Raw genomic sequence first — 144,179 nt, 5'->3', positions numbered from 1 at the left:
TTTTCTCAGAGAAATTACAAAGATCACTTTGCATAGGTGTAGTCCAGTGCAGGTGCGTAGTAAATCAAGGTGTATTATTCTTCACAATGATTGATACTGCTGACAGACATCTAAATGAGTACATCTGACTGTTGTGATGTGATTGACATGCTTGTAAAATAGAAGTAAAAATGAAAATTTTGACTTATAAATTTATGCATTTGGGTACTTATTTTTTCTTGTTACCCAGAGGATCTATAAGGAGTTTCCTACTAAAAGCAGTGAATTCAGTGGACTCTAGTATGTATGAAGTGGAGTTGCCATGCAAGGCAAGCCTTGGACAAGCTCCCTGATCACCATAGACCTCCAAACCATTGTGAATTCATAGGAAAAACTTTGAATTTTTGACTTTTCCCAGCTCTTGTTTCAATATGAACTTCCTATTTTTCTTGATAATTTTACAACACACCTTTACACGTGGGAGCTGCTCGCTCTTTCCTACTTTTTGATCAAATAATTGGTGTTGTTCAAACAGAAAGGTTGGGAGTTCTGCCATCAGTAACAATTCTTTAATGCAACGCTGCACACTGGCACTGGTTCGACGGTCCCTGACCAGTGAAATTCACAGTTGGACCAGTAACTTTTTCAGGAATGGACCAGTAAAAAATAGAAAAACTAGGTACCTATCAGTGCAACAGACAGGTCGGACCAGTAGAAAAAATTGCTAAGTGTTCAGCCCTGTTTAATGGTAAAGATTGCCAAGTACTTACAATCATGCATTATGAAATGGTCTTAATACATACAATAAGTAAGAGTCAGAAGGTAAAAATTGAAACAACTTATTCGCTTTCCTCTTGTTTTTCCACCCAAACTACTAGACATACACATAGGCGGAGTTCCAGCAAATAGTGCATACCGTGACAATCCACAGGGCCTCCCCAGTAAGAATGTGACCAAAGGCTCGGGACAGGAGGGCAAGGTCAACGTCCTCCTGTGCTCAGATGGTTCGACGCTGGGCGGGATGGTGGCGGCCATGAACAGCATATACCTCAACTCTCGGGCCAAAATCAAGTTCTACCTGGTCGTGGACAAGGACTCCCTGGACCATTTAAGGTGACTCTCTGAGCAGGGCACAGCATGAAAAAGACCAGAAATTCTGTGCATTTCTAATTACTGTATCCCCATGAGCAATCTCTTATTGTCATTTTGATCTTACAGTAGTATGTCTTGACCAATCTCTCATACTTTTTTGAAGCTCTTAGCCCCCAAAAGTCTGGCCTGGTGAGGGTTAAAGGACAAGTTCACCTTCATAATACATGTGTATTGAGTGAGAGCAGCAGTATTCATAGAACACAACAGTGAAAGTTTGGAAAATTAGACAATCTGTTCAACAGTTTCAAATTGTTAAAGTTTCTGCGCAATTACTCCTGCATTTGTAGATAGATAAGGAAAATATAAAAAAGAAAATATCACATAATTTCATCATTTTTTTTTTTTTTTTTTTTAGGGGGGGGGGGGGGATAAAGTACACATTCCCTTGACTTGTCACCAGTTGACATGTTGAGTGTAATATTATAACCCCTGCTTTCTAAAAGAGGCAGGTCAAGTGTTCTTTTATTATGCAAGAAAAGTAAGAGCATGTTGAATTTTCTTTGTATTTTCTCTACTGTAAAAGCGGTTTCTTTCGCGGTGGTTTTATTTTCGCGCTTTGAGGTTGAACCGCGAATTTAACATCACGCGAAAATGTTTTGAACACACCGCTTGTTACAATGCTGTTGCGCACATGCACACACGAAGATTCCGCGCATTGAGTGTATTGATGGTCAACACACACACAGCGATACCGCGCAATGTAGGTACAAGCATGTTATAAAGTACACGAGAGACAGGATTTCAGGTAAGCCTGCCTTTAAATCTAATTTCTATGTGATAAATAAAAGAATAATTGGATTATAGTTTGGGTTTTCATGTGCAAAATAAAACAGTTTTTGCCGACTGTGAATTCACAGATTTTGCCGACCGCGAATTTAAACACACGCGAAAAAGTCGGCACCGATGGAAACCGCGAAAGTATCTGTACGCGAAAGAAACCACTTTTACAGTATATTGTTCTACACATGTGACATCACGATATGTAATAGTCTTCTCATCCAGTGATGGGCGGCACTGAAACTTCAACAATTCATAACTTTTGAACTTATCATCCAAGTTTCGTCAAACTTTCACTGGCATGTTTTATTGATATTGCTGCACTCTTTCAATTCACATGCATATGAGGGTGAACTTATCCATTAACACTGAAGTGCTAATGGAATTGACTGTTCTTCCTCACCCAGCCATTCCAAGGTGAAAGATGATCAGATGCATTATACTGGTAGTCTGCTAATTTGATGTCAATGTGATAGCTGGATTTTAAAGGGGGGTTTCCCCACACGTGTATGTGGAAGCAGCAGATGCAGAAGGATATTGGAATCACTTGGTGAGAGTTAGGGGAAAATCAGACAATTTGTTCCAAAGTTATAAACTTTTTAATTTATGGCCAGTTCTATGTACTGCCCTAATTAGAGAGGAACTTTAAAACTATGTGTGATATTGCAGTATTGAAGCAATATAAAAAAAATATGAGGGCAGTGCTATTTGATTTAAAGAAAATGTATTCTCTTCAGAACATCAAACAAGCCCTTAATCAAGGTCCTCCATGAGGCATTTAGAATGATATTTACTTTCTCACATTTCAATAAAGAGTTAATACAGGGAATGTTTATGCAGGTTTTTGAAATTCCATTGACAAATACAAATTTAGTTACCTAGTGTATTAGCGTATAAGATTTAAAGAGGTGCATAAGCTAGTGCCTCCTGTTGGCCATATTCAATGGTTATTTGTTCATCTCCCTCTCCCCTTCTCTCCACCTCCCCCGCAGTAAGTGGATAACTCAGTCCAGCCTGAAGGATCTGGACTACACTATCAAGGTGTTTGACGAGTCATGGGTGAAGGACAAGATTACTTTCAGAGACAGACGGATGGAACTTGGTTCCCCGGTCAGTACTCAAGTATTCTTCTCCTTATCATCTTTAACTGTTCACAGTTTCATTGCCAGTTGCCTTTTCAGTTATCACCATCACAGACATCAATTCGATTCAATTTTATTGTCCATTTTGAGCTGGAAAATTGTTTTGAATGCATACATTCTGTGGATATGACGACTAGGATTTGGACAGAACATCTCTTAACTGATTATCTGACCATTAATTTAAAAAAGAAAAAAGTCATTTTCACCAAAATTTGAGATACAAGGTCTTGTCACCCCAGTGACAACAGATATAAGAGGGATATACAGCAATATAATGTCACTATTAATGTCACAGATATTAAAGTGATATACTCAGTACTTAAGAGAAAAATTTAAATCATCCCCATTGCCATGATTTTCAGCATTTCTATCTCTTCTGGCATCATTATCATCACTACCTCTACTCCTTACTGTCATCATCATCATCATCATCACCACCATCGCCATCTGTTATCATTATTCTTATTATCATCTCTCTCATCACACTATCACCATAATCATGATCATCATTGTCGTCATTATCTTTACAAGTCAGGAACATCATCATCAGAACCTTGCAAGAGATTATCACCCTGCATCTTTCTTGCCTTCATTAGAGTAATTATCATTAGCATATTGGTATTCTCATGATTAAATGCTCACCTTCATTTACAACTTCAAGGAATACCATTTCTCTTATTTTTTTTTTTCTCTTTCTTTAATTTCCTATTTTTGCCAATGGCAATGCAAAAAAGAGTTTAGCCTGTATTGGGTTTGACTACTTATTGCAGATCGCAAGATTCGGTGATTCCCTCAAGTGAATTTGGTCTCATTTTCAGGGTGTGTGTTGTGTCTCTCACTACAGCTCAACTATGCCCGCCTGTACTTTCCGCGTATCTTCCCCGACCTCAAGGGGCGTGTCATCTTCGTTGACAGCGACACCATCACCCAGGGCGACATTGTCGAGCTCAATGCCACCAAGCTGGAGCCGGGGCATGCAGTCGCTTTCTCCGACGACTGCTCGGCGGTCACCTCAAGATACGGAATCATCATTGTAAGAAAAACTCTGTCAAAATGTAATGCTATGTATCACTTTAAAAGCCTGTAGTGTATCATACTAGATGTCTTCCTGCCAGAACAGCACAAACAAATATATTCTACACATGTATTTATCTATCATCAAACTTCCAAAGTCTAACATTTGTACCAGTCAGATTTAAGAGTGCGACATCTGAAGATAAGGCGGCTTTGAATTGTACCTCACACTCTGACAAAGATTAGACACAGGGTTTTTTTTCCTCTTCTAAAGTATCTTGAAACGTCTTGTAGGGATTATTTCCTCTCAGAGTTACACAGAAATGTGATTGTCATATTCATCTAATCACAGTCACATTCTAATCAGTGATCTGCCTAATCACTGTAGGTATTGCTGCTTCAACAGGATAGCTGGCTCCAAAAGGGAGTCTCTGAGAAAATGTGATGTGTCTATGTGAGTGACAATAAGCTTTTAAACAAGTATTTGCACATTCAACATATAAGTTTTTTTGTCCCCTTCCACAGATAAAGTTTATTGAAAAATAATCTGTTCAAAGAAAGTTGTGTAATTGTTGAGATTAAGACCCATTCAGTACATTTTACTCTTTCTTTAACCCTTTGACTGCTGTAGAATAAATATGCCAGCTTCCTGAACTTCCAGAACGAGAAGCTTAAAGGCCTGGGGCTCAACCCCATGGAGTGCTCCTTCAACACCGGAGTCTTTGTTGTGGACGTGGCAGAGTGGAAAAAGCAGAACGTCACTGCCCGTCTTGACTACTGGGTCACCGTCAACTCAAAGTGAGTCAAGGGAATTATATATAGGGCGCAGTGTTCACGCTCATTAATTTTCATCATATTCTCAGGGATGCGATGTGTGCCATGTCCTTAAATACATGGCAAGCATACAAAAAAAAAGTATCAATGGACATACAGTACATGGACACAGATGGAATTGATTCAAACACATCTGTTTCAACTTCCAAGCAGTATTTAACGGCTCTCTTTTTGTGTCGTACTACGCCTCTCTTTTTGTGTCGTACTTTATCAGGATCTCTTTCTATGGAGACTTGTCAGATTATTATGCAGACATGAACAAATTTTATTCACTTCACAATGAAAGTGATACTGCTGACAATGATAATCTTCATCAGTAATCACAAATATCATTTGTGGGTGGGCGTGAGTTTGAAATAGTTTTGTGAATTGCACAGCATAAGTGTGTGAAGCATTATTAATTTTTTTTTTCTTTGTTTGCATGGCTATGCAATATATGATGATGATGATTATAATATGACTTTATATTGCACCAAATCCACTCTTTAAAGTGCTCAAGATGCATACATACTATTATTACCCCGGTCACTAGATACATAATTTCCAGCCAGCACTGACATTGCACACTCTCCACTCCCTGGGGAGCATTCCAGCCAGTTGCAGCCATTTTACAGGAGTACGCATGCTGACCAACCAACATAAACATTCTTATCCTACCGGGTACCCATTCATACTCCTGGGTAGAGAGCAGCAATAATGTGGGTTAAAGTGAAAACAAAGTTCTGGTAAGGGCTTGAGAACCCGTCTGGCACCATTTCATATTTGCTTGCAATATATCGAAAGAGTCTACAAAGAAACTTACCTGGCTGACGCGGTTTGCCAGAATGATGAGTCGTTTTGGAGTATTTTGAGAAAAATAATAAAAGTCGGTAGACCGACCTTTATTCCAGAAGGCTCCAGACTAACTCGGTCTCAGGGAAAACTCGACCCTATTTCAGACAATTTACACACAGTTCATGATCGCCATGTTCATCAGTACTCTATAATACTACGGGTACCAAACGAGGCCTTACTGAGCAGACAGGAAAGTGCGTGCTAATCCTGTACAAAACAAATGGACAGCGCGGTCCTCAAGCCTACTAGTATATACGCACATCACCTCAGTTGCTGAGACGCGCGGTCTTTGAAGTTTTTGTTGTGGTTTATCAAGCGTCTTTGATTGTTTTTAGAGGTGCTTGAGACGCGCACACTAATTTTGCATGCGCGCCAAAGAGGTTTTTGTTGCGCGTGTTGTAACAACTCGGACCATTACTGCGAGTAGCCAGAACGCTACAATGTAGTTTATACAGGCCGCTCCCATATGCATAGTACACCACACTGTACAATCCAGAGGGACAACCAATACAACTCATCCCGCCGTCAAGCAAAGCGAGGCCGAGTTATCCCCGAGTCCGAGTCTAGCCTGAGCCCGTTCGGGTAAGTTCTGAGAGTGAACGTTTTTGGTTACCCAGGTCGAAAAGCCAGTAGAAACCAGTAAGCATTTTTTAAGTGGTCTTTACTGGTTTTAACTGGTCTTAAACTGGTTTCAACTGGTACCAGTTGAAATCAGAAGGCAACTCCAAATTTCCAGTAACAAAATAAGCAATTCTAATTGAAACCAGTTGATACCAGTTTAATCATACTGGTACCAGTTTATACCAGTTGAAGTTGCACTGCTTACCAGTTGAAACCAGTACAATTATACTGGTACCAGTTTATACCAGTTGAAGTTGCACTTACCAGTTGAAACCAGTACAAGTCTACTGGTACCAGTTGAAGTCTTACTGGTACCAGTTGAAGTCTTACTGGTACCAGTTTATACCAGTTGAAGTTACACTGCTTACCAGTTGAAACCAGTACAAGTCTACTGGCACCACTTTATACCAGTTGAAGTTGCACTGCTAACCAGCTGAAACCAGTACAAGTCTACTGGTACCAGTTTATACCAGTTGAAGTTGCACTGCTTACCAGTTGAAACCAGTACAAGTCTACTGGTACCAGTTGAAGTCTTACTGGTACCAGTTTATACCAGTTGAAGTTACACTGCTTACCAGTTGAAACCAGTACAAGTCTACTGGTACCACTTTATACCAGTTGAAGTTGCACTGCTTACCAGCTGAAACCAGTACAAGTCTACCGGTACCAGTTTATACCAGTTGAAGTTGCACTGCTTACCAGTTGAAACCAGTACAAGTCTACTGGCACCAGTTGAAGTCTTACTGGTACCAGTTTATACCGGTTGAAGTTGCACTGCTTACCAGTTGAAACCAGTACAATAAGTCTACTGGTTGCCAGTTGATACCAGTTCACGTCTCATTGTGTACCAGTTGACACCAGCTGAAGTCTACTTTTTGAATTCGATTTGTTCATCAATTAAAACTGAATTAAAAAGTTAACCAAACTTAATTAAAACATTAGAGTAAAAAGTAAACAAAACACAATAAAACAAAACATTTGACTTGATTGAACTTGGACTCTTAGTGATTTCAACTAAATTCAGTTGGAATCAATAAGATCATTTGACACTTTAATTGACAGACTGTATTTTGACCAGTTTGTGTGTGTTTGTGTGTGTGTGTGTGTGTGTGTGTGTGTGTGTGCGTGTGTGTGTCGGTTTGTGTGCAAATTAGTTGACAAAAATTGATACCCATGTACCTGACTGGACTTGCTTACAACTTCATTCTAGATTTAAACCCAGTAACTAAACCATTGAAATTCTAATACCAGTTGATACCAGTTGGTTTCTATTGGTTTCTACTGGTTCTTTTGCTCGTGAATATTCATAAGCTATTCAAATTCTCTTCGTGAAAAAGACAAAATATTGTTAAATTTAATTTTTTTAATGATTTAAATAAACTCAGAAATGTCTGAAATGCAAGAAAAATTTATCTAATATTATTACCGTGATATTCACAATTTCAACTTGTACCTTTGATGAGGTATTTTCATATTTTTATACTAAAAGTTTAATCTACTTGGTAACCATATCTTAAATCATTAGTGGAAAAGTGAGCAAAGAAAATGGGATTCCATCGGGATTCGAACCCGAGACCTCCGGATTGCTATCCGGAGGTCTCGGGTTCGAATCCCGATGGAATCCCATTTTCTTTGCTCACTTTTCCACTAATAATTTATATTCTTTCTGGTCAGTTTATTCTGTCTTTATATCTTAAATCATTACAACTATATGGCCCTATATAAATGAATGAAATATCCCTGGTACTAACTAGGTCTAGGATGTAGGCTAAGCCTAAATGTACTTCTAGGTATAGGCTTTAAGACTAGCTGTAGGATTATGATAGGTTAGATATTAAAAATGTGTTGACATACACGAAACACCCATACATCAAACAATTCAACACAAAGTTAATTTTGTCAACTAGATCCCAGTTGATTCCAGTTGATACCAGTTGATTCCAACTGGTACCAACTGGTACCAGTTGATTCCAGTTGGACGAATACCACTTGAAACCAGTTGAATGAATACCAATTGATACCAGTTGATTTCTAGTCACACATTCCAATTTCCATATTGAAACCAGTTGCCTTAACTGGAATCAACTGGTACCAGTACCAGTTGCCAACTGGTTTTTCGACCTGGGTAATATTTCCCATTTTCGTCGTTACCCATCGAATATCTTGTTATTACAGCGTTATTCCGCACATTTCCTAGGCATACTTTCACATTTTGGAGCAAAATTTGACAACTTTTGCAGGCGTACCAGAACTTTTTTTGGGCTTTAAGTGCATTACTGAAGGGCAAATGTGTTGGGCTTCACATGGGTTCCAACCCTGAACCCAAACGATGCTTATTTGATTCAGAGATTGGCACTTTTATCATCATTATGCGCGGTCAGACTGGCAAAAGATTGAGAAGTTTAAGATCGCAATCTTTAAGATCTCGAAGTTTTGCCAGTGTGACCGCAAACATCCCACCAAACTTCCCTCGAAACTTCTCACGAAACTTCTCCCTCCAACTAGGGATTTTTCCCCCTCCAACTAGGGATTTTTTCCTCACCCCCGACAAACTTCTCGATCTGTTTGCGGTTGGTGACTTTGAAGCGCGAGGCCATTGTCACATACAGATGTGCATTGTTGTACGTCACAATCACTAGCCATCGGACGGTGCGCTCTCTCTTCTTTCTTGCCCGCGCGCACCAATGACCCAGTGTGCCAGTGTGACTGCACGACAAAAGATCGCAAAGACTTTGCGATTTTAACCTTGCCAGTCTTTTGCCAGTCTGACCATGCCTATTGTTGTTTTTCATCGTCACTGTTTTTCACAAACAGAGAGGATGTCTATGGTAACCAGAGAGGAGGGGGGCACTCGGGACCCCCCATGCTCATCGTCTTCTACAAGAAGTACACCGCTATCCCTCCGGAGTGGCACATCAGGCATCTAGGTAGAGCTCCCAAAATTACTTCCTGTTCATGATTATTGTACCCTGAATATTGTACCCTCCAGTTTTGTGTTGTTTTTTGATAAGCAAGCAGTTTGGTTTTGTGTGTCTGTGCTCTTTCTTCAAATTTTCACTCAAATCATCATGTATTCTGTATTCATTTGCCTTAGATATTATTTCTTTCAATGACGATATAAAAGTAATGCACTGATTTATTCAATTTAAAGGTTACGTTGAACTGTGTTCATGATTTATTATTTAACAAACATCCAAACCCACTACTGTGCAATGGAATCAAGTCATGTATTGTAATTATCACACCAAAATTGATTCATGCTTAAAATTGATAATTTCATTATTTTAACATTATACCTTTGATTAATTCAAGGAGATTTTATGGAAGATAATGCTGACTGAGTAAAACATCAGAAAAGAGCCAATTTCAGGGCAAAAACAGAAATCATAAGGAATTTCCCACTGTGTGATTGCTAACTGAACATGGAATCCCGCAGTCACTGGGGGGGAAAAAAAAGTATGTTCAGATCACGATGCAAGAGTGGATCTAGTAGCACTCTTCACTAATTCTATGAGCAAAGGAAACCAGCAATTATAACTTTCTCAGATTCATATGAAGAAAGAAATTGACTTTCCTGTTCTGCCAGAAGACAGTGAAAAGGTTTTTTTTTTTTCTCTCAAAATATGGACAAATTCTATCTTCCTTGAAACAATTTTGCCTGCCACAAGAGCTATGTCACACTTGTGACACCGAGGAAACTGTTTTGTGGTGAGGTACAGGAAGCCAATGATCTGTACAGTTGAAATCAGTCATATTTTCAGAAATTTGTTTGATTTGTAGTCTACTCGTAGATTTTACAATCGCTAGAGGGGAATTGTTAGAAAACGTCTTAACACGTACGTCACTGCCGTTGGCTTTGTAGGTGTTACGACAGGCGCACGTTATTCTGAGGCATTTCTGAAGGCGGCCAAGCTTCTGCACTGGAACGGTCGATTCAAGCCGTGGGGGCACAACTCGCAGCACACCCTGGTTTGGGAGAAATACTACGTCCACGACCCCACGGGGGAGTTCCAGATCGCACGGCGGTACGGCAATGTCTGAACACAACTCTTCGCTTCTAATAGTACAACTCTCGGCAAAGCCAGGACAGCTTCAGCGTCTGATGTATATTGTGTGTTTTCCAGAAGTATGGAGTCGCAGTTTTCATTGAATGTGTCGGAATTTAGAAATAATGTTTGTAATTAAGTCTGCATATTTGATGAAGATGAAGTCTTGATAATTTACTCCAGTAAAGATAAAATATTTGTTTCATTTTGATAGAAGATGGTGCATGTCATATTTTCTTGTTTTCCATTTTTCCATGGTCTTTGATAATTGAGATCCAATAGATATCATCTTCTACCATTTTGTTATTATGCATCAATTTTAGTTAGAATCACTTCTCCATTTCTTATTCTATTCCCACCTTTGATGAGAACATACTATGATGAATATATTTTTTTTACCGCTCTCTTTGTTTTCTCTGATGGCTTTCATCAGATATTGAGATTATCTCTGTTGATAGCTGGACCATGTTTTTATTTCATCTCTCTCATATTTTGCCAGCCATGTTGTTTATTTCTGATGCTGACTCTCACATTGTGATGTCAGAAGATATACTGCTTCGCGTTCATGGTGCATGCATGCCAGGGTAAATGAATGTACATAGCATCATTACCGGTCAAAATGTGCTGTGCTTATGATGTGAGGTTGGATAATGCGGTAGAGCCTGTCTAGAGAGCAAAGATAAATGAGGATTTTCCTCATGACAGCCACAAGCAGTATTTAGCAAAGGGATCAGTAGAGGTGCATGTACCTTGAGGTAACCTTTGACCCTTTGTTGGGCATTCAGATTTAACCCTATTCTAACTGGGCTATTTGAGACCAAGTTTTTACTGGGGGGGGGGGGGGGGGGGGGGGGGGGGGGGTGTCAATTTGACCCCCCTTCAGATCTCGGCTACCGATCGCGCGATAGCCGCGAAATTTTGCCTAAAGATAGAGCTGGATTTCAACTAAAAGACTACATGGTCATACAATAGAAAAATATTTCCTTTCTATTTTCAATAAATTAATTATGCAAATTTGTGCATGAAATTATATTTTCACCTATAACTCCATCAAAAAGACTGAAGGATTGCTAAATTTTTGTGTCAGAATTCCTCAAGACATATCAAACAATTTTCATTTTAAAAAATTGCGCAATCAAAATCAATTTCTTTTGTTTTTTTATTTTTTTGTCAATTTCTTATGTATTTTATTGTTTTTTCGACCTTTTGTTTTCTATTGTTTTTTTGCCAAAATTTGTTGCAGGCACTTTTTCAGGCTTAGAATTGATTAATTTCAATGGTTAAAAGTTGAAATAATCTAATTTATATCAATTTAACCAAAAAACACAATTTGCATTGGATTTGCACACGATATCATGAATTTGAGCTGTTTTCGGGTTGACATGCGTATGCAAAACATTATGTAACTTCAGAGCGGTGTACCCGAACGTCGCAAATTTGGTCTCAAAATTTGCGGGAGACTTTAATGAAAAAAGTCATAAAACGATGCGACAAAATCTTTGCGCGTTGCGGAATCGTGGCGCGAAACGTCGAGGGGGGGACCCCCCCCAGTTAGAATAGGGTTAAAGGACTCTCTCAGCAAGTATGTCCATGTTGGTTTGCAATATCTTCATGCTTGATATGATATGAAGGGCAAGTCCCCCCCCATGTTCTAGTTGGCTCTTATGCTTTAGAGGAAACCAAAACCTAAAGAAAAATGTGGATTAAGTGAAAGCAGCAACATTAGTAATAGACATCAGTGAAAGTTTGAGGAAAATCTGGCAATCGGTGCAAAAGTTATGAATTTTTAAAGTTTTACTGGATATGTGGAATTTTTGCATTTTCTTTTTATCATTCTAGGCACGTGAAACTCCAAACTGAAGTACTGTAAAACACGATGTTTTCGCGGCATGAAATTTTCGCAATTTGGAGCCTCATCCAGCAATGGCAACACACAAACTGCAAAATTCATAACTTTTAAACAGATTGTCCAATATTACTCAAAATTTCACTGATATGTTCTACTGCTATTGCTGCAATCATTCCACCCACATAATATGTATATAAAGGTGAACTTGTCTTTTAAGCCAAATTCCAACAAACAGGTCAATGGAAGATGTAAGAGGGGATGAACATCGCCACGTCATCTAATTTGCATAATATGCTGTGGCAACTAGTATTACATATGAAACTTGTGCAGTGCATTGGATGTCCCTAATACTATATGTCCAATATACATGAAATTCTACTAGTCTATTTGAGTTGGACATCGCATAGAATGACACTTCGAAGATTTGCTGCTAGAAAAAGGGCTTCCGTAGGATATATACTGGCTGCTGTATCGACTTCAGAGTTAAAGAAATCTTGTTGTCATTTCATCATCGTGACTTGTAAAGTCTATACTGCCTAGAACAGTAAATAAATAGAGTATATCGTGTATATACATAGTACTCACAGAAATGAACCTATTCTGTGTAGCATTACAGCTCATCAAATATTTTGCAAACATTCATATTTGTGTGTTTATATGCATTTTGTGAGAATCTCTTGATGCTGTTTTATACCATATTTTATCTACTTTTATCTGCTTTTATACATTATTGTGACCGCTTTCCGTGGTGTGAGACAGTAAATCATGTTACAAACTGAAATGCAGCCTTGTACTTTCAGGGTAGTGTAAAAAAGGCGATGCAAATTTTGTAGGCTGAATTTTGGACTTCCCTCGAGTGTTTGACCAACTTGAATATTTTCATCTTCACAGGGTACAATGTGTTGATCCAGTCTTACTCTAGGTGAAACAATTAGATGTGTTGCCACACTAGGTGAGTGTATTGTATTTTAAAAGTTATGCATCCAAGTGCTATGATGTACATGATCATTCTTTCAGTCATTTCTGCACCAGAAATAGACTCTGCCAATAGACAAGCTTATTCTTAAAATTGTCATGATTTTAGGAGAAAGGGGGAGGGGAGATGGGTGGGGATCAATCTTTGCAAGTGAAATACCCTAGTGACTTGTCTGGCGTATTTTGATTGTAATGTGATTATCTTTCTTTTTGATTAATCACTTACTTTGGTTTGTATCTACAGTGACTAATGTGATGTCACTTTGGTATTAAATGCAACCAGAAATTGTCAATTTTTTTTCTGTGGATCCTCTACATCTATGTTTCTCCACCATTTTCAACCCGAGTTCCACTTTTGCTCTTACAAATTATTTTGAGGCCCATACTTTGATCAAATAATATGAATCTTGTTATTTTACTTGTGGCTGACAGCACAGCCCATCTGCTCAGAAGTAGGAATCTACATCATGGCTTCCATAATTGCAAATAATGACTTGTTGAAATCTCACTGCCACAGTCGAGTACCCCGTGACGAAATGAAAAGTTATTGAGACGATCTGCAGTTGAATGCAAAATATTCGTGGCCCGGCTCACAATGAAAGGGTTTGACTTTCCCCGGCAATCCCATCATGTGAACGCTCAGTGGGACATTCCCTTCCCCGGCAAGCTTGTCGAGTCTGGCAACAAAATTCTGGCGGGGTACTGATCCCTTGATGTCTCGCGCAGCTGCTCTCCTCATAAGTGCGCATGCTCGAAATGGGGTGGCGAATCAGGCAATCATATAAATTTGCAATTGCGCACCCTACAGCGCCATGGATGATGACCTAACACGCAGCTGAAACCACCAGCCATAATTTTGTCTCCCTTTAAGCAGGAGATTTCAATGCACATGTGGACGGTCGACCATAAGACTCTCCAAACTGCCCGTGCTTAGCGGGGGATCGTATGTGGTATCAATTTGTGAATCATTGGTTCTGTGCACCATGCTATCTACTTGCCATGCGACACCACCTGTAATTGAATTATGCAGACATGTGAAATATTTTTCATACCTTTAACCCTGAAGGGTGCTAGGGACATCGTGCTTTGGGGTCTCTCTCTGTCTGTTTGTCTATTTGTCTGTCTGTCTATCTGTTCATCCATCCGTCCTACATCTCATTTTCGCAATGAAGAAACACCCCTCAACGGATTTTCATGCCTCCGCATGAAGGATGCTGGAGGCATTACAAATGTTTTTTTCTTTTCTTTTAAATGGCCCAGGTATGCTATATAAAATGTAGATGTGCTGATTAGATTCGGGGCCAAATTCTCTCAACAGCAAATTAAAGGTCAAAGGTCATTGGACAGTTACTTCCATTGAATGAATGAATGGTCAAGATCAAAGGTCACAAGAAATTAGCTAATATGTATGTCATTTCTGGCCATAAATATTTCCCAGGTGTAAATCTAGTTGCAATGCTATTTAGTGTAGAGTATAGAAATGTATGTGGAAAATATTTCATGCATGCAGAGTGGGTGAAAGATGACTCCTTGGTTAGGGGTCAAGGTCAGCAAGTTCATCAAAATGTTAGTAAAGATCATGCACTAATGCAGATATAGTGATGGCGTGCAAAGGAGAGGTATCCCAGCTGACTGACAGCAGGTGTATTGCTCTTTTCATATATCATAGTAATATTGTTTTCCGGGATATAAGACTTTTCAGGAGTGTCATTTTATTGATTCATGTCAAATTCTAAAATCTGAATCATCCAGCAATGTTATAGTTGCTGGTAGAGTATGTTCATTGAGACTCAAGATTGGGGGAAATACAGTTTGTATGATAAGGTGCAAGGTGTTGCCTAGGTGTGCAGTTTGCATTGTGTTACACATGTACCAGTTTTTGCCTATAATTGGACTATTATGATTGTGCTTATTCCATCCCCTTACTAATGATACTCATCAAACTTGCAATAATTCAATGTTTTTAATAGTATCATCTAATATTGCAAATACTATGGATGTGGACATCATTTAAATGCAATAAATACATATACACTTTAGTCGAGTAGAAATAGATGAAAGAAAAAGAACAAGCATGCTAACAAAGAGTGTTATTGAGATGTAAAAGCTAGTTTGGTTTTAGTGAAAGAACTCAAAAATCTTCCTCAGAAAGCTTCTGATTGCAGTTCCTTTCTGAAGTGCATGCGACGGAGATGCTAAAATATACATTTAGCAAACATTGCTTAGACAATCAGAGGAATAGCACATGCTTACATATGGATTGTGGATATATTGTATGATGTACTCAACTCAAAAAAACTCAACGATGTCATATTCATCAGGGTATTAACAGAATGAATAAAAGCAATTAAAGAGATAATCCAGCACTGAATTAATGTGGGTATTTCTGAGACTACTGTAACACACTGTCATGAGAGTGAGTTGGTATTGGTGACGAGTTTTGAGAGTACTGAAAAGGAAGAAATTTTTGCATCATGAAATTTTTGTGCATTGCCGATGGCATTCAACGCATATATGTGTAGACAAGACTTTTGTGTGCATTTTAATTTCACCAAACTTGGCTCTCGCAAAATTCACAAAATTAAACTGCACACAAAACAAAATTCTGGTTTTACAATTTACTGTCTATGGTTTGTTAGAACCTCAGATGTCGATTGTAGAGAGTGTATAAATTACTCAAATGACTGTGTTGTGTGCGTTTGGGTGTTCGTGTGTGTGTTTGACATCCACGTTACGACTTTAATTCTCTCTCTACACTCACACATTCTTCATGCTCTCTTTTGACTTAAATCTGGTTTTATCAAAAAATGTGCATATATTATATCAAGCAAAAATAGCTGACAAAGGAATGAAAACAGTTGTAAAAGGAAAAAAAAAGGAATAGAAATATAATGAAAATGAAATTGATTTGGTCTATGTTTCTCACCTTCCCAAGTACACTGTATGTGTTCCAAAGCCAAACACATTGCACTTAAGTTTCCTTTTCTTGATTACAGTCAGTAATTCATGGTGCATCAACCATAAAATACTATCAGAAATGTTTTCTGTTAACCTGTTGAGGACGGACTGATTTTGTTACAAAACACATTTCCCATGGACACTTGCCAGAGTACACTCGGAACTCGTCCTCAACGGGTTGACTTTTCCTTATGAGGTAGAAATCTCCTCTTATGATGTGATATACCTGCTCTATCTCAAATTTTGATTTGCTGTCACACAGTCACAGGACATTTCACACAATACATTCTCATTGAGAAATAAAAACAATAAAAACACACGACTATAAGTACATGTAAGAATTTTATTCCATGTGAGTTCCATGATCTGTACACACATAAAATTTCTGTTTGATGTGATTTCTGTAGGATTGCATCCCACAACAGTAAGCCTTTGATGACATTTTCGTAAAGACAACATAGAGTTTGTAGAAAGGGGCACCCGAGTACTTCTTCCATGAGGTAAGATTATGGGCTTGGCATACCCTTGGGGCCACAACATAATAATTGATCCCTGGTGATTTGATGCATACTGCCATCTTGGACACAGCTGAACAGGAAACGCCCATTCTCAGTGGTTTGTGGACCATGCTGACTCTCACCAGCTAGGTCAGTTTTAGTTCCACTTACTGGCGTCGCTTGCAACTTCTCTTGGAGCTGCATCGGATTCTGAACCAAGCTCGCATACACTGGGCAAGACTGAAGTTCCTGGTCTAGCATGCACAGTATTGGGCTTGGTCAAAGTCTGTTCACATCACCAGTATAAGCTCTAACCACTCTTATTTATCATGTCAGAGAAAAGCAGATGTGGACTAGAAGCTTAGTGTGACATCAGCAACGTTATTCAAGACTTGGGGATTGAACCTAGGGCCTTTCCAACCCACCTCTGGTGGGACAACCACTTCACCATAAAACACCACTTTCACAAACTCTACAGGTTTGATAAGATATGAAAGAGAAATTACTTTATCTCCAAACAAGGGAGGAGGAAAAAAAGAAACTCTCTCCAGCCAAGCTGAAAGAAGACACAATTTAAATGTGGAAGAATCAACAAAGTTTAAAGCCCCATCACAGTTGTGTCATATCTTATTTTTTTTCACAGCAAATACCAGCATGGCATACATATGTAAGTTGGATTTGGGTAATTCCAGTGCAGTCTAAAGTTAGTCTGAAAAGAACGAATACAATTTTCTCAGCAAAGCATAGAGCTTTGATCAAATTTGACTGAAAAATTGAAAAGTTATGCTATTTTGAAGTTTCTCTAATTTTTCACGAAATAGTTCTTGAATAGTCCATATGAATATATGCAAAGAGTGAAGTGATGATGTCTTCCCCTCGCAACTTGCCATATCGGTTGTACGTAAAATTTTAAAATTTCCAGCTTTCCATTCAAAGGCATTATTACACCCCAGTCTCAAATCCTGGTGTGTCAAACTGATCACCATTCTGTAGTAATTCAACCAGGAATAATATCATGTTTTACACTTTGATAACAGAAACATTGAATTTTCCTCATTTTTTTTTTTATACATGATCAACAGAAAATTGTGAGGTGATGACGTCATCGGCTCACTTACCTGCATATTCATATCGACTGTACGAGAACTGTTCTGCAATTTCATAACTTCCCTAATCATTATCATGTTTGTATCAAATTTTCAGTTATACTTGCACAATTTTACTCTTTCTTATCAGGCTAACTTATGACTGGACTGGAATTCCCATGGTGTACAGTTACATCACCGCTGTCCAGAGTAAGAAGCCTACCACCACTAATGACATTTATCACAAGAAGTTATTAATATTTTGCATACAAATTATACAAAAGTTGAGAATCTAATTTGTGCAGGGACACTGATTGAATGGTTGCAAATGCAACTTTTGTATACCAGAGCCTTGATTCACAATACATGTACCTCTTTGAGGTGTGGAATTGTAGAGAAGAAAGTAGCTCACCTTTCAAGCACATTGAATCAAATAAATGTTCACTGATTTTTCTGCTTTATTTGAAACATTTCTGCCAAGGAAATGATAGTAGCATAGTTTGTCAACTGCGAATGGGACACTAGCTGCAAACATATCATGCCGTTGTTGCAACAACCATACATGTAGCAACATCTAATCAATCATTTCATTGTATGATTGTTGCAACGACCACCACAATAAGTGACTTTCTGATAAAAAGAAGTGTGCAGTGCTTGCAATCTCCACCATATTGGCAACGTGTAGACAGCTTTGGTCAGAGATATTTCACAATGTTTTCATGATGTCTGGAATCCTGTATCAATTCTCTGTTTACGGACTGAGGTTATATTGCAATCATGGTATTGGAAATCTAACCAATATCTACATAATAGGCCACGCCTCCCCCCTTGTGACATCAAAGGAATGGCTCGATGGAGATTTCCAGCGCCGCGCAGGGATTGGTCAGTTCAAATTTGGTGACGACGTTGGGGTGAAGGACACCCAGATGACCGATTGACTTCCCTCTGACGATGACCTCGGCACATCGGCCAGAGAAGAAAGTTGGACCTGGGCATCATCACAAAAGAAAAATATGAGTGAAATGTCACACTCTTTCTTAGTAGTACTATCCATGTTCTTTGGTACACTTTTTAATGTTCCACTTGGTGTGCGGGGTTTTTTGTTGTTGTTGTTGTTGGCTTGAGGGTTGTTGTTGTTTTTTGTGTGTGTGATTTGTTGCTGTTGTTGCTGTTTGTTTTTGTTTAGTGGTTTGTTTGTTTGTTTTGGGGTTTTTAGGTTTGTTTGTTTTTTGCCACATTGGTTTTTTTTTTTTTTCATTTCAGCACAGTGATATGCATTCATATCTGAACTAGACAAAGTGTCTATACCAACCAATAGAGGTGCTGAAGATAGGGACAAGCAAGTTTGTCTGAAAGTTTGACTTGCAAATGCACATTTTAGTGATAAATGAGACATGCTGCTAGATAGGTGTGTTATACTCTTATAAACTGAATAACTAAAAACAAGGCTTGCAAAGTGATGTATGCATATGAGATAGACTCTTACAACGCTAGCATTATTATCCTCTCAAAATATTGTCAGTTTCTCAGTAAAGCAATCTTAAAGGGACTGTACAGTACTGGTTGAGGTGGGTATTCATGTTTTGAACATTCCTAAGTGAGGTAATGAGAAACCTCTTATGAAATATGAAAGAGCATGTAATTTTAAGAAGGATTCAATGTTTATTTGATGAAAATTGGCTTTCAAATGGCCGAGATATCCAAAAAAGTGATAATAATAAAAGGCGACAGGCCACACCTTTTATTAGGATCTCTTTGTTTCACCTTGTTTTTGGATATCTCAGCCATTTCAAAACCGATTTTCATCAAACAAACTTTTGATACCCCTTAGAATTGCAAGCTGTTTGACATCTCATAGAGTGGTTTTGGAATATCTCGCAAAACGTTAAAAGCTAAATCCTCACCTCGACCAGAACTGTACACACCCTTTAAAGGTATGATGGTCAAAAATTTGAAAGTTTATCAAATATTCTCAAAATGAAGAATAGCTCAAAATGTCTTCATATTTAGGTTTGTTCCAAACTCTGGATGTGAGATGCTAAAAAAGAAGATTGAAACAAGGAGTTACTCACTGTCTGCTGCCTTGAGGTGGTAGCCATCCTCCTTGGAGAAGGGTACCTGGAGGAGTTGCATCGTCCGGTCTAAGAGCCCATGAATTACCTTGGCAACAAAGAGTGGGAAGAGGGGGAGATGAATTATCTCACTGTAACTAATAGAGTTGATGATATATGTATGCACACAAAAAATGTTAGTGAAACTCCAACATTATCCACGAAATGAAATGCTCTGATTTACAGTCATTCTGGCCGAAGTCAAATCTATTTGGACTGAAGAAACAGCTTCAACTTAGAGAAAATTTGAGTTATGAGGAATTAAAATGATTAGAATATAAAGAGAAGAGGACTAGAAAAGATGTCTGACTTCAGCGACTATTTGACTTACGCGAAGTCCATTTAACCAAGGTTGACTGTACATCAAACACTGATGTAGATATGCATGCTTGTCTTCCAAGGTCTTACTCCCAAAGCACGAAAAGACACCAACAATCATTTCTTGAAGTTTTATTACCATATGAGTCACAAGAAATTCACAGTCCTGAGATTCATGTTAGAAAAGATCTCTAAACTTGAGCAAAAATTCATACTTCTAGGGGTTCTTAATACTACATGAGCTACAAGAAATTCACGGCTAAGTATCAGGTTCATGTGCTGCTGCCAGGAATTCATACTTTGGGAGGTTCTCGTACAAAGTTGGTCACCAGAAATCTACCATGCACATTCAGGAAAGAAATCAATGCATATTCATGAGACATAATAATGCATATTCATAAGACCAAAAGCAGTGCATATTCATGAGATGAGACGAAATCTAATTCTTATTCAGTGTGCTCACCTCAAAGCCGGGGCTCTTGTTGTAGTGGACGGCACAGAAGTGGCGGTAGTTCTGAGCACCCACATCCTTGTCTGGGTTCTGGAGCACGACGTCGGATATCTCAAAGGCCTTGATAGGGAGGGGCATCTTCCTGTTGCAAGCTATCGTCTTCAGGACGCCTGGGAGCAGAGCCGTCCTGGCAACCTACAGAGAAATGGTGATCCTAGCCAATTAATCCTTTTACAAATCAAATTATTACGAAATTATCAAATCATTAAGAGCCACATCAACCCTTTTGCAATGAAAGGCTCAAGTTTTATTGAATATGCAATGAAGCTAATTTTGAAAGCTTTGTTATATGAGGTATTATTTTTTTCAGGTTGTCCATCCATCCAGCAAGCCACCTGCTTGTTCATTCATTCTATATCTTGTTTTGGGGTTGTCCTTTTGTTATTATGGCTTTTTTAGCTCACCTGAGCCGAAGTGAGCTATTGCAATCGCTCTTTGTCTGGCGTCTGGCGTGCATCGTGCATAAACTTTTTACATTTTCATCTTTTTCTTGAGAACCCCATGACCGATTTTCACCAAAACTTGACAGGTAGCATCCCTAGGAAGATAGGATCTCATTTTGTTCAAATGGGCACCATACCCCACTCGGGGGCCCCCAGGAGGCCCACCCCCCCCCCCCCCCCCCCCCAATTAAGGAATCTTAAAGAATCTTGTCAAGAACCAAAAGTGATAGAGCTCAGTTAAGACTAAGATGTAGTACATTGACGACCGTAGTTTCAAGTTTGTTCATGGCGGAATCAGGGGTGCCCCCCTTGGGACTCAGTGGAGGGGGGCATGAGCGTGAGACCCCCCAGGTCTTCTGTTTCTTTCAACAGAAAATTACAAGAGCTTCATATGTGGGAACTGAGAAAACGGCAAATTTTTCACGCCAATACACCAGAGTCACATGGTGTTCTACTTTCTTCTCAGTAGCATGGCAGGCAGACAAACACATAAGGGGATGGTATGTAAAAAATAATGTGTTGAGAACTCTCCACACCCTCTTTATCTCAAGCATGGTTTGCCTAATCTGACAAACAATAAAACTTTTATTCGACACTCCAACACACACATTACACTGCTTTCTACACCTCTGTTTGTGCCCCCCCCCCCCCCATAGTGGTGGCCTAACTGGAGCTTGAACCCACAACCTCAAAATAACCACTCAAGCACCTTACCACTAGACTACTACGAATTTACACTGCCATTTGAAATTCTACCTGGAACTCTGCCGTCTTGGGATTTGAGATGTGAACGGCTTTCGTCTTGGCTAGATCAAGTTGCAGCTTGTCTGATACGTCTTCTCTTGAACACTGAGGAAAAGTAAACGATAAAAAAAAACTATGAGAAATATTAAGGACAACTATATAAGACAGAATGAGTGACCTGAAACCTAATAAGACAAGTAGCACATGACACCTGGAATTCATTTGACAATTAACTTATTGTGACACTCTGCAATGTATGGAATGAAACAACTAACAAAACAAATGTGATCTTTGGAGAAATTCAAGTCTATCAAAGTCGTGATTTGACAAATGGCAAATGACAAATTAGGCTGCATCAAAGGAAGTGAAAGACACTTCGATAGAAACTAAACTTTGATGAAGTCTTTCAAAGTGTCTTGTTAGAGGACACTTTGAAAGACAGTAAAAGATGTAGAAAAATGAAAACCCACTACACTCTGTAGTTCAGAGATCTCACACAATGTCCACTGCAGTTGGTATTTCTTGTTACTTCATCAATAGTGACTCCATCACAGAAAAAAAAAAATTTGATTAAAACACTTTATGAACCCTGAACTCTCCGACCTCTCAACCTAAAACACTGAAAAGGAAGTACCTGACTCACAAATTTGACACCAAGGGCCTAAAGTTGCACAAAGATGGAACATACCAAGGCAAAAGTGAGGACTTCTGTGAAGCCAGCAGCGCAGATGTCCAACCGCAGCAGGTCCGTCAGTTTGTTGATGCCAAACTGGTTGGCGATGGTGTTCGTGTTGGGGATCGTCTTGGTGATGTTGTTGTAACCGTGGGCGATGGCCACATCCTCGATGATGTCACAGGAATGGATGACATGTGCAGGGGTGAGGGGTCAAGGTCAATATCACATTTGCTAGAGCAAATCAGATGCTGGCATGTCACAATTATATTTCCTTATATTATGTTTCGCTTGCCAATCAGCACATCTGCTGGCCTGTTCTCTCTGCTTATTGGCCAAAATATTGTACAACAAAAGTTGTGCAACAATTTTGTACCACATGTTAGGCAAAACGGATTTGGTACATCCACTCATATCTATGCTATCACAATTTCTGTTGTGTGGAGATACTGTATATGCTAAATAGCTATTTTCGCAAATTTCAAGAGTCGAGTTCCACTTGCAAATTTCAGAATAGACGAAAGCACTAATTCTGATCCCAATATGAATGTGACGTTCTTTGCTGTACTTCACGATCACGAACTGAACCACTCACAAAATTGTTGGGAAGTCCTGATTCATAAAAATTAGACTTGCTAAATATATGGCATATTCAGCCCGTACAGTATCAAATTGTTGGGATGTCTTGTATAGCAACAGGGAAGTTTGAGAGAAAATGTGCAAATGCAAAAAAAACAACAAACAAACAAACATTAAAAAAAAAAAACAGATGGGCAAGTTATTGTTTTAGTGTGTAGGTGTAACGAGTTGACAAAATGCCTTTTCTGTAATTACTCTGCCTAATGGGGATTCACTCATACATTAACAAGATAAAGAATGGTCAATATCTGACCAATGAGAGAAAGGATATCAGCTCTCGTAGGAGGAATCTCCACAGACAGTTTCTTCCCTCCTTCCATCACCTTACTCGTTAGACACATCTTGGTCAGGAGTTGAGCTATCTTGTCTGCAGACAGGCTGCCAAAAACAAACAGGCAAATAAAAATAAAAGACATTCAAGCACTGAACAGAACATAGATCAAAAGTTGATGTCCTGTATTCCCACTTCACTATCTTATCCTGTATACAACATGTCCACATCTTTCCTAAGGTAACAGGACCTTGTATCTGAAAATCAGAAATTTTCAGGACAGCAAAAAAAATTAGTTTCATTTTAACAACATTTTTGCAAAGTAACAACAAAGCTAAAAGTTATGATTAGTGTTTTTTTTTTAATATTTACAATTGACTTTGGGTTTGTTTGTTTTTATACATATTATGCAAATTGAGATAGATTTGTATAGGGTCTTGTCACCCCAGGGAAAATGTGTATGATGAGCCATGATGCAAGTTCTTCGAATACTGCACTTCTGGTCAATTCAAGCTTTTACTCCATATTCTTATAGCATGCAGCGGAGTACATAAAAATATATATCAATATGGCTCATGGATACACCACATTGTTGATAACACCATGAAGATATAACATTTTAGAACAGGTGCTTACTTGGATAGATTTGTTGGAATCATCAAGAGATAGGGACTGCTCCGTGTTTCTATCTCGACTATTAATGACTACACACATTAATCACCTGTCAGGTAATGCCGAAAAGTGCATCATTAACATGATAAACAAAACAGACTTTTCTTTTCAGCCAAACTTATTAGAGTACCGCACATTCCTAGGTATTAAACGCAGAACTCTCAGCAACATCTTTGTTTTGGGTGTTCATTTTTTCTGGGGGGGGGGGGGTGGGGGTGTGGAGGGAGGATGGGGCTATCATCAGATCTATAACATGTTCATCTTCCTCAAACACCATAAACAACAATGGAATTATAAGATTGATCGCAATGGCCAAATGAACAGCAAATTTTTACCTGTAATCTGATAGCAAGTGCTGCTCCAGATATTCTATGGTAATAAGAGATGTTACTCAAAATAAGAAAGATAAATAAATAGGAAACAACTTACTTTACTCCAACTCTCCTGTTGATGAGGTCCACTGGAACATCTTCCATTCTGTACTTCAAAGCAGGGTAGATGTCTTTGCTCCTGTCTGGCTTTATCACTTGCACTTGCTCCATGCTGTGTGGATCAGAAAGAAGAAGCAATGAATACTCTCCTTCGCCCATATCTTTATTCCAACAGCATTGTTGTCAGTACCATATTTCAGAGTAAAACAATACTCCATTAGCTTCCCCTTGATGTTTCATGGTGAGACTTGAAAGTTGATACTTTGGCCCACTTCCTTCAGGTAAACAAACTGATTTACTGGCAGACAATCCGGAACAAACTTTCCTTGATTCAAATTATCGAAATTCTACCGTCGAGGTGGTTTTTTATTGCAACTGATTGACAATTGCCCTACATCAGTTGCAAACTTTCCTTGAGTTTGCTCTATCTGGAAGAAAAGGTATGCAAAAAGGTTGTGGATTTTACCTTATCAAAGGCAACTATTACTTTGATTTCTCAAAATCTGCTGATCATTGAGCCACAAAATAGAGCCCTCAATCCTCTATATCACATGCCTGGATTAACCCTTTGATACATAATAACCTCCTCAAGGCCATTTTTTGGAAATACCAGACATCTTCATGTAGAATGGAGGTAATGAAAGACTTAGATGAAAATATTAATGTCAGATAAAAACAGTCTGCAGGGCATAATTGCCATCACCTGTGGGGATGGAAATAATGCATAAGGATGTCAAAACTATACTCATGAAAGAATTCTCTGTATTTTAAAAAAAAAAAAAAAAAAGTTGGATCAACAGCTCCCTCGCTTGGTAGTTTCCCAACTCACACGAACGGCTCCTTGCAGTACTGGCTGAACATCGTCACCAGGATGTCCAGCGAGATCTTGATCTTGGTCAAGTCCGTGCCGGTGATCTCGATGAAGACGTTCTTGGTGTTGAGAGAGATCTTAGAGTGATTGCCTGTAATGCAGAAAACAGAGAGTGAAAGATTTTACAACTTGATGATTTCACAAGCAACCCTCAATTCCATTTAGAACACATTATCCCACAGATATGAGCATTCGCCCATGACAAACCAGGAAGATTGCAAAGTGCAATTAGGAAGATACTTCTGTGATACATGCATCTCAATGAGCAAAAATAGGTTCTGAATTTAAAAAAAAAAAAAATTCACATTCTCTTGTCCAAATATGAAGTGATTTTTTTTTTCTTCATTTGTGTGTGTGTGTGTGTGTGTGTGTGTGTGTGTGTGTGTGTGTGTGTGTGTGTGTGTGTGTGTGTGTGTGTGTGTGTGTGTGTGTGTGTGTGTGTGTGTGTGTATGTTTCCAGCTTATGGAAAGAGCACTTTACTTGCATGTACATTTTTCAGAAGGCAGAGGCATAATATTAGGGTTGCTTTTTGTCTACAAGTCAAATGAAAGTTCAATTTTCATGAAAATAAAATTAGTGGAATTCTCTTCATTGTTTTTTTTTTTTTATATATTGTGTGACATACACCACGTCATCTAAAATTGCTGTAGTCTGTGATGGATTTGACCAAAACTGTAAAAATTCATAACTTTTGAGCAGATCATCTTGGTTCAATCACACTTCACTAATATAAACTACTAATAATTCTGTATTCACCAAATTCACATGTACAAAGGACTCCTATAATCACAAACTCTTTGGGACCTGCATTTTTCTTTCGTTATATCAAATTTTCGTTAAAACCAAACAAATAAACAATAAAACCATCGAGCGGATAATGTTGCGGCCTGAATTTTTACTTCGTTGTAACCGGAATTTCGTTATAACTGTGTTCGTTATAACGGGAGTGCAATGTATATCTGAAGTTATTCATCAAACAATCACACAGATGAAACGGACATTTTGATTTTGTAAAAAAAAAACAACTAACCATTGATGATTGGGGGCATAGAGAGAACCACACCATTGCTGTCAAGGATTACTGGATAGACGGGTTTGTCTCTGATGATTGGGAGGTAGTGGCGGAGGTGACTGTCACCAGAAAACAGTTCCATCTGCTCAACTGCTGTGTATGCCTTGGTCTGGGGAGCAGAAATCCAGAGAGATAATGATGAGCAAAAATCAGAAGTGTGAAATCAATCATTCCGGATCTGAGGCTGCGGTATGGACATTACATCCCACGCATGTCCCATGCCGAATTGATTTCATATAATTGGCAGAAGGAAAGCAAACATATCTATTTTTAAGCTCAAAAATTAAAAGCTGATGGAGAGATATTACAAAGATATAGCAGATTGTTGCCAAATATATACCAATGAGTCTTAAACAGCCATTCCTCACAATTCATGTAATTGCACATCATCTACTGTAGAATCTAGTACATAAATAGATTTCTGGAATGAATTGTGGTCCTTGTGCGGATAAACTAATAACTAATATATAGATATTCAAAGTCTATAATCATCTGGAGTTCTCCTTTCAAGTTTCTCAAATGGCTTTGGACATGTAGTATTATTGTACATACTTTACATAAATTGCCAAAACAAATGGGAAGTGCTTTGATGTAAGGTGAATAAGAATGGCTGGGACACTTCTTATATCCTCATCAACCAGCATACCTGATTGAGGGGGACAAACTTGATTTGGTCGGGAGGCATGGCATCAAAGGTGAACGGTCCCTGGATGGTGTCCAAGTCGTGCGTTCCCATAGAGACAAGACTGCGCTTCCTGAGATGAAAAAAAATAATAATAATAATAAACCGAGAAAGGAGAAAACAAGTTTTGTTAGTAAACAATGTAATGACCTCATGCTCTCTCTACAAAGAAATGCAGCAAACAATCAAGAAATGAAAGGGCTTTTATATGCAACAGAATGAGAAGATCAGGTTTAAATGCTTGTTGGATTAGTCAGAGATATGTTGGTTTGAGGGAGGGGTATATAATGGGTGGGGTAGGTGATGGGAGGGGTATAATCTTTTTTTACAAAACAAAGCAGCTCTCATCTGCCAAGTGTTATGTGTGTGTCTAAATACTTCGAAGGCTCATGTACTGGATGTAGTGATAGCCCAAATATGAGACATGCACACAAGAAATTGTACCGTTTTCTCCAGAAGGCGGCTCTTGTATAATACCTCTTGCAATCAGTGATAAAGGGAACACATAACTTAAGTGGTATACCACTCTAAAAATATTGCATCATGACATGGGCTAAAAACTGAGATCTTATTCATCATCACTGACATTGTTTCTTGCCATGAACATTCCAAGTTAGGGTTTCTCTGTTCCTCTCCCCCCAAGACTTTACTTGAAATGAAAGTATCTTCAAAACTGAAAGAGTAGCCGAGCTTCTCGGATCTCTCTTGATCTGAACTGCAAGTATCGACCACATCCACAAAATATCATGCAAACTTTTTCATCAAGGATAAGTGGGGGCACAAGGTCATTCAAGACGAGCTGACACTTTCTAAGACTCTATCCTGATGTTCACTACAACTCCATTTTTCAAATCTTACAAATCAAATCACCATCAAGGCATGCTCCTGGACCTCAGTCCTTCTTGCTCTTACCTGCCCAGGTTCTGGTGGAGCTTGTCCTGGAGATCAATGAAGCTGTCGTAAGACTCCTTCGTAAAAGTGATATTCCTCAAGATGGCTGCCACGGCAAATGGGCGCACTCTGGCCGTCTGATCAGTGTGTGTGAGAGAGTGGGAGGCAAAGCTTTTGAGTTGGTGGGTGACAGATAGTTCAACACTTCAGACTCACTTACATAATCCTATTCACAAATCAAGAACACTTCTGTTTCACAAAGAATTATCTATAAGCACTTTCATAATGCTAAAAAATTCACCATCTCCTTTGTAATATTTAGTATCACATTATATCTAATCACACTGAATCACTTAATTATATGACAACTTGCAGTGGTGTAAAATAGTACAGATTCCTTAAAGGCCTATCTGAGGGAAACCACTTGGCTAATTCACCATAAGATGCGCTGAACTTAAAGATCAGGGATCAAGTGAAAATTTATATTTCTCATTTCACAAGTAAATAGACATAAATACCAGTATTACAGTGGGCATGATAAATTGTAAAATTCAAAGGGGTGGGGAAAGGCAGCATAAAGAGATGGTATCGTTTTCATTGAGATGGGGGGGTTCAGATGTTAACCTTTTGCGAAATGATAAAAAAATTACCTGAATATCAACAAGCATACAATTCTATGAGGAACTTAATTTTGAAATGGCTAAGATATTCAAAAAGCAAAGTGAAACACAGTGGTCCTAATAAAAGGTTGGTCCCACCTTTTATTAAGACCTCTTTGTTTTGTTTTGTTTTCATATCTAAGCCATTTCAAAATCAATTTTCACCAAACAAACTTTGAAGTTCTCTTAAAATTGTCCCTTTCATATTTTGTAGGAGGTTTCTCATTATCTTTCAACAAAGTTACAAACCTTAAAGGACAAGTCCACCTTCATATACATAAGGATTGAGAGAATGCAGCAATATTAGTAGAACACATCAGTGAAAGTTTGAGGAAAATTGGACAATCCGTTCAAAAGTTACGAATATTTTAAGTATCTGCACAGTCACTGCTGGAAGAGAAGACTACTACAGTTTATGATGTCATATGCGTACAACTATATAAGGAAAATAAAAAGAGAATTTCACAAAACTTTACTTTTTGAATAAAGTGCACAGTTCTTCGACTTGCTACTTACGTATGTTAAGGGTAATATTATTCCCCCTGCCTTCTGAAAGAGAGAAGTCAGGTGCTCTTTTGTTATGCGAGAAAAATGGAAATATGTTGAATTTTCTTTATTCTTTCTTTGTACCGTTGTACTCATGTGACATCACAAGCTATAATAGTCTTTCCATCCAGCCGTGACTGAGCAGAAACTTTAAAAATTCATAACTTTTTAACGGATTGTCCAATTTTCCTCAAACTCTCACTGATGTGTTCTACTAATATTGCTGCATTCACTCAACCCACATGTCTATGAAGGTGAACTTGTCCTTTAAGCTCTATCGCAACTAAGACTGTATCAGCCCTTTAAGGGGGCTATAAAGCAACTTGAAATTCAATACTGCCATACATGTAACAGAGACCACTGTGGCACTGAGCTTGAGGAACTCACATCAGGTTTGATGAACATTTGCTGCAGACGGCCTCCACTCTTGGGCGGAATGGCCTTGTAGCGAGGGGCTTCCAGCTTCTGCAAGAAGACCAGCAAGCCCCGGGCCAGACCCTCCAGGCACAGAAGGTCGTATCTACGAAGAATGAACAGAGAATGAGTGAGAAAACAGATTACACAGTAAGAATTGTGAGAAATAAGGACAAAAGGACAGTAGCAACTGTGGAAATTGAGAGAAAATAGTTAGAGATTGAGGACAGACATACTTGGGCACATAAAGAGAGAAGCCTACAATAGATTCATTGACACTTGTCAGGCAAATGCATTTGCTTCCTTGACTTGGAGATAAACAAATTTCATGAAATTAAACTTTAGAATGCATTAACATCATCCCTGAAAAAGAAAACAAAATAAGCATGCAAACAACATAAAAAGTTTAATAGTCTACTAAGAGTTGGATTCAAATCCCTTGTCCTCCTCTTATCATTATCGTAATCATTACAATATTAGTATCATCAGTAGTTGTGGTAGCAAGTGGAGTATAAGGGTAGCAGAAGGGGTGGTGGTACATGCAATAGTTGTGGTAGTAGTTGTAGTGTCATCATCATCATCATCAATATTATCATTATTTTTACCCCACTTACATACTAATTCCATGAATAAATTCCCTAGAATATTTAAGTCCCATATTTGGCATACTTGCCACATCCTAAAGAAAATGATACAGTAAAAGAAGAAGTAAATATATTGAATTGGGCTCCCTTATTTCCTGAACTACCACAACCAGCAAAGAGAATGATTTCATAAGTGCATGTTCTTATAATACACAGTGTAGCCCAGCTTAAGTGACAGTATAAATGGTCACCTCTTTTGCTTGTAAAGGAGAAACTAGTCATGTGAACCTACAGCCATGTAACAGTTACCTTGCTATATCAGGTTTCTCACTATATCAGGGCACTCCACAAAAATGTACAGGTAGCAAGAGTTGAGACTGGTAAAATTACCTTGCTATAGAGGATTTCGTTATATCCAACATCTTTCAAGGTTTCACTGTGTACAGCAATTTGATTAACCCATTCCATACTGAATTCTGAAATCACCATAGACTTACTACACAGGCCACTAGGTTCCCATAGGGAACGGCTTAAAAAGAACACTAACCTGTTTGCTGGAACATCAATCTTGTAGATAACAATATCAGACAAGCCCTCAGCTTTGTCACTCCCTTGTTCCTTCTCCATCATAGTCTTCTCAGACGTCTAAACAAGAAACAAAAGGAAACAAAAAGATAACAAAAGGCTACTTTAATCTCACACAGATTTAGCTTTTCAATGACCAACAGGATTTTTACTAGGTGCAGAGATTTTCCGCTCCCCTCTGAAAATGACCAGACACTGGGTTGGGGTGAAAAGATTTAATGAATTTGTACGGCATATATAATTTAAATCAGATCAAAATGAAACACATGCACACATACACACCATTCATATTCCTAACATAGTTGCAAACACATCAATACAATGAACACTGAAATATCATTGTAGAATGAATATCTATACTTCAATCATAATAAAATTATTGGAAAATGCTTTGAATTGGCAAAACTTATGAAAACATGTATGCCATCTTCAGTCGACACTTCATGATCATGACCATTATGCCATTAAAGGCAAAGCATCACTTTCATTACTGAGTAGATAGGGTCTGAACAGTCTAGTAATGGAGTCAGTATAAAAAAAAAATAATAATGATGTCTTTAGACCTACTACGTTTGTGTAGACACTATATTCAAATTGAATGTTGATGTTAAGTTTAAATTACAGTTGTACTGTCACTCCTTTTTCACACAACAGTGTAATTCTATCCTGCAACAAATACAATTACGATGCAGCCTTTGTGCCTTACCACTTCATCCAGCTCCAGGCCATACTCAAAGCAGAGTTCATCAAACTCCTCGTCACCTGAGTCCAGACAGGGGAAGAGCATTTAAAGGCATAATTTACCATTTGCAGATGAAACAAAAAAACCCAGCATTAGTGCTTTAAAGGACAAGTCCACCTTCATATACTGTATATAAGGATTGAGAGAATGCAGCAATATTAGTAAAACACATAAGTGAAAATTTGAGGAAAATTGGACAATCCATTCAAAAGTTGAATATTTTAAGTATCTGCGCAGTCACTGCTGGAAGAGAAGACTACTACAGTATATGATGTCACATGCGTACAACTATATAAGGAAAATAAAAAGAGAATTTCACAAAACTTTACTTTTTGAATAAAGTGCACATTTCTTCAACTTGCTACTGATGTATGTGAAGGGTAATATTATTCCCCGTGCCTTTTGAAAGAGAGAAGTCGAGTGTTCTTTTGTTACAACTGTATGTGAGAAAAATGGAAATATGTTGAATATTCTTTATTCTTTCTTTATATCGTTGTACTCATGTGACATCACAAGCTATAGTAGTCTTTCCATCCAGCCGTGACTAAGCAGAAACTTCAAAAATTCATAACTTTTTAACGGATTGTCTGATTTTGCTCAAACTCTCACTGATGTGTTCTACTAATATTGCTGCATTCACTTAACCCACATGTCTGTGAAGGTGAACTTGTCCTTTAAAATAGTTCTAAAATGTGAGTTAGGGATAAAGATAACCACTGTGAAAATTTGAATGCATATTATCGATGTTTATAAGTATTTGTTAAATACACAAAATGTGAACAATGGTTAGTCTATATAGATCTAGTCTACTTTACTTATAATAAAAATGTTTCCAGACTGAAATCGTCTACGGACAGGTACAGTTAGATCTTCTAGAGCCTTCTATGGTTTATTAAGAAAAATACTGATAGTGATATCTCTTTATATTTCAGGCTTTACTTCGAAAATCTTATATGGTAGGATGTTTTGTGATACAACAGACCTACACATATGCATCAAATGTGATATCTTGAAAAAAATTTAAATCACTGCTCCCAAAGCCTTAAACTGGACCTTTTAAGACGTTAAGTTTACGTTTCGATGTTTGCTTTTTATTGAAAATTGAATTGACTCCATGAATGCACACTCTGGTCCCTTCCCCCTGTACATACAAGTAAACCTCACAGAATACCAGCTAGTGCAACTGAATATGGGCAATCCAGCCATATAGCTATCTTGATTAATGATTATTGGTGTGGTAGGACTAGACCGTAGTAGGAGTCTATTCTCGTCAGATGGAAAATGAAAACAAACACACAAACATAAATGCAGACGAGTGGGACTGCACAGTTGTGTCTCGCTCCATTGATCACACATGGTAGCAAAAACAGCACAAAAGTACTCACTGTAAGTTCTTCCCAGAGCCTCAAAGAGAAGATCTCTTTTGACTCCAACGGTAGGCATGTTGACAGCAAAACTGGTCTGATCCCTGCCTAAATTTCGAAAATACTCTGCAACTAGGCCAGGCCCACCCTACCAACTGGGTGCCACATGAAAGCTCACGCAATCTCACGCATCCGCGCAATATCAAAGTTTGTGACATTGATTAGCGCCCTCTCTCGCTAGCATTTTATCAGCTGAAGCACTATGCACTCGGGATCCCCTATGCGTATTCTACCACCACTGGCTACCACCAGTGATATAATGATACTAGTAGGCAGTCACGTCAGGTACCTGTACAGTGTACTTTGTTTTTGTTTTTGATTTTGTTTTGTGTGATTCCTCAAACATCTTAATACACTCCTAGAAACAAATTTTGGGACACAATGTCATTCTTCTTAAGTCAAAGAAACATGAACCACAATACTGAATATGCCTATAAGGAGTATTTTTAATGAATACGTCGTTGTGAATCATTCAATTGGACATTCTGTTGGGCCACCATCACTACAACGGCTTGACTAAAATAAAAATCTTACCGCAGCAGACTAATTCGAACGACAATACACAACTTCCCCCACCAAGTAGGATTACAACACCACTATCGCATCTGTCGACATCACAAACTCATTCACCTCCCTGGTACAACCACCATCACCAACACAGCTAATAGTTTCCTTGTCCGCTCGTACAATAGGCCTACTCCTATGACGATGCTTCGGCGACTAATATGATATTACCACTGCATGCACTCCACCATTCAGCGGTTTAGAACTGATAACATCTCACTAATGATCACAAGTATAACTATGTTAATAGTAAACAATGAAAATGACACCTACCTTTTCTCTTTCTTCTCCCCTCCTCCTCGAATCCCCCCTGCTTTATCTTCCTTCTCATGCAGCTGTCATCCTCGTCCTCACCTCCTCCTCCTCCTCCTCCTCCTCCTCCTCCTCCTCCTCCTCCTCCTCTTTCCTCTCTCCTCTTCCTTCTCGTTTTCGTTCCCTTTCTGTTCTTAAATTCCTTTTTATATTCCTTATACATAAAATACTCCTCTTCGTCGTCGTCTTTCCCCGGTCTCTCCTCCTCCAGCCTGTTCTCTACTGCTCATCCTCCCCCTCCCCCCCCCCCCCTTGTAGTTCTTTGTCGTCTTCTTCCATCTCCTCCTCCTCCCCTCCTCCTCCAGTCATCTTTCGTCTTCATCATTACAGTAAATCCATCACCATTTCAGTCTCGCTTATTCAGAAAATAGTCATAGGCCCTTCATAATAACTGATTTAATATCATGCAGAATCGCAAATCTAGCGAGGCGAAGACGCAGCTATCGACTCACAAAGGGTCCCGTTTACCTGCCCACAAATTAATTGCTTTTACTTTTTTGAACTGCTGAAATCACGAAAAACGATAGGCCTATTAAATTTTGAATCAAAGCATCGCGTATACTGCATGGGGTGATCGAATAGACCACTGCAACGACGAATTCTCTAGGTAATGGCTAGGGGACGGATCAATTTTGTATTCACCTCAATGATCATATTATTCGACAACACGGCGACCAAAATATTTCTACAGTAGGCCTTCTTCCACTGCTACATGCTAATCACTCACAAAAAGAAATAACAATTAACAAAACTTTATATACAAAATTTGGCCAATTTTTTATTATTATTATTATTATTATTATTAAGAGACATGTCGCAGATGTGGTGGTGGTGATGGTGCGGATGGGATGATAGTGGTATATGACTATTATAGTGGAGAATACTTAATGCTGAAATACGAAAAATGTGCTATTTTGATATGAAATCAATGGTATGATATACCAGTACTAACAATGAAATTATCAAAAAAAAAATAGTAAAGTTCTTGGCGTATAAGATGAATGTTATACATGGCGTAACAGCTAGCAGGACGATGGGAGAAGCATATTCCTATACCTTCGCGGTATCAGTGACGATGGTGTATAGAACAGGCTAAGAATTACCTGCCTATACTCCCTGGCAATTCTATAGGTCACTGGGTGAGTGATCACATTATAAAAGGGAGTGAAGCAAGTGAACGTAAAAGCTGGAGAATATTTCAAGTTTTCCACAATCATGACGTCTGTATGAGCGCCTGTGTGTGTGACTGATATGAACATTGAAAAGCAGTGTATGTAATTCAATGAACCCTCGACTCGCAGTTAGTCAAAGAGCAAGCGATCGAATGCGAGCGACCTCAAGCTCACAGCAATGTGAACGTCTGATCCAGATTGTGTGACGTCACTATGTCATGAGCGCTATGAACTTACTGTGCAGAAACGCGAAGGTCAAAGTCCAATAAGATGTCCCTCCATGATAGTCCCCTCCCCCCTCCATACGCACACACACAACATTTCCCAATTTCCTGGTTCAATCTTTCGAGAATTACTAGGTCAAACATTTCATTCCTTGTTCTTCTTCGTCTTCTTCTTTGCATGCGATTCCATTTTTCTTATCATACATTGTTTTTATTTGTTTGTTTTGTTTGTTTGTTTTTGTTGTCGTCTTAGGAAGGTCTGCTCCAACAACCCTCCCCCCCCCCACACACACACATACACACATGCGCATCCACACACACTGAGGCGTCGCCCCGAGGTCCGTGTTTCTTTACCATAGAAACAACGAAAAGTAGAGAATACGGATGTGTTCATGTAGCTGTCGAACTTAGATAAAAGAAAGTTGGTCAAGAGGGGGAGAGGGGGAGGGGTGGGGAGAAATGGAGGGAGAGAGGGGGAGATCCGCATGAGTGACTAGCAGTACCAAGCAAGGAATAACTCGGGTGAATATTCCAAGAATATCAAAGTGCGAACTCTTTCGCTAAACCAGGAAAAGAAAATAAACCCGAAACGAATCTAAATCAGCACGTGTTAAGATCGTTACTCAAGCATTGAACTTGACAGAGGAAAAACAACAGACGATTCCGGGTTTACCCTCGGTCAACCAAACTCTCCCTCTCGCCCTTTCTCAGCTGCTGTATTTTGAGGAGGGGAAACGCGGAAATAGACAAAGGGGACAAAAACTGCGTTTCGCGGTAAAAAGGATGGGGAAAAATATGGGGCATGTGTTCGTGCAATCGCTTCCTAGTACTGCGCTTGACTGGAAACACGAAAGGAAAACAAAACACATGAATTGATTCAGTCACTATTATCTTGTAACACCACACACTGACATAGCACACATAGAGATGCATACTATTACTCACCTTTGATCCTTTACATTACTGAGGTCTCTGGGATAGAATATAATATTTTTGCAACACTTAGTTCATATGATACGCGTACATGAATAACTTTTTTTTTTCACTTAGATTTGATGGAGGAAAACCCCTAAATGTTCAGTTCGTATACCATGCTATAAACAAAGGAAGTCAGTTTAATTAGACTTGCATGAAAGTTGTGTCTTAAAAAAACAAAAACAAAACCAAAAACAAAACATGTGCAAAGTTAGCAAGATTAATGATAAATCAATGTGTACGGCATTGAAAGTGACTTGCTGATTAATAAGACTAGTGTACCATGCAGAAACAATAGACGAAATTACTGAAATTATATGAAATGAAATAAAATGAAATAAAGTGAAATGAAAGAAATTACATTACATATACATTACATTACATGAAAGAAACAGACAAAATACATTAGCAGAGGAAATGAGCAAAAAACAAAGCAAATAAAACAAGAAAACTAAAGAAGACTTGCTGATCACGAGTCCAAGATGGTTATTTTGACATATGGATGGGGTGAATTAATGACAATGGGGACAGAAATTTTGCAGTAACAGGACTTAATACAGTATTTTGTTCTGAATTCAGAGGATCTAGTTCATCAAATGGTAATCCATTATCATGGAGTATTATCTTAAATATTCCGAGACAAAGCTTCTTCTTGGTGGAATCCAACGGCGTAGCCAGGATTTCATCTTAGGGGGGGCGGTTAGTCGGCGAGGGAGCGAAGCGACCGAGCCCGAGCGAGCGGAGCGAGCGAGGGGGGGAGGGTGTGGGAGGGGGGTGTCCCCCCTCCCACGGTAAGAACTTTTTGCATTTTGATGTTGTAAATGGTGCAATTTGATGCATGTTTTTGCGCGTTTTATCGACGTGAAACAGTCCCACTTGTTTATGGTAGCAGTTTATTTTGATGTACATTATTATTGAACAATTTGCCTATAAAATGGTATAATTTAAACACACTTCTTGTATTAATTCTTTTCACTGAATATCATGAACGCGACTGAACCCGAGTGAGCGGAGTGAGCGAAGGGGAAGGGGAGGGTGTGGGAGGGGGGTGTCCCCCCTCCCACGGTAAGAACTTTTTGCATTTTGATGTTGTAAATGGTGCAATTTGATGCATGTTTTTGCGCGTTTTATCGACGTGAAACAGTCCCACTTGTTTAAGGTATATAGCAGTTTATTTTGATGTAGATTATTATTGAACAATTTGCCTATAAAATGGTATAATTTAGATACACTTCTTGTATTAATTCTTTTCACTGAATATCATGAACGCGACTGAACCCTAGCGAGCGGAGCGAGCGAGGGGGGAGGGGAGGGTGTGGGAGGGGGGTGTCACCCCTCCCACGATAAGAACTTTTTGCATTTTGATGTTGCAAATGGTGCAATTTGATGCACATTTTTGCGCGTTTTATCGACGTGAAACAGTCCCACTTGTATAAGGTATATAGCAGTATATTTTAGTGTAGATTATTATTGAAGAATTTGCCTATAAAATGGTATAATTCAAATACACTTCTTGTATTAAGTCTTTTCATTGAATATCATGAAGGCGACTGAACCCTCGCGAGCGGAGCGAGCGAGGGGGAGGGGAGGGTGTGGGAGGGGGGGGTGTCCCCCCTCCCACGGTAAGAACTTTTTGCATTTTGATGTTGCAATGGTGCAATTTGATGCATGTTTTTGCGCGTTTTATCGACGTGAAACAGTCACACTTGTTTCAGGTAGCAGTATATTTTAGTGTAGATTATTATGGAACAATTTGCCTATAAAATGGTGTAATCTAAATGCACTTCTTGTATTAATTCTTTTCGCTGAATATCATGAACGCGACTGAACCCGAGCGAGTGGAGCGAGCGAGGGGGGAGGGGAGGGTGTGGGAGGGGGTGTCCCCCCTCCCACGGTAAGAACTTTTTGCATTTTGATGTTGCAAATGGTGCAATTTGATGCATGTTTTTGCGCGTTTTATCGACGTGAAACAGTCCCACTTGTATAAGGTATATAGCAGTATATTTTAGTGTAGAATATTATTGAAGAATTTGCCTATAAAATGGTATAATTCAAATACACTTCTTGTATTAAGTCTTTTCATTGAATATCATGAAGGCGACTGAACCCTCGCGAGCGGAGCGAGCGAGGGGGAGGGGAGGGTGTGGGAGGGGGATGTCCCCCCCTCCCACGGTAAGAACTTTTTGCATTTTGATATTGCAATGGTGCAACTTGATGCATGTTTTTGCGCGTTTTATCGACGTGAAACAGTCCCACTTGTTTAAGGTATATAGCAGTATATTTTAGCGTAGATTATTATTGAAGAATTTGCCTATAAAATGGTGTAATTTAAACACACTTCTTGTATTAATTCTTTTCACTGAATATCATGATCGCGACTGAACCCGGGCGAGCGGAGTGAGCGAAGGGGAAGGGGAGGGTGTGGGAGGGGGGGGGTGTCCCCCCTCCCACGGTAAGAACTTTTTGCATTTTGATGTTGTAAATGGTGCAATTTGATGCATGTTTTTGCGCGTTTTATCGACGTGAAACAGTCACACTTGTTTCAGGTAGCAGTATATTTTAGTGTAGATTATTATGGAACAATTTGCCTATAAAATGGTGTAATCTAAATGCACTTCTTGTATTAATTCTTTTCGCTGAATATCATGAACGCGACTGAACCCGAGCGAGTGGAGCGAGCGAGGGGGGAGGGGAGGGTGTGTTTTAACGAGTTGAAACAGTCCCACTTGTTTAAGGTTGCAGTATATTTTAGTGTAGATTATTATTGAACAATTTGCCTATAAAATGGTATAATTTAAATACACTAGTCTTCTTGTATTAATTCTTACACTGAATATCATGAACGCTGTCTGTTCAGCAATCAAACAGAAAAAAGCATGCACACGAGGGTGTAGATAGGGGCATATCCCCTGCCACACGAAGGTGATTTTGCGTTTTCAGACCTGAAATTCAGCGATCTGGTGCAAATTTTTGGTGCAATACTTTTTCATCGAAGTGTTATAATCACGGAATTTAGCTCTTATTCCGAATGTGCACCATCTGTGTGTATGTATAAAGTCTAGTGAGGTAGAGCTTAGGGGAAGGGGGATTCCCCCTCCCGCTCGCGGAGCTTTTGCGTTTTTAGAATTGAAATAAAGCGATCTGGGTATAGCCACAGTCTACTTCTATGCATGGCGGGGGGGGGGGAGCAGGGAGAAGGCGTGGGCGAGTGTTATCTCCACCCTTCCCTTTCCGATGGAGCTTTTGCCTTTTTAAGGTTGAAGTTGAGATATCTCGTACACGCATATTGATAGAATCAACATTTGGGAAATCACCAGAGGGGGAGGGTTTGGGAGGGGGATACCCCCTCCCAAGCACGAGAGATTTTGCATATTTTGAATTGAAATTCAACGATCTGGTGCACACTTTGAGTGGAATATTAAAAAAAAAATATCTTATTTGATGAAAGGTTGCAAAGGAGACCCGCTTCATGTGCATGCATACAGTATACACGCATTTTTTTTTCGCCTCCCAAATCCCCGGTCCAAATCTTAGGGGGGGGGGGGCGACCGCCCCCATCGCCCCCCCCCCCCCTGGCTACGCCAGTGGTGGAATCTAAAACAAAGCGAAATCACAAAAATTGTAAGGCTACTTGAGATTATCAGAAGAATTAGGAGGAGAGTTCGTTCTACGCCGTCTTGTTTTGAGGACACGACCATCTCCACGCAGTACATAAGTTTGCGTGTACACTATGTAGGCCCTAAATCTAAAGCCCCCGTTCCACTATGCCGTTCTCGCTACGATTTGACAATTTTCTCAGGTCGGGAAGGATCGGGTAAAACCTGAGCCGATCTGGACACAGTACGATGTTAGAACGCTCTAAGTACGTTGCAGTTACGACTACCAAGTGCTTGCTACGCTCTTACTACGATGATCGGGAATTAGACATTGCGATCTCTGCCGCTGCCGGTACGCTTTAGAACGATGTAGCTACGCTGTTAGTGCGATGTTGCCGATGTTATCCGATCAATGCACGCTGTATCTACGCTCTGAACGATCTATACGATCTTATCACGCTGTTACCCCGTTCAGAGAGCTGAAAAGTTCCCGATGTGCCCCGATGTACCCCGATTCGACTGTGGGTCAGCAGTCAGTCAACTTATTAGCATGCAGAACCGAAGAAATATACTGTGGACCTCGAAGATTCATTCTTCTTTTTTTACTTTTGATTTTCAAAGTTGTTGTTGCTTCGTTATTCTCCCTACTCTTTCTTCATCAGCGAGCCCGTGCTTCTGTGCCTCCAGTGCCCTGGTTATGACCCACCATTTCCCTCTCCTCTCCCCTCCTCCCCCCCCCCCCTTGTCCACCTTGGACTTACTACCTTCTTCACTACTATATCTTTCTATTCTCTCATCAATTTTTTCCTTACAAGAGAGCCGCCATGTGTTTGTTAACGTGCGTCCGTATGTGTGCATGTATGTGTGTATTACTCTGTCTGTCTTTTTTTTTTTGCTACCGCTTAGGGAAATTTGTTGTTGTTGTTTTTTGCAATTATATATTTTTCTCTATGAGGGGACTGCATTCTAATACTACAAGCTCTGCTTCTTAGCAGTCCCCTCCATTTCCAGCAATATTTTGTATGCATTTACCACAGTGACGTAACTGTTATTTGTATCTCTGTTGATAATTTGCCTGTATCTCTTTTACAATGTTATTCTGTTCATCGCATTGTGGTACTGATTTCATGACGTCTGTGTATATGAGCGTTTCTTTGTATTTTTTATTATTTGTTTGTTGGAAGTGAAATAAATCAACTTGAACTTGAACTTGAAGAGCCTCCTCAACTCACGGTTCTTTTGCAGCAATGCATTGTATAAACAAAGACGTCCTGATTTTTCAAAGGATTTTTTTTCTTGATGTCCTTGCTTTTATAGTCCGTCTTCCTCCAGTTGTAGATGATTTCATATTCTTCAAAATTCTGCTATGTCCTCTTCCTTCTCTTTCAGCATCACGTGCAGTCTCTCTTTCTTCGCCCTTTGGGTAGCTGCTTCGCTGCTTTCTTCTCTTCTTTTTCTTCATCTCTTCTTCTTCTTCTTCGAAAATTACAGCTAAAATTACTTCCCGTTCTTGTGCCGATGTTACTACGCTCAGAAAGACCTTGTTACGCTCATCCCGCTGCGTTTACGCCGTCATTACGCTCTCCCCGCTGCGTTTACGCTGTCACTACGCTCTCCCCGCTTGCTGTACGATTAAAAATATTTCAATTTTGATCGGGGAGATCGGGAAGAAATTTTGAACCGGTTCAAAATTTCTTCCCGATCTGAAAAACTGCCCGCTCCAACCCCGACCTCCACACGCTGCTGCTACGATGCTTCCGATCCCCGTACGCTTTTGCCGCTCTCTCCCGATCAGCTAGATCGGGACAGATCGGGGGACAAATCGTGATAGTGGAACGGGGGCTTTAGCCTTTAAAGCCCGTCGCACACTATACGACTCACGACCGACTGACAAACTTTAGATCTGAAATAAACAAGCGGTGTTTATTCTGAGGATACCGTGATTTAAGTCGGATCCAAAGTCTGTCAGTCGTAAGGTCGTGAGTCGTATAGTGTGCGGACCTGATTAAGAGCTTCTTCTTACCCATAAGCTCTATGGGACTAAATTGTCGACAGCTGACTGTGCATCAAATATTAAAGAGCGCCATCGACAGAATGACTGCCCCCCCCCTCCTTCCTGGATCCGCCCTTGCTTTGATGTCAAACCTGTCATGCCCGATTGCACAGTCAAATTATTTTAGTTTACATAAAGTAAATGCACATCATAAACATCGTGATAGTGAAGAGCAGTTAAGATGTCGCTGATGGCTTGTAAGGGGTTCCTTCGTATAGTTGTAAATCAAATCAAATCTAATCAAATAAAACCAAAAAAAAAAAATGTGACACATTCCACAGCCGCTGAGGGGGAGGTGGTTTTCTGGCTGTCTGTCCAGGGTGGCATTTGAAGGGACTTTCCCCCTGGAGTTCCTGGTCTGTCTGAGTGTCTTCCTTTGTATGGGTCTTTCACCTCTAGTGATGAAATTGGCATATTAGGCCTACTATTATTGTAGTGAATGAAACATGTCAGAATCGTTTCAATTTTCCTGAATTTCTTCAGATTAACGTGTTTTACCTCCGAACGATTTTTAATATTTCTGTGCAAGCGATATCATCCAGAAGGAGTTGTTCTTCAGGGAGAAGATGATCAAACGTTAGATTTTAGTATATATTTTGTTTATGTTGGTTATACCTATAGAGAAAATGCAGCAAACCACTTTTAAAAAAATGTATTAAAACCAAGTTTTGGAATGGAGAGTTATGGAAATTTAACGTTTCGATTAAAAACAAATCACATTCCAACATACATTTTCTGTTCCATTTTGATGAAACTTTTTCAATTCCGTTCGTGCAAGTTTACTAGTAGGTCCTATATCTTATTCCAGTTAACTTGAACATCTCGCAATTGCTGCGGTGTTAGAGAAGGGTGGGTCTGTGGAGAGTATAGGTTGTTTTCAAACAGCACTTTGATGGGTTCAATAACGCTAACGTTTGCATTCACGTTTGCATTAAATACAGTCATGCAATTATTGTGATGATAATGGACATTCATTCTGTCAAGTTGACCCTTGTGAAGTAAAGCATGATACAACGGGAATATTCCTAGAGGCTTTCAAATAAATTCGAGGGAAATCAAGGAGTCAGTCATTTCCTACTGCAAAACCTCCCTTCTTTCTCTCTTTAGCCACATCACGCGCGCTCACGTACACACGTGCACGTACACGCACACATGAAGCCTGCAGGGTCGAGCACGCAATAAATGTATCTTCATTTGTGTATTACTATCAACGCGGCGAGTTATTGCCTTGATCACAATAATGACAGAAGGCCTATAATAGGAGCTGTGATGAACACGCGAGCCTTCAACATTGCCCAACATGACTTGGCACTGCTGATCACCACATAGGGGAAGGAAACTTTCTATTCACGACTGCAAAGGACGTTCTTAATTCACTTTGCTTGATCCAGTAATTATGATTGTCATTTCTAACTCGAAACAGACATGACTATGGCTTCTCAAGAGACAGCAGCTTAAAATTCGGCCTTGTGATAGATTGCCATAAAAAGATGAAGAAAATAGAAGTAGAAACGATACATCATGCTCTTAACAGTTTAACTCTTATCTATAGGCTTTAGAATTAAATTACATAATCATTGCAATTAGAACTTTGACTTCTATGAAACCCTCTTTGAAAGCTTGCTAAATTTTGTATAGGAGGAGCTAGACTTATAAGTGGGACAAAAAATCATTTATGGGTAACTTATCCCATATATGTTTGCATCGGACAGGTTTTTGATCCGAAGATCTGAGGTTCTTCCAATCCAGGGTAACGCCGTGCATATAATGCAATTCCCGTCGGGAATGAAACAGGACTCTGGAATGAAAGAGTCCGCAGCGCCCCCACTCGACAGCAGGCACGGCAATCAGTGCTGCTGTCCAACACGTCATGACAATGGGATGCATGCTGACCCGTGTTGATTTATGTGTGGGCAAAATGTACTCCTATGATGACTGTGACGAAGTGAATGCCTAAATACGTGAATATTCTATCATAGTTTGTGTACTATTTTCTTTAGATTGGTTGGATACGCCCACAATAGAATCTTCCAAACCAAGATTCTATCAATTAGGATCATCTCTGTCAATCGTTGCTTGAATTTCTTATATGATTAACAAAAGACAATTTAGTGCAAATTCCCTCAACTGAGCATAACTTGCATGTTTACATAATATTACTAATAAAAATATTCTAAGGAGCCATGCAAGTTATGATGTTATGTAACAGGTGCTATAAAGGAAAAGGTGCATTCTAATGTTTTGTTTTGTTTTGTTTTGTTTCTGTTTCTGTTTTGTTTTGGGTTGATCATTATAAGCAATCATATAAGCGAGTGGCAGATGGCGTCGACAGAATTTGGTTTTTGTGGGTGCATCAAGAAAAACAGTCCCTCCAAAATAATGATATGATACGAGTTTAGATATTTGGCAATTTCCAATAAACCTTCTCTGCTAGTTTCATCATTCCTGTATTTACTGACACTACATAACACTATTGATCCGGGAAACGCATCCGGGAAGGGGGGGGGGGGACTTTTATTTCGATTCAGTTCAGCTTTTTTCCGTCATCACTAAAAGCATAGTAAGGGATTACGTTTAGTAGGCCTACATAATACAAACTAAAATTACGTATTTGTCACTTGATTTGAAAAAAAAAAATCAAATTATTGAATACCATACAAAATGAACGGATAAAATGTATATCGGAAGAACAATATACACTTTGCAATAGAAGCCAAGAAGCAATAAAGCGATGAAAAAGGGTGATCTATAAGTTGCAAATATTGTAAAACGTAGATCACGCATATATTATATATATATATATATATATATATATATATATATATATATATATATATATGTATATATTTGTGTGTGGGGGGTGTGTGGGTGTGCGTGTATGTGTGTGTATGTATGCAGGCCTACATTATGCTAATGATAAAAGCATATCATAAACAGGATATTTTGTATATAAAAAAGATATTTTAACTTAGAATAACATAACTTCACCTGTTAAAGGAGAGCAACAGGGGATGGGATATTTTCTAGTCAGGATGAGATACTCTTTTGTACAAGATTAAATTGATCATTTTTTATCATTATTTGAATGGGACATCAGCACGATTGCGTTTGCCTGCCAATCAAGTTATTTAAACCCTGTTCCAAGTCGAGTACATGGTATGAGAGGTAAGTTATGCAACCATTCCCTGTTACAATCACGATGAATTACATTGTGCAGAACGGTGATTACAACAACAATGCCTTCGAAGAACCTCCTTGGAAGAGTTTTACTAATATCTGCGTGCACAGTATACGTATCTGAAGGAGAACTATACGTCACTAAACCCTTGCCCCAGTCAGGTACATAGTATGAGAGGTAAGTTATGCAATCATTCACTACTATACAGTCACGATGAATAACATTGTGCAGTTATTACACTAATTATGCCTTCAAAGAACTGAATGACAGAACTAATTCTATACGTGCATATCATATCTGTAGGTGAATTAGATCAGAAATTGCTTTTGTCGCGGCATAAAGATTTTAACGAAAAATCCAAGAACCTGAATGAACAGTAATGACTTACAGAGTATAATTGAGCCACTTCACTAGTGTAAATTCTGGAGCCTTATCTCCTTAAAATTGTCATTCGCGCTAAGCTTTACAGGCTCGCTCGCAGACTGTCGTTAAATTTGTAAAGAAAACTATTTGCCGAACGAAATAAGATGGATCATTAGTATATGCTCACAAAGGCGTCTATATATTTGAATTTCTGACAGTGTTCACACTACTTTGGGAAGCGTGTGTATACAATAGACTGCGGACTTCGGCGTTGACTTGGGCACCATATTAGCCAATGTCATTCATAGTGGAGATGTTACGTAACTTCAAACGGTGAAAGTGACTTTCTCTCGCCAAATAATTTACATTTCACGCTTCGAACTGTACCACGTGGTCTTTGTTATCATCACAGTCAAACTCAAAGGGAAATTCTCCCCTATTATAATAGGCCTACCTTTCTGTCTGTTATAGAGCATTATAAGAGCGTATTTCTACAGGCTATGGATCCTCAAACCCAGCCAATCCCAACCCCATTAGCGAGAGTCCAGTGTATACAATAATGGGGTATTATACTATAGTAGGTTCACCATTCGACATACAATAGCTTATCAAGGGCTTTCTTGTTAAGAGTTGTTTAAGTAGCATACGATTTCAGCCACGTTGGAGTGTGAGGCCTGATATCACAGACAGTTACAAACAAATAAATGCCAATGCTCATGACATCAAAGTCTGACTTCCTGAAACTTCAATTTCAAAAGTATTTTACTATTTCCCCTACCAATTTCTCTCCCTCTCTATTTGCATCTATCATGTATATCTTTCTATCTCAAATACCTATATATCGCTATCTATCTATCTGTCTATCAATCTATCTATCTATCTATCTATCTATCTATCTATCTATCTATCTATCTATCTATCTATCTATCTATTTATCTATCTATCTGTGTCTCTTTATCTCTGTAATACCTTTGTCTATGTATCCCAAATCTATTATGTCCTATTATGTCTATCAATCTATCAATTTGTTCATCTATCTATTACTAACGTCTTGTATGTTCCATATTACGATTTGTGCTAGAATTTCTATGTCTGACATTGCAGCGCAGGGACCTGTGGAAGACCACGTATGTGAACGGGCCACCCTGTCTATTTTCAGATATCAACAAATAAATGAAAATAAAGATGAATTAATAAACAGATAGAGAGATCTGCTAATATATGCCTCTGTAAGTTTTATGCCTTTCATATTTCTTTCTTTCTTCTCTCCACTTCTCTATTAGCAGCACGGATTTACAGATGGATAGACAGATAACGTCAGGGAGAAGGAAGATGACTATAGATTAAGAATGACTAAGATGGAATGGGGGAAGGACACACAAGCACATATCCAAAGCAAACAAGCAAACTAACAAACAAGGCTAAAAAGATTTTAATAACTTCGAATGACCTCCTCTATGTATGTCCTCTGTGGACGTCCGATCGGAGGCTTCTGGAAATTCGCATTGAAACACATCGCTCTCGTTACTCGCATGGATGACGCATGCGCGCCAGGAAATTAATCCATAATTTTGGATAATTCGCCTGCGTTGCGCGCCCATAGTCTGTGTCTTTATAGTAATGCGTCCAACAGTTTTCAATGAAGCCAAATTAAAGCAACCGACCTCCGTCACTCAACGCGAATTATGAATCTCCGTGTTTGTGAGTCCCAACAAGGCCACGGGGACGGAGCTTTCAAAATAACAGACCTTTACTCACCATGTTACAAATTGGAACATTATTCTATCTGAGTTTACTTTCTTTTAGTGCCAGGGTGGGGATTCGGAGGAAAAACAAGTTAAATCTTGCGGGCACAGTCATTTGAATATCGGCTGGACATACTACCGGTTTGAGTTAACGAAATAGGGTCCTCAACTTGCTTTCGTTTGCGGATTTAGGTCATAATACTGACTAACTGATCAGTCTATACGAGTTCGCTCTTTCTCGGGCTATGAAATTTAGGAGAGATTTTGAAACGGATCCCAAACGCCATTCATGCAGCAATATGATTTATTGCATGTGAATAGCCACTTTCTGTTTTTCTGTTTTCACTGTTTTGGAATTTTTCTGCTGATTAAAGATTGATCCATAATAATTGAAAAGTCTACGGTTCAGTGGGCACCGCAGACTATTGCAGAACTGGTTTATACAGCTGTGTAGTTCATATTTTCGTGAAAATAGATCAGAATTATGTAACGTTATTCTGAAACAGTGAGGTGCGCGAATGAGCAGGGCGCCCTCACCATTTCTTGTGTTGACGGTTAGGTTCTCACACTGTGTTGACTGTGGCCGCAGACGCGACGAGAAAAAGCCAAGCTGTATATCGACAATGAAAAGAGAGTTGCAATAATACCTTCTCAGATCGAAATGAAGTGGGGTTTTTTTCTCTTTTCAAATATACAATAAGGAGGAAACTTGTCCATTGATGGGTGAAGAAATCTATGAAAGGGGTTCAAATGAGACCTTTGCTGAACTTTGTCATATAACCGTGGAAAGAGCTTACCTTCGCGTTTAATCAAAATTGTTTCATGCGCCATGCGGAAACAGTCGATTTTGACCGCTGCCGTTATTTTGTCCATCACGTCAGTCTGGATACGGGCTTAGTGGTCATGTCGAACGTCTAACACACACATGCATTCACCCCCCCCCCCCCCGCAAACACACACACATGACAAAAGACAAATCACGAATTCGTCGGCGAAACAATTGAATTGCCTACAATTAGCTGTGGCGAACCCAATTCCGTTCACTGGTCGGCTTGTGTATACGGTAATTGGGCCCAGCGGATCATCAACATTTCCACGATCATGGGTAGCTCTAATGAGCGTTCATTGTAAGGCATATCGTTCAAGCTGCGCGCACGAGCATGCTGCGCTAATGAAGCGGGTGATTAATTAGCACAGGTTCAGTCGTAGAGGCATTGCCTCCTCTTCAGACGCAAAGATGTAAGTCCAAAATTAGTTTTTAAAAAGAATCAGAACTATTTTCACCGCGTTACTTTCAAACCGTAACGGCAATGACCACCTGTATCGGCCTAATTCCACAAGACGACGTGAAAATGAATCACACACAGCTACCACACAGAGTCCTACATGAATCTCCTACTTCAACTTAATTCATCTTTATGAAGAAAAAAAAATGAGAACAGAATGATAATTATTATAATGGTAATGGTATATAGTTCTCACAAATCAATAAAAAAATGTCACTCATCATCCAGTCTTTGGTCATATTCAGTTATTTGTTCTTCTTGGTTTGTTTATAAATAATTTATATTATCAATTTATCATATTATTATGATTGTTTTGGTCATATTGGATGTGAGTCAAACTCCATCACCCGATCGACGTAGGTTCGATGACGTCGTACAAATTCTCATTAATTTTGATATCACTTAAGAACCAATACTCTTCGAACAAAGACTATAATAATCATGACCAAGTGTGAGATAGTCGTCAACATTCCGGAGGGCATCCCTCATCACTATGACGTAGCTCTCGTTAAATATAGACTTCAAATAGAAGTCAGGCTTGCTGATTAGCTCTCACTGTTTATGTATGTCCTGCTATAGTCTTCTACCAGGCATTCGGTCGGTGCAAGGAATCCCGACGGCCACTCAATACAGTCATGACATTGGTCTTCATAATTATGATGGTGATTTCTATCGGTGACATCTATCATGAAGAAGAAGAAAAAAGGAAGGAGAAGAAATGTTTAATTCTATCATGTCCAAGTAATTCTTTGACTACAATGTGAGCTAGTGGACTATACAACTACCACCATACTCTGCTTCTGCGTGTTAGTGAAATGCTGACATTTAAGTAATCTGATAAGCATTACTTTTGTTTTTACTCATACGTTTGTGCTTAATGTCGTCAAACATGCTTTGAACCTATTCTTTTGATAATCAATATTTATAGCACATGAAATATCACGCTACTCCAATTAATTTGCAGCTCTATACTTCCTTCCTTTTAAGAATGTTGTCAGTGCTATTGGCGGTACTTGTGATGCAAATAATATATGTTTTTTCGTTTCTTAAATTGTTCGAAAAGTGGTAACACTGAAATTCTAAACCATTTTGTTTTCATCATTTTATCTAGTGGATTTTCTCTCCATGAGCAGAATTCGAACTAAGATGCGTAAGACATGCAGCGACGAAGACAAAGAAAAGCCCAAAGACGAAAACGAAGTCGAAGACAAAGACGAAAACGATGACGAAGGCAATAACGTAGTAAACCAAATGCAGAGTGTGCCAAAAACAAACAGAACTTCCAGATTTCAGTGACTAGATTTGTCCAGGACTGGTTATTGGCGGTTTGCTTTCTCGGAAAATTAATTAGTTTTTCAGGGTATAGAGAATGGCTACTTGGTGTGTTCTTGTTGTTGGTGGTCATTTAGTCTTTAATATTTACGCCTTGTGTAAGTGTGGATAATACAACATGACTGTGCTTGTGTGCATTATGTGCGTAGAAAATATACTTGAGTATGTGTTTATTTGCGTGTGGGTATATTGTGTGTATGTGTGTGTGAGAGAAATGTGTCCAATTCGTGTATACGCCGTCCGTGGCGTATACACAATCTTTGCCAGTGAAATAGATTTGATTCGAAAGTAATTGGAAACCGACTAACGACTCATTCAGGCGGTTTTAGAAAGGAAGTTCAGAGAGGCCAATGACCTTTTGGGCAAAGTGAAGTTCATTATAAAATGTTTCTATCTCTCACTTTCTCTCTCCCTCTCTCTCTCTTGATTTCGTCGTCTCTCTCCTTTCTGACCAAGTATCTCCTTTTCTGTCTCTTCCCCCTTGTTGTCTGTCTGTCTGCCTGTCTCCCCCACCCCATCTCACCCCACCCTCATCTTACCCCCCCCCATCCTTACTTTTCTCACTCTCTCTATTGCTATCTATCTACACCACAATAAATCTGCAAACCTTGACGAGATACAAAGCGGTGTGGTTTCATCCGATAATTGCCAGCAATGAAATTGGTCAAACTGGCGAGGCAGAAGGATATCACGGCTGCAATGACTCATTGCGTTGAGTTTAATGGGCAAAGTCTGCAGCAGCAGCTAGGAACGGCAACTTTTGTTTGTGCGTGTGTGTGTGTATGTGTGTGAGTGTGTGTGTGTGTGTGTGTGTGTGTGTGTGTGTGTGTGTGAGTGTGGGTGTGTGTGTGTGTGTGTGTGTGTGTGTTTCGTTGCTGTCTGGGGTGGGGTGGGGCAGTAAACAGATGCGTCATTGAAACGCAGTGGTAATAGAGACAAGATTTTGAGTTATGTCCATTTTCATCAATTTGAGATATTTCAGACTAAAGCTCTTGAAAAACAAAGAAAATAATTGATGCATAATATGTTAGAATTTCAATAATTTTCTTAAAAGTTTGTTTTTTCCAAGTTCGATGATGACTTCACTATGAAAAGATTTGAATATGGCGTTTAAATCTGCTTTTGCATTCAAACGCGTTTTTGCGTTTATGGATATGGGTCACTTTGTTTTTATCGGACGGTATCATGGTCTCTCCCCCCCCCCCCCCCCTCCCCCATCGCCCCCTTCCGTTCCGATCTCCGCGCTCAATTTTGCTAACTGACGACGTACGCGCATCCGAGCATGTTTTCACTGGGACAAAGAAAACAACGACAAGAAGAAAAGCGTCACTGTCTTATACTAAACGTCTGTTTTCTGTCTGGCACTTTTGTGTTTACCTCGTGACAAATTTCCTGCCAGGAAGGACACATCTTATGAATCAGAATATTTATGCTGCACAAATCTATCTATCTATTTCTATATCTATCTATAACCTGTCTGTCTGTCTGTCTGTCTGTCTATCTGTCTTTCCTATCTATTCTTTCTATCCATCTCTCTTTATTTCTCTCTCCCTCTGTGTCTCCTCTCTCTGACTCCCTTTCTGGATAAAAAAAAAGAAATAACAACAATATAAGCATTTATGATTTTGTTTGTGGCTACCAAAACATAATACATTATTTTTAACAGTGGTGAAAGCCTGACAGGCATGATATATTTCGGGACACGGGGCAGGCCGCCGCCAATGTCAAGCCTTGCATAATTGCAACTGATTGACAAATTGCCTTACATCGACGTAAATAAGCACTGAATTGATCAATGTTTTACTAGTAGCCATGACAGAAGAAAGCATGGTCATACATACTCGAGCAGGGTTTGAACTACGACCCCTTGATCACCGGACATAATTACAGTCAATTATGTAAAATATACATACTGTAATATCATTATCTGACTCGATACATTATCCATACATTTACATATGAATCATGACGGTGTTGGAAGCGGCGCACTACAACTAAACTTGTAGACTCCGTAGTGGGGACGGACGGACGCTGGGTCTGCTGTAGTCCGATCCATAGCTATTGGCGTCAGACGACCGTTAGCCATTAATAGAGAAACGCATTCAGCCTGTTGGAGGTTTGTTGTCCCATTAACCTTTCCGCCCGAAGTGCACGCGATATGGTGTCCCCGTTAAACCGATGAAAAACGATCGATAACTTACATTGACCGTGACTGGCGAGGGTTTTCAGGGAAGGCTATGAGAATACAAAATTGAGGGAAAGTCTCGGAGAAAGAGAGGAGAGAGAAAGATGGAGACGGCTATCGATTTTGCTCAATCGATTACGTAGTCGTGAAATAAATTATAATCGATTGCGTCGGGGGCTGATCTTTTTTCTTTCTTTTTTTTTATAGAGAGTATACACTGCACTGATCTCTATAATAGAGACCAGTGGTACACTGTCCAGCTGAGGTGTGCACTGTGGCGATGGACATTGGCATTTAAAAAGGTTATGTTGCAGGCTAATCACTCTTTGTTCGTTGTTTTGTTGTTGTTTAAAGTCTATTGATGAAACGGCCAGGGCTCCACATTCAATGAGGCACAAGATGCCAACCAATGTATCATGAACGTGAGCATGTTTTGAAGTATTCGGACAACGTACTTTAGACCAGGAAACCTCATAAAGACGCCCACCAAGCGTAGTCTGTGGTGCACGCTCTGTCTACACAATGCACGTGACGGCGCGTGAATACCCCCCCCCCCACACACACACACACACATACACACACACACGTACATACATAAACAAAATCAAAAGAAATACAACAAATAGGAATCATACATGTGATGATCGTACAGTAATCAATGTCGAAGAAATGTAAGAATCTACCTCGCGTCCGTGACTATTTAGGTGTTACAACGCAATTAAAATCAAAATGAAACTGAAACTAAAATGTGGTCTATTACCACTGATCAATATCCTCCAAGTATTACGTAAAATCCTGTCTTTATATTCTCTCCTTTTTGCATGTGTGATAATTATTATGCCAATACATCTTCCCTTTGACTTCTTCGTTTTCTTTTGTATAAAATACCTTTTGATTAATGCATTTTGTTTCGTCTTGTCCACCCTATTCTCCTTTATCTAATTGGTCCACATCTACGTACGATAACTTGTGTCACTTTGGAAAACTTCAAGACAATTTAATGTCATATAAAAGTACGGATGCTATATACAGCCAGAATGTAACAAAGAGTCGTGTATGGAGCGCTGGCCCGCTGGGGGAAACCACTGAAGGTATGTATAAGAGTTATTCTTTCTTATTCCATAACGTGAACTCGAAACGTGGATGTATAACGTAATCAAATTATTAGGGAGATGAGAACAGTAAGCTTTTGTTTCTTGCCAAGAAGAAGGGACGTAACAGCAAGACGTGATACACAACTTTGCGGTATAGTGTGGTGATCTATTGAGTGGATCACTTTTTTTCATCATCAATTATATTTTATGTCAACTCGGCAAAGTATAATGTATATTGCTTCTCCTAATTCATTTGTGCATGATAATAAATTTTGTATACGCATCATAATTCAGCTGGTTCTTACAAAATAAATAACCAATAAAAGGCCAGGATTTATGACATGTACTGCTTTGTATCATAATCATGTTCCATCAACGTTTGGGATGACAATAAACTATAAGTGAATTGAACTGAATAGAACTAAGCTGATCCGAATGTTTGTAGCCCTCTGCGCGATTATTAGCGGGAATCAGAGCTACAGTTTGTGTGTTTGAATACTCATAATATATACAGATATAGATACATATATTTCTGGATTCATATTTATATGTTTATGTGTGTGTCTGTACAGGCAGAATTCACCAACTCCTTGACCAACTTGAGCAATGTCTAATTTCACTGGACAGGTGTTGACGTCATATAGACAAACTAGTAAGCGTGTTAAAGTATATATCAGAATGAAGAGGCACCAAAACTTTTTTTTTTTTTAAACATGTAGGATATGTCTATCTTTTTCCTTCATATCAATAAGAATCATGAGTGCAACATGTATTATATTAGATGTATAGAATCATCATATCATACACGTAATTCTATACATTGTACCTATGAAATACAAATCACAGCAGCATATATTTTATGTATATATCTCATTATATATTTGTGGTTTTCCCCGCAATTTGTTCAGTTTTCTATGGACGTTTTATTGATAATCCTTGCATTCACAACCTCGAGGCCGTTACATGGATTATCCCCAGCTCATTGGTCAGTAAACTGATGGTATATTTCTAATCCGGGATGGATTAATCTAGATTTATAGCGGACTATTTCTACGTATTTTTAGGGCTGGACTTCTCATCGGTATTGATATGCCCTTGAAAGCTTCTTTCCTCAAAATCCCGTCATTTGTGTAGTGGTCAGCCAATTTACGGAAGCTGTGGTTTGGTATAATGAGCGGTTACCGTTTTCCATGGATCGTTATATAAACACAGTGCATGGCTCTATAGTGGAGACGTAATACTATCAATTGTGTGTTTCAAACCATTTTAATGACGTTCTTGCATTGAAAAATGATAAAAGAGCTAACCTACAAGAATGAATAAAATGCAATTTCACCGATAAGATATGATTTTAGGTATATCAAGCCTTACAATGTGTAAGACACTTGCCACTATCAAAATATGTTTTGGTGAAGAAAAAAGAATGAAACTTTATTGTAACTGCGCCCATGTGAGTTGAATGCGTTGTTATGTTCTCTCATTGAAAGTTTCATGTGATTAGGTGTATTACTTTTCATATGTTTTCAATTAAGCAATAGGTGTGATTTTTTTCTTATTCCATGCAATGCTATAATCTGCTAATTAAAAAAAAAATCACATTTGCAATGTGATTTAAAATCCGTCGACTTTGTTTGCTTCTATCGACTTATAATCTCTTTCAGTAACATTTCAAACCCTTCGAACATGTCGAATGGAACATTTCATTATGTATGTTCTCCGCCTGGCCCAGTCATCATTCTGTACAATGATAATAATGTGGATGATGTTAGCCCACATGCGCAGTAAACTGAAGGGGTTCCATGATATTAATGTGTGATGAGTCAATATCGTTTCATCGTCGTTGAGTTAAAGCGCTCGTCTCCTCTCTGTAGTATGATTTCGCCTCTCGTAGGTCGTTCGTAGGTCCAAGTAAAATTTGAAGTGATAGCAGTCAGGCATATCATGTGGGATACAGCGTTTGAAGGAAATACGAAGATTTAGCAGCCCTTTGATGGGCAGCATAATTATAGTGAACAAGCACTGTGCGAGACGATATTAACCAAGGAGGTAAACCTCGATCCTTGCGATAACTATGTGTGCTATAGTCTCCTATAGCTACATAATGATTATGACATAATAAATTCCTTGTTTCTCGCGAGGAGAAAAGAGCGCGCAAATATCGTCTGCTCCTTTTATCGATCGGACTGAAGCCAATGCATTCGAGACGGCAAATCGAATGGACCCTGCTACTATCAATAAGCTTTGGTGCTGCATTAATCCAGTAATATCGTCAGCAAAATTAGCTGAAAAACGGAGAAGCCACGCCCCATTGCCTATAAACTATAATGCACTCGCCTGTGGTCAATATATGTTTTATTGCCACGGGGTAGAGAAGACCCGTCCATAACGAGAGATAGGAGGGAGAGCTGAATAAACGAATGTGCCCCTTTAAGGTGGGTGTCTGCGTTAGCGTCTCGCCGTGTGACGTCATTAGTGCTGGCCATCGGGCTGGGACTGCGACGCGTTGATGACATTGGCCGAGCTCGCCAGAAGGCCGGACCCCCCCCCCCCCCCCCCCCCACACACACACACACACACTCCTCTCTTTCATTCTCTCACTCGCGGGCAGACAATAACTAATATAGCCCGTGTATGAGCATAGCTGGCCTCCTCTCAGCCGCAGCCGCGTCGCGTCAAATTCTTCGCCACCCTGAAAAAGTGTCCCGTCCACGTAAAAATATACTCTTTTCTATTGTCACCTCTGCATGGATAAACGCGAGTATAGGATTCTTTGCTCTGACCATGGAGCTAGGTCTGTTGTATCTCCCTACTCTGACGTAATAATTGCCACAACACGCAGACCGACTCACCAAATATAGTAATCTATTCTTTTTATATATATATTATTTAGTAGGAGATAAAATTTTGCTTCAAATGGTATACCGCGTTAGCGTGCTACATCTAACAACGATTGTGTAGTTACAGATCCCTATACCCAATGTTGGTGGAGTGAAATTGTTCAAGACAGACTTCTATAGGCCTACGTATTGATGAGAGAGTGAATCCAATGTTTAGTAATATACTGTCACAGCTCTTGTCGAAGACTAATGCTACTGCTGTCTAATCAATATTTGATTGGTTGTGCTTTGCGTTAAGAATGGGTCAGTGTTTCAAGGTGTTGTTTATGTAACATATTGTAATGTGCACAGTTTTAAACGAAAGTTATTTTAAACAGAATAATTCAGATGGCCCAGCTTTCTATGAAGGTATGGTAGTTTTGAACTTAAAAAATAAAGGTAGTCTTGTGAAAGTGTCGATGTCTGTAAAAACATAACTGCACTCTTTTTTTAATACTCCCGGTTGATTTGCCAGAGAAATCTACATAATGGAGTTCATGAACAATGATATTCATCACTCGCGTGATAACAGTACTTTCCAATGATTATGTTTTGAGGATATTAACACGTGGAGACGATTGTCGCTCAGAAATCGAAAATCATTGCGTTTATACAATCCAGCATGCACGATGCAAAAATAGGACATGATGATGAAACAACAACAACAACAACGATGACGACGACGACGACAACAACAATAACAACAACAACAAGCAGATAAACAAAAAAAAGAGTTCTATACGTAACATTTTTATATTGAATATGTTGATATTTTACCTCGAGGCTATACGGTCACAAAATGTGAGTGGGAATTTCATGTGGGAATATTTTTTGAGGGAATAAGTGGGAATTTCCGATACTTATACGGTCTGAGATTGATATTCCGCATTGTCATTGAACAGACCAACCCTGCGGTTATTGTTACAAGCTACGATGATTTCTGCACTCGCTTTTTAATCCTCTCTCTCATCTCTCTCTCTCTCTCTCTCTCTCTCTCTCTCTCTCTTTCTCTCTATTTTGTATTTCTTATGTCTCTTTCTCTTTCTCTTTCTTTTGTGATGGCACTGTAATTGAAGAGACGGTAGAGTTTTGGTTGAAATGGGGATTCAAGGTTTTAACTTTTTGCGAGATAATTAGAAACTTCTTATATCTGAAATAATTTATAAAAGAGCATACAATCTATGAGGATTTCAAAGTTTAATTGATGAAAATCGGTTTTGAAATGTATGAGACATCAAAAAACAAAGTAAAACAAAGTGGGCCTAATGAAAGGTAGGACCCACCTTTTATTAGGACGTCTTTGTTTCTGGATATTTTAGCCATTTGAAAAACACATATTTGTAAAAAAAAAAAAAACTTTTAATTCTCTTAGAATTGTATGCTATTTTATATTTCATATAAGAGGTTTCTAATTATCTCGTAAAAAGTTAAAACCTGAATTCCCATCCCAACTTTTTAGTATAGGTCCCCCACATTGCATGCTTGTAAAATTGTCTTCTCTTGTATTCTTTGTAATACGACGTTATGTCCAGTCTTATGTTCAATCGATTGCATTATGTTATTTGTGTTTGATATATAGAAAAATCAAATCAAATCAAATCAAATCAAATCAAATAAAAAAAAAAACAACCAAATCTATACCATCCCTTTATTGGCTGTGGCGAACTGTTTAGATATCAAATTAATTGCGATACTCTCCAGCGTATAAGTTAATAATTAGGACAACATGATGTCGACATGCGATTCGTGATTGTATATATAGATATAATGCTCATAAGAAAACGGGAAATTTTTGAAATTATCTATTTTACACTTCATGCGTGATCATGACTATGCAAAAAAAAAATAGATACTGAAGCATAGTACACAATAATGAACAGGCAATCTGTTGGTAGGCACTCGGTTCCTTGTAGTCTGGTAGTCGTCGTGCTTCTAAAAGTCGAAACCAGATGGTACTGCGTCCGTGATGAAGGCTTCATTTTACGTTGACTTCTGAATCACTATCATGACAGGAAAACGCTAAACTTCGCGCAACATTATAATAGTATCACTTTTCATCACGTATTATGAGCGCAGTGTTTGTGCAAAATAAGTAATAGATATTCATGTACCCTCTGATTAAGACATGCAAGATCATTCTACTTGGCTAAAGAGAATAAGAAGACGACAGACAAATATACACACTGAATGTAAAATATATTACATGTATGCATTTACTTGGTATGACATAAAGACTATGACTATAGTATGTATGTATGTATGTATGTATCGAATATGTAAGTATGTATGCGGATCTTATGCAGGCCTATACACCTAATCACCGATAGATAGATAAATAGAAGTATAGATAGATAGATGTATAGATATAGATAGATAGATAGTCTGATATAGCTTTGTATGTGTGCTTTATTGTACAGAAATCCGCTGTCAAATAAAAAGAATATAAAAAACAACAATAATTATGTGTGTATATTATAAAACACACACATACACACACACACACTATAAACAGACAGATAGGTATATGAAATATTTTAGAGAGAATAATCGTCATATTTCACATAGACTTGTACAGTTCTAGCTTTTTTCCATCTTTCAAGCATGTGAATCTGATGGGGACAGTAATATTTTGCATGGGACGGTATTCTGTGCGACGCCCTCGTCACTTCATCCAGCCGTAATGCGAGTGGAGTGAGAGCTACTGTTGAATTTAGGGCTTTGGCGTGGGCGGCCTCGCAGACGGTACACCTCTAATTGCGGGACGGGAATAGCGCAGACATTATATTCATGACCCGCGTACTTGCTGTTGGCTTGCATTAGCTTCGCTGCTTCATGTACCGAGGTTTGATAGCGTGTGACATGCGTGATGATATATAACAGCAATTGCTATACTCTGACAAGACGCACGATACATTTGCAGTTTGTTGGGGATGTTTATTTTACCCCATCTTGTCATTACTCGTATGCTTGCAGTGGCCCATAGCAGTGCCCTGATACACCTAGATATATCGTATATGCAACCACCGTATAAACAGACTGCATTATCTTTCTAGAAAAAACTGCTCTGTCAAAATCAAAACGAACTTGAACATTTGCATGTCGATCTCATTCTCAAAACTGACAGTGCATGTTTTTGTCACATGACTGGCATGGTATTCCATCAGGCGCCAACAATATGCATGGATAAAATGAACCGAAGAAAAAATATGGCACAATATAGATTTATATGAAATTCCGACAGTCCCCATTATTGGTCAACATTGTCATCATCATCATCATCATTTCCCATACAGTGATAAGAGGAATGATCACGTGATCATTGGAAGTACTGAAAGACAAAGAAAGAGAGGGAGAGGGAGAGAGGACGGACGGACGGACGGACAGACAAAAATTCGGCAGCATATTGTTTATGTGTGGGATATATATATATATATATGTATATCTATAATTATATATATATATGCCTATATATAGTATGTAACATATAATATAAAATATAATATAATATATATATATATGTAGGCATATATCATATATATGTATATTATATATATAGTATATATATATATATATACATATACATATATATACATATTATATATATATATATTCCTACATATACATATGATCTGAAATACACACATATATTGGTAACTGTATCGGAGAATGTGATATTGGAAATAAATTTTGGCTTGCACTCGAATTTAAATTTGAATTTGATTAGCTAAAACATTTTTTTGTCAAAATTTCTGCCACTTTTTTTTTTGTTGTCATGGAAATAATAGTTCGATTGCAGCGTAGCATTTAGAAAGCATTTGAAGACATTGCAGATTTTTATTTGGAGCTATATTGGAGGGAGCCCTCTATGTGATTCATTCAATGTTCGTCATGTTCATATAAGTATTTATTAATTGCTTTCCAATAAAGGGGCCATCAGTCTGAGGAGAGAGTGTTTTGGATTGTTATGAAAAGAATGTCATTTCCGTGTTAACTATAGGGTATATCATAAAAAGTGGCAATTACTATGTAGTTTTGCAACTGGCTGGTAATTAAATGGGTAACTCTATAGGCCTACTTTTTATCAAATCTTATTCTTTTTGTTAAAAAAAAATCATAAAAAAGACGAGACAGTTATGATACAGTAGACCTATTTTTTTTTTTTAATAGGGAATGTCTTATACATCGGTAACATGCAGTAAATAAGGGATAAAAGTGTGATATAGCCTCACATTATTCTCGTCATCATTTCTAACTCATGACAGCCCTAGGATTTGTACATAATTTATCATCCCTTGTTGTTGTTGTTGTTGTTTTGCTTGAAAAAAGCGGACACGATTTCTAAAGATTTCTCTGCATAATCCAGTTAAGAGACTGCAATGAGGCTATGGCATCATCAACTCGTAAAATTCGCAAAGTATTCGAATGTGAGTGATAAATCACTGTCCCCTGAAAACATTATGACTTTGTGAAATTGAAGTTCCATTATAACTTTCACAACGCATTAAACATTTCTCTTTGCGTAGTCTTTCACGTTTCTTATAATCTAATTACGGTCGACGAACATCATGTTCCTCCTTAAAACGAATATTTTTAGAGTCATGGTGAAGAGGTGCTGGAATGCCAACATTAACTTTGCTTGCTTTTTTTTTTTTTACCGTATAACCATACAGGCGCGATCCCTTCTCACAAACTCACCCTGACACGTCTCACCCCGGAAGCGCGAGGACGTCTAGTCTCCTCTTCAGACTGTCAACTTTAATTATGAATTTGGACAGCTCGCGGCCCCGAACGTCACGCACGCCTTTCCGCGAAGTCAGTCTCGCGGGGCGTTAGCCAGGTAATCTTATCTAAGCCGTTATCTTTCCCTTGTCATTAGAGAAAATGCGAATGAAGAATGGTCTCTCGGTCCGCCGGATCCTTCGTACTGAATCTATCCTGGTCTAAGTTTGTTTGGTTTTTGCTGTTGTTGTGATTGTTATTATTATTGTTGTTGTTGTTGTTGTTGTCGCTGTTGTAATGGGATCATAACATGTTCAAGTAAACTTAATGTAAACGTAGACAACAGAGTGAAAGGGGTACTCCTTACTGCCGAAATAAATAGAGCCTAACATGAGAAAGTTTCGACATTCTTTTTTTAATTTGACATATTTTCAAGAAACAGTGATATTAGTATCACATGCAATCATAATGGAAATTAGATTATCGAAATCTCGCTTACACTCTTAGCACACACAAGCACTGATGGAGACACAATGCACAAGTATTATAGTAAAGCTATAGCGTCCTCCTAAATTGCTGTAATTTGACCCAAAAGTGCATAAACCCGATCCTGTCTCTCACTCTGGCCCAAAAATAAAACACTCTTGACAGTTGATGCTGATCTGTGAGCCTTTACTCCAAGCATGAAAATATGTCATGATCGTCATCATTCACTTCCGCCAACGCATTTTTACACGAATTAACCCTGCTGTCAGCGCGAGCACGCGATGCCCTCATACTCCCGGGTCGAGGAAATTAGTGCCATGGCCTTGGAACATTACCCTCGTAAAATATAGGGTGATTATGTCATAGTGAAATGAGTATGTAGAATTACATTCCTTTCCTTTCCCTTCCCCCATCCCCCCCTTTCTCTCTCTCTCTCTCTCTCTCTCTCTCTCTGTGTCATAGATCATGTAGGCCTATTGATTATACTGACTGTGTTTATAGCTCTTTAACTTGCGTAGTTTCAAATACGATTGTCATTATGATATTTTTCTCCCAATATCATTCACATTGAGAACTTTCATTGGTTCGTATTTTTTACCTATAGGTCCTTGGCAGAATTCTGATATTGATAATCTGGAGCAGGGAGGTGACACGTCTCACCTCCCTGTCTAGAGACATCGACGGCAAAAGGAGAACGTGACTCGAACGCAAGATGGTAAATCCCATATTTATCTTGTAATTTATCACAGACGAAATTGAGACACACCCGTGGAGCTATTACACTATAGCTCTACGTTTCTACATATATAAACGGAGTTTGTGATGAGGAATGTACATTTGAAGCAATGCTGGCAATATATACACTCGTTGATCGCTTAATTTTTTCGTTCAAATTTCGCAACATGGATACAGTAAATCGTTCCATCTGACCTTTCCTCCCCTTTTTCTATGTTCTCTCTTTTACTCTTCTTTCTTTCTCTCTCTCTAACTCTGTCTCGTATTCTGTCTGCATACCCCTTCCCCGCCATTATCCCTTCGTCTTTTCAAATTCAAGTTTAAATTCAAATTTCTTTTCAATAATTCTATGTAATTTTCTAGAATATTCTCTATTTTTCTATAATCTTCTAGAACTTTCTATAATATTTTCTATCACTTTCTAGAATTTTCTCTCCTCTCATGCTGTTCTATTTATTTTGATACATTTTCCTTCAACAGTGTTTGTGCTCTGATCTAGTCCACCTTGTTCGTCTCTATAGTTTTGGATATCACGATGAAAAGCACATCTCTTACCATCCGACAGAAGAGTATGCTAATTTATAACGTTGACGTTTTTGGTATGGTGCATAGCTGCGATGCGCAGGCGGTCTCTGGACGCTATAGTCTACGTGAAATGCCCTTTGCAAGGCCGGCGAGTCCGCATCCAAAACTTCGTCTCGTGGCTGGATGGTCATGGTCACTGCCGGAAGATGTCTGCCCTATGCTCCTTCTCGGACATTGACCGCCACTGCGAGGCCGCTGCAGCTAAAACGATAAAAGGTACGGAATAAATTTGAAAGGGCCAGCCGCATCTCTCTCCATTTCAGCGGGTCACCTGCGTGCCGTTCTTTGGAAAGCAATTTCGTCACTGCTTGCGTAAGAGAGAGAGAGACAAATTTTTACGGCGGTCTTGGCTGATTGCATCTACGGCCGAACAAAGCAATACTCTGGTCTGTGCAAGGTGCAACGAAGGAATGCTTTTTTTTTTCAATGATCGCACAACCGACGTGGGAGCAAGGAGTTTTCTACCGAAAATACAGAGCTTGTCCTGAATCTCCTAGGTCCCTCAAAATACAAACAAAAAGAGCTCAGATTTCTAGCTCCACAAACATTTTGTTCTTAGTCAATAATCGAGTAAAACTTTCTGTTTGAACGAAAAGGCTGGCGTTCACGTCATATATAACGTTGCAATTCAAATATTGAAACAGTATCAACGACTGGTCTTGAATGTCGTTATTTGATTTTTATATCATTTTTGTTCAAACACCGAGAGGATGTAGATCTTATAACCGATAGGGTGTGTGCTTCGGTCAGTAAAAGGTTTCATTGGGCTCATCGTCTTGCTGTACACTATCCCTCCCCCACCATTTTACTATCCCATAATGCATCTGACCAGATAGACTGACGGTCCATATAGTCTCTTGAGACGTCATTCTAATAATTTTCTACTTATCATCGTGAGTGATGTATATATACCGCTGGTGTTTTCACGAACCGGCACAGCCGGCCCCGGAGCCGCGAAAGTAAGTTTCGAGATAATCGCGTTTGAAGTTTTTGCCTTTGCAAAATCCATGATTGCGCCTATATTTCACGTCCAGTTACCTAAATATCACACTGCACGACAAATTAGGAGTTGTTTGTGTGTTTCATGTTCTTGGTTCATCGTGAAAAACAAAATGTTCGTTGAAATATCGGGCAAAGTCCGTCGTGCCGGTTCGTGAAAACACAAAAACACGTAAACAACGCTTCCAATATTTTCACGAACCGGCACCGTCGGCCGTGCCGCTTCGATTCTTCGCGCATGGTGCGGATTTCATTTTTCACGAAGTGACACCATCGGCGCGCACGCGCTGCGCGTTAGGTTATCTTCATCATTTCTCATAGCCGCGCGCGCACATAATCGAGCGCGCGCATTAGCGATGCTCCTTTGTATACTAGTGATATGAATTGGGTATCAAGATTTTGTTTGATACTTTTTTTTTCTTCCCCCCCCCCCTTCTAAATCTCTCATCCATTCGCAGAAAGGCATTATTATTGAGTTGTTCTTCATTATATTACACATTGATCATTGCTCTCAGCCCATTGCATCGGTCTTTCTACACATTATTTCGAATCATAATTTTCAAGATTTACTCTCTTCCTCGGAGCATTACTGTATCTCGTGCTATAACCACGAAGCATCTTGTTTTCGAATATGAAATGTAATCAGTTTGCTCTATTGCTTTGTGAATGTGTCATTCTTGTAAAGAAAATAAGTCTGTGCTGGTAATACTCTCTTTCACTCTCTTTTCCACCCTTTCTTTCGCTTTCTTTCTCTCTCTCCCTCACACACACGCAAACACACACATACACACAAACAAACACACAATCCCCCTCTCTATTCATTTCCTACACGTGACACCTTACAAAACTTTTTAAATTACATAAAAACTAAATGAGCTTTACTTGGGTATCTTTTCTCATTCATAGATTTATTACCACGTGTGTACACGAGTTTAAATATGGCTTTTCAATAAACTATACGTGGATCATACTACATGTACTCATATAATGCAGATTCCAACTTGAATGAAGTTAAGGTACAGTACATTACGTTTCATTTATTTTTCAGATGTAACGAAGGTTTCTGTTATGTTCTAACATTTATACCAAGCTCTGTATGTATCATCCACCTTGATGATATCTATATTTCATGGCATTCAGGGTACTACAATATTTCATTTTTTTTTTTTGTAGATTCAAAAATGTTATTCAGACGTATGAGACTAGACCGACTCTTGCCTTTAAAGCCCCAAAATCTTACAAAATAATGACCAAAATGTTCCACCTCCTTCCATATCCCATCACCTAACTTCAACCTGGTCAAATGCTGTTTACCAAACATTGACTTTATAATCAAACTAGAATTTGATGATATGAATACAAGTACATAATTACAAAGACACTATCTGATTTGGTATGGATAACCTTCTTCATATTAAAGGCAATACAATCTCGTAGACAGTGACTGAACTAATTGATGTTTAAATTGCTGTGACAGTTCACAAAGTGTATTATAAATCTTCTGCAAACAGTCTTGATCTTCCCTCATTTTGTAAAAGTTTGTAAGCACTCATATTATGCACAGCATGTGCCTGAAGTCTTATTCATTACCATACCATGTTATTTTGCAAGATATAAAAATCCTCATGTTTCCCTTTCTTTTCTCTCACTGCTAGAGGATACCATATACAATGTACAAAGTTCCTTATCTAAGCTCAGTAAGAAGTGGCTATCAGATCTGCATTTACTCATTATGGTTTCAAAAGTAAAACCCACAAAAATATACAATATAAAAAGACATAGATAATGATGTCTAGGCCATGTGGACACAGACTGCAATAATATGGCTATGTATTGCAGTACATCTATCATCCAAGAAAACATTTTCTGTCAAAGTTTATTAGGCATTTTTTAGTTGCAGAGAGAGAGCAAGCAGAGGAAATGTAAGCATCCGATTTTTTATATCCCTCTTGCAGTCTACTAATACCTTTCTAACTTGCACAACTTGACTTGACTTGGTCCTGACTTTAGTTTATGTCTGCTGTGGGTGTCACAGGTGCTGGGGTAGGCATAATTCAAAAATACTGAAAATTGTTTATGGGTTTGGCCTAATGGTGGCTGGGCTAAGAGAGACAAAATGAATAGCGTGATGGGAGAGCTGGTTCATAAACAAAGTAAAAGAAGAGACATCTATATGGTATTTGACATTGCTATGGTTTTGTTGTGAAAAGCACTGTTTAAAGTCAGAGAGGGGAAGCATAATACAGTGGAAATTGAGGATGGCATCATTGTGACAAAGCAGTATAGAGAGACCCGTGGATTGATGGTTATCAAGAGTAATGTCAGTGAATAAGGTGACAGTTAGAGATACAGTATGTAGGATTAATGTCCCTTAATATCTCCTTGATTCTTTCACATACAATATTTTGAAAATTTGAGACTTTACTGATAAACGCACAACAGTACTTCATGGTTTCTTAATATGACATGTTGATCTTGTCATTAATTACTTTGTGGATTGTCAGTCAAACAGATACAGAGATTACAAGCTATTCCAAACTCTGCTGCAAGAGTAGTGTCCAAATTAAAAAAAAAAATGAACAAAAATTTCACCAGTGCTAAGAAGCTTGCACTAGCTTCCAGTCAAAATTCATACACAGATCAAAATGTTGATATTAACTTTTGAATCCACACTATTTGCAAGAACTACTTTAAATAGGAAATACACCACAGAGAAACCTTCGCTCAAAAGGTAGTGACTTATTTGTTATCCTGAATAAAAAAGCAATGGCATACATTTGCTTGTAATGTCTCTACCATTACAGTCTAAACGTGAAAAAAGGTATCATTGTAATTGCAATTGTATGTTTTTGTTCAATCATTTCTATCCTTGAGCACAAAAGGCATAATACAGAATGTTTCCATATGCTATATATTAAAGCACTGTTGATTATTATAATTATTACTATTTTTATTGTTATGATTATGATTATGATGATGATTATTATCATTATTATTATTATTATCATTATCATTATTAAAAATGATGTCCTACTTTATGACACCACTACCCCCCCCCCCCCATTTCTGCACACATACAAACCCAAAGTCATTAAATAGAAAATCAAAAAGAACATCGAAATAATGTTCTGCTAGAACCTGCCTGTCCATTCATAGAGCACACACTCTTGTGAAAAGTTTGATGCTGCTGTGTGGAGCAACTCTGTGATTGTGGTGAAATATTGCTATGATCTCCTTCCACAATGATCCCATGGCTTGGATTTTAGTGCAGATGTTCAGCTCAGCCACCCTAGTCATTTGTAGCTGTTTCGGGTTTCTCTTGGCTTTCTCCAGTAGATAGTTGTTATCTGCTTCTCTCCCTATGCAAAGAGGAACAATTGTTTTTCACAGACAATGTTACTTCTCCATTGCAGAGGAGAATGATGACATTTGATACAACAGTCATAACATACTTCTTAATTAATTTTACACATTTCTAAAACTACACCGATTTCCCTAAGAAAATAATTATATGATAATGTTCCTTTCATATCAACACTTTGGTAATGTTTTACTCAAAAGTGCTAATACATCTTTTTTTTTATCATAAAGTTTAAATCAATGTGATAATGTGCATAACAAGACTGTAGTAGGATTACACCTTATTGTCCATTGACACTGGATTTTCTTAGTCATTGTCTATGACAAAATAATACCAAATACTACATGAAAAGGTGTTATGCTGTTTATTGATCTTGCTCACCTTTAGCACGGTGCACAATGTAACCTTTGAGTGCAGTAAGAAGAGGATGCTACGCCAGACGAAATGGTGAATGAACATATTGTTGACTAGAATCAGGAGCAGAACTAAAGTAAAGAATAAAGAAAGCAGGACATCACAAGTGAAAATCAGTGACACAGTCAATTCCATGTAAGTAATGTCTCAGACATTTGACTTCTGAGTGAACAAAGAAAAAAACACATTGACATGAGTAAAACTATAAATGTATATTGAGACATTGACTTTTGCAAAGTTGATGGTATCTCATATCAGTACAGAGAGTGTAACTGTTCTTCCTCATCTCCCTTGCCCCCCCCCCCCCCCACTAAAAAAATGAAAACACAACAATAATCAAACTAACAATAAAAAACTACAGTTACAACAGTCCTGAAAGATACATGACACTGAAGAAATGCACGCTGCTACCACATCAAAATCAGACTAAGGGACAACATTGCCTTTATACCAAAATGCAACATGACTACAGGTAATTAGATATCAAAATGCTGGATTCCATGTTATGTCAGGCTTCACATTCATAAAACTACAAATACAGTTGTAATTAAAGAAAGAGTAAGACAAAACAATTATTTCAGTATGTGGCAAATCATATTAGGAATATTATTATTACTAGTAGTGTGCCTGCACTGTCTATTACATACTGGTCTGTCTAATTTACTCTAAGTCCTTGACAGATAGCAATGTAACTTACGGTTCTTGTTCAAGCTTGAGATGATAGGAGAAATCTGCATGAATGTGGTATGGAGTACAATACTGTAAAGTAGCCCATCATCGAAGGACAGCACTCATTTCATTCCAGTCTGCAAGTTGTTGGGTTGTCCACACAAATGCCTCAATATCTTTTTGTATTAAATGGAAGATGAATAAAAGATGTCAGTCACATGAAACTCCATCACTACCAGTTCTGTAAGATCATAAAATTGATGCACAGATTTGTAAAACATCACACTGCCCCCCCCCCCCCATCCCTTTCAGGTCTATATTCTACAGCTTACCAGAATCTGAAGTTTATGAACGTCTCTCTGGTTTAATTTTACAATTTGCCTAGCTCTGAATCCCTAGCCTCCATCCCCCCCCCCCCCCAAAAAAAAAAACCCTCTGTGTTTCAAAGAACCATAGATTGTAGAAAATCAAAACAAACAAAATGAAAAATCGCAAACAGGGCGAAAGTACTTGCCACGTATAGGCCAATTACGACCACATTGAGGCTTTTAGGCTCATAATATAGCATGATAGAACAATTTATGAATTCAGGTGCTGAGCATAAACGTTGCATTTTGCTTGTTGTCTATCCAAATCAAATTTGCTGTTATGGTATTCTCGACAACATTATCAAAGTCTCCATTGTTGTTGGTAACGCCTGAATTTAGACAGGGAGGTGGGAAGAGGACCTCCCTGATTTAATGTTAGACTTTTAGCAGAAGTAACTCTAAAATCATTTTTTTTTTTCATTGAGAATTCAAAGGTAGTCAGTGAAAAAAACATCACTTTTAGAGTAACCTGGACAGGTAACCTGGACAGGTCAAGAACACTATTAATATTGTAACACTGTTAACTATCTTAATTAGATGTTGAAGTTGTAGGCCTAGATATAGACTCCCTTAAATGGATCTAAATTCCTGGAAGATTCAGACATAATCAAGTAAAATAAGAGAGTTAAATCAGTCTACCTGCCACCTGGGAAGTAGGTCGTTGCATTACATATTTGAGCTCGTAATACAGGAAACAATAAAACTTCACAATATATCACCAGTTAGTGCGTTTTAAGATTCGATGCAAATGTGAGACGTGTTCATTTGACTTTAGTTCGAATCACTTTCCCTGCCTATTCTCCACTTACACCGAATAATAGATGTGGGACTGCACACGTAGATAACGAACCTAGGACAGCGCCAAACGAAGTCAATGTGATCTGCAAGAATACATATTTACGCTGTTTTGATATTCTAATTCCTTATTCATAAATCTACATTCAAGAATGTGAAAAATGAACAATTAAAGTGTCAATACAGAGCGAAATGTAACTTTACCGATTTCATCTGTCTAGCTTCCGTTGCTCTGGGCGCAGCCATTTTAGACGCGCGCGTACGAGGACGTTTGGCAGATGAATGATTTATGATGACGTCCGGCGTATACGCACCGTCAACCCGCGCTCGTGCCACTTCGTGAAAATCGTAGACCGACCAGTCGAAGTTTTCACGAAGTGACACGGTCGTTATTATTACGTAATTATTTGAGATTGAGGTACAAAAATTTGTCAGGTTGTAGATCTCGGTATTTACTATCATAATATGCAAAAATCTTAAAATCGAAAATTTACTCGATTTTGGCCGGTCGTGCCACTTCGTGAAAACACTGACGATACCTACAGTCAGCTGACAATGAACACTTCTTTATTACTGTTGAAATGGGAGAAAATGATTATCAACATGCAGCTTTCACTCAGGTCACAACAGTTTGTTTTGAAAGGGAATGTGTGAATGGGGATTGGGTATTGACGGAGGGAAGGGCCCTACTTTTTGTGAAAACTTTATACATGAATGATTTGGTGTAAAAGTAGATCTTTATGTTCTTGGTGTTTTAGATGTGCAGGACATCAAATGGAATCCATTAATATCAAAGAAATCGAATAGTTACAGAAAATCTACCGTCGAGGTTTTGATATTCCAGGGCCCCGTTTTATCAAAAGATAAAATCGATTTTAAATTTCGTTACCACACAGGCTGCCATAGACTTACAGTTGAAATCAACTATATAATCAATTTTAACTCTTCATAAAACGGGGCCCAAGACAAAATTCATGACAGTGATCTTGGTCCCATTAGCTTATAGCTATTTAACGCCAAAGAACAAATGAAGTTCGATATCCATGATGCTCTAAACAAGACTTGTTGAGAAGCAAGTGTTGTGGAGCAAAGTTTACAAAATATTCTATCGTTCATGTTATCATCATGAAATTGTCTGTTCTATATTTATGAAACGAAATGTTAGATAGAAACTCCCTCACTATAGGCCTAAATTATCTCCCTAATACTCCCCTAATACTGCTTCCCATTCGATATCAAGTAAATCCCTCTGAAAAACCTGTTTTTGAAGAACTGTACAATGGAATAGAATAAACAACAATAACAAAAATAAACACATACGATAAGGACAAAAGTTTAGTAATCGTTTAAAGGCCTACAAGCCAAATGTTACTAACTGCAGAAAATAAACATTCTTTAACATGAGAGCTTAATGATTTCGTTACGTACAATAACCTTTGCGATGTTTATTTTGCCGAATTCGCTATAGTCTTTAAAAGTTCCATAATTCATCACATTTTCTTCTAGCTACATGTATATGACTGGTTCACTCGATGAATACTGTGCTACAAACCTTATGTTAGTCGTATCGGGCTTTAGACGTTGATATTCATCAAGCCATTATTCTCTGAGAAAATTTGCAGACATCGAATCAAATCAAATCGTCAAGGTAATACTTTCATGTTTAATGTGAACTTTTTGTTGCATAGTCAGTACTTCATTACGAGTTTTAGGTAATTTCCACAAAATACATGTTAAGAACAAAAAAAAAGTTTGTTTTAAGGGCATTTCGATAATGTCCTGATGTTTTTGCCGCTATATGTCAAAGAGGAATGAATAAATATTGTCAGGCCGTTACAACATTACGTATCGGTTGCTGGTTGCGTAGAATAAACAACGTTCAATGACATTTTCAGCATTGCCGTTGTTTATGTCGATGGCGCACTGCTCTATAGTTTGTATGCCTTTCGAGCGTCTTGTGACGTCATCACGGAAATAATCCGTTCATTTATCAATATTGCAGGGCATGCAGGCTAGCAGCTGATTAGCATACATCTTGGGGACGTCATCATTAGCTAAACTTTCATTTGGATTTCAAAAGTATTACAAATTGAGTTTAATTAATCCCGACCGTCATTTTGGAGGGGAAGGAACATGAGCCACGATGAAAAACACTTCTTTGGTGATGGTAATTTTTACGGGACATGATGCATGCTGGAATGAAATGGAAAGGAAAGATGACGCTATATATCTTTGAAAAATCCTGCCAAAATATTAGAGGTATTTACTGCTAAATGAATTATATACCTCTATACTACGTAAAACCACACAAAAATGTTCTAGACGATAACGAAAAGGGGATCCGAGAAGAGGAAGGAGAAGAAGAGGAAGGAGAAGAGGAAGAAGAAGAGGAAGAAGATGAAAATGAAGAGGAGGACCTCTCTACATTTTGCTCTGCGCTTTCTCTTCTCTTCTGTCTTTTCTCTTCTTGTTCCCTGTTGTTTTGTAATGTCATTGTGCTCTCTTCCTTGCATGGTGTCATGTCTTTTGTGTATATTGTATGCATGTGTTTGTTTGTTTGTTTGTTTTTATACCTGTGTATATGTGTATGTGTGTATGTGCATATACTGTGTTTGTCTTTTCTGGGTACACACGGCTCAATTCCTATTATGTAGTGCATGTCTGTATATGGGTAGTAGCACTGTTAGCATATTTTGTTCTAATTTGTATTTTCTTGTACTTTAACTAATTGCTGTTTATGATGATGATGTTTTACTTACTTTTTCTCTATACCTTGCCGAGTGTACATTGCTGTTCTTGGTTACGTAGTTGCACATGCTTAGACTAAGTATATATGTTATTATATACGTTATGATTTCTTACAAAATTATCAAACAATTATTTTGATGCCACTCTTATTTGATGGAAATGAGTTACAAACTGAATTGAATTGAATTCATTGAGGAGGAAGAGGAGGAGGAGGAGGAGGAAGTGGAAGAAGAAGAAATGCAAGAAACTATAAGCCTATAAAATACCGGTTTGCGCCATTGTCTATCGGAATAAATGTGACAATACACTTAAAGCATTCAGAGTCATGTCGATGAAACCGTTTGTTTGCGCTCATATTCACCATTGAATTACAGTCATGAAACACTTTCTGATGCGTTGGTATTTCCCTGTTCATCACACGTACATTAATTCGTGTTCGCCAAGCGATTTGCATGCAGCATGGCTGGTGTCTATCACATGACCTCCATTACGTCATGTTTACGTTCTCTCACTCCGTGGAAAAATGGCGCGAAATCAAGGCGTATCTTATAGAAATACCGTCTCGTTTACCTAAATGCCACGCGTTGTGTCGTCATCGCTTGCGCAAAATTTAACACACGTCGCATCATACTGCGAAAATCACCAAATCAGCATTTCCTAGAAACTAAAGTGCGCACACACACACTGCATTCTATTCACGTTTCACGGCATGTAGTTGCTTCGCACAAACAAAAATCTCACATTAAAATAAGGTAATGCCACGAATACATGTCAGAGGTTGACTTAGAAGGGGGAGGGGGGGGGGGGGCTGACAGCTCTCTCTTTCCCCACTTCCCTGTCGGGAAGCATCAGTGGGTCACTGCGGTATAGTGGATTTTAGACTCTTGATTTGAATCGGAAGTCCCGAGTTCGAGTCCTGTATCCAAGACGAGTGTAAATACGTCCTCACTCAAGATGTAGATTTACCCATACATGATGTCCCTCTCGACCCAGGTGCAAAAAACGAGTACCTATGGCATGGCTGCTTGGGTGATAATAATGTCAGGACCCCGTGGAAGAACATTGCTATCAAATGCTGATGAAGAGGCGACCCTCCAACGACCATTGTTGGTCTGGAAATCTTGTATGTACAATTATAATACGCTTTTCATTTTGTGAGTTGATATCGCTTATGTTCATCTTACAGTCAACCAATGTATATCCAGGATCATTTCTAATTTCCTTATGGTATGCCCCCCCCCCCCAAAAAAAAAACAAACAAACAAACAAAAAAAACAAACAAACATGATATATGTAATTGAATTGAATTGAATTGAATTGAAATTACTTGTCTCGGAAATTTCAGGAACGTAGGAGAGAGAGAGCTGATGTTTTCCTCTTTTCTGACATTTTTGTGGCATTCATCATGCACAACAGCACCAGGAAAAAAAAAATCGTTCCGTTATCAGAGGTCAATGCACTCTAGGGAGTTTGAAAAATTTGGGGGTTATTCACTTATTTGATGTCTCACCGTGTGATGTCAGACGAGCTCATGACCTTCGATATTTGTGTGTGCGTGTGTGTGTGTGTGTGTGTGTGTGTGCCGTCGAGAACGTTTACCTCTGATAATGTCGAGATTTTTTATCATTTTTTTCTTATATTGCCGTAAGTATTGGGTATATCTAGACTTTGTATATGAGTGCAGGCAGTTTTAGGCTTGTGTTTTATAATATCTATGTGTATAGTATGAATATAACGGTAATTATTTGCATTGTTTGATTTGATGCTGTTTTATTTGCTCATTTTGCCGTCTATTGAGCAGTACTATAATCATATACTACTACTATATAATTTGACATGTATATAGTTGACTTTGATGGATATGCAGTAATTTTTTTCAAGTTGCAGAGACTCGGGGAAAGAAAAGATCTCACAGTTGCGAGAGTCTTAGAGTTGATGAAGTAAACAAATACGATACATTACAGTATACAGACCAACACAGTATGCAATGTAGTATACAATACAACACAATGCACTGCATACACATAACAAAATCATATTCCCCTTATTCAAAAAAAAAAAAATCACACGGAGGCGTTTACAGAACATTTTTTGCATACACTACGCAAACACACTTTTTTATATATAAACATTAAAAAAATTGATCTTGCATACATTGTTAATTATTGTCGTGAATCAGTAACCTAACAGCGGTGGCTTTTCAGGGAAGGAAGGGGTTACACTATATACATTGAATAGATCTTTGTTTTGATGACATTTTTGTGAACATACCAATGGGAGAATAGTGTGGTGACGACATCACCATCGTATCTTATTTCAAGTTCAAGTTCATTTCTTTTTTTTCTCCATCTCAACATAATCAATAACATACATGCACAATGTATAAGAAAGTAACGAAATATCAATATAAGTAATCGGCAGAAAAGGATGCATTATACTTTTGATGGGGATTGCAGAAAAATAAGCATTTTGGTGATATCATGAATTGGAGAATGGGCTCACTAATTTGCATATTTTTTTACAGTAGTTGCAACCAATATCACCGTTTGGTGAGAGCGCGGGAAAATGTTGAATGTAAACCTGAACTATTTCATTCCGTGTTGTGGTATACTGAAACTACTTTTTATTTACATAATTATAATACCAATTTGTTTCACTCATAAATGTCCGCAGAAACATTGAACGGCAATGCACTTAAGAAAAGTTAGAATATCGACTCTAACCAAGATAAAAATGAAAGACATTCTGACTCGAGACTCAGACAGCCACATAAAATATATCATTGTAATCATTATCACCCGTGCCAGCAAATACATTATAGCAAACAACCAGCAAGGTTCAATGTAGTAATTCTATAAAAGAAATTAAAGGAAATACTATATTCGTGTATGATATCAACTATAGTTCATCGCGCGCGAGTTACAAAAGCCATAAACGGCATGTAATGAGTCATAATTGATAAATATTTATGGCACGGTTATAACGAGATTTGGATGTTGGTGGTGTTGTTCATCCTTCGTGTAATACAATGTCTGACGTGCATCCCATAATCTTTGCGACTGTCTGTATACTAATAAGTAGTTCCCATGCATTCCAGGCACACAAAGGCATTTGCTCTCACCAAAACGCTGTGTGCAATTAAGACCACAACAATGTCAATCTAGACGAGAAAACAATATTCTCAACGACTTGCAGACCGCGACGATTAATTGCTTAACTGGTAATTGAAAAAGAAGAAAAAAAAACACCACAGGAGATGTGGTTGAAACCAGGTAAATGTCATGTTTGATACGATAGCCACATCTCAGACTGTTGGTACTTAAAAAACAAAACAAAAATCAAAAAAAAAACCGTTCCGACTGTCACGAGTGGAATCAAAAACAAATTTAGTTTCGTGACTGCGACGGATCGGTGAGACCCGTGTTTTTAGACGTGTCAGGATTGATAAATCAACATTTTGGCGTAATTACCGTCATGATATTTACCCTGCAGTCATCGACTGACCATGAAAGAAAAAAACGAAAACAAAAACAAAGAGGAATGCTGTAAACGTCACGACATGTTTAGCACTGGGCCGTGTTACGCCACCAGTTATCAGCTCTCTGTAACAATAATTCTGCACAGCTCAAATCAAACACATTTTGACAATCGCCCACTCTGTTCTAATCTGCGGACGTTCGAAATACGAAGAATATTTGAATTGTTTTTATATGAATATTATGGTGACAATACAAAAGAATGTGGTCTTCAATTCATATGCCGTGTATAATTATGCTCGTAAGTATATAGGTCTTAAATATTAATAAGTCTTCCTCTTTCTGCTGGCCCCAGCTATTGCTTGTAATCAATAATTTCGATTATTATAATTTCGATAAGTATCGATATAATCGATAATCGATTAGTACATCTATTGCTATTGCTATCGCCATTGCTATCGCTATTGCTATTGCTGTTGTTATTACTATTGCTATGCTTATATTCGATAATTTCAGTGGTAATTGCAATGATAGATGTCATCATCACTGAGCTATTTACATCACTACATTAGTTATACTGTTGTGAGTGACAGATGAATTAGCTAATCAAACGTCGTGTTTATGATGCAGACTGCGACGTCACTGCACGAATGATTATCGCCGACAAAAAAAAAGTGAGATTAAAAAAAAAACAAGCAAACGTCGCAAACCTGAAGTTTACTCTCATAAGACAATTGTTGAAGGATGACTCAAATCAATTTAGTGAAAGAAATAATGCAAATACAACTTGAATATAATGTAGCTATGAACTGCAGGTCTCTTAGCAAAAAAAAAAAGAAGTAATAAGGAACTTTTTCCCTTTTTATTCGACAGTCGATTAAAAATGTGAGATTTACACTGTAGGAAAAAAACAACGTGTATTCAATAAGTGTTTTTCTTTTTTAATAAACATTGCTTTTAGTGAACTATTCGGTTTGAAATTCAACATAATATTTGTGAAGAGCTTGTGGATATTGCAAATAGCATTCTTAGAATAATTTAGTATTGTTGCGCACTTTGTGTAACCGAATGAGCGTTAAGATTAAACATCCCCGGCCATTGTTACTGCATGTGCTCTAGTGACGAATTCGCGAGGAATGCATAAAAATCACGCCGTGCAATTTCATCGTGACGGCGTAGAAACAAGAAGAATAATGTCCTCGGAGGGTAGACGAATTAGCTGGAAAGATAAAGTAATGAAAATTGTGGAAAACCACAATTTCATCCGGTCTTGCAGCACATTGAATGGAAACTTGAACAATAATCAGCCGCGGTGTTTGAGGACATGCATTGTGGTTGGCTATAATTTTGGTCACGCGTAAATGGGGAAAAGAAAAAACGTTGTTGTGGTTTGCTGCATGTCACGCGAGTAACAGCGCGGACGAACACCAATCAATACTGAATGTACACAAACATACCACGTATTTACACGTGTAGCTGATGATGGGTTAGTGCATGCTAAAAAGAGAATTATACAAATGCCAAGACTGTATGGTCAACGTGTAGGCCTACACAGGGTTTGATTCTATAGTGATGCCTACATGCCGATTTGCACATACTAATTGTGATATGAAAAAGAACAAGGAGAAACACGAAAGTGAATGTACATTGTATAGTCAAACAGAAACATTACAGCATTAGGCGAACGTGACGTTCTGCATGCAGTAATGAATTGCTTCTTTTTTATGCCTTTTTTTGTTTCAGTCTTTCTCTCTCTTTCTTTCTCCCTTTTTATCTCTGCCTCTCTCTCTCTCTTTTTCCTCTCTTCCTAAACGTTTTCCCCTCCAAAAAGTTTTAACTTTAACCCGCGGGATCGCTACCTGACCATTTTAAAGGTTGTCATAGAAGAAAGAGTAAAATGTGACAAGCACAACAGTGAAAATTCGGTTATGAAAGTTATGAAATGTCACAAATTTACTTATTCTTGCAAAACAGTTCTCGAAGAGTTGGTATGAATATAATGGGTGATTTGATGGGGTGCTGTTCGTTATTCCGAAGGTTCGCTATTCCGAAGGGTCGTGAATACGAAACACACAAATTCCCTATACCTGTGAGAGGTTCGTTAATCCGAAAATGAAAAAGGCTTCGTTAATCCGGATATTTGTGGCGTTATTCCGAAGGTTCATTATTCCGAAGATTCGTTAATCCGAAAATGAAATTCGGAAAAATGAACCTTCGGAATAACGAATCTTCAGATTAAAGAGCCTTCGGAATAACGAACCTTCGGAATAACGAACCTTCGGAATAACGAGCTGTAACCGATTTGCTGATGTCATCACCTAACAAATTTTCTATTGATCGTGAACAAGATTTTTTTTGTCATAAAAGTGTAAAATGTAATGTTATTCTTGATGGTTGAATAACTTCAAAGTAATTATCTGTCAGTTAATAAATCAGGATTTGAGACAAAAGCATACTTGCGTTTGAACGAAATGCTGGAAATTTCACAATTTTACGAACAAGTTATATGGCAATTTAAGGGGATGACATCATCACTTCACTATTAATATTCATATTGACTTTTCATGAACTTTTCCTTGAAATATTAGCGTTACTTCATGACGTCATAACTTCCTTACTTTTCATCCGATTATGAACAAATTTCCGTTTGTACTTAGAAAATTTTACTCTTTCTTTGCAGACTAACTTTAAACGGATCGAGAATTTCCCTTCAAGCAATATACAATTTCCTTATTATATTCCAAAGAAGATAGTATAAGATACTATAGGCCTACATTCTAGAGGGAGTTTGGTACAAAAGCCTTCGAAAGAAAAATAAAATAAAGGGGTCAGTATAAACCTTCCATTATTTAATGCACAACACAGACTAGTCATGAAAGAGTCAAAGCCCAACACTCGCATGAGCTAACCTAACCGTCTGGCAAGGGAATCTAGAGCCACTCGGCTCGACCAACGATGCACAAGGGGCGAGCCCCCATTTCATCACCACCACTTTTGGGTCAAGGGCGAGGTCACATACCCGTCTGTCGCGGGGTCACACCGGCTAGACGCATCGGTCCAGCTATGGCAATTCCAATTACGAATTGCCCCCCCCCCCCTTTTTTCGATTCCCCAAGAAAAAGTCCTTCCCTCCTACACCCCCTGGCGCACGCACACTGCGCACTTTTAACCCTGACAGAGCCACTGTGTCAAAATGGTGTCGCTATTTTGTATGGTACTCGTCCACTTCAACAGTTACAGGGTTAATGAGCGCCCATTAATCTAATGCTGATCGTGCCATCGATAGAGTTGAGCGGCATTCTCCACGACAATTATCATACTTATAGCCACGTAATGCTCACGCATGCAGTAACGGTCGCTGGCGTGACTTTGAATTTTGCCTGGGTCATTTTCTATAGGTACTTATGCGCAAACTGGATGGGGAAATGGGCGTCTGGTGCGCTATGGGTATTAACGTGGAATGGGACTGAGTCACGACAGCCAGACAGAGGGAGACATAGAATTTTGTAGGCCCATAAATAGCAATTTACGGATGCTATGTGTAATTGAGGTCATCTGTACAGGACGTCGATTGTATGATGATAACACAATGGTGAGCTGCATAGTTATATGGGGCAAATATAGGGGTATGACAACCCCCTTCCCTTTTTTTACAGCCATAAATATTGCTACAACAGGCTCTGTTCGGTGGTTAAAATCGTTGCCTTCAAATGAATTCATGAATGAATGCGTCAGTTAAAAAAAAAAAGAATATAAAATAAGTAAATGAATACGATACGTCGAAGGTAGATAATACAGGATATAACTGATACAGAAATATCTACATTCGAACTAAAATACTCTCTAAATCATGTATGAAAAGAGCTCGAAGTAATATATAGGTTTATACGGAAAATAAAATGTACCAAAAAAAAAAATGAATTGAATTGGATTGAATAGTATAATGAAAATGTCCAGCTCGTTTATATAGGCCTAAGGTGCGAACTCAATAGGTCCTAATTATTAAATATGTGACTTTAGAATCATGCTGTCGCAAAAAGAGGTGATGTAGTCATTATGGTCTTTGTGTAATGAATTCACCACTCCAGTTGTCAAGTAGACATGTCGGAACTAGAACATATAATCTAACACAAGAAATTGAATAATAAGAAACTTTCACCAAACAGCAATAAATATTTTTAAGAACCAAAATTATGCAAATTAAGTTAGGATGATACAATACGCCCTCGCTTCAGCTTGGGGGGGGGTATATCAGAGATACAAACGTTAATTCATTTCTTTGTCCTTTTTCATCAAGGGAGGGGGATTTTTTTTTTTTTAAGATTAAGGTGAGAACATACTAGTAACTGGGATAACTTAAAGGCGATGAAATTATTATTCATTAAGTTTGTATGATAGCCACCAATGATAGACCAATGCCACTCTTTTGTGAAATCAAAATGTTCTCGTTTCATGTCGGATCTTGGTTAAAAAACAAAAACAAAATAAAAACAAAAATACCCTCTCCCATGACTATTTCATTTCCAAATTTCAAACTTTTGATTTGTTATTATCACTATTTTGCATTTTCTCCAATGGAACAATAACAAGATTACCAATGAATGTGGGTATATATTAGTTGACTGCAAGATGAACATTAGTGGAAATTAACAAATCCAAAGCATGTAGGCCTATAAACGGTTTTCAAGCAAGCTCAATATTGCGTTATGTGTTCAGAGAAAACAAAAATTGAGAGTTCCACTACAAATTAGTCTTTGTACATTATGGACAACTCAAGCAATCGATGCAAAAACTTCAATTTTCTTGACTAATATAATCCAAAGCATGGCAAACATGGCAGGACAGAAAGGGCAAAAACCCCACCAAAAATGTTATTATTTTTTCTCATCAAAATCAACTTGACAATCAAATTGGGTGACTTTACAATGCAAAGATGATCATACCAAATATTTTCGTCACGTAATGTGTAGATTTAAAGCAGATACCATTACGCATGCGTATACGGCGGGTTTGGAACTCTCTTTGTCTTGAGTGTCCGGCAAATTCTCCTGTACGAATCCTTTGTATTGACCTAATTCATTGGTATGACCTTTCTTTGAACTTGTGTGCGTGTGTGTGCGTGTGTGTGTGTGTGTGTGTGTGTGTGTGTGCAGAAGGTCGTACCGTTTGCATCGGCGAATTTAGGAAGCGCGTGCCCATAAGGGCAGTGGTCGCGGTCGGTGTCGAGACAATAATTGAACTCCTCCGTGATGCAGGTATAATCGGCGTCATACCAGGGATGTCGTCACTGTTTAGACATGACGTTATATTGATAGGCCTATAATTTACTCGCTGTCATTAATATGTCCTATATTACGTGGAAAAGTCGAATGCAGGAACGAATTGATAGAACAAACCGGTCAAGTTTGATGAGCCATTCACAATTCTAATGTTGAATTTTTGATATTTTGGTTAAATCCATGTGTCGTTATATAGCTGTATATATAAGAAGACTACAAAAATATACATAATGGCAAAATAAAAAGAAAATTCAAAAAGAAATGATTTCCGCATATTGTTATTTTTTAACATAATGAAAGAGCGCATGATCTAGGCCTATAGCATACTATAGGGCCTACCTCCCTTCGGAAGACAGGATGAATATCATTTTGCCCTTAACATAATGTCAACAACTGCAACCTGATGAGGAAATGTGTATTTTCACACATTAAATGAAAATAATGAAGTTGATGATAAAACCATATACACCATCACCACCATTGCACTACCACCACCACATCATGATTGACATTAAGATATCAGCAACAGTCAAATCAATTTGGATAATAACTGCGATTACCCTTATATCATCATTATAATTGCTATTACTATCACTTAAGATTGTCATTCATTTAATCATTTCATATTACTATTATCATTGTTAGTACCATCATCATTATCATTATTATTATCATTATCATTACAATATCATGACAACAGTCACCATTTTTTCCAAGTGAAATAAAATCGTATATTTTAGTATTCACCGTCATGACTCTTTAAAATTTTCCGTTTCATATACGCGCATGTTTATATGCAATTTAAGGTGGGTTTTGTGTGTGTGTGTGTGTGTGTGTGTGTGTGTGTGTGTGTGTGTGTGTGTGCAATATTTTGTTTGAATGTACATTGTACATCGATAACGATGAGCCTAAACTCAAAAAGAAATTTTTGATTTCTCAGCACGCCGATTGCGTCGATGGCTTGGGCTTAATATGTCTGTCTCGAGCCGTTATACTGACATCATCGCTCTCTTCAGGGAAAAGAAGGAAATGCTTGACTCTCTAAAGGAGGCCGACACCGCCTTGAATTTTATGATAAACCATCACTTTATTCGTCCGCTCTGCAACCTATTCTGCTGAGTCACAGGAAATTGAACCCCGTGTCCTGGAGCAAAGACTAACGGGGCTGCCTTTTCTGTCCACGTGACGTCTGCGCCCCCACGAGATCCAGAATGGCCTGGCCGAGCTGCAGGCCCGGTGTTCTTCAACTTGCAGAACCTCTATCAGTCTAAGTTTGATTTGATTTGATTAGATCTGATTTATTGTTTCTGTACGGCAAATTTTTGATGTTATATCATACAGTATGACTGTGCGCGTGTAATGTTGTGCGTGCGTCTGTAAATGATGTACACGTTCCCATCTGCCTATGATTTGAGACCCGAATACAACCATCGTTTTTATTCACACACACATACACACACACACACACACACACACACACACACACACACACACACACACACACACACACACACACACACACACACACACACACATACACACACACACACACATACACACAAATGTCATAAATTTAGTTTCAAAGTTGAAATAAAGTTTTATTACATTGTTTTTATATTATTAGTATTCAAATGTTATAATCATATCTGTTGGACATGAAATAATAGAAATGAAATGAAATGAAATGGAATGAATTTGTTTGTTTTGTGTTTTTTTTTTTAATTTCTCTCGATTGTGATATAGCTTCTTATCTTTGATAACAATAGCGCAATGCATTTCCGGTGTATTTGGTAAAGTATTAGCCAGAGCCATCCCGTCACGAAAGTTAGAAGTGAGTGCCAAAAGTGAACTTTAGTTATTTTACTTTCATATAAAACGATTATCCATAAAACCTTTCAAAAAGTTCAAGGTAATCCCCGCACAACCGTATCACATTTCGGTGTTGGCATCAACAGTTTAATGATCTTCCGCTTTCATTTCCTTTTTAACGGGTATCATTTCGCTTTTACGTGTCTGCACAAACTTGAATAATGGAAAGCCGTGTCATAAGCATCTCGAACAAGAATTATGTTGACGCTCTTTAGTTTAATGCAACGAACTGGCAAAAGAGGCATAATGATGCTACTCTTGAATGAGTTTTGGTTTAGATGGGGCTTCAGGTTTCCAACTTTTTTGTGTGAGTTATAATAACAAACTTCTTATGAAATATGAAGGAGCATACAATTTTTAGAGGAATTCAAAGTTTATTTGATGAAAATTTGTTTTGAAATGGTTGAGATTACCTAAAAATAAAAGGTCCTAATCAAAGGTGAGACCCACCTTTTGATAGGACCACTTTGTTTCACTTTGTTTTTGAATATCTGAGCCATTTCAAAACCAATTTCCATCGAATAAACTTTGAATTCCTCTCAGAATATTGTACATGCTCTGCAATATTTCATAAGTGGTTTCCAATTAATTAATTAATTAAAAGGCTTTAATCTAAATCCCCTATTTTAACCCAAACTATACTATCCCTTTAAGACAGAGGAGAGAGAGAAAAGAGATGGGGATGCTTGGAAGCAGGGGCATGAGAGGCTGAGATCGAGTGTGGAGCTGGAATGACGGATTCGTGAGGGAAGCAAAACCTGATTATGACGCAGCCGCCGCAAATATTTACAAGGCAGTATGTAAGTTCAGGTTAATATGAATGAAGTCAAATATCACGGTACAGCAGTAGCTGACCTCGCTCAGACCAAAGCGAAACAAACAAAGAAAGAAGAATAAATACGTGTTCAAGGAATCATGGTGGGGTAGGACCCTATGCCTATCATAACGAGTCCGAAATGCGCGTGACTTTTTTTTTTAATAACATGAAATCATAGCACCAGCTGACAAAATATTGGTCGGTTCATGATACCTCCTGCTCAAAAGTCGATTTTATGCATCAGTGTGACAGCTTATCATTCAACTTCATGACTGATTTCGAAGGGGAAAAAAATAATCATTTACTCTAAAACAAGCTTGATATTCCATTATGAAATCGTGCTTGAGTAAAGGCAAGAGCGAGAAGTTTTAGCCACGTCGTCATAGATCATTATGAAGACCTTGCTTCCAAAAGGCACTAAATCCATAATTTTTTAATGGATTTAGCGCCTTCTGGAAGCAAGGTCTTCATAAAATAGGCCCTATATATATAAATATAAATAAATAAAAAATACATATATATAATTATACATACATATCTTTTCACAATGTTTCCAAGCAGAATCATATTGAAGTCCATACCCTAACAGGATTGTTTAACTTCAGGATACATTTTCATTCTAATGTTGAAGGCTGTGTAATTGGGAAATAAGCATTTAAAAAAAAAGACATTTCTCCTTTGTGCTCCTTTGTGGAGACTTAATGAGCTCCTTTGTGGAGACAATATGAGCTCCCTCGTGGAGACTTAGTATATTTAATATTCTTGTTTATATCTCTCTAAGATTTATAATGTTTGTCTTACTGTCTGGGAAAAAATATTTGTATAGGGCCCCATTTTTCTCTCTCTCTTCTTTCTTTCTTTAAAACAACAATAACAACATTTCTCTCAATAGATGCATTATTATGAAATAAGCCGCAAGTAATATTATTTTGGTTGTCTTGACAATCATTTACCCTTTGTCTGATTTCCTCCTTGTTATATAATGGCGTCCAAGAACGTTAATGTACATGTAATGAACACAATGTATTTATTCATTTATTTATTTCTATTCATTTTGTTTTATATATTTATGTATTATCCTGCAGGTTTGGCCTCTTCAGTTGTATACAAAACTTCTTTCCAAAGGAGCCCTGCAGTTTTACGTGGATTTCTATTATACACCATAAAACAAAAACGAAAACAAAACATGAATATCGACTCGCCACTCAGATGCTTATACACATTAGGCTTGTATGATAAAAGAAGAAAGAAAAGTATATATATATATATATATATATATATATATATATATATATAATTATATGATATAATCAAAATGATAATGCTCTGTTTATTTTCCAAGAAAAAAAAATATTTCTATCTCTTGACTTACTGTATTCTATCAGTAGTTCATTATTTTGTCGATATCTTTGTTTCAGAGGGTCTGTGTTATATCAAATACATGTTTCCTCGCTGTGTTTTGCCCGCTGTGTGAGTGACATAATATCATCCTTATTCTTATTATCATGCAGTCGTTGTTATTATCATTTATATATTTATTAATGCCATAATATTACCATTACCACTATATATATAAGTTAGTGTTATCACTATCGTAATAGTAGGCGTAGTCTATAGTAACAGTACTGCTGTATATACCTATAGTATAATGTTTATATTACCATCATCATCATCTTCATCATCATCATCATTGTCTTCATCATTGTCATTTTTATCTTTACCATTTTCATCACCATTTCCTTTATAATTGGTAGCCTCCTCAGTGATTTCAGCACTTAACATTTCTGGCAAAAAAAAAATAATAATAATAATTTTGTACCTTCACTCCGCTGTTACACATCACGTGGTTAGTAATGGTTGTCACATGAAAGGTCATGTGCCTTCGTAATTGCAATCATTATTTGTCAACCGAACCTGATCGAAAGAGGAAATGTTTTCATACATTTCATAATCATGTTTTTAAATGATATATCCTTTGGTAGTTTCGTCGAGCGTCAGAATTTCACATGCTTCATTATAGAGACTGCTTTCGTCAGTGAGGAACACGTGCTGGTCTATTACGTTGTTTGTGTACCCCCCCCCCCCCCTCTATCTGTCTCTTTGTCTATCTATCTATCTATCTATCTATCTATCTATCTATCTATCTATCTATCTATCTATCTATCTATCTATCTATCTATATCTATCTATCTATCTATCTACCTATTTATCTATCTATTTATCTATCTAATATATCTATCAACACACACGCACACACACCACACATAATATTTATAGAAGTCCACAAATCCAATATCACTGGTTATCGCAGAGTATGACCGTTTCCCTATAAGATTGACTCTATATCCTTATAAAATTATCAATTCAATATTCTCTTATGATATGCAAAACTTCAGGAAAAATTGGTAGCTGCATTCATGTAATCATAGTTATTATCAAAAAGTACGTTTTTCTGTATGTGTATGTATCTGTCTATTGGTATGACTATTTTATCGGCTACTTATAATCCGAGTGACCATAATGTCTTGACAATAAGATACCTGTATTATTTTTCTTCCTGTGACCAAAATTTGTAAACACCGGTGTGGAGGTGTATATTATGTACAAAATATTGGAAAATAATCATATACCTTTGGGTCAATATCTACCAGCTTTGGCACCCCCTGATAAAAAAATGCTTGCCATTGCTATGACTGCGTGAGGTGATGGCATGCATGTCATGCAAATTGCGTGTGTGTTTTTGAAAACATTGGAACACATTTCACGAAAATTTGTGGAAAAAAATAACGGATTTTTCTTATTTCCCATTCGATTTCTATGGAACTCGAACTCTTCTGTTAATTTGATATCACTCTATACTTGTACCGTAATACATGAATCATTCCAAGCCTCTGCAGTTTTTTCTGTGATTATTGTCGAGATTTTCATGATCATTATTAGCTGCAGTGGTAGTATTATAAGTATGAGTACCATTATCATCGTTATTATCAATATTATTGTTTTGGTTATCTTCATTCAATTGTTGCCATCCTCATTCTCCTCCTCTTCCTCCTCCTCCTCCTCCTCCTCCTCCTCCTCCTCCTCCTCATCATCATCATCATCATCATCATTATCATTATTTGGATTATTAGGTTCATCTTATGACTACAAGCTCTGCTCTTCAGTAGATGGACCCATCAATATATATATTTTTTTTTTTCAGAGCATAATACAATAGGTCTGGCTTAAAATATTGTGTGTACATACATTTCAATTTCTTAATCGTTACTCTATCTTCTAGGCAACAAGTATACACCAAAGATCATTTGCAATTTCCTTGTTTGTGTTCTGTTGAAGAATGAAAGAAAATGAACTGAAATGAGTTGTATCGATTCGTCTTGAGGCTGTGGCACGATTGGAATATTTTTCTTCCCTTCTCGCAGCGGAGAGAGCAACGTGCGCGTTCACAATAGAGGGCGGTGTATTGCCAGGGAGGTGAGACTGGCACCTCCCTGGTATTGCTGAGCGTGTGGATTCAAATGGACCATGGGCCCTACCATGAATGGACAGTTAGCACTCGTACCCTTTGGCCAAAGCTCACGCTGTCTTGAAAGGAACACCCATACAGAAGAAACGCAGTGTATACTGTAGCCAGAATAATGACGCGATTTAAAGGTCCTGTTTACCTTTGGGAACAGCGATTTAAAAGACGTTCAAGATATCACTTTTGATGCATATGTTGTGTAGGGCAGTAGTATATCACAAAACATCCTACCATATATATATATATATTTATATATATATATATATATATATATATATATATATACATATATTTGCAATAAAGCCTAAAATATAAGGAGATGTCACTATTTTTCTCATTAAACCATAACTGTAGACGATTTAGTCTGGAAACATCTTTATTATAACTATTGTTCCCATTTTGTACATTTAACAATACTTAACATTGATTATACTGGTTCAAATTTTTACATTGGTTGTTTCTATCCCTAACTCACAATTTATAACTATTTTGAAGCACTAATGCTGGGTTTTTGTTTCATCTGTAAATGGTAGATTATGCCTTTAAGTTATAGTGACGTGGTTGTTTGACTTTTTCAATACCGACTGTGAATAAATTCATGGAACTTCTTTTTCTTTCATTTTTTCATCCTTTCTTTCTTTTCCGTTTGCAGTTTGTCGTGTTGACACAAGTCATAGTCAACTGAAAAAGCAAGGCTTCGCACACTTAATGATAGTTTCGAAACACACGCACACAAACACCCAACGATCACAGACATGATAATTATGCGTAAATATGTATCAACTCCTCTATCCAATAGAAGTTACAAAATCAAAATGGAAGAAAAACTGACACAGTGACCCGACAATCGGTAATGATGACGCATTTTATTAGCCAAGATATTAGGAATACTGTTTTATTTGTTGCCTACTAAAATCGAAAGTTTGCTTTCTTGATTAAAGTTTCGAAACCACATGTTTGTGTGTGTGTGTGTGTGTGTGTTTTTTTTTTTTAGTTCATTTTTCTGGTGTGTTTCATGAGTCTGTCTTCAGCAGTTAGTTCTGCCAATGGAATAGAATCGCACATTTGCATGAAAAATGTCAGATACACGATAGAATATCGATTAAAATGTCGATCAGACAGTATCGCTCTGAAAGTAAATTTCCGTCAAAGGATGTGACATTTGCCCCCGGCATTGCACAACGCTGTACAGAGGAGAATTGACCCCGGAAGAAACCTCAGCAACGACAGCAACAACAACCGCCGCTCAACAGCAACAACAACAACACACAACAATGTTTTGACTGTGACACCGATGTATACAATGTCATGTAGGATGGAAGTTGGGTATCATAATTATGGGGCAAGGTACGACAATTTTCTTTTATATCTGTGTAATCTGAATAGATGTTTGTGTGTTATTTCATGGCTCCAATAAAAATCATGTAAGTCACGTGACTTTGTGTAATCATCGTCCGTGGTGTATAGTATAAGTTCCCGATGAATAGTCTCAGTTATACGAGTCATGTGTATGCCCAAAACAATATAGCGAAAGTGTGTTTCCGTCAATCTGTGATTAAGTAGCTGAATTCCTCAACCCAGAGTATAAAGGTAATAAGTTTCAGAAACAGTGTAGGCCCCTACATCCTACATATAATAGTAGTTATAGCATTATCATTGTCATTATTTAACAGAGTCACAAAGCAGAGCTTCTTTTCGGATGAAAATGAAATCTATGACATTCATCATATTACGAAACTAGAGAGGGGCCGTCAAAGGCGGCAGACCCACGCCTAAGTACAAAGTCGGGGTAAACATAATGTGCATTCGGTCATCTACCAGAATTCGGCCACTTAATTGCCAGTGTGCTTTATCACCAGCCAGTGAGTTCTACAAAAGATCGTACACTGAAGTGTACGATCTTTGGTTCTACAGTCACATCACACGCAAATCACATCATTACACATACGGTATTAACACTCATTCACGTACAGGAAAGTCCTTAAGTCTCCTCCAAAAATCCATCGAAAATCCCAAATTCCACCGTCAAAAGTGCAGAATCGGAACTTTTCCAAGCGCGCGCGAATTAAGTCCAGTTTTAAGAGTATTGTCTACACGACGGGTCGCGGAAAAAGCGCTAAAAATCGAGAAATACGCCGTTTTCTTACGGGATATTTTGATTATAGCAAGCCGAGAGTGTGATGATATCAAAGGTCGTATGAGTGTACGATCTTTGATGGTATCCACAAAAGCAAAAAAGAAAAACAAAATTTACGTACCCCCTAGGCAATTACCCCTATGATTAGTGTCTACGGGAATTATTCAATGCAAGGGTTGAATGCAAATGTCTACTGCACCAGTATTCGGCCACCAACGAGCGCCGCAACGTCCCCGGTGCAATTTTGCACCAACAGTGTAGAGCGCGATGCATTTTCAGCGGCCTTGCACACGCATTGACATTGAGCACGCATATCGTGCAGTGTGACTGCGACCGAGCAAAATGCTCCTCTAACGAAAAAAACAATCAATGTTAATTTGAAAAATCATCAAATATCAAAGGTCGTATGAGTGTACGATCTTTGATGGTATCCACAAAAGCAAAAAAGAAAAACAAAATTTACGTACCCCCTAGGCAATTACCCCTATGAAATAGTGTCTACGGGAATTATTCAATGCAAGGGTTGAATGCAAATGTCTACTGCACCAGTATTCGGCCACCAACGAGCGCCGCAACGTCCCCGGTGCAATTTTGCACCAACAGTGTAGAGCGCGATGCATTTTCAGCGGCCTTGCACACGCATTGACATTGAGCACGCATATCGTGCAGTGTGACTGCGACCGAGCAAAATGCTCCTCCAACGAAAAAAACAATCAATGTTAATTTGAAAAATCATCAAATATCAAAGGTCGTATGAGTGTACGATCTTTGATGGTATCCACAAAAGCAAAAAAGAAAAACAAAATTTACGTACCCCCTAGGCAATTACCCCTATGATTAGTGTCTACGGGAATTATTCAATGCAAGGGTTGAATGCAAATGTCTACTGCACCAGTATTCGGCTACCAACGAGCGCCGCAACGTCCCCGGTGCAATTTTGCACCAACAGTGTAGAGCGCGATGCATTTTCAGCGGCCTTGCACACGCATTGACATTGAGCACGCATATCGTGCAGTGTGACTGCGACCGAGCAAAATGCTCCTCTAACGAAAAAAACAATCAATGTTAATTTGAAAAATCATCAAAATACGGGCCAGTTTGTGATGACGGAGAACGAACTTTCATAAATCTAGAAGGACATAGTCCCTCAAATAGGCCTAAACGTAAATTTCGGAATTCTTACGAACATTTGAGCAGCGAAGTCGGATCGTTGGGGAGTTTATGTGTTCGTATGGTAGCGGAAAATCGCAAAGTGAGAAACGGGAAATTTTCGGAATGGTCACTATACCATGGGGTCAAAACTTCAAGGTCACACAGAATTTGCAAGGGTCAACCGATTATCACCAAAATCTAATCGATTCTTTCCTGTCATTATCCAAACATTCCCTGAACATTTCGTGCAAATCCGTTTACCCGTTCTCTTGTTATCTTGTACACAAACAAACAAACAAACAAACAAACAAACAAACATACAAACAAACAAACAAACAAACAAACAAACAAACAAAAAAACAAACAAAAAAACAAACAAACAAACAAACAAACAAACAAACATACGGAACCCTTTACATAACCCCCTGCCGATTTTCATCGGCGTGGGTAACAACGGACTATAGAACACGTGCGAATTGATCGGATGACGTCGCAATCAAGGTTACGCGGAAGCAATTCTGATAATGGCACGAGACCACGATGTTGGTTGATTTATCTTTGACATTCATCTAGCGTTATCTGAATAATTGATCTAATTTGAATTTGTTATCCAGGAGGTTTCGCTGCTGCATTAGAAAACGCAGCAAACAAACATTAAAACAATTCCATTAACATTTTCAACGCAGCACCATTTTGACGTCATTTCCTCCGTGTGTATCCCGCCATCTCTCTGACTCTTCTTTATGTTGTCGCCATTTTTCATTCATTAGTTAATTCAGTCCATCCATCGGACTCATAAACACAATATTATGAATATGTAAATAGACACATTGCAAAAAAAAAGAACAAGAAAGAGGCAAGGGATGTGCACAAGTAGCTAACGTAATGATACAGAAGACAAACAGTATACTGATGGTACAAACTGACTTGACGTTGGAGAATATTATTAGTACAAGGCATTGATGCGTACAACCGTATAATTATGATCCCCTTTCATATTCCACACTGGAAAATATAATGCATCTCTTATAATAAGGGCAATATGGGGATTGTGATACATGTACAACAAAATATCTAATGAGGGTGTCAGATTTGAGAACTTCAGATACACGAACACTATCATCCCAATAATCCCTTCACTATAACCCCTCCCCCGGTCTTGGTATCGGGCGCGCCTCACCTGGCCTTCGAAGAACACTGCGGTGAACTTACGTTTAATGGTTTCGGTTGAGATTGGGGATCCAGCGTTAAAGGGAACCAAAACCCAAAGAGAAATATGGATTGAGTGAAAGCAGCAACATTAGTAGAACATATGAGTGAAAATTTAAGGAAAATCGGACAAACACCAAAACTTTAAATATTCATAACTTTTGCATGATTGTCCGATTTTCCTCAAACTTTCACTGATCATTCTGTTCTACTGTAACACGTTGCTGCTTTCACTCAATCCACATTGCTCTTTGGGTTTGGGTTCCCTTTAAAGTATTTGTGAGATAACGAGAAACCTCCAGTGGAATATGAAAGTGCCTACAATTCTAATGAGGCATTTCAAGTTATTTGATTAATATCGGTTTCCAGATATAAAGTAAGACAAAGTGGGCCTAATGATAGGTGGGTCGGTCCCATGAGTTATCAGGACCTCTTTTTTTTTTTGGAAAAACTCAGCAATTTCAAAACTCATTTTCATCAAATAAACTTTGAATTCCTCTTAGATTGTATACTCTTTAAAGGACAAGTTCACCTTCATAGACATGTGGGTTGAGTGAATGCCCCAATATTAGTAGAACACATCAGTGAGAGTTTGAGCAAAATCGGACAATCCGATAAAAAGTTATGAATTTTTGAAGTTTCTGCTCATGCAGTCACGGCTGGATGAAAAGACTACTATAGGTTGTGATGTCACATGAGTACAACGATATAAAGAAAGAATAAAGAAAATTCAACATATTTCCATTTTTCTCCCATAACAAAAGAACACTCGACTTCTCTCTTTCAGAAGGCAGGGGGAATAATATTACCCTTAACATACGTCAGGAGCAAGTCGAAGAAATGTGCACTTTATTCAAAAAGTAAAGTTTTGTGAAATTCTCTTTTTATATTCCTTATGTAGTTGTACGCATGTGACATCATACACTGTAGTAGTCTTCTCTTCCAGCAGTGACTGCGCAGATACTTAAAATATTCGTAGCTTTTGAACGGATTGTCCAATTTTCCTCAAACTTTCACTGATGTGTTCTACTAATATTGCTGCATTCTCTCAATCCTTATGTATATGAAGGTGGACTTGTCCTTTAATATATCAGAAGACGTTTCTCATTATCAGTCACACAACAAGTTGGAAACCTGGGGTGTTTCATCAACGCTTGTCAGCGCCGACAACTGTCGGCGCTGACCAATGTCAGCAAAATCATTGGTTTTGATTGGCTGAGATGCTCTGGTCACTGACTGTTACTATGGTGATTCAAGTTGTCAGCGCCGACAAACGTTGATGAAACACCGCCTGAAGTCCCATCTCAATCAAAATCATCAGGCCATTCCTTCATGGTAACAGCAACGCTGATTTTGGGATGGTTTTGTGGCATGGCCGTTTCATAATGGTAGGAAATGGGTTTTAGAGTCGGACAAGATGACAATGAGCATTTTATTTGTGTTTACAACAGATGATTTTTACAATACATATGCTTGACTTCGGTTAATTCGAAGACTTTCGTGAAACAAGCGGCGTATATCTTGAACAATTTCGTTTTCTTGTCATGTACTATACACAATCATCACAGATGTTTCTAATGGGATCATGCTGGTAATTCAAATCGTGCTGCGTATTAAATTCTTTCGATGATCCAATGAGTCATCGCTGTTAAACGTGAAGCGAGCCTTTTTGATCGAGCTCACTCTTCATTCCATACTAGTATCATTGCCATGACGGACTGCTTGGAAGTGTGCTAACAAAACGCAAACATGCATGGCCACAGTCTGATCTCTTCACATTTTTTTACCTACAGTTTTCAGTCTCATTCAAGTTCTTTATTCAGTGGTTCCAAAACCCCGTCGAGTAACTGCATAACGCGCGCCGCCGCCGTCCATTCATTACGTAACCGGCGCTGCTTTTATCACTGCAATCAAGCGTAAAGCCGTAACAGTTGCTTGCCATGTCTTCGTTATCAGCGAGAAGGACGAAGGCGATCGATACCTTCAAGTTTAATGACGGTGTATTACTTTTTTTTTTCTGTTGACCCCCTCCTCCCTAGCGCCTTTTACACAGCGTGCAGCGGGTGATCCAGCGGAAAAATTAACATTGATCTTCAGAGAACGAACCAGCAGACAGCGATTATTGGAACGAGATTATCAATTACGTAACCCTATGAGAACTACCGCGGCTGTTCCTGGAACTTAAACCTCCCCTGACGAGGGTGACTTGTAGCGATTTGTTTACCATCGAGTACTTGTACTAGTATCTGAAAATTATGGTGCTACATTACACTGAAATTATGAATAAGGGAAAAAAAAACTGGATAAAGGCAGGAATACCAATGATTGTCTGGCGTGGGTCATTGTTATGCTATTGACAAACCGCAAGCTGTGAAGCGACAAGTAAGGAAAAAATAATAATCAGAAACTGGTGTGCGATGATGTTATGACGCAAAACTGGCTAGACTTTTATGTCCGCGTGTCTCTGACGTAGACAATAGAGTGGTACATAGCTAACTGTACCCGAATGAGAAAATGACAATCCTCTCTACGCTGGGTTTTGTTGGAATTCTTTGATTTAGTGCTACATCTTATTTAGACAGTGTATCAAAATACTCAGGGAAAATATTCTAAAATCCACAGACCGACAGACGGAACGGCACTCTGTAAGATTATTGTGTAGAGAAGCCAGACTTGCCAGAGGGAGGACGGCGAATAAAAGGAATAGCGAGGGTTGATAAGCGCCTGAGCTGGCGAGACGGTTGTGTGCGATTTGTATACATACGTCTAGCCGAGTCTACTATGTCGTGTGTGTGAGTGTGTGTACGTGTATTATACGCGCGGGTGTGTATGTCCGTTATGTGCATACACGAAGCTGCATGTCTGCGATAGCCTGGGTGTGTTCGAGCCGAACCCAATGCAAGAGGCATGCATGATGTGTGTTATGCAGTGTGTAGCTGAGCGGCAGCGATACCCGCCCAGTGAGCGAGCTCGCTGAATGAATGCGCCGCCCGGCCGTCAGACACGGAGAAACATACTAGTGACGCACGAGGCCACGGACACAACAACTAGCAGCCGCCGTGTGTATGGTGTGTGTGGTATGTTGGTACGGAGTACAGTGTGTGCATGTACACAATCGAACCCGCGACGACTGCAGACAGACTCGACTGCACGTTGTACTGCTGTAGCAGTGTAGGCAAGGCAAGAAGAAACTTCACTTTTTACATCGCCACCATTAGTTTATGGTCCAGGATTTCACGCTGAGAGTAGGCAGAACACTCGGAAGCATAGCGGCAATTTCTTGCCTTTTTTGTCCCAGAGGATGGAGGATCCTCAAGTGCAAGTTTACAATCCAAGTCTCGAGAAGGTACTAAAGAGTTATCAGACTGTTGCGATGTCAAGTTTGGGTGGACCGAGCAGTTATCGACCGAGTTGGCCGGAGTCCGCCGTCACGATGGCTGGCAAACAGCTCGTTGATCCGATCTTGAAGGAGGCTGTGGCTCGTGTTAGCGCAGCCAAGTCATCATCAGTCGCCTCTGTTGTAGAACAGGCTCAATCACATCACCATCGCAGCATGGCGAGCAGTGTCAAACTGATGGAATACGACCCGTTGCTGCACCCACCACCGTTTCCAATCCAGCAGATGCCAGTTTTCACCCCGATCGACCAGACGAAAAGCGAGAAAGGCATCACTATTCTGGAGGATGAAGATATCTCGTGTTTCACAGTCGGCGGAGAGAAGCGTCTCTGCCTCCCACAAATTCTCAACAGCGTTCTCCGAGACTTTAGCCTTCAACAGATCAATTCCGTCTGCGACGAATTACACATCTATTGCTCGAGATGCAGTCCCGAGCAGCTGGAAATCCTAAAGGTGACGGGTATCTTACCGTTCAGTGCTCCTTCATGTGGACTGATTACAAAGACGGACGCAGAGCGGCTTTGCAATGCTCTCCTCCACGGGATCCGGGAAGAGGTATCCCCGAAATCTCTCGGGGCATCAACGGCAGAGGAGAAACCAAAGCACCCGACCCAGAACAGTATCCGGGTGTATCATGAGTGCTTTGGTAAATGTAAAGGCCTCCTGACGCCAGAACTGTACGAAACTGCCACCAGCCCGTGTATTGAATGCTTGGAGTGTGGAGCCATGCTCACACCTCACAAATTCATTGTGCATGGACACAGGCGGAGGGAAACGCGCACTTGCCACTGGGGTTTCGACTCCGACAACTGGAGGAATTACCTTCTGCTGACCAGGGACCAGAACCCCGAGGAAAAATACACTGAGATTTTAGAGGGTGTGAAGGCCAAGTTTGACCCTACTTGCAAATACAAGAGGAAACAGGTAAACCAGTGCTCCAAAGCACATCTTTGACATTTTTGCATGTGCCGATGAAGAGTATGACTCATCAGTGTTCAAATGTCACAGGTATCAAGTCAAAAATAATTCTGTTTATTTCGTATCGGGGTTTGCGATAGAAATATATCATACTCATGGTAACAAATGGTAAATCAGTGCATTCCATATTCTCAGTTCTCATGATTGAAATTCTGCTTTTCCTTACCCCGTCAAGAGAATTAATAGAGGGAGGAAAAAAAAAGTGACCTTGCATAACTTGTCTGTTCGAACACACTGTAAGATCTAAATCTTCTATTTATGTTGCTGGAATCAAGACAAAATAGCCGTCTGTCATAGCCAGTCTGGCACAAGCTTGGCAAGCACCTCAAAACCACTGAAGTGATTCTGCGCTTCAAAGCACTGGAACTGAAATCTAACCTACATACATTGTACATAGATTCTTTCTTACCCCAATGGGGAACTTGTTTTGATGCAAGGCTACCGTTTTTGCGCTGGTGAAAAGCCAGCAGTGAGCCCCTGTGTCAAGCTTGAGCAGATAGTGTACTTTCCTATTGTATACCTAAATAGTATCACCTTCAGTTTTGTAAAAGTTTGGTACAGAGCCAATTACTTTGTCTCTGGACAAATTTTCCAGAAATTCCACAACATAGTGCTGGGGAAAAACTATGCCATACTGGTAAAGCAGGTCACTTTTGTATTTGGATGCTGATTATGCTATGGTACAACTCTCAGAATCACATTATGGCATTTTAGACTCTCCATACCTTTGCTTACAATTTGTATTTATATGGCAAAGTTAGACACCCAGTACCATGATTATGATGCAACAAGGTCACAGGTCACCAATGGTAATGATGCATTTAATGCATGTACCAAGTCATGAAGTGGCATAATGTTTCATCCTATGTGCTCCAATAAGAACTCTGTGTCATGGGTTCCTCAAGAGTCGAATGGCTTATCAGAGTACAGCTTAGATGAAATGGATCAAGCATTTATCAAAACACAAAAATGGTATCTTCAAAAGTCAGTACAACTAGTTTACATGGTCAAGGTATAAACTTGAAGTGAATACCGGTATCTAGACACAAGAATAATGTTGATTCTGTGTGTGCACCACATGTGTTCAGATTGAATATACATGTAGGCTGTTTTAATCAAGTGTGAACATCCTCCATCCATTGACATTTTCAGTCTACTTTCTGAAGAACACCTAGCTTTCCTGTGAATGAAAACCATGCCTTTTCTTGAGCTGTTTTGAAATAATATCCATCATTAAGTGTTAGTACATCTACTGCAAAACCTTGCCCAGTCAATGTGACTCCGAAAATTTGAGATAGTCTTGTTTGCCATCATATGCATTGGTACATGTATGAGTAAGACGTAGAACTGAGAAAGGTTATTAATTTTTATAACTATCATGCTTGTGTTTCATGCAGCAAACAAAATACAGAGCAAAATGGCTTTTTCTTGAGGATGGAGAGAAAATACCAGATCATTGACAAGGGAGTACAGTATGTGTCACGTGGAAGGAAGTCTTAGGGGGAGGGGCAGGGAGGGGGAGGGGTGATGGCAGAGAGCTGGCTTGGGGAAGAGTCTCCTTTGGCTGTCAATGATGAGGCAGAGCCAGGAGCTTTTTTATTATGCTTCCTAGAGGAGAAGGAAGTGATATCACTGGGGCTGTGATTGGGTGCGTAGTGCTTCTGTTGAGAGATGGGGTCAGCATTCTTGCTCCTAATTTCAAGTCTTGTGTCACCAGCGTATTCTGTGTCTGTCTGTGTATGTGTGCGTGTGTGTGTGTGCATGTGCCGGTGATCTTGTCAATCTTGCCATTGCATTCATCAACCATTTTGTTATCCCCGCAACCGCCTACCTTGATAGCAGAATCCTGTATTACAGCCATTTCCAAAGTTGATAAAAACAAAGTGCACTCCTAGGGCTGCTTGCTTTGTTGTGCTTATGGACCCAACTAGCACATTGTCTGATGATCCAATATGGAGCAGGGATATTGTTTACATACCAGTACAGTGTATTCAAAAGATGTCTTGAGCATAAAAAAAAAAGGACTTTGTACTGTTACTCTGTGTGATTGTGACATATCCCCGTGTTTACCTCAAATTTGGTTCAAACTTGTCCTACATATTGTCCCTTGTGTACCTTGGTGTACATGGTCATACACTTTATAAAGTGTCATGCACAATGTGCATTAGTCGACTCCGTGTTTGTAATTGATAAGGCTTGAGCGGCAGTGTACACTACTTGAACGGCACCGAAGCTTCACCGTGTGGTATTGCCGTTCAGTGTGTTGATAGAACGACATATCGATATCATGATAACATTCTTGGTGCAGACCGCAAAGGAGGCAAAGTGTGTGTGTGTTGGGGGGGGGGGGGGTGGCGGAAGGGAGGGAGGGTAGGGATGTTTGGGCTTTGAGTACACACAAGACCAGAAGTAGTCACAGACATGTGCATTGGGAGAGATGGGTTCAAAGGCCGCAGAAGAATTTTGAATACAATGCACTCGCTGCCTGAGCTGCACCAGTGAAGTCCTCTGACAATGTGTACTTTGACCCAACACATTTTATTTCTTTCCAGTAGAGGAAAAGAAGGCCACTATCTCTACACCAGTTCACCGTACGGTAGTATTATAATCGCCAAATTTCACGCATTGTCATCACCATTAGTAGCTTGTTGTCATTAATGTCAACAAGCAGCACCTCTTGCATAAAACATGTTTTGACTAGGTTTTATAAAGCGCTTTAAATCTGAATAGTGACACTTCAGTTGTTTCAGTTACATTTTCTTGTTTGTCTTTGGTTCTCACTTTATGTTTGAATTAAGAGAGTGTAGAGCCACAAGAATTTTCTGCCGTGTACAAATTGTAATTGGATACTTGGATTGTATGGATTCTTGGCTGTCTTCGTGCTTGAATGATTTGTATCGATAGGGAAACTATAAAACTTGAGTGTACCTACATGTACCACACTTGAGCTACTGTATTCAATGAGGTGTGATTTTACTTGCTTTAAATTCTACTCCTGTTAGATATGTTGTTGCCATGAAAGATGTCAAATATGATAACAGAGGCACTTTTGTGACATTTTTCTGTTTAAAATTCAATTTTTTTGTGCAGTTAAAGAGCCCAGTGCATCTAAACCTGTTGTAACTTTAATGTTAACTATGCAATCAATAGTATACAGCAATGCTATTCCACATCAAAGCCAAGAAGTCACTGATGGTGTGAATACCATTTACTGCAGAGTTACCATTAACCTGAAAGTTGCCATAGTTTTATGCAACAGGGCCACTCAAAAGAATAGATTAATTGACCTTCATATTACTTTCGAACTGTGTGTAGCATGCTCGATGTGTAATGACTTTTAAGGTTTATTTGTAAAGGGGGGGGGGGGGGGGAGGGAGGAATATACATTCAGGTGAAGGGTCAGCTAAACCTACAGGTAGTCCTGTTTCCCTTCTTTGAAAGGTAGTAGAACACTATAATTAGCCCCCCAAAAAGGAGATTTTAAACACAAATCTACCTACAATGCGTGTAGTCCATGTATAGCTTGAATCCATGTCTATACACCCTGTACATTACAAGTTTGCAGACTTTATATGAATTATGATCATGAAAAGCATTGTGTATGGATACATGTAGGTGACTTTCTGCATTAGGCAGTTGGAAAACCCTTCCAAAGACATTAAGGAAAAAAAATGAAGAATTCTTTAATTTCTGAATTATAAAACAAAACACATTTTGATTGCTTTTTGTACTTTCAGCAAATGCTACACTGTATGCTATGTTAACAAATTGCCTACAGTGTAGTTTACATAAATTTGTACACCTGTGATGTGATTAGCTGATTTTTATTGCCTGGAAATTTTGCCTCTAAGACGGTCATGAGATTAGTAAGAGTAGCAGATATTTAGGCTATGCCGTTGTTGATGTTTGTGATAGTTTTCAAATCAGTTCCAAGACTGATTTGAAAATGGCCTGGATATCTTCTTCCATGTGGAGCTAAGAAATTGCTTGCCTATAATGTATGTTTGTGACCTACAGGGAAACAGTGAGAACCCAGTTGATCTGTATGTCTTTGGCAGTCACAAAGTGGTGTAATGAACATAAATTATTAATACTGTACTGTGTCACTGAGCCGCTATGTACATGTACATGTACTGTACAATGTATGTAGCGACACTCCGTGCGCACTTGACTGGGCTACACGCCTCTGTGGCTGAATGCGTACCCAGTATAATGCTTGCAAGCTACTGTTTCTCTCTAGCTCTGTGGAAATGCATTCGCAGACTCAGAGTCATTATGAGCACATGCACATATGGCGCAATAAGACATAGCAGGGCTTTACCAGATTGCACCCAATAGACAACTGCTGTTCATTCGCTCCGGGTTGGTGAATTGGAGGGGGGGGGGATGGAGGCTAAGAGAGAGAGAGAAAAAAATGAGAAGGCTTGGTGAAAAAACATGAAGAAGGCGCTGGCTGTTCACAATAAGTCGCGTGATAGTCTTTGATTTGTGAGCCCGGAACGGGAAGATGATATCAGAGCCGACTTCCTGTCTGCCGGCTGAGAGCAGTTTCCCCCTCAGCGTGGCAGGCAGGCAGCTAAAGCAGCCTCCCAGTTCATTCCCGGCGATGCTTCTTGCATACGGGGACAGCTAGTCTACAGACCTGCAGTCTCCAATTTCATAATATCTCTGTAGATTTACGAGTATAAAAACCTTGTGATGCGAAAGATCTGCAGTGTCATGTTTGATTGCCTTTGTGAAGCATTTGATCTTCATCTTCTCCTGCTTTTTTTATAACAAACTCCTGGTACAATGGCTGAACGTAGAATACTTGCTTGAGACATTGACCTCAGATTTGACTCGGATGCTCTCTGTTCGCTGTACGAGTCTGGCGTGACCACAATACTGAAAGATGTTATAAGCAGGCTGGATATGACAGACTAGGCATATTGCTCAGAATGTCTGGTTAAACAGTAGACTCCGCTCTGTGTGGCTGCCCTTCCTTCCTAGTCTACAAGGCGTTACTATTTATCAGATTGTCTGCCTCTTATTAGCTTTACTCTCATTTTCCTCCTATCTTTATCACATTTCCTTCTCTATCTCTCTCTCTACCATTTTTTCTCTCTTATGAACGCTTTCCTTTGAAAGTCTGTCAAATGTCAAATGTTATGCGTGTTTAGAAAACGTGATGTCTAGTGCTGACAATGGAAGGAATTCAGTTCATTAACGAGGATCTTGTCAGTAAAAGAGCGTTGCGCTTTTTTCTTTGCGCAAGTTTTTGAAGTGATGTATCCAGTAAAAGACAGTCACTTTAAACTGCTCACTTATAAACCAGTCATGTCAGTCTCAGAAGTGTGCTGTTATATTATTTATTTCATTTCAGACTGCACTATTCATGTCTTTTCATCATTTTAAGTTCTTGGGGGAGTCAAATTTTAGGGTAGTTGTCATCAACTGTGATGAATTTATAAATGTGTACCCACAAAAATCCTGCTGAGTAGACTGTACATTGTACAGCCTTCACCTATTCACATTGAAGATCACACAGATATTACACTTTGCCTATAGCAAAGTATCTCAGCTACTATCAGTATACAGGAAAGTTGTGGAGAGGGTATGGGCCTATAAATGCTACAATGTTGTGTATGAGGGTTGGATGTATACCTGCTTCAATACATTATTTAAGGATGAAGCCCCCCCCCCCCCCCCCCCACCTCTTTGCAGGGTGATCTGCAAGAATTTGGGAGCACATTGGAATCAGCCAGCACACCACATGAATCACATCCTGCTCCGGCCCTGGAGCAAATGTGGCTGGATGCAGCCCAAACGACTGCCATGTCTCCAGGCACCGCTGTCCCAAGAAAAATATAACATTTGAAAAGGAGAGAAACAATGATAGGTAGATCATAGAAATGGGAATGGTGACATAAGGGCACAGTGTATGCATAGCATGTACATGCACTTTATACATACGTAGTAGTACAAATGTACATACTTAGGCCCTATGCTATACATAAATATGTAGTACTACAGGCTTAGATACTAACATTGACAGAAATATAGAGATTCGAAAAAGGATTCAAATGAAACGAAATGGAAATGAGAGTGAAAGAGATAGAGAGAGATAGTGAATAAAAGATATGAGGAATGTTTGAGAAAAAGAAAGCTATTTTATGATAAGTAAGGAAGTTAGTAGTAAAAGAGTGCATAGAGACACTACTAATGACAGTGATGTGCACTAGAAAACCACCACATTATTATTATTATTGTTGTTGTTATTATTATTATTATTATTATTATTATTATTATTATTATTATTATTATTATTATTAAATATCAATTACACACTATAAAAGACAAATTTAGAGCCAGCATTGCCTTCAATTAATGCAGATATTTACTTCTAGTACAGTTTTATGAAACCAAGGATTAGCAGACGACTGATCTGATGTGACGATCCTCACGCAATACAAGGCTTTGGGTAGGAGTGTGCGTCGGAAGCAAAACGTGAGAGTGCTTGTCAGGCATCACAAACACTGAAAGTGAAAGGTTTTTTTTTTCAATAGATCAGAGCAGACATTCAGAAAAAAAGAAAGAAAAAAGAAAAGGGAAGTTAGAGTGAGAGAGAGAGAGAGATAGAGAGAATGAAACAGAATAAAGCCCCCGCAAAAAGCAACACTGGGCAACAGAGAACGATCGAACCAGATCTAGGACAGCTCGACAGAAAAGTCACACCAGTACCTCCGAGAATGGCTGTCTCCCAAAATTAATGAATTCTGCTTTGATTCGACCCTTGGGTCAATCTGCAACAAATTGTCCTGTCTGGAGTTTTAGAAAAGTGCCGACTCACTCATGATGGCCGTGCCCATGAAACATGAAATAATATCTCGCAATCTCGCACTATGCCAACTGCAAAAAATGGTGGAAGTGTTAGTAGTAGTAGTAGTAGTAGTAGTAGTAGTACAAAGTAGTAGTAGTAGTAGTAGTAGTAGTAGTAGTACAAATGTAGTAGTAGTAGAACTAGTACTAATATTATTACAGTGATGGTAATGAATTTAAATATAGTGACACCAATGATGATGATGGGGATGGGGGGAGCAGTTGCAGTACTTTAGTTATTAGAGAGTTTGGGCAAGTACTAATTTACCAAGTTACTTAGCAGACAAATTATCTTTTCCCTACTGATTAGATTCTCTGATTTCAACATTTTTAAAGTTTCACACCGAGCTCCAGAAAGCAAATTTGCTTTTTTAACCGTACTAAAACGAGAGAAAAAGCAAAAACAAACGATGACAGAAAAAAAAAGGATGAGAAACTTGGAGCCTTGATTCCTAAAATAAAGAATGACATTCATCAATTTTTTTTTTCTGTAGAGCATGTTGATTTACGTACACATTTCTTCTAATTTACATACAATGGGTACAACTGTCATAGTAATCAAACAAATGGAATGTGTACTGGTAGTCTAAAAAACATATTTGTTTGTTTTGTTGTGTTGTGTTGTTGAAGTAATAACATAAATTATAAATCTGAACAAATTTTACTATTGAGGTTAAAATATCGTATAATAACTTGACTTTGGTGTTTCAACTACTGTAAGTTGTGATTATCAACTAATAAGAGGAATGTCAGGGAAAGTAGAATGAGAGATAGGGTCAGAGTTTGTGATATCACATCATTTCTTCTTTTGAAAAGAAGGGTTCATACAAGGTGTACATTATGACTGTGGTACATGTAGGTACAGCTTGCAGACATTCCAGTCATATCCCCCCCCCAAAAAAAAAAAAAAAAAAACCCAGAAAGACACATTAAACGTCCTATGGACGGATATCACTGAATAAGTTTTTGTTGAGGCTGACTCCTAAAGTCGTCTACTTGCCCATGCCGCTTTTAGCCGATGCATTCTGATTTGATTTTCTTATCTGCCCAGCTCTCGAGCACCCAGCCAAAATGGAAATGCAATTTGCAAATGACACTCAATCTGTCTTCGGCTGCAATGAATTTAATTACCGCGGCTAATTTTTGTCCCGAAATGCAGTACAAATTGCTCTCCTCTGGACACGGCATCATTCAAGCCAATTTTGAGTGTCGTCGCGTGACAAGATTAGGACCACTTTCCCTTTTAACTCATCTCTGCGGTTAAGATCTATGCCCGACACGTACTTTGTAGCATGCATGGGTAGGAAGAAAAGATACAATGTAGATGTCATCTCTTTTTCTTTTTCTTTTTTTTCGTAGGTGCATTTTTACCAAATTCGTGATGCATGGACAGTGTCATTTATGACATGTGGAATAGATTCTCCAGGAAATATTTTGAGGAATTTGATACTGCAAACAGCACTTCAAAGTTTTCTTGCTTGAATATTAAGCTTTATTTGTTTCTGTATAAATTTTTCATTCAATTATAAATGTATCACTCAACGAAGAGTTGTCGCATGCAGTTCAGTCAACAGCAGAGTTCGTTTCAGCCAGCGTTTGTAGTCGGGCGTCTCGGAGACCGCGTCAGCCATTATGGGGAGTACACCAAGGGTGTTCAACCTCAATCCATCAGCAATATCGATATGATTATGATGCGCCAATATCATCACGGAGCCACTGTACTAGCAGAGTCTTAATTTGCTGAATGCCAGCATTACACCATGCAGACGGCTGTACTCTCACCCTCCCCCCCCCCCCCCCCCCCCCCCCACGGGTTGCAGGTTGTCCTTGCCGCTGACTGATGTGACACGATTATGAAATGACATTTGGCTCATACGCTTAATACAGTGTATAAAGGGCTGGGAGGTTTTGTAACAGCATTTTATCGGCTGTTGTCTGAATTATTTTAAGGCACACAACTCGCAAGGGCAGGCATGCTTGCTAATGCCATTATGTCAGTGCTGTGTGTGATGATGACTCAATGATTTTCAATCAGTTTCATTGTACATGTATGGTACTCATGTGGAATGGCATTCTCTATAGAACATGCAAGGTACAATTGTACAGGAATTTAATCAGACTACCAGTATGCTATTGGCAAAAACTATAAAAGGTGGTGATCAGCTGTTTTATGCAGCAGGATTTTTTTTTTTAAATCAAAATGAGCAACTACTTTGAATGTAGTGTACCTTTAAAGACATATTGATTTTGGAATTCCAAGTAAAAAGTGGGATATGTAGAGAGAAGGTAGCCTATGTTGTAGTGCAAAATGTAGTCTCTGATTCAGGCCTTTAAAGTGAATTGTTTGTAATCTATACATGTAGCACTATTAGCTTTACTGGTTCTGAAGATGGTACATGGCATCAAACTCAAAAGATGAAGTCACCCAGCAAGATTCAGTCGCAGTTTATGGTGGAATATATGTCACTCTAATTATTTGCAGTACTGGCCAAAATGGATCATTATCCTTCACTCAGACAAGAGCTGTCACGCAAGAGAGACGGTCCATAATGAAAATTTTCTCTGGAGTATAAACTTTCACTTTGGCCCCACGCATGTATTTTCCCACAGTCGCCCAAGATGGGATATTGTGACATGCATGATGGGTCGTGTGTTATCATCAACTGCTTCCCTGTCCCCACTTTGTTTTTAATTTGAGTACAGTAGATCAGCATGCTGGGTTATATTTGTTATTTTTTTTGCCATTGCCAATAGTGGTCGCTACTGAGCAGTGCCATCTGTGTCGTATAGGCCTATATGTATCATATTTAATACTACCATAGTTTCTGTGCAGTTTGTGAATTGTAATCTTCTCACGGGTTTTATCGACTTATGCAGTAATACTGAATGCAATGTGTTATAATTAGCTCAAGTATTGAGTGAATGTGAACATAAAGGAGGAATATATATATTTTTAATGAATGATTGAATAGATCACTGATGAAATGAATATGAGCACATTCAGTAGAACCTTCATATGTCAGGAATTCATGCGTATACACATTCGTATGTAGGGCCTACAGAGTGTACTTTCGGAAATTTGTATTACAAGGCGACACAAAATTACGCAATATCAAAAGCTGTACAAACCCAGAAGTTATTCGGTGAAGTGCTGTTGAATGGATTCTAGGAAGAATGTCTTTGAACTCTTAATCAGTAATATAGGGCCTACAATTAGCATGTAAGGGCAAGTCCAAGATAACACGCACGTTACGTATGGGACATTCAGAGACTTTTATGACCTGAAAAATAGTGTTAATGGCCTTTGATCATATTGAACTTCATCATGGTGATTGATATCTAGAAGAAGTATAATCATGTAAAAAATGGAGAAAAATGACCTTGACAATTATATTCTAGAAGAGAAAATATGTGCCGTTACGTATGGGACCAGAAAAATTTTGTTTTTTTGAACATTTTTTTCAACCTCAAAACTCTCTGAAAGTATATCATTCTACAACTTGTAACTCACTGTGATGAAAGTCACAACACTCAAGATTATCACAGGTAAGTTTCGTGTCATTAGGCAAAAAGCTCTAATTACAGGTTCTAATCAAAGACAGACATGACGTGTTACGTATGGGACAGTTACGTATGGGACAGTTTGTCCCCCATTCATTTAGTGTGTGAAGAACCATGTTTATGGGTATTTTGCATAATTATTAAAGTAGAATCAGTTGAAACTACTCAAATACTGGTCCAGATTGTCAAGGAAACAATATTCCCCAAATATTCACCATCATAATCATATTCAATCATATTTTTATATTTTTATGACCAACCTGGGTGTGCATGCCCTTTGTCCCCCATTCGTTTAGTGTGTGGAGAAGCATGTTTATAGGTATTTTTGCAATATGATTTTGCAAAATACCCATAAACAAATTTTTGCATAATTATTGAGGTGGAATCAGTTGAAATTACTCAAGTTTATACTGATCCAGATTGACAAGGGAACAATATTCCCCAGATATTTACCATCATAATCACATTCAATCATATTCTATATTTTTTATGACCAACCTGAGTATGTATGCCCTATTTTTATCAGGATAGTTACTACTGAAAAATTGAATACCTGGTAGTTTAAAGTGTTTACTTCCATTGATGAAGGGCAGTTTGCCATTTAGACTCAATAAAAAACTTGACACAAGAAATATTAAGTTTAATAAATAAGCAATACCTGCTGCGTGGAACCCCAGTGATTGAGTAGATATATGATGTCTGTCTAGCAGTCAGGTCATTGATTCGAGTCACACCTCAATATGTATACCCATGAATTTTGTTGTGGCTGCTACTGAAAACTGAATAAGGACAATTTGTGTATTACTTGCAATTAAAAAAAAATCATTTTACTTTTTTTTTCTATATATATCACAACCATTTCAAATTGGATCTCCATCACATAAACTTTGAATTCCTCTAGTCTTAGGATTTTATGCTCTTAAGTAATTCATATAATTGGTTTCCATCTCTTTAAATGTTGAAAACTGAATCCCCATTTCTACAAAAACTATACCATCCCTTTAAAGCTGAATTTTCATTGTGTATTTTGCCATTTTCCCCTCCCCTTTCTGAAAATTGTTTCAGTCAAGTTCATGTATTGTTTCAAGTGTCTATAACTCAAAAGTAGCTACAATGTTGGGATGCTTTCTTCAGGATGATTGACCATTTGTGTACTTAGAGACCTTCCCAGCTAGCTACATGCATTCACATGCAATATGTATGAGGATGTCCCATACGTAACGCATTTGTCCCATACGTAACATTATTTCAATGCCTAATAAAAAATATTTCTTTTACTTTTTTTTTCTTTTTTCTCTGGTATTTAATTTCTCTAAACAATAAATTAGAACTTTCCAAAAGGGCATTAAAACAACCTTAGCAATTTCAGAAAAAACCTAAAAAAAGGACCTCATTTTGTTACGTATGGGACATCTCATGATAGGACACGAGCTAATTTGCATGATCATTTGCATAATCCCTAAATTTTAATACCAAGTTAAACTATGTGATGAACTTCTTATGTCCACATATTAATCAAATATTATTTGCTTTCCTTTGAATTGATATGAATTTTTATAAATGTCCCATACGTAACGCTGTGTTTCACATATAGGCAAATGAAGCCCTTGAAATTTGCATAAATTTACATAATATTTTTTCCTCCACGGAAATCAAAACTTCAACTCATAAGCTTCAAAATGATATCAAACATGTCAATATTGAGCAAAGATGAAATTTTGCCTTCTGAGGGGACCTTATCTTGGACTTGCCCGTAAACAAATTATCAAGTGAAACTTGGAAGGGGATTAATTTTTGGAAGGACATCCAAGCTACCATGTACAACATGTGCTTGCGATTGGCTTTCAGACTGGTCGAACTTCAATATCAAGGCAAGTCATTGTATGTACGTCTGATAGTGATAAATACCAGCCATGAAGGTGGCGAGGAATAGGGTAGAGTTATTGCTTCTTCGTGGAAAATGCAGCGCGAAGGAGCAAGGGGAGAGAGAGAGAGAGGGCAGGAAAGAAATAGATAACATATATTCATGTATTCCACCCATGCTTCTTGTGAGAGATTGAACTGCCTCCACAATGTGATATAACAATACAGTGTATATTGCACATAAGAATATAGTGAGCCATGCTGTAACCAGATACCAGTACTGTACTAATGAATAAGATACAATATGTGTATGTAGTAGGCACACAGGTGGAAATATGGTTTTAGAATTGTTTGCAAGTATATTATCATCTTGCACCATATTGGACCAGGAAATACACGAGACAAGATCATTTCTTACAAAGAACAAAATTAGAAAGAAAGAAAGAAATATACTGTAAAACGAGGAATTTTCGCGTGCATTTTAATTTCGCAAATTTTGCGAAATTAAAATGCACGCGAAAGTTCTTGTCTACACTATATGCATTGAATGCCAGTGGCAGTTCGCGAAAATTTCATGCTGCAAAAAAGGCCGTCGGCTCCAATTCGCGAAAAATTCATGCCGCGAATATATCATGTTTTACAGTACATGCAGATCAATGGTGTAGCTTCAAAGGCATTGCATGCACACAGTGGTTTGTTGGTTAGTGCTTCTTTTCTTCAAATCATATTGAAATATTATGGGACAGTATATGTGTCAAGTTGAATTGTGTGTAAAAGGTTGGTTCGATGCACAGAGCAGAGTATGTCCACAGAGATGTTTCACTAGAAATTAGCCAGGGGATGGGGAAAAAATGTGCATGCTCCTTTTCATATTTTTGGTTTTCCCTGAGATCTTTACCAGATGAGCGATGGTAAAATCAGTAGTGATATTCCACATGTACTTAGCAAAAAATATGAAGGATGGCATCAAAGGAAAATCCATTTTGGCAAATCTAGCTCTCCCTACCCCCCCCCCCCCCCCCCCCCCCTTTCCCCTCGAGTTGAATTTGCTCTGTATCATGGGGGGAAGTGTGTATTTGCTCTCTGCCTGCCCTGATCAATGGGAAATCAACATTGCGTGTATAATTTGGGAATACTCAATACTTGGTAATATGTGCATTGGGTGTGTGCAAGAGAATGTGTGTGTGTGTGTGTGTGTGTGTGTGTGTGTGTGTTTGTATTGTGTCTGTGTATTTGCCGATAAATTCAGTACTAGTCGTAGGAACTGTTGTAGACTGGTAGGCATGGTTTTATCATTATGGTAGTGTGCGTGTTAGTGTGTGTCATAATGGGAGCTATGTGAGTTTTAGAGGGCACTATGCAGTGGCTGCCATGTGTACGCTGCACTCCTGTATTGGACCTACGATAGTACATTGCATTGACTACACTATACTACTACACACTCCACTTTAATTCTTATTACTCACCCCGGTCACTGTGCATTACAAACAGTGGACAGACGTAGCATTTAAATAGTCAGTTTTCATACAGTACCCTTACTGAAGCGAGATAGACTTTATGAAATAACATTCGAACTGGGGTCAGTAGAAATCAGAATTTGTGTATCATGTGTGCTTTAGATATGAGAGCATATGTTGTATTTAATGTTTGTGTGTGAGGGGGGTGTGATAGGGGGGAATGATAGAGAGGGTTTTTTTCCTCCTTTTTTGGGGGAAGGGGAGGCACATTTGCCGTATCACATATCACATTATGTTCCCCTTCTGGATGTGACAGTGAGAAAATTGATCAGTCTAGGAGTATGGGGAGAAAAAAAAGAGAAGCGTACGAAAGTGAGAGAGCTGCCGCAGACAAAATACGATAGGTGGCTGCCTAATTAATTCGGTATAATGTTCCCCGTTGCCGCACGTTTCATTCGGCGCATTCCTACCTCGTCTGTGGGAGTGGTTGCTCTCATCGAAATTCCGTGATCTGTCAGAAAATTTGCGTGATAATCCCCGCGCATTAAAACGGGCCGAGAGCCGGCTATCAAAGGGGGCATTTTTTCCAGGAGGATCGCAACAGAAATGGCATGATATGTATATTTTTTCCCTCGTCCGTAATTTTTAATCGCGTTAAAATTAGCCTGACAGACACCAAGTAGGAGCAGAGAGGAAGTGCCGCTGATTAAAGTCGTCGGGGAGAGCCAAGGTTACGTCAGGTCTGCAAGCCCGAGGAAAAATGAAAAAACAAACAAACAACAAACAAACAAATCTCTTCAGCTGACATACAGCGATTTGAGCCAGAAAATATGCCGACTGATTAGGGCTGGACAGGAAATCAGACTTTTTCTAAAATGTCTGCCATTTTCATCCTTCCTGCATTAACTAACAGAGCTTGGTGGCATCGGCGTGTCCTTACGAGGTCTAGCTCCCTGCCTTGGGATTTCCCGCGAAGACGCAAAATAACAAGTGATGGTCATTACTTATGTATGCAGCTCAGTGGAAGTGTTTCAGGAAATTGAAAGATAAAATTCAATGGAAACCATTATCTTTTCCAAGAACTGAGATTCAATTTTGGTCAAGACATTCTTAATATCTTACCTCTCTTCCTGATTTTCTTCTGCTTCTTTTTTTTTTTTTTACTCCACTATGGCTTCTGCCATACTGCTGTCGCTTAGAATAATTTCCTTTCTTGTTTTGTTTGTTTTTTTCCTTTGAAGAAGGTTTCTTTTAGAATCAGATTCCTTCCTTGCAATTCATTGTTTCTACGTACTTTACATGTGACATTTGATTGTACGTTCTGCAATTCCCACTGTATGTACAGAAATCTACTTCCGGCAATACACATGACTGTACATACATGTACCATGTATGCCTTCATGCTTTCAGCATGTTTGACAAATAGGGCTATCTATAATGTTGTATGTCACCATTAGGCAGATACATATCTCAGATTTATATTTGATCAGTTTTTGTAGACAAACCATGACATTTTTGTACATCATTGTTAAGGAATTGGACACATTTAACATGATGCTATGTTAATGTTGATGTCATAAAACTGGTCAAGTCTGTGTAATTAATCACTGTGCAGCCGGCCATTTCAATGGCTGTAACCACTAGTGTGGCCCTACTATGTACAGTTGTAGTAAACCACCCCTCATCTAAAGTCATAACAAAGGATGTGTCCACTCTCTTGGCCATGTCAGTGGCTGTGGCCAGAAGTGTGGCCGTAGTAAATAATCCCTCCTGAACAAAGGATTAATGTCCATGTCCAAGGGGATGGACCCATGCCATCTACCCCACCACTACCCCCCTTTGTATCACAGCCCCATCCATGCATCATATTCATTTTGATGAAATTCAAAAGTTACTCTGATATCAAACAGGAAAGGTTTACCTTTTGGAGGCCTGATATCAAACAGGAAAGGTTTACCTTTTGGAGGCTATATGTTTTGTACAAACTATTCCCTAGTTCGGTCCCAAATGTTTCATTCAAAAGAAAACAGGGAGTGTGTGATGTCTTCCAGTATGTTGAATGTTACATCATGTATAAAAACATTCCCACTCTAGCAGATTAATACTCGTGTAGTGTTTAGACTGTTTCCAATGTGACCGTTGTTGTGACTAGGCTCTATGTAGCATGGATTTAGAGACTTGAGGTTATGGACATTACAACATTTGAACATGCATGGTGCAATCCTGCATGTACTGTAAGACAAGAACCGCAGGTGAAGAAATGTTTGCATAAAAGCGAGACAAAACAAAAACAAAAGAGGAAAAAAGGTAAAGAGAAGAGAGGAAAGATGACCAAGATAACATCTAAGCCCTGTTTCTCTCTGTCATTTTTACCGCCGCAAGCATACTTTAAAGCAAGATACAATGTATTTTCATGGCATGAAATTTTCCCTAATTGCCACTGGCTTTCAACGCATATCAAGGCCTATAGTGTAGACAAGAACTTTCATGTGCATTTTAATTTTGCAAATCTTGGCTCTTGCAAATCAAAAAGCAAACAAACATTTCTGATTTTACAGTAGCTCTCTATAGAATGTCATACTTCTTCATGCAGCAGCAATATTAACCAACAATATTTTGGATCTTTGTGATAGTATCTTAAAGAGATAGAGTTAAATTTTCACGGTTTAATCAAATCAGACTCAGCTTTGAGCCATTGATTGTGCTTGGAATTCCCAAGGTTATAAAGAAAGGTTTCAGAAAAGAAAAAGGACGCACAAAAAAAAAAGAAAAAAAAAGAGAATTCTTTGACTTTGTCTGCGCCACCTTCCTTTTTTTTTTCATTCTATGTATGTGCTCTGTCCTAAATTCCCCTTGTCTGGGGCCCCATGCCTCCCTGGTAACCATGTGATCACTCCTTCAGGGACTCAAGAGGCCCTGGCTTTGCCAATTCCTGTCTCACCGGTGGGCCGTAACCATGGCGACGAGCCCATAGTGCCCACAGAGGTCATAAATGGGGGTGGGGGGGGGGAGGAGAGGGGTAGGGGGATGGGGTGGTTAGGATAGAGGAGGAGTTCAGCCGCTATTGGCTGTTGGCTGTCTGTATCCTGTGTCGCGACCACATGTTTGCCTGCAAATATTGACTCTGCCCTATTTAATGTGATCGCTTTGCCATTCCAACACTTTCTGGCCCTGTGTGGATACTGGATTGATAATAAACTAGAGGATTTAACACTGTGTCATGATTCATACAGAGTTCTCCATCTACTCTGTATTCAATATTGCCCCTGCAGAAAAGAAATAAATACGAAATAGGTCTCCCATATTGAAGAAAAAATATGGGGAAAATAACATGTCCTATTATAGAATGTGCGTGTATTTATAGGCCTATATTACTGTAAAACGAGGAATTTTCGCGTGCACTTTAATTTCGCGAATTTCGCAAGCGCCAAAATTCGCGAAATTAAAATGCACACGAAAGTTCTTGTTTACACTATATTGATTGAACGCTAGTGGCACTTTGCGAAAATTTCATGCCATGAAAAAGGCTTTCAGCTCCAATTCGAGAAAATTTCATGCCGCGAATATATAAAGTTTTACAGTATACAGGGTGCGTAGTTGATCAGCTGTGAGACTAAAAAATAAGAGGTGGCATACCACTAGTGATTTATCATGCCCTCTGTGTCACGAAGAGTAGGGTATTGAAAATGTGTTGGGTTTGGTGAGCGTGCAGCATGTGTGGGTACTTCTATTGTGCATAATACTGAAAGCATGCTGTAGCATTTTCCACAGGATTTGGCTGTGCTGCAGCATTGCACACATGCCATAATAATGTGTTTTCTGAGCTTTAGAGCAGATGTACATGGTCTCAATTGGGAAGTCTGTGTTTTTGCAGGTGTATCCGTGTGTGTGTGTGTATGGGGGGGGGGGGGGTGGGTGGATAGGAGATTATATGATCAGTAAGCTTAGATGTGTTAAGCCTATATGTTGCTTTATTTACCAGGTTAGGTCATGATAAGATCTGGTCTGTTACATATCGTTGAATCTGCTTAACTTGTTTCTAGGTAATGATGTGCCATGCGTTTCATTCACTTGTAAAACAAGAAATTTTGGGGAGCCTTTTTATTTCGCAAATTTTGTGAGAGCCAAGATTTGCAAAATGAAAATGCATGCAAAATTTCTTGTCTACACTACAGGCTGTATCACTATGTAGTATGTACCCAGTGGCAGTGGTGAGGTATTACAGTTTGATACACCATGAAAAAAATTCAAATTTGAGTATTAAAAGGTATTTTGGTTTTCTGGAATGTCAATCCACAAATTAAAACTTCCCTTGTCGTACTGATTTGCACACGAGCACAGCCCCTCACAGAGATCAGATTGGTGTTTGTTCCCAAAATCTTCAGCGAGCCGTTTCCCCCATACCTAGCAGCTTTTCACAGTCTGTCTGCCTTGTTTTGTTATTGACACGAGACCCACATGAAGAAATAAAATGAAACAGAAAGAGAGAAAGAATCATAAAACAAATATCTCCCTGTCTGTGTTTGTCAGTCATCCATTCATGCATTTTTTATTCATTACTGACATATATTCATCAAGTGTAGGACAAGAACAGAATAGATAAACCTCCACTTTTGAACCAGTATTTTTATATTCATGGCTGCTTACTCCAGGATAATATCTCAAGAAGCTCCATGCTAGAAGGCGACTTCTGGGGGGACTTGCAGTAAATATGGTTTTTGAGGAGAATCCCAATAGATTTTGGGAAGAAATTGCTAATCATTTTATGCCTTGGCATTCTCAATTGCCTGGCCTTCCTGTGTTACATACAACCCTTCGTGTATTTTTGGAAAAAAACAAAACAAATCAAAGCCCATAATGTTTATACACACTGTCCAACACCCCTGGTGGCGAAAAGGTTTAAGCTATTAAAGATGCAAGAGAAATTGATATGACAGCCATAAATGAGACCATTCAGGATTTGATCATATTTATTATGGAGACAATTCAAGTAAGGTATTGTGCATACTGTGTGTGAAGTATGAAGGCATGGGCTTCAGTTAGAGTACGATCTGAAATAAATCATTATGCATCTGAAATCAATGATCGAGTGTCATACATTTTCTCCAACCAACCTTGTGTGACTGTGAAAAGTGTGCTGACTTTAATAGCCATATATGTGTGCATGATACGCCTGCATTCTCAGAGTATGTGTATGGAGTGATGGAGTGAGAGATTTATTTCCTGTCGTCCTCCGCAGCAGTGGGGGCCGACATTGAATGGAAATTTCAATATTTTGCTACAGCCCTATCAGGTATCAAGATTTTTATTTCCGTCAGTTCCCCCCCCCCCCCCCCCCCCCCACACACACACATAGGCACACACATCCTTCCGTTAACAAGGATACCAGAAGCATTGTGTAACTTCACTAGTATTACCTTGTAATATCCAAAGACATGACATTTGATTGAACCTACCTCCCTGTATTAAAAGAGGGGGAAAAAAAAGAAAGAAAGAAAGCCAGCACAGTGCTTGATGACGAAGTAGGCATACAAATGTGTTGGCGAAGAGATTTTTCATCGCCAGAGCGAGTGCATGGATTTTTTTTTTTTTAATGCCGCTGGCTCAGTTTTCTGCCAGTTACCATGGCGATATATTATATTAATGTGCAAATATACAGCCCTTCCATCCCTTTCCGTAGTCAGCCCTGCAGGCAGTGAGCGCGCTATCCACAGGCAGATACAGATATGCTGTGCCATAAAGCTCCTTAACATTCTGTCAGGTAAAAAGTGATGTCAAACTTAAAGGTCCTGTTTACCTTTGGGAGCTTTGATTTAAAAAAAAAAATAATGTTCAAGATATCACATTTGATGCAATTGTGGAGGTCTGTTGTATCATAAAACATCCTATCATATTAAATTTTTGCAACAAAGCCTAAAATATAAGGAGATATATCAGTATTTTTCTGAACTCAGATTTTAGAAATATTTTAAAGCGCTAATGCTGGATTTTAGTTTCATCTGCAAATGGCAAATTATGCCTTTAACACGCAAGGCCTGCGCTATCCCTACTTCTGCAGGTCTTCCTCTTCTTCTCACCCACTACCCCCCCCCCTTTTATTTTGTTTTCTATCCCTGGTTCCCCCCCCCTCCCCCATTACTAGTAAATGTTATGTCTACAACTGTGCATTCCTTTCAGTCCGTGCAATCTCTTTATTTTTTGTTCGTAAGTGGGAGGGTCACTCTCGTTTAATTTTCCAGGAATATTTCCCTCTGTGGGACTGGCCCCCACTGTAATGGGTTCCCTCCTTGTCTTCATGCTGGGATGCATGGGTGGAAAGAGGCATGCCTCAGCCAGGGCGGTGCACGCTCTGATAAATACCCAACCGCGGCAGCGGCTGTGACGTAGGAACAAAGGCTGCAAATTCTGTCTAGCCGTCTGCGGGTGTCGAGTCGAAATGGTCCCCTTGGTAGGACGGCCAAACCTGTGGGACATGGATGATTGCATGGACTATTACAGCACAGCGAAAACAAATTCATCATGTGCTATGTGTTGCTTTTTAGATGCAGATTAGAAATGAGCAAAGTAGCTGTGGTGTTAAAATTGATTCAGGATCAGTCGATTTGGTGTAAACTGGGAGTATTCAAGCTTCTGCTGGCAGTATAAAATTTTACCAAATGTGTAAGAAAACTCCACTTTTTCAATTGATAACATTTAATGCGAGTGCCAGTAGTGTAAATAACTGCTGCATTGCTCCAGCTAATTAAAGATTGTGTTACATGCCCAACATAGGTGTGTGTAATGTGTGTGTGTGTGTGTTTGGGTGTGTGCATGTTCAAAGATATAGGCCTTGGCCTTGGCCTTACATGTAGGCCTACATAATTACTGGTATCTTTAATTTGTCTGTGCACAATTTTATGTACTTCTGATAGTGAATATTCTCTGGATGTAAAATCAACACAAAAGGCAGTGCAGTGTAGTTGTCTTTGATTTGATTGTTTTTAAACATGTGACTAAGGTAAAGAAAATTACTCTGAAGCATAGCTCGTGATATCAGTAGTATAATAGAAGGTGCAATCGTCAGGTGACGTCTGTGAGAGAATACTGGTACAATTGGTAGCAGAAAGTCTTACTGTTGTACAACGTACACTGTACACTTTTGGAATGTATTGTGATGGTAAATAATGAATCGCTGGTTGAGTTGGAGACGGAATAGGAATACATTCTTTCTCATTGTGTACTGTGGGATTAGTCAGGACAATGTGTGTCTGTGGTCTGTCTGTGGAGTCACGGTGCTCAATCATACAGAGTCCGGTTTCCTTGGGATGAGGTTGCACGCTGCAGTCATTCACACATGGTCCTACTTTTTGAGGCATAATCTGCACTATTAACGCAAGGCCCACCAAGACACTTCTAGCTAGTCCTTCTCAACCAACTCCCCCCCCCCCCCCCACTTCCTCTGTGTCAATCCGCCTTCATGATAAGAGCCCTGTTCTAAACTGGTAAGGTGTTGGACTGAGTGAGAACGTACTCGGGTGACAAGATGGGGGGGGGGGGGGAATGACGAGGGTTTGAATCACATCAGCACCTGCTGAGCTGAAGACAGAAAAACGCATTTCTTCCTCCTTTGACAGTGTGTGCCATTGCTGTTCGTCATCTGTCTTTACTGGCAAGTTCACGCCGTTGTCGGCAGAACGGGATTGACTCGTGACACGGCCCTGTATGCCTGTGTGTGAGGGACGGAGCGACGATGACAAAGTTGTCTTCCGCGATAATTTGCTGTCCCGTTTTCGCCTTTCTATTTGTGTTGCGTTTCCATTTGCACTGAACGGAGGATTTCGTCTGGTGGTGCTAGACGAGACACGGGGGAAATAGCAATTACTGGGTGAACTTTATTAATATGTCACATGAAACGAAGCGCCTGCCATAGATGGTGCTGTGGGACATGTGTTAAAAATATTGCTGTCGTTGCAAGCAGGCTAATGTAGGAGGAGTTCCACGTAGAATTTTTCGGATGTTCCCGTGTGCTTGCGGGAGACGGGGTAATGAGATTAATACATGTTCTTGCAGACCTGCACAGACGGTGTGCATGCTATGGATCCATGCATTTATTTTCTGTGCATACCTTTTATCTACCAGGCAATATTTATTAGATTGCGGGATGCGTAAGTTTGGCAAATTACGTTACCTCACCGTAATGCATTCTGTCTCGACCCTTGTTAGCCAGAAATTGGATGTGCTTTAAAATTACAAGGAATTTAGTTCTGCTCTTAAGATATTAGATTGAGATTATCAGAGATGTAATGGAGGCACAAGAACTGACTGCAATAGCGAGAGCAAGTGAGAGAGAGAACGGAAGAAGAAAAGAAAGAGAGAAAGAGAAAATCAGTTCTATATTTATACATAGATGGATTATGAGTGAAGATGATAGAAATATATCAGTAACAAATGAATAAAAGTATCTTACCCAGTTTGTTTTTTGTAGGGGGAAGATAATTAAAAATCCGAAATCAAGCAAGAAATGGAAAAGGTAGAACAGATACAGATCAAAGATTCACATCTTGGGTTTTCATGATGAAGACAAAACATAGACAAATCCAAATCTTGAAAGGAAGCCTACCACCTTAGGTGCAACCTCCCCCCCAAAAAAAATAAAAAATAGAAAATAAAATGTAGGAAAACATATACAGCACTTTTAGATTGTGCTGTCAGTCATTCATGGTGTGACAACATAACCAAAGAAGAAGAGAGGAAGAAGAAGAAGAAGAAGAAGAAGAAGAAGAAGAAGAAGAAGAAGAAGGAATGAAAGATTCATGGAGATGAAAGAGAAAGAAAGACAAAACAGAAGAAACAGGAGGAGAAAGAAGATGGAGAATACTGGCTGGAAGACCGCATCATCAAAATGGGTGTGGCTCATCTCCCCATCTCCCCGTCTCCACAGGTTGGTCGGTGCATCATCCCTCTTTCTCTTGCCTCCTTCCTGGCACATTGGATATCAAGTCAGCCAAATTTGATATTGCCCTCCGTGTGACCCCGAATTATGCATTGTGTGCTGGGCTGGCCAGCCACGGTTCTTCACTCCTCTCCTGCCCAATGCAGCGTGCGTTGTGTGCGTGTGTGTGTGCGTCGACGACGGACCACGACGTCTAGGCTCTCGGATGAATTCACCTGCAGTGATAGCAGGCAGCACACATGTCATCTGTGTTCTTGGGGGGGGGGGGGGGGAGGAGAAAGGTTCTTCCTTATTCTCTGTAGATTTTTCATGTCTTTCCTGACAAGGAGTAGAAAAAGGGGGGGTTGGGAGAGGGGTATGACCAACCTGCCGATTGGTCATGCGATGATTCATCCGTCAGACCCACGGCCTTGGTTTGCCGACTTGACCCAGTAAACTGAAGCCACCTTCTTCAGGTATTGGGCCATTTATCGCCAGGTGACTTGAGCAATGCTAATTCTCTCCCTCCTAGATGCCAGTATCCACGTCGTCATCTTGGCATTCGAGGTACCCTGCCTCGCATATTTTGTAACCACTGCATATCCCGTGTCAACTGTAGGATGTAGAAATATGTCAGTGCCCTTTTACATCCACCTGAAGGAGATTCAAATGCCGAGAAAACTGAGATTGATGAAATATATTTTCATTATATTAGGGGAACAGTATGTGGCATCTGAAATTTAGAATGTACAGGATGGGGGGGGGATTAACAAGAAATGTTGCAAAGTGGGCATGAAGTCAGAGAAGAAGATGAAAGCATTTAATCAGATAAAGTTGCAGTAATGTAATTTATCAGTATGTCATGCAAATATGATGATAGTTTGTTGAGAGATATCCGATGGAAGGTTTTTGTTTTTCTGGAAATGATACTATGAGTTATAGTACAGCATCCAGCTTTGTTGATACATGAGCAGAGCTATGTGATTGAAAAAAAAAAATGCCTTCTTTTTTTTAAATTCTAGATAACAATGACTTAAATGCACTCCATTCCTCCAGAGGAAAGTCACTACCTTTCATTGAAAAGTCAGGAAAATGCTCAGCCAGCATTTGGGTGTATAAATTGCAGTATCTTCTTGATAAAGCAATGCTCCAATATATTCTGTCAAGGCCAAGATATGATATTGATGTGGAGCAACTCTAGTTGAAAAGTCACCTGTTCTGCAACAGAGCTGTCACAAAAGCCTGCATATTCTGCTTTGTTGAAGAAAGCAGACATTGGGAGAAAGAAAAAAAATTGTCGCAAAATACCCAAGCCTTCATACATTTCCAGCGCCTGTATACATATGAAAGATTTGCATGATCCTTGATGTTACTGCAGAGACACATGCATCGAAAATCCCTCCCCCCCCCCCCCCCCCCCCCCACATTACGCATCAACTGAGAACTAGGTCGCTCAATTGAGACGCGATACACGCTTGGTGCATCGAAGTGTAGAGGCATTTTCAATAGTTCTGTGTCTGTTTCTTCATTTGTCTATTAGTCATGCTCTGCCTGTATACCCCTTTCCTTTCAATTTATCTCCCTATTCTTGTACCTACCCCCCCCCCCCTTACATCTCCTTATCCCCCCCCCCCCCCCTTCCTTGACTGCCTGGCATCTTTGCTAGTACTTGGTGCACTGTACAGGCTTTTTATGCTATAGCCAAGGGGCTATATATATTATCAGTCTGCAGACACGGAGGCAGTGGGGCCCCCCTGAAATGTGATTAGTAGCTCATCCTAACTCAGTTGGCGCTGCAGGCAAATACAGCAGCCAAACAGCTGAAATGAAGGCTAATCCAAGAAAGAGAGAGGGGGAGGTCTGTCTTCGAACATGATATGCAATTAAAGCTCACACATGCCCGCCTGTTATAAGTGATCATAAAGCGCTGAGTTAAATCCATTAAAAGACATGCAAATATCATTCCCGCTTTAGTAGGCATACTTATATCTGGCTGAAACTAGTGTGTGGAGGAAGGATATTTAATAACCAGCATATAGCCTATAGGGCCTATGCCTATGCCATAAATCAGAAGCATAAATTATGTAATACTGAGTCAGTATAACAATGGAACTGAACTACACTGGACTCTTCAAAAGCAGTTTACATCAAAGGTCACTGATGTTTATAACTGAACATTGTCACAGTGCTCCCTCTCTTCATTCAAATTCAGATTACAGTCCATGCTACCCATTCCTTGTTTGAGTTGTCAAACATGTTAGATATCGCTGGCAGCAGTAATGTATTATGGATGTCTATGGCATTTTTATATAGGCCAAGGAGTTTGCAAATGTTCAGGTTGGTTGTTAAATCTTGCACTTGCTTTGTCCAGCTCTGGCTCAAAAGCAATACAATGTACAGTTGTATGTACAGTTAGTACACAACTGTATCAATAACCACTTTGAAGAGATAGGACCTATACATGTAGCTCTACATTTGAGACTAGAGTCATAGTTTCACCCACACTAGTACCAGTGTAGTAGTTGGAGCAGGGAGGTGGAAACATTCCACATCCCTGGTTGGAGCAATGGAGGACTTCCCATAGCTGCAATGCAAACTGGAGTACTAGTACGAGGCATGCATGGTAGAGAGACACGTGTTTCCATGGCTAGTTGGCATGCATCTCTCTCACATGCCCTCTCTCCCCCTCTTCCATCACTCTTCTCTGATGTCATTTTATCCCCCTTTCCCTCAGAGGCCTCATACACTGGTCATTCCATTCCATTATACACACACACACACACTACACACACACATACACACATTCGCACATGCCAAGCACACAGACATAAGATACACACTAAGACACACAGATGCAGACATACATGGGACCACATCTCCCCGCTCCCTTCGTCAAGCTACTCCTGTGCAGCCACACACCACGGCCAGGCAGGGCAGGGGTCGCCCCCACCGCCGAACATGAACATACATTGCCATAGCCTCCTCCCCATGTCTCTCGCAGCCCCCGCAGGGCGCTCGACTGCCGCAGACAGGCAGAAATGCCAAGTTGATTTCATTACGCCGCTCCCCGACTTTGTGCTGTGCCGACTAATATCGCCACGGAGTGCTCCGGGATGCATGCATTATTACGTGGGCAATGGCGTTGCAATTCTGTGAAACATATCAGGGTATCAGACCCTCAGCATCCCCCCCCCCCCCCACTTTCCTCGAGTTTGTCAGGTGGTGCATGTAATTAGGGATGAGGATACTACTGTTAATATCCCTTTATTATGTACCTCACAATATTATAAGTCCCCACCCCCCTCGGTCATCCACCATAGATAATGAAGAAAGGCGTCATCATATAGGCCAATTTTTTGATACTTCTCCCCTTACAATTCCTGGCTGTAAGTCCCTGCGTGAGCTGGATTACAAACTCCTAACCACATTCTCTCTGTTGACACTAAATAAAACAAAAGCGGGTTGTGTCCTTTGCATGAAACTATTTATGTAGTGCTGTATTAAACTGGAATGAATCACCTTTTTTTTGGGGGGGGGGCGGTAGAAGGTGGTTATTATTGTTGCTAAATTACCAACCAAAAACATTTCATAAAAAGTAGAGTTGTGTGATGAAATTGTGGCCTAAGTGAATTTCTAGAGTATGGTTTATGCTACTTGTATCCCTTTTCAGTGAAATCCAGTGAAACTCTGAAAATTTCATTTCAAAATGTCTTGAGTACTGTCCCATTTTCATGAAACACTCTTTATCGAAATAACTTCACTGCTTGGTTCCATTCATTATGCCTTCTTGAAATTGCATAGCATGGGAGTTGTCATTCATTGATTTTATTACTGATCCTTCCCCTCCCCCGTGAAGAAAAATGTTTAAAAAGTAAACAAATGAATAATAGAAAGGAAAAAAAATAGTACATACTTAAACCTGACAATTGAACGGCAGCTCCAGATAGTGCTTTGTGCCATCAGTTCCGTTGGCTATAGGCCTACATTGAAAGAGAGAAACGAGGAAAAACCTTGATGAGTGAGCAAATCATTATTTGGATGCCGAGGTTGTGTCACGGATGACCGGGGAAAGGAGACATTTACGGTACATATTTGGACTAATTTATGCCGAGCGAGCGTGCGTGTGTGTGTGTGTGTGTGTGTGTGTGTGCTGGGCATAGGAAGGGGCAGTTCTGGGGCAGGCATTGAAAGGGAGTGTTGCCGTGGTTATGACGAGAGTTGCCCCCCCCCCCCAATCTTGCTCAATAATGCATCAAGGTCAGTGGCGTTGATGGCTCTTTGATGGCTTGCTCTTTTTTCTTTTTTTCTTTTTTGCTGTCGTGTCCTCTACAAATTAATCGCCGATGTATCTTTCTTCCTCTCTCCCTCTATCTATCTATCTCTTCTTTTTCCTTTGCATCTTCTCTTTTTTTTTTCATTATGTTCCTTTCAAATTCTTCTGTGGCACCGTCTCTCCCCCTTTGTTGCATTTTATATCATGTTTAATACAATGCCAGCTTCTTCTCCTGCCTTCCCCTCTTCATTTCTACAGCAACTTTGCCTTTTCTTTCTTTTTGCTTTTTCTCCCATACTCTCTCTCTCTCTTCCCTTCCTGGCTGGTATTGAATTGGTCTGTTTTTCCCATTTTCACTCTGCCGCTGACACACTTTTTCTCCATCCTCTATTTTCCTCCTATGGTCCTATCTCTTCCCCTTGTTCGTCTCTGACGATGCAACCTTGCCATCTTTCTACCCTTTCAAAAAGGGATGATATAGTTTTGGTTGAGACGGGGCTGCAGGTTTCCAGCATTGTGAGATAAATGAGAAACCTTGTTTGAAATACGAAGGAGCATGCAATTTTTAGAGGAATTCGGAGTTCGTTTGATCAAAATTGGTTTTGAAATGGTGGAAATATCCAAAACAAAGCGAATGTAATGTAATGAGTGTTTGTTGGTTGTTTTTATTTCTGTATCAGCTGGTTTATACGATGTAGACGTACTTATAAGGCATATTGCACAATCCTTTTCATTTAATATGAAGATGCTGGAGACAGAGATCTTAAAGACACTCAGTCGTGGCGAGTGGTTTGTGCGGCACGGAGACGAACGCAACACGCTGCCTCCCCCATTCTGTATCAAATGTAGTGACCCCCGAATGAGAATAGCGCTGGCTCAATGGGTCAGCGAAAATACGGTAGGCTACAAGAGAGCTCCCTGTGCTTATCTCCTAACCCAAAATGGCTGTCCCGAGAGCTTCCGAATGGACGCACACTCTCAGTGCGCATGCGCATGAAGAGAGGCCAAAAGAGCCACGCGTCTTCTGGCCTCTCTCCTCCAGTCACCGCAGCTCGCGGTGACAATATTTGTGTATGATGCGTACACACACACGCACACACACACACACACACACACGCCGCAGCGTCTTCTGGCCTCTCTCCTCCAATCACCGCAGCTCGCGGTGACAATGTTTGTGTATGATGCGTACACACACACGCACACACACACACTTGTCTCAGTGGTAGCATTGTCCCACACGTTTATGGATATAGCACCGAGTCTGCCATTGCGCAATTGCACGCACAAACTTCGGTCGTTCGGAGTTTACGTACCATTAGGGATGGCGATCGGCTGCCTTTAAACAAGCATTCCTGTTCTCATAATGTCAATACGGTAAAACACAATATTTTCGCGGCATGAAATTTTCACGAATTGGAGCCGACGGCCTTTTTCGCAGCATGAAATTTTCGCGAGTTGCCTCTAACATTCAATGCATATAATAGTGTAGGCAAGAACTTTCGCGTGCATATTAATTTCGCGAATATTGGCTCTTTCGAAATTCGCGAAATTAAAATGCGTGTGAACATTCCTCGTTTTACACTACACATGCCCTTGGAGATTAGGAGTCTATCTATATACATGTATAACACCATAGCAAAACTTACGCTCACTCATTATATCACCACGTCAGACAATGTTTATGAGTATGTTTTTCCTGTACATTTTTTTCTTCATCATGAATTAGAGTGTTTTTAAATGATTAGTAATGATATCATATAGTTTATTTTTTGTTGTTGTTCTGAAATATGCATAGTCAATGCTATTTTTTATTTTGAAACCAAAACATGTTTCTTTGCCTTCAAACTGTGGTTTGTTTGTGTTGTTATATGGTGTGTCTGTTTGCGCATCAGTATGTTCGTACAAAAGTTTGTAGATCTGTACTGTAATGGTGGGCAGCCGTGCTCATTGTTGATTTGATGAAAGAAAGAATCAGCCGTGTAACCATTAGAGCGTGTTCGGGCATTACTTGTCATGGCTGAGGAAACTTGTTTTCTTTCTTATTTTCAGTGAGTTCCGCCTAGCGATAAATGTCAGATATTGGGTATGGGATTTGAAATGAATCCAAGCTTTCTTGTGCAGTGAGTGTATGCTTATGGGTAAATTACGCCTAATTTCTTATTCATAAAGTTTACAGTGGAGAGCACAATTTTTGCAACATGACCAACAACAATTACCAATATAGTGCATGTTTAAATGGTAAGTGTAATAAAGTAGACATGTATTTTTCTTCTTTTTTAATGGCCACATTAATATGGAGAATAAGGCAAGCTTGTGTTGAACATACATTCTCAAATACATTTGTATCAATTGCCAGGACGCATTCAGTACTGCATTACTTAAAAGTCTTGGTAACAGAAATTATGACAAGACCATATTTTATTCATGTACCCAGTTTACTGACAAAGAAGGGAGGCGGAGGATGAAAGAATTAAAGCGATAAAGAGACATTAATGGTCATAATTATGTCAGTGACCTCTTCAAATACTTTTTTTTTTTGCTCCCTTGGCTTTTGACAGCAGGAAGAAGTTGCAGACTGGACTTAACTGTAGTAGACCAGCAGAGGTAAAGAGTGACCGGCCGGTAATTTGTATTTCCCCCGGCCACAGGCCAGTCGGACAGTGCTGGGCATTGGAGATGAACCAGACGATTTCCAATCACGCTAATGTAATGACATGCAGAGTTTAGCGCGGGGACAAAGTATCTACAAAAACAGGGGAAATAGGCACGAAGTGATTGGACGGGGACTCGAAAAACGGGGGAAGTGGAGAGGAGCGCTGGGATAAGATGGATTATTCCATTAACCTTGGGGGTGAGGCTCATCGTCCATCACGTAGGCAACTGGGCAAAAAGTAGTCCGAGCATCTCGGCTGGCCATCAATCAAATTGGCAACGAGAAGTCGTCCGGCCAGCTGCTGCTGTGTTCTTGGGAGTGACCCAGAGTCTGTCTGTCTGTCTGTCTGTCTGTCTGTCTGTCTGTCTGTCTGTCTGTGTGGTGGCTAGACAGACAGAGGAGGACACCAGTGCATGTCCATTCGTTTCGGAATGCATAGATAGCCAGGGTGAGCATGGCAGAGTGGGAGGAGTACTGCATCTAAGATGTATAAGAGATCTATGGCCACACCATGTTGCAGGGCAGAAGCATTGGAGTATAAAAGGTATCAAGTAGGAGGAACTTTTCTGACTATGCATCTATAGAGAAATCCAGTATAAAAAAAAGAAAAAAAGTTTTTCTTCCTGTGTGAACCATAGAGATATGGTATCAAGCAATGCATTATTTTTTTATTTTTTTCTGTTGCATTTTGCAGGTCCCTTCAGATTCCCAGGCATTTGCTAACCAGCCCACACCTTATATTTTATATTTTTTTCTTGTCACCACAAATTGACAACTTAATTCCTCTCCATCATACCCTTGAAAAAAGCAACATTCCGTTGAAATGGAGATTTGGGGAATCAGTCAATCCATCTTTGTGTTTTCTGGGGGAAAAAAGCTACCACGACAAGCATTTGTTAGGCAGCATCATATCTATTCAATGCCCCCAGCAACATCCAATATGTATTGACAGATAGAGCAAGGCTTTGAGTTGATCCAAACATTATAATGAAGTGTTCATGTACTATATATATTATAACATAAGTAGAGAATTTTAAAACAGTACTAGTATGATGTATTCCTGCAAAGGATTTTGCATTCCTTTTAATTTGGTAAACTCAGCAGTGATTTCTTTTTGTGCACTGAAGAGCAGATGGGATTTAGTACAGCTGGATATCACGAAATGCTTTGTGGATCTGTTTGTCATGTTTATTAAAAAAAAAGGAAAGAAAAAGGAACAGATAAATCTGTCAAATCAGAAACTTTTGTTTTAAAACAATATTTACCAGTCTTTTTCACTGTGGGATTGTCATCTGACTTGCACTGCCTTGTTAATTTGTGTTGTGTGGAGATATGAAATTTAATTTGAATGGAATTGAACCGAAAATTCTAAAGTTATCGTTGTCACAAGTCATGTTGTTAGCCCAGCCCAGTGTAGGAATAGCAGTTTTGTTAGACTTTTCCTTTCCAGTGAAATTTGCACCTCTTAACGGTGTATTTTTAAGACCGTGAACCTCACCCACTTAATACAGACGGACTGCGAGGGGAAGGGGGGGGGGGGGGGGGGGGGGGGCAAGAGAATGGTACAAAGAATGCTCTTAACTTGAAGGCTCGGTTTTTGCAGCATCTAGAAGGTGCTGTTCTGTGGTCTGCAATGAAGACGGCAATTCAGCACTTACAGCCTTCGGAGGAAAACAAGGAAAGAGAAGAGAATTTAATCCTTTCAGATGTGAAAAAAAGCCGAGATGAGCCAGTAACCACGGCGATGCTGGAGAAAATGAGCAAGTCTGTCATCAGGAAAAGAGATGAAATTGAGAATGAGTTGTCTGCGGCAAGCCACAAATTCTCTCTCTCTCTCTCACTCCCCCTCTTTCACCCCGTTTTCATTCTCTCTTCTCTCTTTCCATCTGTCTCTCTCCATCTCCCTCTTTATTTTCTTTTTTTTTTAAGGCTTGAAAATCAGTGTTTGGTTCAGCCTAACTCCTTCAAATTGCAGGTGTGTTTACACATAATAGCACACAGCATGCGCAGCCCTTCAGCATAAGTTGTCGTTTTGCTAGTATGATATCCAGGTGTCGTTTCCTATAAGGATACACTTTTCTCATCCATATTTCATCCTGCCAGTTGTTGCTTCATTGAATTTGCTGGAGTAGTTGTGCTCTCAGGGAATATAATTTCAGAAAGCAACCATTTTTGCATTGCTAAATATTTCTGTCACAAGCTTCGTCCGGGCTGTATGATTTTTTTCCAGTGTGTACAAGTCTCGTACTGCTCTCCTGTATGTGAAGAAAGCTTGTAATCAATGTGTGGAATGTGTGCTGCACTTACAGTGTTTCGTGTGATGTTTGTGATTTATGCGCTGCGGTATTGGTGCGCATGTGCCATTAAACTCGCTCATAAATATTTTGCTGAAGTCCTTGTTAACTGCCACTATGATATGAGCGACGTGCACGCAGTGATATTGTGCTTGACTTATGGCAAAAGGGGGAAAGTAGCAAAAGGCGTGTAGTTGGGTGTCCGCAGATCATGGAGAGAAAGTTCACTTGTTTCTATGACTATGGCAACAACAAAAGAGTGCCCCGGGGCATTCTAGTGAAAGAGTGGGCGTTTGTTTTGCGTCCTTTTTTCACATGGGATGTTTGGTGTCACGCTGTTCCAAGGTGGTTCATGACGGAAACCCCCAAGGTTAGTATGACGTGATCTGCATTCACCAACCCTTCTACCTCCCTCATCTCACCGACCAACGCAGTTTTCTGCTCATTTTCGGCTCGTTAACCTCTTGATTGCCGATTAGTTTTCAACTGCGGACCCCAGACTTGCTGTTTCGTATTCATAGTGCAAGGACATCTTTGTAGGAATATGTGGATATGATTTCTGCTTTCTGTGCTCAAATTGGGTCACATCTGTTGGAAATAGGAGCAAAATCTTGTTGTTGTTTCCCTCTTTTTTTGCCACAAGGAGAGTGCAGCAAAAACATTTTGGGTTGAGAGGGACGTTTAAACACAACTAGATGATGTAACTCCCACACAGTGTTTGTTACCCACGGAAACGGCTCCGATGTCGCTAGGGAATATCGAGTTTGACGTTGATTATTTGGAAGGAGATCATCGCTCTCTGTAAGCAAGCATTCAAACCTCCTTGTGATTTGCTTTTTATTTCATCTCTCCCTGAGTGTTTGGTGAGATGAGGCTGTCAAAGAAAACGTATCCTCTTTCCCCTGTCAAGACGATTTGCATTGTGCTACGAGTTTCCATGGCGACCCCCACCCCTCCCATCCGAAAACTTCCAACCAGGATTGCGAGGGTTGCTCTTCTCACACTTCGTTCATTTGTGGGTGATTCCACACTTCCTGTTATGACACGGAAGATCCCTACACAAATTTATGGCATCCTCATCTTTTTTTCTTTGGTTTCTGCATCTTGCTTTTCGCTGCTTCTTCCCATAACAAAGGGGGAAAAAACAGGAATTCAGCAAAAAAGAAAGAGAAGTAATTTCTTCTCCTCAAGGTTGCCGTGTTTACTGTCCATTCAGAACTTTCATCCTGTCTGGACTCAGCTAATTATGCTCCAATTCGATGAAAAATAAGTCGCACAGCACAGGCAAATGTGATGAGTGGGGAGATAGGACTGAGCGTAAAAAGGCCGGTGCGTCACGCCGTGACCTCATCGGCAGAGAGCAGCATCCTGCTTTGGCCGCCGTTGCCGTGGCAACGTGTCCAACATTGTCCACTCTGCTCTTCTGCTGCCCACACAGTGTCTTGAGGGCTCCCCATCGCAGGGGTGGCTTCCGCTCGCTTCAAAACATTCTGTGTTTTGTGGCATCCTTGAAGGCAGTGTCACCATCTCACCAACCAGTTTCATCCCCCTTCCTCGCCTTGTAATCTGTAGTTGCCGAGTCTATCTCTTCTCTGGATATAGTCTCAAAAAGCAGTTAATAAGAAAGTCAGCTCAATATTTTCAGGCAGGGCAGAATAGAATTTAAGACAGGCAGGTAGAGTGATGAATGAAAATAGCCAATATTTACATCACTGAATGACTACAGAGACAAAGAAAGTCATGAAAATATAGCGTTCAGTATGAAGTATCAAATGCTCGTAATATATGTGATAGCATTGATTGGTGAATAGCTGTAATAGAACAAGAGAGAAAGATATTTAAGAAAAAGGAAGAAAGAGAGATCGGAAAAATTGTGTGTAGAAGGATGCTCCATGGAAGATGTAGGACTAGTGTTGGAGGGTAAATGAATCACTTGATTTCCCTCCTTCTGATTGAAAGATGAGAAAGATTTCCCCACTGCCTCATTTATTCCTGATATATTTGCTGATGAGGATTATTCTGTTCCCCAATCAAATTTCCAAGGGGCTCCTGGCCAGTGTTCAGTTTTATAGCGGACACATACAGAGGAAAATGTCTTTATGGAAATAGTTGGTGCAATACTTTATGTTCCAGTCAATTTTGCAGAAGAAATCAGACAGTCTTTTGATAGATATTAGCTAGTTCATGCACCAAATATGCTTTTCTTTTACAGTTACAGAGCTGAGGTCATCTTTGAAAAGGTTCAAAGTTCACACTTGCCCCATACACTCATTTGTGTGTCGGTCATGTTGAGTCTTAATACTGTGAATGCAAGTTTTGCTGATCGGTTGATAATGCGTTTTTCCTGTTAGCAAGTTTTAAAATTTGTTAAAGAAAAGAAAAGTGATATATTATTCATGCTTTTATAGCAATGACTGATATAGATATGTGCAGGTAATAATCGGCATTACCCATATTCTGTCTCAACATATCACTAAGTATGTGAGTCGTGATTGATGGTAAAAAGTTAACAACTCTTGCCCAATATTTGATTCATTCATACTGGACCAGTTTCGGTGCCTTCCACTCTTTTGCAATATCATGGATAAGAGTATTTTCATTTTACAAAATCTTACCTATCTCCCGACAAAAAAATTAGCGTGTTGTTATTCCTTGAACGATGTTTCAGTTGAGCTCAAAATTTGCATACTTATATTCGCAAATTGCCATACCCTGAAATATTCCATGTTTACTCTCTTTTACGCTCAGTTTTCTAGTCCAAGTCTCCTATAATCACTCCCTTTCTTCGTATCCCGTAATTGGAGAGGAATTTGCAGTACATGCTGCCAATATCTTCTGTGTCAGATATTGACAGAAATAATGCATTATTGCTGCTTTCATAATTTCATGCAAATAACAAACATTATCATCCAAATCCTCTCGTCAAACCCACTCGCGCATCGCCAGCAAAAGAAAAAAACAACAATTTGAAGTATTAGATATTTTCTGGGATCATGTGTTGTTATTGCATTCATTTGTTTTGTTTGCTTGCTTTCAGTGAAATGCGCAGCGAGTGTGGACCGCTCCCCCCTCTCACATTTCCCAAGGATCTTTGGTGGTTTTAGCTTTAAGTGGTTTCTAATTCCAGCGAGGGGATTATACTGGGGTTGTTGCTCGTCAATTGAAATTCATTACAAAAAACAATCCCGCCGATTCTGAATTCTGCACGTAGTGATAGGCAGTGGAAATCTTCACTTGAGTCTCCTGTTATGACACTTTTCTATTTAAAAGGCGGACTATTGAAAAACGTAATGTATGGAGCGGCTCTTTTCTATCACCAAGTGAATGGATTTGCAAGACTCGGCAGTGTTTTGTTTTTGTTGTAGGCTTACAGCTACCGTTTGTGGGGGAGGGCTCATAGGGTTGATTTGGTTTGATGATATAGGCCTAGGCCTATATGATAACAATTGCGAAATGAGATAAAGAAATATATATGATGTGGGCTAGTTTAATTTCATTTCTTTCTATTTCGACACGGTACAGGACTCGGCCAATGGCTATTTTTTTTTTTTTTCCGGTCTGTAAATGAAGTTTTGTCTTGTAAGTTGTATGAACATGATAATGTGCATCCCATTTACACCAAACATTCTATTACAAGCAAGAAGAGTATGTAAGATTTCATGCGGGATGTCTCTTGGAGCTGCATGTATGTGGCGGATTCACCAAATGTCAGTTTTATGAAGACTTGGTAATGAAGACAGGGAGAGAAGTAAGTCCACTTCTGGTGAAGAGCACCCCTACCCCATCCCCATCCCTCCCCCAATCCCATCCCCCCCCCCCCCTCTCCCCAATCATTCCTTGTAGGTTGCATACCTTCTGCCTTAGGATGCATCTCTTATCCCCCCCCCCCCCCATGACTCCCCTCCCCCCCCCCCCCCCCAACTCCATCCTTTTCTTCCCCGTACCTCTCTCGCCTCAACGTTTTTCCAAGCAGTGAGGTGATGTCCTTGGTACCGCTGGCCATTCACCCTTCCTCCTGGATGAGCCCTTTACATTCCGTTCCTTTCCCCCATCAATTTCCCCCCCATTTCGCCTCTCTGTGTATTCATGGTATTGCACGCTCTCTCGCTATTATATCGCTCTCCCTTTCTATCTTTCTGTCTTTCTCTATCAGTCTTTTTTGCAGCTTTCTATTTTTCTCAAGAGGGGGAATTTTTTTTTTCTTTTTGTTGGCAGTCAGTCACTAGGTGTTTTCAGATTTGCCGCGAGGATGTTTGCTGTAGCGAAAATAATGTTCATGCTTATTAAATGAAGTTGCAAGTTAGGGATTAAGTGAGGGGGTGAGGGTGGGGAAGTCGAGGATGGATATTGGAATAATGTGGGGTTTTTTTTCATCCATAATCTTTCGTAGTATGAGGTAGGGTGATAGAGGGAAAGGAAGCACAAAGTGATGATGACGAGAAGCCAATTGCTTTAGTGTACATATAAAATAGTGTCTGTGGAATGCAGCTCTAACTCTCAGAATTCAGCATGTGAGAAAGAGTACTACAATGTAGCAGTGGTGGTTAGATGTGTCTTATGTTGTAGTAGTGTGCACATTGGGAAATGATGAGATGGATGGAATCCACAAGGACCATGCCCCTTTTACATCCCACATACACTGTAAAAACATCGGTGTTAGATTTAACACCACGGGTGTTAAATCTAACACCCATCAAACTTCAATAAAGGACCACACCCACAGGTGTTAAAAATGCACTGTGATGGTGTTGAAAAGTGTTCACCTGACACTTCGTGGTGTTAACTTGACACTGTACCTGGTGTTGTTTTGATACTGTACTGGTGTTAATTCAAAAATGACACCACATGGTATTGATTTGATATTTGTTGGTGTTAATATCAATGGTTTAACACCCGTCCAGCTTCAATAAGAGACCACACCAGCTGGTGTTACTTTGGTGTAAATTTATTTTCACATTTTTTCAAAAATCTAGTATTTTAATGTAAAATACTTGATCGTCTTGTTTAAATTAAAAATCAACAAGAAGTGCAGTTACTAAGAAACTCTTCAAAAAACAGTTTAAAATTTGGAAATGACACCCGGAGGTGTTAATTTAACACCATAAATGAGCACCGAAAATTTAACACCAGCTCGGTGTTCACTATTTAACACTGGACTTTTTGCAGTGTAGAAATCGGTTTGCATTATGGGAACTCTACCATGCTTTAGGGTCACACATTGTGCCCATGAGATTGAGATGTGCCTGAAGCAGGAAGTTGGAATGTGTCGCTTTTAGGGGTCACTGCTGGGAAAATACTTACCAAACATCCGGACAACATAAGGTCCGGTGATGCCATGAATGTACTCTTGGGCATATTTGTATGTTGGTGTGTGTGACTGTGTGTTTGTTTGTATATGTTTATGTCTCAGTGTATGTGTGTATGTGTGTGTACTTGTATACATGTTTATGTTTGTATGTTTGTAAATGTTAAGGGAATTCAAGGTATACAAGGAATGGGGTGGGGTGTGAAAAAAGTGGATGGAGAGGGAGGGGGGATTGGTAGAATCAACTCTCAGGTACAATGCAAGTCACGAAATGGGAAGATGACTGAATCACTGCTAGAGAACGTGGGGGGGGGGGTGGAGAAGGGGGGGGGGGGTGGAGAAGGGATGGGGCATGTCTCCAAGAGCCAGGCAGCAGGAAACCCCTGTGGCCTGAATAGTCACGCAACGAGCCGTTCAGCATGGCCGCGCAGCTGTAGGCCTAATCATTAGGCCCAGTCAGTCGTTGTAGGCTGGATATCAAGACGTAATACACATCGAATACAACATCACTTTATTTCATGCCACCACTGGTGTTCTCATAGAATAAAGTGCACACAGAAAGAAGGACTATCACCAAAATTTTATATGCATATTGCAAGATTCTTGTTACGGAAATATATATTTCACAATGCTTTTCATACAGTTTTCATAATGCCAAGAATCTTTTCAATATCATTGCCCAGTCACACAGAAATTTATCAAGAATATATTATTGTGACAATTTCAACATTTTTTTTTTCTGCCAAATAGGAAAGAAAGAAAAAAGCCACACTTGTATTGTCAGGTTTAGTGTCACACACTTCTGTGAATATAACATTTTGTCATTTTCTGTACAAGTTTTTTTTTTTTTTTAAATAGTGATTGTGCAGGTCAATCTAAAGTTTCCTGTGATGTTAATAATAATCAACCTGCTAACAGGTGTATTAAGGTCAAACTGTTGGTCAGTGCCTGAGCTATTCGTTCACTTTGAATTATGATCATGCCTTTCTGGAACTTGGCAGTTTTTCATTTGCTTTTCTTTTTTTACTGGCAACAGTATTCATAACTGCCAGTTAGTATTCATGACTACCATTTGTTATGGTCCAAGGGGGGGGGGGGGGGGGGGGGACTCTGTCTTTTGTATGAGGTCAGTCGTGGCAACAGTATTTGGTGTTCTCACCCAGGCCAGTGGTCATTTGACCTTTCGTGTCCTTGGTGGCATTGTGAGATGGGTTGTGGGAACCCCTAGCATTTCAGAGAACTGCTCCTGGGTTGCTAGTAAAAGGTCATCAAACTTTTGTCAGCCCTATCAGTGCTGGTGCAGTACAGGATTTCTTTAACCTGCCCACCTCTCTCCCCCACCCTCTCTGTCTCTGTCACCCCCTGTGTCCTTTTTTTACCCAGCCAACAAATCTAACTGTACATCAGTGGCTGTAGCAGAGAGGGTTAGGTTGATTTCTTCCAGTGGTTGTCATGGCGTTACCATGGTGATGTTTATTGGCCCTTCCTGCTTCCTCCACGCTGGGAGAGCTATAGTGTAGAGGTAGCCAGGCCGCTTTATTTGTTTATATTTGACCCTTCCCCCCCCCCCCTTTACTTCATGTGTCGATCCAGTAGTTAATATCGGACAGCTTTGCCGTCAAGAAAACCTTGAAAATTGACCTTTTCGGAGTCCACAGTCTTGTCAGATTCTCGGCAACACTTCAGTAACCGAGCAACTCGCAGCAGGGGAGGTTTTGCTACAATGTGCATGTTATCTACAGCCATTTCAGGTCCATAACTATTTTTTTACATGTAGGCCTACATGATAGGCCTATAGCATTTAAAATGAATGAAGGACTTGAGGTCTGGTTGCCTGTAAGATAAATGAAGATGATATTTCTTCGCTGAGCAGTAGTGGTATGCATGGTGCCTGCAGGCTGTGTATCTGATTGAAAATAAATTCATCCATATTGTCTAAAGGTGCTCCTCTTGAAATGTTTAGTTGTATTTGTCGATGCCAGCTTCATGTCAGGTTTTGTTTGGTGCTCGATCAAAACCTGTAACTGCTTCAACGACGAGTGCGTAAATAATTCCTGTCGCCTCTCGAAAGTGTTTGTATCTGTGAAGTCCATGCGATTGAGAAACAACAGGATGACAAAGCTCCTTAATAAGATGTCTAAAAAAGTTTTGTGTTCCTTTTGATGTTATAGCTGCACCCCATACTCCGTACCTACCCCCCCCTTTCTCCCTTCCCTCTCTGTTCAGCTTTTGTGGAAATTGCCAAGCCCTGCAATGTCCTGGAAATGACAAGTGCGATGCGCTGTCTGCATTTTCCAGCTGCTCTGCATCTTCCAATTATGCTGAGAGACGATAGAATAAAGAGAAATTGTTTATAACCAGACAAACAAGATATTCTAGGAGTGAAAGCAGAAGAAGGCACAGACACATGTACACAAAAGAAAACAAAAAGCAAAACATGGAGAATGTCGTCCAGCTGTCTCGGCACCCTTGTGGCTCTGTCTTTGTTCGACTTCCTCCCCACTTCTACTGACAATACAACGACGAAAAAGACTTTGACGACTTTGGGGGGTTTAATTGCGTTTTTCCACGATCCCGGGAGGGGGGGACGGGACGCAGGCAGTCTCGTCTGCTCAGGAATAGCTCCGTCTGCATCGATTTACGTTAATTTCTTCTTAATCAAGACACATCAGAGGAGACATTCCATCGCTGATGTTTATCAACACGTCGATTACCATGGCAACCCCCTCACTCCTCTCCCCAACTCTGATCCGGCGGAAGGGCAACATTTCATAATTTCCTACATCATCTTTTTTTTTCCCCTCCCTCCAACCCCGGGGGGAACGAAAACGACAGAAAGCGAAAGGATGTATTCGTTGAATTTTCTTTTAACGCACCCCATGTACAGATACAGGAGGGATATTTGACCTATGGAATTTGACGAGGAGATATTTAAGACTCCTAATGATGCGCCTGAGTGACATTTGCCGCGAAAATGTCGGACTGGACATGATGTTTGCCAACTGCTGCAATCAAAATAGATTTGTCATTTGTTTGATCTCCTTTTGAGTATTATTTTTCTTACATATTTAATAGTTGGAAATTATTATTGTTGGGCATGTATGTGACTGATTCAGCAAACAAAGGGTATTGATTATGTGTTCTCAATAGCCTTCCAATATCTAATTTCCATATTCTGGTTGTGTTTCTGTGGAAGCAAAAGGGCACTTTTAAAAGCAGCACAAACCAAGAAGATATGCCCTTCTTTCTGTCAGTTGATGATGTCTAACTCTTTGCATAACACAATCTGTTATATATTATTAAGTCAGGACAAACTCATGTTTGTAAGAGACAGTTAAAGGGTGGAACACACAAAATAGAGTCTCAACGTCCTCCCGAAACTTGTGAACGCTTTGCAAACGCCAGACAGAACGGGAGGATAGGAATGATTAGCTGAATTAGTGGGGCAGGATTGAATGTATAGAGGGTGATGACATGTTTTAAAAAAAAAAAATTGTGGCCGGCCTTGACACATTATGAGATAAGCTGACCGCAGCCTTCTGTCAAAAGAACAGGTGTTTCCCTCTCTAGCTATTACACAGACTACAACAAGCCCTTCTTATTCTTGTCAATAGTGACATTGGAGGAATTTACACAACCTATTATGTTTACATATTAGTTTGCATACTTTCAGTGTGTCGCCCTAGGTTTGTTCCTACAACCCTATTTACGCTATTGAATTTATTCGTCGTGATGATATAATTCGTGTACATTGCAGATAATCGAGCAATGTTCTAGCATCATAGCAGATGTACAAAATAGCCTTCCATCGTGTTGTCTACCATGTATTAAATCATAATCCCAATTGAAAGATGCAGAGAGGGGAAAAAATAAAAGAGATAGCCACAGAAATTGGATGTTACTGGCATGAAAGCTGAATGTATTGTATTATTCAGATCTGCCAATCATAAAGTCGTCTCAAAACGTGAGTGGAATGTGGAAGGTAAGTTTCAGACTAGCCAAGACGACACCCTTATTCTGCACAGTCTTCCTGGTAAAATTTTCATTTCTTCACACATCTTAGCACAAGAATGCAAAGGGCTTCTTTGATACGAGAATCTTTATAGGCTGTTGAGATACATGGAACACACAGACATCTCCCCGAGATCCCCGTGGAAGAATCTCGGCAATGTTGACGGCCTCAAGAGTGGGGTCGCAAGTCCGAATGTGCACTCGAATCGAAACGGGTTAATGGAGCGACATGAGCTGCGCACATTCACACATTTCTCGCTAAACGCGCCGACCCTCCCGCTAATGAATCCCATCCACGGTGCTCTTGATGTGATTAACCTTTTGCCAACAACTCGTTTGCAGCCCCCAGCATCGGCTCATTGTCCGTCCGGAATGGGATTCATTAGGGCGAGGACTAATTAATGACGTCTCATCCTCGACCCGTCGCTCTTTGCTTTAATGAAATTACCCTCATCGTCCACACACCAGCAATTTGCCACGTCCGTCGCAACGTGCCCCCTGATGCGGCGTGACAAAGTCATTCCAATTTGCTGACAAATGTTGTCGAAATAGTTACCCCTAGATGTGTCGGCGTAGAAGGGGTGTAGATGGGAAAGCACTCATGTGCATGCTGCATCTCCCCTTCACCAGAGAAACTCACATAAATGCCTGCACATATACGAACACTTGAAGAGCCTCCAGACACGTAACGTTAGCCTGTTCTCTCTCTTTATTGGAGTCGAAGTTCAGTTTCTCATAATTTGCATCTTGCATATACCGTACTTTAAGCATTCCCAGCATCATTTTCCTCACTGTTATCTCAGAAAGAAGGAGTGAGGGAGAGAGGGAGAGGGAGAGATATTATTGCATATCATTGAGCACATTATTACCTCCATGAACCCCAAGCTAACCGTTTCCACATTTTGGAGATCAGAGAGATCTATGTTGGTGAAAAAAAACAACAAAGCATTCCAGACATGTAAATGTCTTTGGCAGTCATATGACAGTCTCGTATTGAAGCGTATTTGAGCAATGCTCAACTGGTAGGACGACATACTATCAAGGGGTTGGTTCTTTGGCTTTTCAGCATTTTATCATCATAGCAAATGTTCAGAGTTAAGCAAATATTCAATGTTTAATAGGCATGAACTCTATATATCTATGTCCCAGAAAGACTGAGTTGGCACATCTTTCTAATGAGTCTGTTCTTCCATTTTCTCTTCTCTTTCCATTCCACGATTTGCCATCTCCGTGACTGATCACCTGCCGCTCCCCGCAATCCTGGCTGAATACACATGACCGTTCAACTTTTCATCCATCTTGCCGCTCACAGGTAAGTGTCATGACAAATACTCAAATGCCCCCCCCCCCCACCACCACCTCACCCCACCCTACCCTCAGGCCATCTTGACTTGGTTGGTCAAAAAGGCAGTGTCCAGGTGTGTTACCTCATGAATATGGATGAGGGTGATTTGAGTGATTGAGTGTGTGAGAAGGAATGGAGGAAGGAGGAGGAGCCAAGTTTAAGGCTGGGAACAGTGGCACAGGGTGTGGCAGCAACTCATCATGAGATGAGATGATCAAAGGAGATACGGAAGTGAACCGAGGGAGGAATCTCCCGCTGTTCACCTGGACCGCAGGAGTACAGGAGTGGCAACGGTAGTCCCAACGTGCTCCATGGAATGCAGATAGTTAGGTTGCCCACAATACGTGCGCGTAGTTTTGATGATAATGTTGATGACACAAGTCAAGTGGTGTCAGCAGTAGAAACCAATCCACTGTAATATACAGGCAAATCTCTGTGATTTATAGTGTACAGATAACCTTTTTAGAGGTGTAATATATTCCACTTGACATCACTACAGGAAGTTTACTTTCCCCAAAGAGATTATCTCTCCCCCGCCCCCCCATATCATGCAGTGCTGAGAGAAAATGTTGTCTTGAGAGAACAATATAACTCCTGCTGTATGGTCTACTTGAATACACACTATTTTGATTATTGCCACATCTACAGCCAGTCAAAATCTTAAATTATATTACCCAAGGCAATATTTGTTAAATACTATATGGTCTGCATAAATATACATTAGGGCCTATTTCATTCCAGCCCTGCTGGCAGCAAATCAAAATCTCGAAGTATTTTAATACCTTTATGACATCCCTGCTTCCAATATAACGACTTTGATCCTCGCTTCTTTAGGAACACAATTGCATTATGACCCATTGCCGACCGGTATTTATGTAGACCATTCTATATTTATAGTTATTGCTGTCTAGAGGTTGTTATATTAAACCTTTCCACTGCAGACTGACTATAGCTAGACCCTGATATGTTCTGAGTGTGTGCTACATCACACAGTGGCACTGGATGATACTCAGTATTTGTACTGGCTTGCTGCATACAATGGGGGATGAGCGTTGGGGATTATGGACCATTGCCTGTACTCCAGAATGCAGCCATTGACTTAGGAGAAGATGGGTTAAATTGAGTTAAAATGGACCAGCAGGACACCACTCACACTAACCCATTTGATGCATTAAATAATTGTCTACCCAATCGTGGTTGAGAATCCACAGGTAGAGGTCGCTGCACTCATAATTATTCCGAACATTAAAGTGAACCCACAAGTGTACTGGAGATCAGACCCATAAAACAATAAAAGAAGAAAGGATTGAGTCGAAATGGGGGGGGGGGGGGGGTAGATTCTGTGGAGAGCGGAAAACGTGAAGGGGAGATAGAAAGTGAAGGAGCATGATGTCTTGCTGCAAAATGATAAAATTTGACGCTGCTAGAAGAAATACATATCCCTTCAGCTGCGTTTCCCTATCTTACGCTGCTTGTAGGGGAGATTTTGTTTCTTCGCAGGCAGCTATAGGCCAGTATGAGTCACAGACGGGGGAGATGTCGGAAACAGGGTATTTTTTTTTTTGTCCATTTTGTCTCTCTTCTCACTCTCGCTCTCTCTTTTTTCACTCGCCTCCTCCCCCCCCCCCTCCCCCCCCCCCCAAACCAAAGTTGGATGCATAATGCGATAGTGACTTGTAGTAGCCCGCTGTGACGGGGAGAACTGCTGTTATTATATGCTCAGAGGGGATCGAAAGAGGGAAATATTCCCGCTGCCATCAGTTTCTAGGAATTTGATGGCAAATTCTTGCAGACTATGATCTTGCTGAGTGTGTTGTCTTTGCGTCATTCTTCTGCAGACCTTTTTCTCTGTCGACAGGCGATTTTTTTTTTTCAAAATAATGTGACTAAAAAGCAAGAAGACTAAAATCCAACATTCTTTAGTGCATCATGTCTTTTATAAAGAGTCATCTTATTTTGTTGCAAGCTCCAGTGAAAATGTGGCTCAAATCATACATGTTGTCCCACTGCTTTAGTTTTGTGGTGTCATCGTCATTCATGCTTGATCGGCAAAAGATGCCCTGGTATCTGCACAAATGAAGGAGTACTTGTGTGCATCGTGCCATATTCTTCAGATTACTTCGAAATCCTAAGTGAAATGGAGGGAAGATGAGCTTGGAAATAAAATGCTCAATTTGTCCTTCAACAAGTGATGCTGCTGATTTCTGCTCTTCTTGTATCTCCAATTCTCCCATTCTTATTTTTTGTTCTTAATAAATAGTGAACTCTGACCGTATATATTCATACCTTCAGCAGCAGTATTATATCCACAAAAAAAGTGCTAACGTGTGTTGATTATGGAGGAAAATTTATTATTCCATTCCAGTTCTGTCACGTCCAGCAAACTGAATTAACCCAGTTTTTCATTGTTGTGTTGCCAGGGAAAAGAAAACCTAGAAAGAAGGACTGTTTTTTTATGTGTGTCGGCATTTCTAGTCTGGTGTGGCGAGGTTCAAATGGCAACAAGCAATTACTTCTGTTTCTATTTGCATTAACCCAGTTCTCGTGCCGTTTGTTCCATTATTCAGAGGCGCTCGGCAATAATCGCCGGCCTTACACGCGATGAGCGCATATCATTTTCCGCTCCAGTTCCCCCACCAGAAGTGTGAATTGTCTCGCCGAGGGTCTGGGGCCACAGCGGCAAACACAGACAAGAGCTTTTGATGTCTTTCAGGCATCCCTCCTCTCCCTCCATCTTTGCCCCGTTAGCTGCTAACCGCTCTTGTATCCCCGCATCCTAAAGTGTGCTATAAATTAATATGAGGGAGGAAAGGGTCTGCCCATTCGAAAAATTCTAGTGACCCGAGAATGTGTGGAATGATAATAATACACACTTATATACAAACCCCGTGAAACTCTGCGATAAGTGGCTGTTGCACAACTGGTGATATGGTATTAGCATTTGCTTTGTTTAGACATGAAAGATATGGCAAATGATTTGTGAAGTGCACAGGCGCGTGTGGATGTGAAAAATAAATGTTCAAATTCCTGGAATCCTTCTAGACTGTGCGAAATTTCCATTTCACTTAAAGCAGAGAATGAAAACATCTTTCATGTGATGTAACCGTCATCAATTTGTGATTTTTTTTTTTAGTGTACAGGCCTTACGGGGCCCCGTAAGCTAATTGTATGCCTACTTTATACTTAATTGTGGCGCACATCTTTTTTAAAGTTTTACTTCAAAAGAGTAGAGTCATGGGGAAAAAAAAAAGTAGTAAGAACAAATTTGAAAAAGATAAGTAAAACTATAAAAATGGAAGTGCAGTGGGCAGGCGCTCTGAGGACATTATCTGAATGTCACTTTACAGTTGCCATCAATACAAGTTCTTCCTCAGTCTGTAGGCCCACATCACAAAGTCAGTATTATTTCCAGCACTGCACATGATCAAAACATGGTGAAATGCACCATGGCAAATAAGGAAAGAAAAAAAAAAGAAGCCTCATCAACAAAGAATCACAAACACATTGACGCACTGTTGAAAGCTGTCAACCTCGGTATTATAGAGTATGTATCGCACGGTGAAGCAGAGGAGCTGCCGGCTGTACCGAACGCATTAATGACGTGAAAAAAAAAACGGGCGTGGGAGGTGGAAGGAAATCGTCCTCAATGGCCCTTTTGAACACCACTCGTGCAGAAAACGTGCTGCTAGCCGTTGCCGTTTTTCCCCTCTCCCGCATCATTTGTCTTCTCTCCATCACAGTATTTCATCCCATGTTTCCACTCATAAAATGAGCACTGCAGACAGGATGAGAGCGCATTCACCCCAAAAAAGCGAGATGGAGGGGGAAAGAGAGAGCGAACATACCCTCTGACTGGGGTGGATGACCGGCAAGAAAAATGGTAATCCCCCCTCATCCCATTCCAGGGGTGCTCTGCTCTAGCACTTTCCCCTCTTTTGAAATCGCCGACAAGAGCCGTAATAACTGGTCCGTGTATATTAATAGCAGATAAAAGGAGAAAACAATTTTTCAAAGAGGGCGAGAGTGTGTATGTGTGTGTGTTGGGGGGGGGGGGAATTAAATGGGAAGGGGATTTGGGAGTGAGACAAGGGGGGGGGGAAGGTGGAGGAGATTTGAAAGATAGATGAAATTAATTGATAGGGAGAGATTTTGCTGCGGACAGACAGACCGGCGGATCGGGATGATGCGGAAATGGCGAAGAGAAGTGAGAGGAAAAGTGGGTCGCAGATTCGCAGACAGCGATGGACCAATCCACGTTACGAGGAGGGGGGAGGGGCAAGGAGACAGGTAGAGGAACCACATAACGGGTGGATGAGGGATGATACGCCTAACATCGTCATCGACGAGAATGTGATGTATGGCCCGTGTGTCTGTGAAAATGATAAGTGAAACATTGGATAAGCTCAAAATGCAAATTTTCCATTTCATGAGTGTGTTTCTGGGCCTGAGTAATAATTGCTCAAACTCCCCCTACCCCCCCCCCCCCCCCCCAAAAAAAAAATCTCAAGTTATTATATTGTATTGACTGTAATTTGTCTGCCTGTTTGAATTCTTTTGACTGAAAATATCTGTACTCTTTGTCTTTTCCATTCTCATTCTGTTCATCCCCTTTTTTTTTTTTGTGCACAATCTGATTTGTCTCATGGTATTGCTTGGTCTTTTCTTTATTTCTGTTGTTCTGCATTTTGCTCCCCGCATTTTGGACTTTTACCGCACCCTCCAGAATATTACCTTTTCTTTTGAAATTCTCCTGTTTCTGTCTTCGAGCCCACCGAATTGTCTCGAAAGAAAGAGTTGGATGTGAGTTGATCCCGTTGGGTAGTTTACTCTCCAGCGATATCAGTCTCGCTATCTGCCTGTCTCTGAGCTATGTCTGTTCTGAGTTTCTATTTCCTCTCGATCCCGTTCCCTATCTTTGCGTTTATTTATACCTCCCATGATGTTTGACTCAGGACTGTTATATTTTCGCACCGTTTTCCTCAGTATGATCTCGTGTTTCTAGGTATCTCTAATAAGTCTAGACTAACTCTTCTCTGATGTCAATCTGTCTGTCTGTCTGTCTGAATGTCTCATTTCCTTTTGCTGATCTTTATCTGTATCACAGTTGGTTTTTTTTTTCGAGTTTTGTTTCACATATTACTTGGTAATCCCACATCTCTGTTGAGTTTTTTCTTGTCTCCTGAACTCTCACCAGCTGTCCTCTGTCAGTCATGCTTGTCTGTCTGTCTGTCTGTCCTCTTTCCATTCACACCCCCCCCCCCCTTCCTCTTTCCTTTGTTTAATCTCTGTCTGGAGCCCCTGGCAAGATCTAGGTCAACCCCCAATTTTTGACCCCTCACTCACCCATGCCCCCAGACTGGTCTGATCCAGGTGGCTGAAATAGGGAAGTACCCCCCCCCCCCCCTTGTCTGCACTGCCAAATGGTCATGCCTGGATGACTCGATATTTGATGGGGCACTAATGGCTCGCCTCATCTGTAGAAGTAGGTAGTGGATGATAGCTATGAATATTTGAAAGTCACACGCACCTTGGACATCTGCTTCATTCATGTACATATCACCAGGCCTAAATAGCATAAATATTTTCTCTTCTTTTCTGTTTTTTTTTCTTCTTGTTTTTGTTTTTCAGCAAAATTGTAAGGAGTGCAGTTTTGATAGTGATGGTAAAATTCTGTATGAGCATGTATTGAGGGAATTGAAGCAGTAATATTGCTAATGTTTTTGTAAGATAGTGATTAATTCTTAATAACTTCAGTGTGCTGCCTCTTCCCTCCATTTTGTGGCAGAGTTCGGCTGCAATCAGTGCTGCTCACCTCTTTGTGCCTTAATACCAAAACGGTGTGAATAAAAGTTTTTAACCCCCCCCCCCCCCCCATCAGTGTCCCCTCCCGAAAGATGTAGAAAAGTATTTCTGCACCCTACTCGCCTGCA

General features: G+C 39.5%; 3 protein-coding genes across 3 annotated transcripts in view; 2 read left to right on the top strand and 1 right to left on the bottom strand.

Moving 5' to 3' along the window:
- LOC139711139 (glycosyltransferase 8 domain-containing protein 1-like) overlaps positions 1-10,618 on the top strand; it is a 12,353-nt gene extending 1,735 nt beyond the window's left edge. Inside the window, exons 3-8 of the mRNA XM_071623058.1 lie at positions 858-1,092; positions 2,901-3,018; positions 3,895-4,083; positions 4,696-4,862; positions 9,168-9,280; positions 10,216-10,618. Of these exons, the coding sequence (XP_071479159.1) occupies positions 858-1,092; positions 2,901-3,018; positions 3,895-4,083; positions 4,696-4,862; positions 9,168-9,280; positions 10,216-10,394 (1,001 nt within the window). The 3' untranslated portion in view covers positions 10,395-10,618. The remainder of the gene's footprint in view (positions 1-857; positions 1,093-2,900; positions 3,019-3,894; positions 4,084-4,695; positions 4,863-9,167; positions 9,281-10,215) is intronic.
- Positions 10,619-18,599: 7,981 nt separating this feature from the next.
- Positions 18,600-33,145, bottom strand: LOC139711147 (phenylalanine--tRNA ligase beta subunit-like). The gene is made up of 15 exons (XM_071623065.1): positions 33,009-33,145; positions 31,588-31,643; positions 30,844-30,941; positions 29,686-29,818; positions 28,115-28,230; positions 27,167-27,275; positions 26,479-26,629; positions 25,406-25,538; positions 24,575-24,688; positions 23,474-23,580; positions 22,579-22,760; positions 21,903-21,995; positions 20,656-20,838; positions 19,836-19,923; positions 18,600-18,751 (listed from the first exon to the last, which is right to left on the bottom strand). Exons 1-15 carry the CDS (start codon positions 33,064-33,066, stop codon positions 18,600-18,602), a joined length of 1,773 nt encoding a protein of 590 aa, XP_071479166.1. The 5' UTR covers positions 33,067-33,145.
- Positions 33,146-94,144: 60,999 nt separating this feature from the next.
- Positions 94,145-138,324, top strand: LOC139711148 (ski oncogene-like). The gene is made up of 2 exons (XM_071623066.1): positions 94,145-95,664; positions 138,217-138,324. The coding sequence occupies exons 1-2, from the start codon at positions 94,645-94,647 to the stop codon at positions 138,292-138,294; spliced, it is 1,098 nt and encodes a 365-aa protein (XP_071479167.1). The 5' UTR covers positions 94,145-94,644; the 3' UTR covers positions 138,295-138,324.
- The last annotated feature ends 5,855 nt before the right edge of the window (positions 138,325-144,179 follow it).

This window comes from Diadema antillarum, unplaced genomic scaffold, assembly GCF_040938485.1.
Source record: "Diadema antillarum isolate AM-2024a unplaced genomic scaffold, OU_Dant_1.0 seq00001617_RagTag, whole genome shotgun sequence".
Classification (NCBI taxonomy): Eukaryota; Metazoa; Echinodermata; class Echinoidea; order Diadematoida; family Diadematidae; genus Diadema; species Diadema antillarum.
This window is presented reverse-complemented; position numbering and strand designations above follow the sequence as displayed.

What these genes read in the sequence shown, in the direction of transcription:
- LOC139711147 (XM_071623065.1), bottom strand. Translation starts at nt 33,066, where the DNA reads ATGCCTACCGTTGGAGTCAAAAGAGATCTTCTCTTTGAGGCTCTGGGA. An exon ending in TACTGCAAGGAGCCGTTCGT is followed by an intron (nt 24,689 to 25,405) that starts GTGAGTTGGGAA and finishes TGATCCACACAG; the next exon opens with CATGGAGCAAGTGCAAGTGA. An exon ending in GATTCCTCCTACGAGAGCTG is followed by an intron (nt 22,761 to 23,473) that starts ATATCCTTTCTC and finishes TCACCCCTGCAC; the next exon opens with ATGTCATCCATTCCTGTGAC.
- LOC139711148 (XM_071623066.1), top strand. Translation starts at nt 94,645, where the DNA reads ATGGAGGATCCTCAAGTGCAAGTTTACAATCCAAGTCTCGAGAAGGTA. An exon ending in GCAAATACAAGAGGAAACAG is followed by an intron (nt 95,665 to 138,216) that starts GTAAACCAGTGC and finishes TGCCGCTCACAG; the next exon opens with GTAAGTGTCATGACAAATAC.